This window comes from Ochotona princeps, chromosome 1 (genome assembly GCF_030435755.1).
Source record: "Ochotona princeps isolate mOchPri1 chromosome 1, mOchPri1.hap1, whole genome shotgun sequence".
Lineage (NCBI taxonomy): Eukaryota > Metazoa > Chordata > Mammalia > Lagomorpha > Ochotonidae > Ochotona > Ochotona princeps.
Genome location: NC_080832.1, coordinates 118,482,875 through 118,625,300, shown reverse-complemented (window position 1 = coordinate 118,625,300; position 142,426 = coordinate 118,482,875). Strand labels below are relative to the sequence as shown.

At 44.3% G+C, this 142,426-nt stretch overlaps 2 protein-coding genes, 19 non-coding genes and 1 pseudogene across 21 annotated transcripts; 7 read left to right on the top strand and 15 right to left on the bottom strand.

The window, feature by feature from the left end:
- Window positions 1-1,318: 1,318 nt before the first annotated feature.
- On the bottom strand, window positions 1,319-1,400 carry TRNAL-AAG (transfer RNA leucine (anticodon AAG)). The gene has a single exon. It is a non-coding gene; the product is annotated as a tRNA-Leu (tRNA).
- Window positions 1,401-13,044: 11,644 nt separating this feature from the next.
- On the bottom strand, window positions 13,045-13,118 carry TRNAT-CGU (transfer RNA threonine (anticodon CGU)). Its single transcript has one exon. It is a non-coding gene; the product is annotated as a tRNA-Thr (tRNA).
- A 2,576-nt stretch (window positions 13,119-15,694) lies between these two features.
- LOC101526525 (glutathione peroxidase 6) lies at window positions 15,695-27,239 on the bottom strand. Its single transcript, XM_058666998.1, has 5 exons — window positions 27,071-27,239; window positions 22,608-22,758; window positions 18,423-18,537; window positions 17,519-17,618; window positions 15,695-16,431 (listed from the first exon to the last, which is right to left on the bottom strand). Exons 1-5 carry the CDS (start codon window positions 27,143-27,145, stop codon window positions 16,225-16,227), a joined length of 648 nt encoding a protein of 215 aa, XP_058522981.1. The 5' UTR covers window positions 27,146-27,239; the 3' UTR covers window positions 15,695-16,224.
- A 9,051-nt stretch (window positions 27,240-36,290) lies between these two features.
- Window positions 36,291-45,509, top strand: GPX5 (glutathione peroxidase 5). The gene is made up of 5 exons (XM_058666987.1): window positions 36,291-36,657; window positions 39,951-40,104; window positions 43,558-43,675; window positions 44,118-44,217; window positions 45,277-45,509. The coding sequence occupies exons 1-5, from the start codon at window positions 36,571-36,573 to the stop codon at window positions 45,505-45,507; spliced, it is 690 nt and encodes a 229-aa protein (XP_058522970.1). The 5' UTR covers window positions 36,291-36,570; the 3' UTR covers window positions 45,508-45,509.
- Window positions 45,510-48,631: 3,122 nt separating this feature from the next.
- TRNAI-UAU (transfer RNA isoleucine (anticodon UAU)) lies at window positions 48,632-48,725 on the top strand. The gene is made up of 2 exons: window positions 48,632-48,669; window positions 48,690-48,725. It is a non-coding gene; the product is annotated as a tRNA-Ile (tRNA).
- A 4,861-nt stretch (window positions 48,726-53,586) lies between these two features.
- TRNAR-UCG (transfer RNA arginine (anticodon UCG)) lies at window positions 53,587-53,659 on the bottom strand. The gene has a single exon. It is a non-coding gene; the product is annotated as a tRNA-Arg (tRNA).
- An 8,883-nt stretch (window positions 53,660-62,542) lies between these two features.
- Window positions 62,543-62,614, top strand: TRNAQ-UUG (transfer RNA glutamine (anticodon UUG)). Its single transcript has one exon. It is a non-coding gene; the product is annotated as a tRNA-Gln (tRNA).
- Window positions 62,615-63,934: 1,320 nt separating this feature from the next.
- On the bottom strand, window positions 63,935-64,016 carry TRNAS-GCU (transfer RNA serine (anticodon GCU)). Its single transcript has one exon. It is a non-coding gene; the product is annotated as a tRNA-Ser (tRNA).
- A 330-nt stretch (window positions 64,017-64,346) lies between these two features.
- On the top strand, window positions 64,347-64,418 carry TRNAA-AGC (transfer RNA alanine (anticodon AGC)). The gene has a single exon. It is a non-coding gene; the product is annotated as a tRNA-Ala (tRNA).
- Window positions 64,419-72,980: 8,562 nt separating this feature from the next.
- On the top strand, window positions 72,981-73,052 carry TRNAA-UGC (transfer RNA alanine (anticodon UGC)). The gene has a single exon. It is a non-coding gene; the product is annotated as a tRNA-Ala (tRNA).
- Window positions 73,053-73,840: 788 nt separating this feature from the next.
- On the bottom strand, window positions 73,841-73,914 carry TRNAT-CGU (transfer RNA threonine (anticodon CGU)). Its single transcript has one exon. It is a non-coding gene; the product is annotated as a tRNA-Thr (tRNA).
- Window positions 73,915-79,345: 5,431 nt separating this feature from the next.
- Window positions 79,346-79,417, bottom strand: TRNAA-AGC (transfer RNA alanine (anticodon AGC)). The gene has a single exon. It is a non-coding gene; the product is annotated as a tRNA-Ala (tRNA).
- A 4,011-nt stretch (window positions 79,418-83,428) lies between these two features.
- On the bottom strand, window positions 83,429-83,500 carry TRNAA-CGC (transfer RNA alanine (anticodon CGC)). The gene has a single exon. It is a non-coding gene; the product is annotated as a tRNA-Ala (tRNA).
- A 3,409-nt stretch (window positions 83,501-86,909) lies between these two features.
- On the bottom strand, window positions 86,910-93,711 carry LOC101526283 (MICOS complex subunit MIC27-like; annotated as a pseudogene).
- On the bottom strand, window positions 92,080-92,153 carry TRNAT-AGU (transfer RNA threonine (anticodon AGU)). The gene has a single exon. It is a non-coding gene; the product is annotated as a tRNA-Thr (tRNA).
- Window positions 93,712-94,345: 634 nt separating the features above from the next.
- On the bottom strand, window positions 94,346-94,418 carry TRNAF-GAA (transfer RNA phenylalanine (anticodon GAA)). Its single transcript has one exon. It is a non-coding gene; the product is annotated as a tRNA-Phe (tRNA).
- Window positions 94,419-95,164: 746 nt separating this feature from the next.
- On the top strand, window positions 95,165-95,236 carry TRNAA-UGC (transfer RNA alanine (anticodon UGC)). The gene has a single exon. It is a non-coding gene; the product is annotated as a tRNA-Ala (tRNA).
- Window positions 95,237-99,654: 4,418 nt separating this feature from the next.
- Window positions 99,655-99,726, top strand: TRNAA-CGC (transfer RNA alanine (anticodon CGC)). The gene has a single exon. It is a non-coding gene; the product is annotated as a tRNA-Ala (tRNA).
- Window positions 99,727-101,104: 1,378 nt separating this feature from the next.
- TRNAA-AGC (transfer RNA alanine (anticodon AGC)) lies at window positions 101,105-101,176 on the bottom strand. Its single transcript has one exon. It is a non-coding gene; the product is annotated as a tRNA-Ala (tRNA).
- Window positions 101,177-103,508: 2,332 nt separating this feature from the next.
- On the bottom strand, window positions 103,509-103,581 carry TRNAR-CCG (transfer RNA arginine (anticodon CCG)). Its single transcript has one exon. It is a non-coding gene; the product is annotated as a tRNA-Arg (tRNA).
- Window positions 103,582-124,732: 21,151 nt separating this feature from the next.
- TRNAA-AGC (transfer RNA alanine (anticodon AGC)) lies at window positions 124,733-124,804 on the bottom strand. The gene has a single exon. It is a non-coding gene; the product is annotated as a tRNA-Ala (tRNA).
- A 7,839-nt stretch (window positions 124,805-132,643) lies between these two features.
- Window positions 132,644-132,715, bottom strand: TRNAA-AGC (transfer RNA alanine (anticodon AGC)). Its single transcript has one exon. It is a non-coding gene; the product is annotated as a tRNA-Ala (tRNA).
- Between the last annotated feature and the right edge of the window lie 9,711 nt (window positions 132,716-142,426).

Genomic DNA, 142,426 nt, shown 5'->3' with positions numbered 1-142,426 from the left:
ACCTTGTTTCGTACATGGACCATTTGAGCAGTGAATTTGGAAGCATCTGCAGTCATTATGACTACTGAGCTCAAGGGTGAAGAGTAGAAGATGGGACCCACAGTGACCCATGTACGGTACACCTTGTGAAAGAATACAGCAAAATCTGTAGCCAAGAGTTGAAGTTGAACCTTTATGCTATTGAAATGAAAGTGTAAATTAGATACAACTATGATAACTTTCAGAACCTGAAAAAGTAAAAAATAAACAGAAAAAATAAAATATATGTTGTAAAAATATAAACAAAAGTACGTATCGGAAAAAATATGTAGTATATGTATGTATGTATGTATAGTACTAGTAGAGACTGGTAATATGGATGAAGCTAACTCTGTTACTTTATAAATAAATGAAAATTCAAACTCATAACAAATATATTGCACTCTCAGACCTTCGGTGTTAAAGAAAGAATAAATCATTGGTAGGCTAAACAAATAACTTTTTTAAAAGGATATCCAGAAATTGGAAGGCAAATTATGGTTCAAGACTTCATTTGTAATGAATGTAGCAAAATAAAAATTCCAAATATGCAGGAAAATAAATAAATGTGAAAATGTGATACAAATGGTAACTCATCAATGGATATAGATGGATTATTCAAAACATGATATTGAACTAGTTGGATAGCCAACTAAGAAAAAACAAATCTGAAGTCGATCTGCCACCTGTGATTTAAAAAAAAAGCTTCAAGGAGACAAACTTTACAAGAATGAAAAAAAATCAGAAATATAACTACAGGAAAGATGAAGATAGAATTTTTCCTTAGTGCTGAGGTAGAAAAGCAATTTTTAAATGAAATTTGGGCCCACTGAAAGGTTGACATCATTCATTGCATTAAAAAAAAATTCCTTCTGCATGTAACTTCTTCCTCTTAAAAATGCAGACGAGTGAAGAGCAATGAAATGAAACTGTGGACAAAATATCTGTTTTTAAAATATGTAGCTTCTACTTCTCAGCAAGAAAAATATGCCACCTCACAGGGACAAAACATGCAAGCCACGTGAATAACTGCGCTCATGAAAAAGAAGCAAACAAATGGCTCTGAAAATATGTTACTGTCAATGAAAGAAATGTAAAAGGGAAAAGGAATAAATGACACTTCTTAGCAAGCAAGCAAACAAATAAAAAAGCAATTATTTTGGTTGTAATAGTGAGACACTATATCAATTTCGGTGTATTCTGTAGCAAATTAGCATAGATGTGGTGACATAAAGCAAGAGAAATAACAACTGGCCATTTTCCTTTCTGACGGCTTTCTCCCCCTTTGTAACAATAAAACTGGCAGCGGTGGGATTCGAACCCACGCCTCCGAAGAGACTGGAGCCTTAATCCAGCGCCTTAGACCGCTCGGCCACGCTACCGTGCAGTAAGTTGGTTTAGGACAGTCTTAAATGGTACAAAAGACACAAGCCCTATTGGTTTTATGCAGAAAGGATTCTGCACTGGCAAAATATGCAAATAGCTCTCTCATTCAGATCTCTTGTCTTGCAACTGGGAGATTAGCGTTTGCCTCCTGTCCTCTGTACTTCTGGTATCTGAGAATAAAGATGCTAATGATTACTTAATAAAAGGACTCCGTCCTAGAGCAAATGGTTAGAAATCGTGTTCACGGCAGGGTCGGGTCTCTAATCCCGTAGGCGTGCTTGGAGCGTGCGTCTCCACAAGCCGAAGGCAGAGGGACCCCATCTCAACCCACCCAGGCTCCATGTGCTTTTTGTGTCTGCATGTGATTTCTTCCCGTGAAATCCGTGAAAAGAAACAACTTCTCAAAAAGGCCTTTTTGCTCTTTACGCCTCGTGTTGGGGGCCATGATTCCCAAAGTTCGGGGCTGCGTGAATTCGCCCTGAGCGCTAGGTTTGCCTCGCTGCACCCGCCCGGATGGGGAGTGTCCTGCAGGCCCCCACGTCTCCGTGCGGCTGGAGACCCACGCATCTCATCTCCTCCCGGGTCCTCGCCTCCCTGCCACGCGTCCTCACCCTCAGTTCTGCCTGGCCCTCTTGATGCTGCCCTGACATTGTTCCAAATTCCAGCAGTGAGTAGTTCTTGGCAAGTCACTTAAGGTTTCCAAGCCTCACTTTCATCATATGAAGAAGGAAGACAGTAAAACTTCTCTGAAAATTGGATGGCATAACCTTCATTTTGAACACACGTCAGCTGCTTGAAGGAGTACTTGGTTCGCATCAAGTACTCAGATCCCTTACTGTCTCTTCGTGTCATGAAGTTTTAATGAGTAACTTTTGAACTCAGTTTTCCATCCTACATGATAGTGACAAATAGCATTCCGTTTTACAGATGATAAACCTTTCAAAGTTAAGAAACATTCACAAGAAAGCCAAATGAATTTTAATTAAATCAATAGATAACATATAGACAACTCTCAACCGACTCCTATAATTTCTTTCTCTTTTTTTTAAGATTTATTTTTATACAGAGAGGAGGAGAGACAGAGAGGAAGATCTTCCGTCCGATGATTCACTCCCCAAGTGAGCCGCAACGGGCCGATGCACGCCAAACCGATGCCGGGAACCAGGAACCTCTTCCTGGTCTCCCACATGGGTGCAGGGTCCCAAAGGTTTGGGCCGTCCTCAACTGCTTTCCCAGGCCACAAGCAGGGAGCTGGATGGGAAGTGGAGTGGCCGGGATTAGAACCACCGTCCATATGGGATCCCGGGGCGTTTAAGGCGAGGACTTCAGCTGCTAGGCCATGCCTCCAGGCCCGACTCCTATAATTTCAAATTTTGGAAATAGTCTAGTTGGGTCAGGTGACCTTATCTTGGAACCCAAGAGTTTGTTTTCTTTCACCATTCTCAGTCATCTCATATTCTCTCTCCCTTCTATTCGCATTAGAAAGGGCCCTTAGCTAAGTTGGTCAGGCACAGCCACCACACTTAGGAGCCTGACTTGCGTCTGCATAAGGACTCTGCAGAAGCTCCACTCGTGTTTTTGCAGCCTGCAACGCTTCCTGCCTGTGGACCGGTGTCAGGACTTTTGTTCCTGTCTGTCACCTTCTAGTGGCATCTTTTCACATGTCTTGCTGTGGACCAATGTGAACAATCTGATGAGATGTGATGGCTCACAGGGGTCAGTGATGTTTAAGATATTGTGGAACATCCACTGGGGTGCATATTTATTTAATAAAGGGTAAAATACTGAAATGATTTTTGTCAAGAATTAAGGCATACTTATAGCAACGCTAAACAATATAATGGCATATATTCTTGTTTTGTAGCCTTTTCTGGTGAAGCTCCTACGAGAAAACTGAAAGAAAATCATGGGTTGGCATGAATTCCTGCAAGGGTTGCTTTCTTAGCGCAGTATGCAGTGCATCAGCCTCATAATCTGAAAGTCCTGAGTTTGAACCTCAGAGAAGGCATGGCTGTTGTATTTTTCAGAGAGCTGCCCAAGTGCAGAGTGTTTAGACTGTCCTACCCATTATGCTTTCTGAAGATTTCAACATGATATCCAGGATTTGGGTCACTTCTCTGGTTGTGGATAAGTGGCGCTGCAGTGTTTGAGATGTTTTAGCAGTGTCAAAGGACACACTTCAGTGGTCACCAGAACAGAGATTTGGTAGACTCCGGCACATTGTACAACTCTATAATCTGAGTCCACACATCTGTACTAGTGGGCTGTCTGTGCTTTAGAAAGTCACCCCAAAGTTACTGATTCAAAATGATACCAATCCCTCAGCTATTGGAAACTGTGTACGTTGCCTTGTACCCACACACGTAGTTACACTGCCGGGAGAAATTTACCCAATAACTTGTGAGAATTCTGAGCCTGGTTAATGTCAGATTTGTGCTAAGTGTACCACACAAAAGCTGGGGATAGTTGACATGTCTGGCTGGACTAGGACATGGTGCCCGCCCACAGCACCCTGTCAGTTCACTTCATAGATGGGGCTGATGGCAGCACTGACCAGGTATGCCACTGCAACCACTGGTATGTACAGTGGCTGGTGCAGGTCATGAGGTCACCTTGGGGGACTCTCCAATTACATCATAGGACTCAAACCCCAGCCCATAAGGAAAATCAAAATATATGAAGTGTATATATTGAAACTAAGCTTCCTCAGTTGCTGGTGCCTGTGCAGTGGATACAACACCCAGATGTACATGGGTGATATAACAGCCATCTAGGCCAACAGAGGACGCTGAGTGCCTCATCAGAGGATGGAAAACAGAACAACTCTCTTGACCAAGCTCTGTAACATGTTTCTTGCATCCTTTGGATGCACTAAGGTGAACTTGGTCTGTCAACAGATTTTGGAAAAATGTTCTCGACCATGGTGCAATGAAGCCAATAGCATCTCAGAACTATCAAAACAACTCAAGTAACACACTTGTAACATTCTTCCCCGCTTGGAGGCACTTAGGCATCATCAAATGACTGTCCCCCAGCCCCACGTGCTCCTTGTGGCCTGGGAAGGCAGTCTAGGATGGCCCAGTGCTTTGGGACCCTGCACCAGCGTCGGAGACCTGTAGAAACTTTCTGGCTCCTGGCTTCAGATCGGCGCAGCACCAGCTGCTACAGTGACTTGGGAGTGAGTCATCGGATGGAAGATCATTCTTTCTGTCTCTCCTCCTCTCTATATATCTGACTTTGCAATAAAAATAAGTAAATCTTTTTAAAAATACATTTTGGCAAGCAGCTAGTATTTTGTTGAAGATCTTTGTCACATAGCTAAAATAACAGACCTGTTTATTCGCTAGTATAAATCATGCTTTCGATGCTTGATGCTTGATCCTAATGCTGCCATAGCAAATCACCACAGACGGAGTGGCTTAAACCAGTTTCACAGTTAAAGAAGCTGAAAGTGTGGAATTCTAAGGAAGCATTCCTCCTCACATATTCAGCTTCTGACAGTTGCTAGTGCCAAATAACAAAAGTAAAGCAATGCGGTTTGAAGTAATGTGGTTAAAGATTTTGATCATCTTTATTTTCAGTTCTATAACCAAACAATCTTTGATTCTGCTAAACAAAGTGAATGTTTCCATGAGCCAAGAAAAGTGGTTTGTATAGACAGATAGGGCTTGAAGAAAGGAGAAACAAAAGAACAAAGTGGATCAGTTATTTCAAAGCCACTTTCTTTGTGAAGTGAGGACAATGAGACAGAATAGGAAAATAATGATTAATGGACATCAGGTTATATCAAGTTCTTTCTTTTGTGCAGTGAGTAAAGCAGATGGACCTTTGTTTCACACCAATTTGTTTGCCCAAAGTTCCAAAAATAGCTTAGCTTCAGCTTGGTGGTATAACGTTCTACCATGAATGACCACATTTCAACTTTAGTCCTCGCTGCTTTGGCTCAGTGCAGGAATTCAGTCTAAGACAATGTTCTGCTATACTTTCTGTTTCACATTAGCACTGCTTGGCTTTCCTTCCTGCAGTTCAGGCAGAATTGCAACTTCTGCCTTAGTTCTCAAGGGTTTTCTTGCCACTTTGTCTTCCAGTATCTAAATCTCCCTCTTTACTATTATCAAGGTGTCATCTACTGGATAAGAGACCACCCTAATTGAGTATGATCTCATTAAAACTCAATTCATTTTACAAAGTGCCTGTTTTCAGGCTGGCCCATGGACCCACCAGTATGCCCGAGATCTGGCATGGGGAGAGGCTCTGATGGAGGAGCTTGGGCAACTCCTCTGTCAGGGCATAGACCGTGCAGGTGAGCGCAAGAACCATGATAGGGAGCTGCCCAGACCAGGGCAGGGAAAGGTACCCATAGGCATATATTTGGCACAGGTCGTGGGCAGACCAGGTTGAACCAGTTCACATCACCCACTGGCAAATCCGAGCACCACAACTGAGTGTGGATCGGGCCAGGTTCAGTCTCAACACATACCAGGACACATTATGGCTGGGATTAATTGCTTGCTGGGCTGGGCTAGGCTGTAACCCCCACCAGTGTTAGCTGGAATTGAGGGTGGGCCAGGCTATAGCACCCCCATAGGCAAACGCTGAGGTGAGAGGGGCCATGCCAGACTGGGCCACAGTACCCAACCAGCACACGTGAGAATCGGGAGGGGCGGGCGGTAAAACTGGAAGGGGGAATGTGGAGAGCCCCCTGCTGGACTGCCACTTCCACTGGAGAGCATGAGCTGGGATGAGGGCAGACCAGATCAGGCAGGGCTACAATACCTGTGGGCCTCATATGAGCTAGATCAGGGGAAAGCCAGGCTGGGCTGATTGTTCCTATTGGTGTAAGCAAAAATCAGAGTGGGTAAGGGTTGGTTGGGCTTTGCCACATCATCAACTGGCAGATGCTGGCACAGGGGGCTAATTGTGTCAAGTTAAACTGCAGAACCACCTGGAGAGTGCATGTTCCAGGAATGAGAGTGGGCCCAGTAGGGAAACAGTGGGCTCCTCCCTCTTGGGTTGCCACTCCCACTGGACAGCATGAAAACCAGGACTGTGGCAGGGGTGGCTAGACAAAACGGCACCCGCCAGCATGTGTGTGGGCGGGATAGTGGGGCTGGTTGGGATGAACTAGGCTTCAATGCCCATTGACATGAGAGCTGAATGGGATGCGGGACAGACTGGACCAATCTGTTGTACTTACTGGCAAGCACGGGGACCAGCACAGGGGACTGGCCTGGTGGGGCTTATTGGGAATCACCCCAACTAAGCTGCAGCTCCCACTGGTTTATGTGGCTAAGTGTGTGGTGAGCAGGATTGGGCTGGGCTCCAACATCCATTGGTTTGTGTAGCAGACAGGGCTGGAGGCAGAACTGACCCAGCAATTATAACCACCAGTATAGGCATAAGCTGATTGGGTTGACAGACTGTGCTGGACCCTGTATTGGCATCACAACCAAGAATCTGGTCTGGGATCACCTCAGACAAAGTTTCTTTGTTGATCCCTCAAACTGAACTGCTGATCTCAGAACCCCAACCATGAAGAGAAGTGTAGGTTCCATGTGTCAAAGCTGAGCCTCCAAAGCGGCTCAGACGGAGCAGTGGACAGCATATCCAAGTGCACATGGAGGATATGGCAGTCCATCGGAACCTGCAGAAGACACCTGGTACCACAACAGAGGACAGAACACAGAATAAATCATTATCCACCCAAGCCATGTGTTGGCAATGAAAATCTGGGCAAACGGAGACTCTGAGGTGGACTATGTGAGCCAATGGATTCTGGAGAGATATCATCATGTTTGGAATGGTGAGATTGGCAGCAATTCAAAATTGTTGAACTATCAAAACCACTTGAGCAGAACCCTTGGAGCATTGGGGACCTGGGATGGGTGGGAGGCTGGGTGAGGCTTCTCCCTTATCTCTCCCCTTACTCCAGATACAGAAAAAAACAAACGAACAAACAAAGTGCCTGTTTTCAGATGACATTCCAGGTCACATTAATAGTTACTGAGGATTAGGATTTCAATATGTTTCAGAGGTACATAATTCAACCAAAAATATGCCTGGACTGATTCACAAATTGAAAATAATATCTGGGACCTGACATGATGGCTCATTTGGATAATCTTCCCCTTGCAAGCAGTGGGCTCACCTATGAGTGCCATTTTATGTTCTGGCTGCTCCACTTCCATCCAGCTCCCTGCCTGGGAAAGCAGTCGAGGATGGCCCAAAGTCTTGAGACCTTGCACCTGTGTGGGAGACCCAGAAGAAGCTCCTGGCTCCTGGCTTCGGATCGGCTTAGCTCCAACCATTGCAGCCATTTGGGGAGTGAGCCAATGGATGGAAGATCTTCCTGTTTCTCCTTCTATCTCTTCTTTTTTCTGTAAATCTCCCCCTTCCAATTAAAAAAAAACTCTAAAAATAAATAAATACTAGTTCCCAAACAAATGTATCAACAAATTAGAGATAATGAAGTGAACTTGATTTTTATGTGCTGGCTGTGTCACTTGTGCTTACTCATCAATTCTTCCATCACCTGTATGAGGTCAGCTTATCAATATTGCCTTTCACTTAAGAGAAAGAGGCTGCCCATTGAGCTAAAGCAACTCGCCAGCGGTCCTTTAGCTCTCAGTGAAGCCGCTAAGGCTTGGACACAGGCAGTGTGATCTATCTCAAAGTCCTAATCAAAAGGTCTCAGGCAGAGAGGAGAGTTTTCTGGTTACTGGAGCTTGATCCTGCTACCATGGTACTTTGAATAACATAGTAAGCACACTGCAAAGATTTCTCATAGGACAGTGTTAAAGAAGTCAATCACTTCTAATGTCATCCAAGAGACAGGAAGGGGCCCTGTGATTACCCAGGCCTCACCCTACACACTCCCCTCACTCTTCCCTTGCATTATGCTACTCCATGGGCATCAGCAGACTCAGATGCATTTGCTTCTTTTATTCATTTATTTATTTATTTATTTATTGACAGTCTTTACATAATTAGGGTAAAAAGCTTCAAACCCTACAGGAATATGGGTAAGACAATTCGTTCCGTATTGTTTCCTTCATATATCTGATGTAAAAGTGGATTTTGAGGGAAAGCCCCATCTAGTCTCCCACCCACCCCAGGTCCCTGATGTGGGGCATGCTCCGACGATCTTTCTCAAGTGTTTTTGATAGTTCAACAGTTATGAATTGCTGCCAATCTCGCCACTCCAAGCACGATGAAGTCGTTGAAGAATCCACTGATTGACATAGTCCATCTTGGAGTCTCCATTTGCCCAGTTTTCGCTACCAACGTATAGCTGAGGTGGTTGACTTGTTCTGTCCTATGTCTTTTCATGGTTAGGGTTCTGAGTCTGGCAGTTCGATTGGAGGGATCCCCAGAGAGACTTTGAGGTGTTCCCAGACCAGATTCCTGTATGTATTAGCAAGTACAGGGCCAGGCATAGTCCATTGCCGCAATCAGCTGGTGGTTGCAACTGCTGGGTTGGTTCCGTTTTCAGTCCCGACTTGCACTGGAACCAATGGGTGTTGCAGTTCAGCCTGGTTCTGCCCAGCACATACTCGGCCTTCACACAGACCAGTGTGGGCTGAAGCGTAGTCAGAGCGACCCACAATAACCCCCACCAGGCCTGCCCCCTGCCCTTGTTTGCCAGTACGTGCAGCAGACCAGTCCAGTCTGTCCCACATCCCATTCGGCAATTGTACATGTCAATGGGTTTTAAAGCTTAGTTCCATCTAACCAGCTCAATTATCCAGCCCACACACATGTTGTTGGCTGCCTCTGTCTAGCCACCCCAGTCCCTGTCTTGGTTTTCATGCCCTTCTGTGGGGGTGGTAACTCAAGAGGGAGGAGCCCTCTATTTCCCTCCCAGGCCACTCCCACTCCTGGATTATGCACTCTCCAGGTGGTTCTATGGTTTAACTTGACAGAATTAGCCCCCAGTGTCAGTTTCTGCTGTGGCTAAGCCCAAACAACTCTCACCCACTCTAGTTGTCAATTACACCAGTAGGGGCCCGGTGGCATGGCCTAGTGGCTAAAGTCCTCGCTTTGAACGTGCCCCGGAATCCCATATGGACGCCGGTTCTAATCCCGGCATCTCCACTTCCTATCCAGCTCCCTGCTTGTGGCCTGGGAAAGCAGTTGAGGACGGCACAAGGCCTTGGGACCCTGCACCCGCGTGGGAGACCCGGAAGAGGTTCCTGGTTCCCGGCTTCGGATTGGCGCGCACTGGCCATTGCGGCTCACTTGGGGAGTGGCTCACTTGGGGAGTGAAACATCGGATGGAAGATCTTCCTCTGTCTCTCCTCCTCTCTGTATATCCGGCTTTCCAATGATAATAAAATCTTTAAAAAAAAAAAAAAAGATTACACCAGTAGGATCAATCAGGCCAACCTTGCTTTTTCCTGATCCAGTCCACATGAGGCCCACAGGTGTTGTCGCCCTGCTTAGTCTGGTCTGCCCCCATCCCAGCTCATGCTTTCCAGTGGGAGTAGCTGTCCAGCAAGGGAACCACCCCTGCCGGCTCTGCCCCCTCCCTTCCTGGTTGTCATGTGTGCTGTTGGGCGCTGCGGTCACATTTGGCACAGGCAAACTCACCTTGGCATTTCATATTGTGTACTGCTTTTGTTGCAATCGAACCTGGCTAGACCCACATGGTTCTGGCGTCCGGATTGGCCAGTGGATGACGTGAACTGATTCAGCCTGGTCTGCCCCCAACCCTTACCAAATGTATGCCAGTGGGACTCCCTCCATGACTTCTTCTGGGCTGTTTCCTTTCATGCTTCTTGTGCTTAACAGCAGGGTCTGTGTCCTGCCAGAGGAGTTGCCCAGGCTCCTCCATCAGAACCCCTCCGAATGCCAGATTTAGTGCACACCAGTGGGTCCATGAGCCAGCACCATTCAGTTCACCTCCTGTCCTAGTAGGAACAGTGGCTTTTCCTGGCTGGCCATCAACCCAATCTGGCTCTTGCTGTTGGATATTTGAGCCCAGCCATGGATTGTCCATACAGCTCCTACATGGCTCAGTAGGGGTTGAGACCCAGCCTAGTCCGTCCCACATCTACCCTGGTCCTCCAGAACACTAGAAGGTGTTGCAGTCTGGCCTGGCCCTGTGCATCCAGTCTACACTTGTGCCAAGGGAGGCTACAACTGTATCCCCATCAGAACGCAGCCCCTATTCCAGCCCATGCGCCCCTTGGTGGGCACCCAGCTAGGGTGTCACCTTAGTTCCCCAACAGGGCCTGTTCCCAGCCATAGATCATGTGCATGCAGGTGGTTGCTCTGACTTAGCTTGGCTCAGCCCCTCACCTGTCCTGACCCCTGCCTTAGACACTGTGGCTCAGCTTCTGTGCCTCAGGCGGACCAGTAGGTGCAAGAACCTAGCTGGGCATGTCTTGTGCTCCATCCTGGTTCCTAATTTTACATATGGGCTAAGGTTTGCTCAGTTCTGCCCAGTATGCCCATTCCATTGCCATTTCATACATTGACCAGCCATTGGAGCTACTTTGCCCAGCTTGTCCGACCCCCAGGTCTGGACCAGGTGTTCACCAGTGGGAACTATGGCCCACCAGGGGAGTTTCCCAAGTTCCTCCACTAGATCCCCTCCCACACCTAGTTCTCATACATGCCATTGGGGTTTAGGCCAGTGCCCAAGAAGTCTGGCCTTTCTTTTGCCCTTGCATTAGCTGGTGAACATTGCAGCCTGGCCCACCCCGCACCCTATTCAGGATGCACATTTGGGTGCTGCTGCCTTGACCAGTCCAGACTGTTGTTGGTTCTTTAATCTGTGATTGATGGCAGGCTCCTTGGTCACACCTAGTTTAGTCCATCACCATTCCATCTCTTGAACTAACCCATGGGGTTAGAATTTCCATATGGTTTGGCCCACACATCCCCCACAGAGTCTTCCCGCCCCCCCCCATATGGTTCTCAGCGTGCTTGTTAACGTCAATGGCCCTGCCTAATGTGACCGGTCTCCGCTGGGTCAGTTCTGTTTCCAGCCCTGTCATCCACTTGAACCAATGGGTATTGTGTTCCAGCTCAATCCTGCCCACTTCATACTCGGTCCTCACGCAAACCAGTGGGAGCTACAGCCTAGTTGGGACAACTCCCCATAACCCCCACCAGGCTTGCTCCCTTCCCTAGTTCCCCTGCATGCCAGTATGTACCTCAGGGTAGTTGAGTCTGTCCCACATCCCATTTAGCTCTCGTACTTGTCAATGGGCATTGAAGCCGGTTCAATCCAACCAACCATACTATCTGGTCCACACACATACTGGCTGGTGGCTTGCTGTCTAGCCACCCCTGCCCCTGACATAGTTTTCATGCTGTCCAGTGGGAGTGGTTAACCATGAAGGAGGTGCCCACTATCTCTCTACTAGGCCACTCCAACTTCTGTATTCTGCACTCTCCAGGTGGTTCGGGCATTTGACCTAACAGAATTATCCCCCAGTGCCAGCCTCTGCCATCCGATGTGGCAAAGCTCAACCAACCCTCACCCACTCTAATTTCCTGATTTTTGTTCTTTTCTGTGAGTTGAAGATTGCTTGACCCTACCCAGTCTGCCCCCTTCCGGTTGCATCTCAGCCCACCCACATCCTATTTTAGGATGCACCTTCGGGTGGTGCTGCCTTGACCTGCCAGATTGCCATTGGTTCCTTTACCTGTAAGTGACGGCAGGTGCCATGGTCACTCCTAGCTTAGTCCATCGCCACCCCAGCTCACGAGCTAGCCTGCGGGACTTGTATTTTCATAGGATTGGGCCCACCTTTCCCCCATAGAGTTTGCCCCCGGACTAAATTCTCTCATGCACTGGTTGGTGTCTTGACCCTGCCAAATGTGACCAGCCCACTCTTCCACCACCCAGTCACATTTGCTTTTTGCACTTAATCTGTGTGTGTGTGAGAGGAGTGGGGGGAGATGGGAGTGGGGAGAGAGAAAGAGAAATGCCCCTACTAAAATTTAAGACCCTTTAGAGCAGTGACTATTAGCTGTGTTCAATTATTTTCTCACAGCAGAAATATAGCTGAATTGTGAAAAAAAAACAAGAGTTTATATTTATTAAACAGAAGAATGAGTGGGAGGTTAACAAAAAAAAGGGTGCAAGTCCCACGAAACCCTAGGGTCAAGGTTAAATCTCTTTATTTGGTAGAATTCCCCAAGCTGATCTTTACTCGCAGTGACATAGTCCTACCCCCTGCAAGCACCCTAGTTTTCTGTACTGGCCAGCAGTACATCCATTATTTTATCTTCTCATCAGAGGTGAATTTTGTAATTGGATAGTGTTGGAGTCTAAAACATACATCCATAAGTCTGGAGGTGCTATAAACCGAACACATTTAAGGTGCTCAGAGATACTTAATGATGATTGAACAAATGGTGTCACAATGTTGGTTCTATTTTATGACAGTTTTATGAAAAACTTAAGTGAAAAATGATTGTGATGAGATAACTGGAAGTGTTTTGCATTTGAATGGTCATCATCCTAAGACTGTCTTTAAAACTCCGGGATCTGAGTAGGTTGCAGCAGAATAGCTTATAACCTACATGGTTGTCCTGCGAGGCCATTAAGTTTGACAGCAGGCCAACAGAAAGAGAACTTTCAGAAAAAGCTAATTTGCCGGGGGGGGAAAAAGAACTCACAAACTAAGGCCCTACTGGGATTCGAACCCAGGATCTCCTGTTTACGAGACAGGCGCTTTAACCAACTAAGCCATAGAGCCACGTGAGGGAGCCTCTCCAGTTGAATTCCACTCATTTTACAGCTGTTAAATAGAGACATTTACACGCTCTTTGGAGAAGATGCCAACACCCGAAAGAGATTTCTCTTCGTCACCACGCAAGCTGGAGACTAAAAACACACAGAGGAAAGCATCAGGCAGTGGCTAGATCATAAAAAGGAGCGTTACACAATTTACGCAAAGTCGTGGCTCTGCAGTGATGGCAAAGACTGGATGGAGAAAAAAAATTATATATATGTATATATATATATGTATATATACATAGATAGATAGATGAGAGAGAGAGAACTTCACGAAGTTCGTGGAGAATGCACCCCGTCTGCCACCAACTGTTTGAAGTTCTTGATGTGTGCATGTGTGCGTATCTTGGAGTCTTCAAGGACCTCTATGCCACAGTTGTTGGCGCATGACCCGCTTAGGGATGCCTGCAATTGCCAGGGAGGAGGAAATCTGTCTCCGGGGCGCTGAGGGCGGGCTATCCGCGTCTACTGGTGTTGCTTCTCGAAGGCCGCTTCCAAAAGGACAGCAAAGCTCTGCTCCACCTGCAGTGGCTCTCCAGGGGCGCGGGGCTGGCCACTGCCTGGGCAGCTTCCTCCCCCGGGAACGTGAGGGACAATAAAACATCCGCCTGAGAGAAAAGCCATTGCGCAACCCGATTTCCTCCCACCTTTTGTCTGCTCCTCTTGGGCTCGGTTTGTGTCACTCAGGCATATCTGAAACTTCAATCACACAAAGGGGTACTATTACGTGGTCCTCGTCCCTCTGTCGTGACTCGCCTTGTCTCCGGCTCGCGTTCTCGCCGCGCACCTGCAGGGAGCCCAGCCCACAGGGAGGGCGAAGACGCCGGGAGGACGGCAGGGCAAAGGGCTCTGGGAAGCTGAGGGGTCCGAGGGGTGCAGGGAGGCTGTGGAAGCCCCTACCGGGTGGGCAGACGCTAGTGCCCTGCAGCTTACAAACTGAAAGCTAAATAAACCTCTTTGGTTCACAAAGTACTCAGCAATGGAATTGCTGGATCATGCGACAAGCCTGTTTCTACTTTTTATTTATTTTTTTTTAATTTTTAATTTGTCAAGATACAGTTCCTTAGGCTCAAGGATTTCCCCTTCCACCCTGCCCCCCACACTGTTTTTCCTTACATTATAACAATAGTATAGCCCCTCAACAACAGTCATAAGTCCATCATTCTTCTATGTAACTGTATCCTGACATTGTAGGTATAAACAATGTTATACATTCCAGCATCCTATTGAAAAGATATATTTAACAATTTTATTGGGAGTTTTTTATTAAGAAGAAGAGATGCATACTGTGATATATCTCCATAGTATATTTGCCTCCATTATACAGTTCTTCTTGATAAATGTATGTATATACATGCTTACCTATGCATCTGTAGATTCGTATTTTGCATGAAGGTGGCCTTATAGCAGAGAAAATGTAGGATATTTGTCTTTTTGGGTTTGGCTTATTTCACTAAGCTGTTTCTAGTTTTTAAAGAAATCTCCCTGCTATTTCCACAACAGCTGTACTGGTTTACATCCCCACCACGTTGTATAAGAGTCCTCTCTCCACGTGTTTGCTAGCATTTGTTGCCTTCTGTCTTTTCGATCTCTGCCTTCTGCTTCAGCTTTCTGCTGGCATGCCTGAGAAGGTGGCAGTTGATGGCTCAGACGCTTGGGTCCCTGCCATCCAGGTAGAGCCCAGCATGGACTGCCTGGTTCATGGCTTCATCCTGGCCCAGTACGAGCTATTCAGGCATGTGGGAAACAGGACTGAGGATGGAAGATCTTCCATTCCTGACTCCCCCAACATCACCAACTTTAAATCAATAAAAATACATTCAAAATGATTATGAAAATGAGGAGAAAAACAATTTTATTTCATTTCCTTATCTAATCCTATTTTCTTCCTTTCTGATTTCCTGAAAAATGCAACCATTTAAAAAAGATTACATTTTAATTATGAAACAACATAGGGCAAACAGGGCTTCCCAGCAGGTGCTTTATATGTCTGACAGTAGGAATGATTTTTGTTTCCCTATCCTTAATGTTTTCTGCTGCTTCTGCTCTTATATTTTAACAGTGACATGCATTATTTTTATAAACAAAAATGTATTGAGAAGAGAAGATTCCTTGTAAAGAAAGGCTTTCTCTCATGTCAGGGCCAGCCAGAAGACTTGGATGGGAGGGGTTCAATCCCAAGAGACCTGTGTTCACATCTACAGCAGCTCTGAAGAAAATACTGATGTTCTAGGTGAGAGTACCAAAAAAAAAAAAACCAAAAAAACAAAAAAACAAAAAAAAAACATAGACAAAGTGAGAGACAAAGGGATATAACTAAAGACATGATATGGGCTTGGGAAAACACCACATGGAGCCAGGTTGCTGCGGAATTTGTGTTTATTTCAGACAGTGAGAACAAGGTTAAGACTGCGGGAGTCTCAGATTGAGGAGAAAACCCATCATTTAGACTCAAGGGACATCCCTGCCCATGTGCCATTACTTGAACCCATTAAGGCTTTGGTGTCCAACCCAAAGTGTCTTTGAACCCAAGTCCATCCTGGGGATGGCCCTCCTTTCATATAGATTAAGTCTCTGCTCTTGCTTTGCCGTCAAAGTCCTACTTCAAAACTACAGATGTATAAAGAATAAAGAAGTAGAAGAGGAAGAGTTTAAGCAATACAAGAATATCCTAGAATATCCTGTTTCACCCTGCTTTCTTTCAACCATCAGGATGGAAAAATATGGATTCCAGGGACTTCTAGGGATTAATTTTTTTAGAGATATGAGCAGTTTGAAACATCTGCCATACACTACTATTTTCCTTCGGGATCAATCAAAGAGGAAATTTGAAATTTCAGTACCAGACAGTCCAGGTTCTCTTTTCCTTCACCTTTAAACACATGTCTATAAAACATACATAAACATACACAAACACCCACTCACAGCTCCACACACGCACAGCAGCTGTTGGAGTAGTGTGGGATCACTTGGTCAAATGGAAACCTGCATAGAAAAGAGTGTGGAATAAAGGATCTTTTGTTACAGAGTGTTCTGAGTGCAAGGCAGGGCGGCTTCTTCTGCCCTTCCTACTGGGCACTGGACTGCCCGAGATAGCTTATGATGTCTTCTTTGACCTTGTTGACTGGAATCTTATGGGACCAGCGCATGACAGGGGTTCCACTAGAGTTCACAAAGAACTTCTCAAAGTTCCAACGGATGTCATGGACCTTCATGGGATCCCAGAAGAGATAATCAGGTGAGCCCAAGAGTTCAGATGTTGGAGGGCAAGCGTTCTGGAGCAGAAATGTGAAAAATGGACATACAAATTTATCCCCGTCCCTAGAGAAGCTATTCAACATCATCTATCTTAACATACGGACTATCATCCTTCCAGTCAATCCCAGTCATTTCAACCCATCATCTCTAAAACAACTACCATCCAAACATCCAAAGGTCAGAGAATAACATTAAATAGAAAACAGTCCTTCTTTCCCCTCTCTCCCCTCTTTTTCTGTTTTTATCCTTGTGCACCAATAAAATAATGTCTTCCGTTTCCATGAAAAATTGTATTATTTCTATAGTTTCTATTTCCTTAGATGAAAACCAATGAGTAGATTGAAGGTTGTGGTTTTCAGAGTTTGGATCTTCATAGGCCAGTAAAATAATGATTTGTTTTTCTGGAGACCACTGTAGAATAACTAGCATTCATTTTGACAATGAGAAAAATAAAATCTATTACAATCACAGATTCCAAATTTAAGAATTATTAAAGTAATAGTTTGAGCCACATACAACTTATGATATCACTGGTTTTGAGAAATAGACCTATTTACAAGATGTAACTCATCATAATTTAATGTCAGAATAAAAGATAATCTTTTATGTATAGTAAGATCAGTTTTATGAAAAGCTCCTCTCATTGTCATTTTTTTTCTGTTTGGTGTTGATGGGTGAAAATTTCAACAGGGATCAACCTTATTTGTAGATAAGCATGTGGGATGCTTCCATCAGGATAGCCTGTGGTTCTAACATTTTGTGACTCTAAACACACTTATATGATACTCTGCCTTATCCATTTCTGTGCTTGTCTCAGGAAAGAGAATATGCCCTATTAATGTATTCCCAATCATTCTATAACACGGTTCATTGCATGAACTAGGAATCTGAAAACTGATTGGTAAATGAATCTTCGATTCAAAAAGGAGATTAATCTACAACGGAGCTATCATGGAGAATGCCCTCTCAGCACATATTGCCATAATCCTTGAATTTACCAAAACATCTATTTCCAAAGAATCCAAATCCAATCCTAGACATGAGCCTCATTCTATTCAGCACACGCCTTCTTGGCTAATCCAGGCCTGGTTGATGTTCACTCACCTTGAGAAAGGTAAAGACTTGCTGTTCATTTTTTCCATTTACATCCCCTTTCTCAAAGAGCTGGAAACTGGGGACAAAGCCACCACCTGGGCGCACATACCTGCAATGCACCGAAAAGTCCCAAGAGGATCCAAATTAAGAAGGGATGGTTAGTAATAGTCACTCCCAACTCACCATAAAAGGAAATCTGAACTAAAGTGGGGGGTGTAGACAAAGTCTTTAGTTTAAGAAAACGGGAAAACAGTATTTTTGAGATTATCTGAGCACTGCCAATAAAGCTAGATTGAATCTGAAGCAATATGGTGATATTCTTTGACCCATTAATCTACTGTTCATTCTTGAAGTTTACAGAATTAGAAGACTCCTATACAGAATGAAGAAGGAAAATCTTTTTTTATATATATATATTCATTTATTCATTAATTACTTTGCATTACATGACACAATTTCATAGGTACTGGGATTCCCCCCCCTTCACCCCAAACCCTTCCCCCATCAAAGAAGGAAAATCTTTAAGAGACCTTTGATGGGCCTGGCAGCATGGCCTAGTGGCTAAAAGTCCTCACCTTGAACGCCCCGGGATCCCGTATGGGCACTGGTTCTAATCCCAGCAACTCCACTTTCCATCCAGCTCCTGCTTATGGCCTGGGAAAGCAGTCGAAGATGGCCCAGTGCTTTGGGACCCTCCACCCGCGTGGGAGACCTGGAAGAGGTTCCTGGTTCCTGGCTTCGGATCGGTGCAGCACCAGCTGTTGCGGCTCACTTGGGGAATGAATCATCGGATGGAAGATCTTCCTCTCTGTCTCTCCTCTTCTCTGTATAGCTGACTTTGTAATAAAAATAAATAAATCTTTAAAAAAAAAAAAAAAAAGACCTTTGATGGGTTATTATGAAGGGTACTCACTGGATTCCAGAAAGAATTTCTGAGTTCCTTCCTGGTTCTTGTTTCCCAAACTGGTTGCAAGGAAAGCCCAACACAGTGACGTCATTTTTCAGTTCCTCCTGGAGACTGTTGAGTTCTGTGGGTAGAGAATACACAGCAGGAGTAGGCTAGTCAGAAGCCCTAGCACAAGCAGGGATTAACACTGGACTTACCCAGTTATCACACGAATGAGCTAAGGACATGGAAGGGAACGGTTCACGATTACAGAAGTTGAGAAGACAGAACAGTATTCTAAAACACAGGTTTCTAAAAACTCATCCAAGTCACTGCTGATTCTCCTTGTGCATTGTTTTCCACCAGTGGCTTCACTTTACAATGCAAAGAGGGCTCTTATTTTAAAATAACAACGACAAAATGAGACAGTGCAGATTGACTTGGCAGACTGTCAGGTAAGGGCCTAGCACATATTGGCACATGTGAAATGTGGGTTTGGGAGTGGGCCTGTGGGGGGAACTTGGATAATGCTCCTTGTGGGCCATAGCTCCTGTTAGTGAGCATGTGAGTCAGGGATGGGTGTTGATCAGGCTGAGTAGGGTTGCTTCACTTGTCAGCAGGTGTGGGTTAGCTCTGCAGGGTGCCGGTCCAGGTGACAGGCCAAGCATAACACACTGGCATATGTGGGAGCCAGGATGGAGTGTGGGCCCTGCTGAAATAGGTTAGACTATCATACCTACTTGTTTGTGTGAAAGCCAGGGATGGGGGCAGGCAAGGCCAGGCCAGGCTGCAGCATCTGATGGCAAAGGCCAAGCTGTGTGATGGGTTATGCTGGGCTGGGACAGCACTACCACTGGTATCTGCCAGATCTGTGGCTGAGAGCAAGTTTGATCAGGGAGCTAAGGGGACGCCAAGGCTGGGCTGTGGCTAAGCACTGGTGAACACAAGAGCCAGAATGCAGGCAGGGAATTGCCTGGTCATGACTGCACTGTGCCTTGGCGTGAGTGTAGACTGGGTCTGGGGTGTGCCAGAATGAGCTAGGCTCTAGCACCCGCTGGTGCTCACAAGAGCCAGGGTACGTGTACGACAGGATGGGCTAGGTGTGTACATCTGCTGATCAACATGAGAGCTGGATCTGGGGGTGGACCAGATGTGGTTGGACTGTAGCACCCAACAGTAAGAGCTGAAATATGTGTGGGTTGGTTGGGCAAGGCTACCATTCTTGCAGGACAGAAGGGGGCCATGTTAGTCTGGGCCAAGAGCACACCCACACAATCTCTGTGTGGGTGAGTGCAAGAACAAAGCTGGGAGCAGCCCAGACCAAACCAGCTTACAGTCTCAGACAGCATATATGTGGATCAGGTCTGCGGGCGGGCTAGGCTGGGCCAGTTCATAACACCACTGGCAGATGTGTGAACCATGATGGGGTGCAGGACAGCCTGGTTTAAGCCATAATGCCAGCCAGTTCATATTAGGGCCAGGGCTGGGCTGGGCTGGACTGGGTTAGGCTATAGCACCCACCAGCAATAGCTGGAGCTAGGGGCAGACTGGGCTGAGCCAGGCTGCAGTACTCACTGGTGGATACTGAGGTGAGGCAAGCAATGCCAATCTGGGTCTCAGCATTCACCAGCACATGTAAGATATGGGATGGGGTGGTGGGGGACTGCCCCTCATGGTGAGCATGAGAGCTGGGACTGGGAACAGACCATGCTGGGCAGGGCTACAATACCTGTTGGCCTGCATGTGAGCTGGGTTAGAGGGAGACCCAAACTGGTGCATACTTGAGCCATAATAAGTACAGCTTGGTTGAGCTTGCTGCAGCATCAACGGGCCAAGCGCTGGAACTGGGGGCAAGTCCTGTCAGACTATACCATAGGACCACCTGGAAAGTACAAGATCCAGAGCAGGGAGTGGGCCCTGCAGGGAGACTGGGGCACCTCTCTGATGGGCTGCATGAGAACCAGAGCTGGGGCAGAGCTGGCTAGATATGTAGTGGAACCTGCCAGGATGAGTATAGGCTAGATAGTGGGGTTAGTTGAGTTAGGCTCCAACGCCCGTTGAGATATGCAAAAGCTGAATGGGAAGTGGGATAGGCTACCCAAGTCTTCTGAACATACTGGCATACACAGGTACTAGGGCAGGGAACAGACCTAGTTGGGTTATTGGTGGTTACTCCAATTTTGCTGCCATTTGTGCTGATGTACGTGAGTCTTGAGTGTATGGTTGGTTGAGTTAAGCTGGACCACAGCATCCATTGTTTTGCATATGAGATGGGGCGAGGGAAAGAACTGACCAGATGACTGCAGCCACCAGTGTGTAGCCTGATATGAGTGATAGACTGAGCCAGACTCCATACTGTTGGCACACACAGAAGTCAGGTTTGGGTCACCTTTCACGAGGTTTCTTGGGGACACCCCCAACTGCTTCGCTGGACTCAGAACTCCAACTGCAGTGAAAAACAGGCTGTGAGGTCTGATCGTGGAGTGCATGTGTCAGAACTGGATCACTGTGGCTGCTGAAGCCTGTGCAATATGGTCAGATGCTCATGGGAGACATCTAGAACTAAACAGCTCTCCCAGACAAGACTCTAAGGTAGACCATGTCAGTCAGTTGGCCTTGGGAGGATTTTTCTCAATCTTGGAGCAATGAAATCAACAGCATCTGAGAATCATCAGAACCACTTAAGCATTATGCTTGGAGTATGCTTCATATCGGCGACCCTAGGATGACATCAGGTAGTCTTTCTCCATTCCCAGGATACTAATTCAGTTAGGTTGCTGGGAGCAGCCCTCTGCCCTTCTCTCTCCACTTTCCCCAGATACCAGAAGATAAAAGGAGACTGGATACAGTTACTTTATCCACTTTTCCCCATCCCTTAACCTTCCCCACCCTAACTGGTGGTCCACATGGGCATTCATCTCTGTTAACTATGTAAACATCATCAAAAACAAACTGAATTTATTATTTAAGAAAAAGATATATGAGGAACGTGGAAATGCTGGGCAGGGACACACCAATCCAGGCCACCAGAGTTTCAGATTGCTTGGTAAAGTTGATCTGCTGACTTATTGGAGTGGGAGCAGCTGCAGGCATATTTTACAGAGAAGGAATCACTTCTGGGGTCTTCCACAGACCAGGATACTGCACTTGCAGGTAATCAAGGGAGCTGAGTTGGGGTGGATTAGAGGGGGAAACTGGAGGACATGTCTGAGTCAGGCCAAGGCACCTGTTCACGTGGGACACCAAGGCTGGGCTAAGTGGCCTCACTAGTTTCTGGCTGGTACACACAAAAGCTGGAGCTTGGAGCATGCCTGGTAAAGCTATACCACAGTAATCACCCATGAGTGTCAGAGCAGAGGGTGGGACACATCAGGTTGAGCCATAGCGCTCATCAAAAATGAGAGAGAACCACATCCGGGAACAGATTCTACAGGGGACTTGTGGGTTCACCTTTGTGGGACTGCAGCACCCAGTGATTTGCATGAGAGCTTGGGGTGGTGATGGACTGAGTCAGGCTAAACTAGAGAACCCTAAGGCATCATCAAATGACTGTCCCTCCCACCCTCTGGACGCTGATGTAGTTTGGCAGCAAGGAGTGGTCTTCTATCCCAGCAGACAAGGAGAATAAAATGAAAAGAACTGAAACATCTGTCCCACCCACCTTTCTCCATACCTCAACCTCTCCCATCCTAATTGAAGCACCGCACGGGAATGCATTCCTCTTAACTATGTAAACAAATTAAAAATAAAATTTAAAATGTAAGAAATAGTTTTGTAGATCATCAATGTCACAAGTGACCATGATAGATCAGGACAAAAATAATTCCATCTCAGATTTATATCAGATCCTGATAGCATCCAAGCCAGAGAGAAGATTCTGTTCCTTGAAACAGCTCCCAAATCATTTAGCACAAACCCAGGTTTCCTAACACCTTCTTACTAATAAATTTCATGGTTCCCTAACTGTATCTCTTTTCCCTCAGGTACTGAGCGATTTATTCAACTTGTAATTATAGATGTGCTCCTATCGGACTTCAGAAAGTGTTAGTTCCCAAAACTGCAGCCAATAGCCAGATTTAATTGTCACATGGTCCCTTATCCCAACATCCCTTTCACCCTACCTCCCAACAACACATTAGCAAAATCTTCTGGAGTTAGACTCTGGCTGTCTAACAAAGCTAGTTTCAAGAAAGTTCAAACCTGAGTTCTTACCAGGATACTGAACTGTATAGTCGCAGTAGGTGGCCACATTGACAAAGAGTATGTTCATGCCAGAGTACTTGGAGAACTGGGTATCTTCTCCATCAAGGGTTTTGGCTTTGTAATCATAGACGGTGCCTGACACACCTTGGTTGCAATTCACCTGAAATGTAATGACATGAAAAAGCTAAAGAGTATTTCCCAACATCTGTGAGTTTTTCAAAGCATTCACATAGTATCTTAAAATTCCAAGAACTGAAAGGAATTTTTGTAAACTAAAACTATTAACAGGGGCTGATGTCACATTAGAATAACTTACCCTGTAAAGTCCATTGTTGTATTACAGCAGGGCAAGTACTTCAGAGTGCTCTGTTCTCTGGAGTATTACCATCATTTACTTCTACACTTGATCTTAGCCAAAAGGCCGAGAAGCGATCATCATTTACTTCTATTCTCTATCTTTGCTTGTACTTTCTCCCACACCCTTATTCTCCACTATAGACATATGATCCTTCTCAAGTATTCTTAACAGATGTTGGCAGAATTTCTCCTAACATAAATAAACTTTACATGAATTGCTCATTTGTATGCTTTGACATTCCAATCACCGCTCCCCCAAAATCAGGATCTGCAATTTTACAATTGGCTCTGCATTTGGAACCCACTGAAGGGCCTTTCCAGGCTTTGCCAATGGAGGGCTCGCCAGCACCCATGAACTCATCCTCAGTACCCACTTCTCAGCATGACATTGTGGAGAACCACCCTGAACTGCCTAAGCATTAGGGATTATACAGTACAAAGCACAGAGGAAAACTTTTCTACCCAAAGCATGTCAAGAGAAAAATTAAAGAGTGGACAAAAGTTGGAATAAGAGGCAAGATATTATCTCTTATGAGAGATCAGGTTCTTAGCTACATGGAGAAAAGCCATAGCATTTGTGAAGTTGAGTATCAAGACATTTCAGCCTTTAAGGCCTGCCACATGGAAGGGAAATTGGCTGGAGATGAGTCTACATGGAAACAGTGTAAAAATAAGGGTTTTATCATCTTATAAGTCTATTAGTTTTCTTATCAGAACACTGGAATCAATAGCCTCTACTTCATTATCTTTGCAGAGAAGGAAGTTTGAACTTGGGGAGGCCCATGCATCCTAACATCTGTGCCTACCATCAGGCTTTCCTATCTTTGGGTTCTGTATCTATGAACTCAATCAATGGTAAGTCAAAAATATTCAGAAAAAGTTATATATGTATTGAACATAGAGAGACTCTTTGTTACCATTATTCCTAAACAATACAATATCCCAACTATTTACATAGAATATGAGGTTGGTGTTGCGGCACAGTGAGTTAAACTATTGCGTGGGACTCCAGCATCCCATATCAGAGTTCATTTCTTTTTTTTTTTTTTAATTTATTTTTATTACACAGTCAGATATACAGAGAGGAGATACAGAGAGGAAAATCTTCCGTCCGATGATTCACTCCCTAGGTGACCACAAAGGTTGATACTGCACCGATCTGAAGCCGGGAACCAGGAACCTCTTCTGGATCTCCCACAGGTGCGGGGTCCCAAAGCATTGGGCCGTCATTGATTGCTTTCCCAGGCCACAAGCAGGGAGCTGGATGAGAAGTGGAGCTGCCAGGATTAGAACCGGCGATATGGGATCCTGATGCGTTCAAGGTGAGGACATTAGCTGTTAGGCCCCAGAGTTCATTTCCAGTCCTGAATATTCCACCTCGCATCCAGCATCCTGCTTGGGCCTGGGAAAGCAGTAGAGGATGGCCTGAAGCCTTGGGATCCTGTGACCACATAAATACCTGGAAGATTGTCCTGGCTCCTGGTTCCTGGCTCCTGGCTTCTTGCTTCAAATTGGCAATGCAGCTATTAGAGGAGTGAACCAGCAGACAGAAGATCTTTCCCTCTATTTCTTCTGCTCTCTGTAAATCTTATCTGCCTTTCAAAAAAAAAACTAAATAAATCTTTTAAAAACAAAAGTCACATGGAAATCATCCTGTGAGCTGTTTTTTTGTGTGCAGCCATTTTCCTGGCCATTGGGCTACCTAAGCGTGGACTCAACAACTTCCAAAGTTTGTTTCTAGCATTAATATCACCCTGTGCACTGTGAAGTAGAATCTATGAAAGTTGCAGGCTGGCTAGAGCTCAGCCCTTCCTGTCTAGCTTCCAGTTTTGTTTCAGTTGATTTAGGTCTATCAGAAAAAGGAAGGATGACATCGAGCACAGCTCTGCATGCTTAGGATGATTTTCCACAGAAGGGATTTCACACTCAATCAGGCAGCAGTAGCTTACAAAGACCTGGATTCCCCGCAGAGGTTTCCCTTTCAAGTAAGTAGTCATCTTGCGTGAAAGTAAGTGAGCTATCATTTTAACTCAGCTTCCATTGTTTCAGCATTTCATACACATCTTCTTACATTTCCCGTGCACACAATAACAGAAGCTAAAGTTGTACAGTTGGAGTATTGAATATGGTCAACCCAGGATAAGAAGAGAGTTGGCTAACAAGCAAAGAGGCTTTGTTAGCCACACTCCCGGGTGAGGTCCACCGATCCAAGGGAGGCATTGGGCCACTGGAGTCACACCCTTAGAATGGTATTTGGGGTTACAGAGGCACCTGACTGGCAAGTAGGGTGGCAGTGAGGCTTTAGTGAAATAGAAAGTTATATACAGGTCATAGCGAACTTTGCGGTCAGCTAATTCTGGAAATTGGGGATATTTTCAGTAAAACTCTATATCTGTGTTGGGAGGAGTGGAAGAACACCCTAGAAATTTTGTTGGTGCTCCTCCACCTTGACCAACCCCCTTTCTACAGTTGTCCCTACAAAAGCTTCAAGCTAAGGTTTGGGGACCTTGTATCAACATCTCTTGGGGGGCATTTTAGAAATGAAAATTCCTGGGTTCCCCCTTAGACCTAAAGAAGAACTCTGAGAGGGGGGCAAAGCTCCTTGTACTCCCGGCAGCTTCCCAGGCGATGCTTCTGTGGGCTCAGGACTGGGAATCTCCACACTGCGCAGGAAGGGTCCTCAAGAAACTCATGCAAAGTGATTTATGAAAAAATATGCTTATACTCTAAAATATTGGGGTCATCTTTTCATTTCCTTTTCTGTGAACTTTTCAAAGTTCTCTCATATAATGAGGTATTGTTCACCACATTTTAGAGAAAGGAGTCATATCAAAACTATAAAAATTGTAAAAGGCCCTAAAAGAGACTGAGCTATTGAATGCCTGTCTTTCTTTTTAAAAATTTATGTATTTTATTACAGAGACAGGAAGAGATACCTTCTATCTAATTGATTTGCCAATTGATTTAAGGAGAAACTAGCAAAGGAGGGGTAAGGGGTGGGGAGAGAGAGAGAAAGAGAGAGATTTTCTACTAGTTTGTTCCCAAATAGTCACAATGGCTAGGGCCAATGCCAGGAGCTTCATTTGAGTTTCCCATGTGGGTGGCAAGAGCCCAGGTGCGTTAGCAGGGAATTGAATTGTTAGTGGAACAGCCAGGACTTGAACCACATGCTGGCCCCTTGAATGCCATTTTTCCCTCTAGTCATCCCCTCTCTCCTAACCTTCCCAGATTGCACACACATTTCTTACCAGGTTGACGACTTGCGTCAGTGTGGAAATTTTCTGCACAATATCAAGTGTCAGGAGATTTGAAGCAACGTTAACATCTGCGAACAAACTTCTGCTGCATTCCCACGAATTAATACTGGGAAGCACTATTGCTCGTGTAGTGTTTTATTATTCCTGGGGAAAACTTCCATTTCCCTGACCGAGTCTGCTAGAGCACATTAAACAGCTCCTCCCTGCAACCAGCTCAGCTTCCCACAAATGCCATCTGTTGCCTAATGACTACCTCATTTCCTGTCCCAAGTTACAGACAAGAGTGGATCAGACTGGCTCCAGGGCTTTCCAACAGGAAATGGAGGGGCACAGTAACGTGGCCTAGTGGCTAAAGTCCTCGCCTTGAACACCCCAGTTCTAATCCCGACGGCTCCACTTCCCATCCAGCTCCCTGCTTGTGGCCTGGGAAAGCAGGCCTGCACCCATGTGGGAGATCCAGAAGAGGTTCCTGGTTCCTGGCTTCGGATCGGCGCAGCACTGACTGTTGCGGTCATTTGGGGAGTGAATCATCAGACGGAAGATCTTCCTCTCTGTATATCTGACTGTGTAATTAAAAAATAATAATAATAAATAAATCTTAAAAAAAAAAAAAGAGGAAAAGGAATGCACCAAGGGTATCCTTCCCCCTGCCCCTCCCCATTCCTTGTTCAAAGATGCAAAGGAAGAGGGGTGGATGTAAGAAGGAGAGTCCACCACAGTGTTGGCAGAAAGTTGCAAAGACTGGAAGCATGGCTCTGGTGTTGGAGAAGAAGAGACGAGAGAACTTCTGGCCTTTCTGATGAGCAGGGTCGTCACAGCACACTGACATTATCCAACATTCCCCTGCGGGACACTCACCTTTTCTGGTTCCTCCTGAGCAAAGCTGACCAGGAGCAGGGACAAAAGCCAGGCAGCCCAGAGCTGTGGGGTCATGGTTCCTGCTAGCTTTAGGCGACTCTTAGGCCCCCAGAGGTTTCAGCCTTTTAGAACCCTTGGCAGGGGCCAGTTTGCAGTTGCGTGGCCAATGGCAGAGCAGGGTGCATTCCAACGCTCTCCTTCTCTGCCCCCCTTCCATGCACACCCTCTCACCCTTCATGCCCCTCCTCCCCCTCCCTCCCGTCACCTGTTCTGGCAGGTGAATGTGGAGACTCCCTCTTTGGAGCTTGAGGTATTGCCCTGCCCCACTCCACGTGACTGGAAGTTGCTCGGTGCTGGTTACGCATCAGAGCAGGAACGCAGCAGCATTGAATCAAAGCCTGAGTTTGGAGTGGTTGCCCAGGATGACTATCTCCCCTTAGGTTCATTATTCAGCCAAGCCAACAGTGCTTTTGCATGCTGAGGTCCACCTGTGGGGGATTGTGTGTGTCAGACACTCCACAATCTGCCCCCCTGGAGAAGAATTTGTTAATTCAGGAATAGCACAGAGGAGAGATGCCAAGCCACACAGCGGAAAATTATTACGCAGAGAAGTTAACCAGGAGCCAGAAAAATAGCCCCGGGTTTCAGTTTCCTGCTTTGTAAATAACTGTAATCATCTCTGTCCTGCTGATTCCATAGCCTACTTATTGTGAGACACTAAGACGATAACCAGAAAACTGTCAGAAAGAACTTGGCCTGCTAAAGAGGCGTGGAGTTGTTTTCCCTGGCTACCTGAGCCACCATTCTGCTTCCGCTGGTGCCAGCTCAAGTTTGTGAAACCTCTTTGTTTTTTGCAGCTCCAAGGGCCTTGTCATTCAGCCCTCCCCTTCCACCTGGCCCTTTCCAGGTTGACACAAAAGTGGCCTTCTCTGGCCAGTTGGAGCTGAAGTCGGATGGAGTCAGATTCCTGTGACCTCTCCTGGAACACAAGCCTTCTGTTCTCTAACTTCCCAGCTCTCCGGGAACACATATTGACAATGTGCTTGATCACTGATACCTGATCCGGCCTCGAATGCCTCGTGGCTTTTAGGACAGCCTTGTGGAAGGTTTCCTTGGGCTGCCAGACGTGCACGCCCTTCTGCCTTCTCTTGCTCTCAGTTTATAGAATGTGCTACAGAGCCCACTGATTTCCACACTCACCTACGCTACTAACTAGCTCCTTGACTTTGTGAAAATAATATCCGTCTCCCCAATTTTCTCACCTCTAAAATCAAGGTGGTGACATTATCTACCTACTAGGGATGTTATGAAAATTACACGTGATATTGGGCAGACTCAGTGACTCAAAAGGCTAATCCTCCACCTGCAAACACCAGTTTCCCATATGGGCACTGGTTTGTGCCCCGGCTTGTTCCACTTCCAATCCAGCTATCTGTTGGTGGCCTAGGAAATCAACAGAGGATGGCCCAAGTCCTTAGGATCCTGCACTCACATAGGAGACCCAGGAGAAACTACTGACTCCTGGCTTCAGATCAGCTCAGCTCTGGTCATTGCAACCATTTGGAGAGTGAAACAGCAGTAGATTTTTTATCTCTCCTTCTCTATGTAAATCTGCCTTTCCAATAAGAACAAAAATAAATCTCTCTAGGAAAAAAAAACCAAAAGGAATAAAAGAGGGAAAAGTTAAGTATGAAAACTGAGGAGGAAGAATGACTAATAATTCCTTATGCTGTGGAAGGAATGTTTACATTGTTTTATGTGTTTGTTGTTTTACTGTTTGGTCTCAATGTTCCTTGAGATCAGATGAGAAATGGGCACATGATGGATCTTAGTTTTATGCCACTTTATCCCAGCTAGAGTTATTGCAAAAAATTGTTTTAATTGTTATCATATATTACTGTCTGTGTTTACTAGTTAGGAAATGCTGCATTTTTAACTGATTTTTGATGTTTTTGTAACAGAAGAATTATTTCAAAAACAAATGTACTTGTCTGATATGTGTTCCCTAAGTCATCTTGGTAAAATATCATAATCCACTTTGTATTCTCTTCCATCTATATTTGTAAACCATCTGAAAAACCATGCCAAACTTACGTTACTACTAATAACAGGTAATTCTAGCCAACTTGTAATTTTAAAATGTCTAAAGATCTTAGATCATTATTGAAACTACTTTATTGTTTTGTCCTAATTTAAGATTGTTTTTTGGCTCACATATTTAAATCTCAGACCATCACTGAAAATGTTTCAAGTCATCCTTATGCTTGTGCTCAAGTTCACTTCGTAACCAGGTTATTCATGTTATATTCTCATCACCTTTTTTCTATGTACTATTTAAGGTTGTACCTTTACTTTAAAATCATAGCAAACATTAGACCTTTGGGTAATTAAGTGGGTGCTTCCCTAAGTTGCTGGAGGCATGGGCTGTCCAGCCGAGATAGGTAGGGAATGTGTGCTATTTCCCCTCACCCTGCAGACTATTGTGAATTTCCCCTTTTCAAGCTATTGTGGACTGCCCCTCTAAAAACCCTATGAATGTTCTGTTCGGGACCACTCTTTTGGTAAAGGGTGTTGGTCCTGGCCGGCTGGTGAGTCAGCCAGCTGCCTGCTCTCAACCAAGAACCCAGGCTCGGATGTGCTGAGCTTCAATAAACCATCCTTGTGCACTTGGATCAACTTCAGACTCCTGATGATTTCTGGGGATCACAAAAGCTGGGCACAACAGTATAAATATAAGTAGACTACAATTAATATATTAGTTTAAGATTCATGTAATTAAGTGACCTGGAAAGCTTCAGAATTTGATAGTTGTAAAGGAAATGTCAAGTAGTATCATGCAGTATAACCAGGAGTGAGCCACAGCAGCAGGATCAGAGAAGGTCTGTCTTTCAATCAAGATGGAAACAGAAGTGAAATCTAAAGCATGGGTAGGTACCATACAGAATATGAATCAAAAAGAGACTGAGTTGGGAAAGCTTTCTCAGCAGATGGCAGGTTGTGTCAAAAATCTGGCAGGAGGACCTGGTGCAATAGCCTGGAAGACAAAGTTCTCCCCTTGCACATGCCAGGATCCCATATGTGTCCTGGCAGCCCCGCTTCCCATCCAGCTCCTTGTTTGTGACCTGGGAAAGCAGTCAAGGACAACCCAACGCCATGGGACCCTGCACCCAAGTGGGAGACCCAGAAGAAATTCCTGGCTCCTGAATGTTACCAGAAATGCCCGGTGGGTTCTCTCCTCAGCTTAGTATAGAAATAAAAAGCCGGGAATCTGTTGCAGACAGAAAAGTTTATTTGCGAAGTGACCAGGTGAGCAGGGGAGGGAGGGAAGGGGAAGCACCTCCAAAAAGCCGGGAGGTGAGGTGCCTCTCGAAAGGGGAGGGAGAGAGACACCAAAGGTTTGAGGAAGGGACTTGGGATTTTAAAACTTCCTTGACCCCTCCTTGTTGGGCAGGGAACCTACAGGTAAGAGACCACCCATTGGTGGTCTCTTAATTAATTAGAAAATGGGTGGACAATGCTGGTACTGCCCACCTGAAGGTGTGGCCAAGACCTCAGCAGGCCTGGATGGGCTCACTGAATTTGAATCAGCTCAGATCTAGCCATTGTGGCTATTTGGGGAGTGAATCAGCAGATGGGAGATCTTCCTCTCTGTATATCTGACTTTCCAATAAACATAAAATAAATAAATCTTTTTTTAAAAGAGTCTGGCATAAAACGGAATCTTGCATGATTGAGAAGCACAAATACACTAGTTTCCATTAAGTGACTATGAGTATTAGGGTATAATATAAGCCTGGAAAGAAGCACAGGGGTCAGATGACTTTGGGTGATCCTTTGCAGTGTGTGTTAGTTATAGAGTATCTTTATTTCCTGTAATCAATAAGGGCCTGAGTCACAGAATAGAGGATTTCCGGGGAGGAGGACATCTGGTTTTGTATGGTGTGGGTTGCTCAAAATCTGGCCGCTGGCTATGGACATGGTGCTCTTTCTCCCACACCATCCGCAGCCCGGTAAGGTGGGAGCAGTACACAAGGGCACAGCCTAGCAGAGAACACATCATTCTCACCACTTCCCCACCCCAACCTCCAAGAATTAAATTCAAGAGAGCAACTGTTAATCTCTCTGAAATATTCTTCCATTTCTAAACATATGGAGAATTGAATTTAGAGGGTTGAGAGGTAAGTGGATGTAAAATAAAATTTCAAGTTCATAGTCTAAGTCTACATTGTTATGACACTTTCATAAATGTCTTAATAATTAATTCACACTTTCGTTTACAACATTTTTTATTTATTTAAATTTTTATTTAAAGCATGGAGAGACAAATGTAGAGAGATCTTTCATCTGTGAGTTTATTTCCCAATGTTCGCAAAAACCAGGGTTGGGTCAAACTAATACTAGGAGGTAAGAACTCAGTCTAGATCTCCCATGAGGAGGTCAGGGAACCTAATACTTGAGCTGTCACCTGCTGCCTCCCATAGTGCACATTCACAGGGCCAGGCTGCAAGCAGAGAAACTTGGGGTCCCACACAATAGCTCAATTGCCAAGGACAACCCAAAGCCTTGGGACCCTACACCCAAGTGGGAGACCCGGAAGAAGCTCCTGGCTTCAGATTGGCTCAGCACCTGCCATTGAGGTCACTTGGGGAGTGAATCACTGGACGGATGATCTTCCTCTCTGTCTCTCCTCCTCTCTGTATATATAACTTTGCAATAAAAATAAATAAATCTTTTTTAAAAATAAATCTTTAAAAAGCAAGCAAGTAAGCAACTTGGACTCAAACTAATGCTCCAAGCAGAGATTTCATGACTGAGCCACAATGTCTACCCCTACTTTGCCTTTCTCAATTAATTTTTCCATGGTAAATTTGAGCTGATAATGTTCACTTTTGTACCCGTTGTACTTTTTTAATTGGCCAGTTGTGAAGGAGAACTGAAATTGTTGATGTGAAAAGAGACTTGTTATAGAAAATACTAGAGACCTCAATTAGGAGTAGATGACACATAATTAAATTTAGGACATCTTAAAATTTCTGTCTGATAATGCCATATAATCTACACTGAGCCAGCAATCACAAGAAGTTCTTGTGACAATTGATTTCAAGATCAAACGGTCTAACCTGAACAGTCGCACTTGGAAGAAAGCAAGAGCTACAGCTCATCTGAGAGATGTGGGAGGAGCTGCTGGGAGAAACGACTAGGAAGGAGGTGAACAGCATGTCAGAGGAGCCTTGAATGCCATGTGGAGGTTCTGGATTTGAGGCCGTAATGAAGTTGCCAGGATGACTGCCAGATACCATCAGATAGGCATGTCAGGTTTTCAGCGACGACAGAGTGGAGGTAAAAAAAAAAAAAGCAAAGCAGCAAAAGGGAAGAGCCTAGAAGAGGGAAGGCAAGAAGATGATTTCCTCCTTTTTTGGACATATGACCCTGAAGAGAGGCAAGAACTCAGCTACAGCTTGGGGGATGTGACATGCAGTGTCCTCTCTGTAGCCTCTTTCTGACGCTAAGCTCCCAAGACGAGTTCTTAAAACACAAAGACCTGAACAGATAGGCTTTTTATGTGACCATCAAGTTAGAGTTTATGTGGAAGGTTTTTCTTGCAGTTTAGAAGTTAGTGATTGTGTGATGAGCAAAGATAACATGGAAATTGAAGAATTGATAGCAGCAGGGGAATGGCAGTATGTAATAAGTTTATTGTCACAAACACATGACTTTTGACTAAATTAGCTTCTCTAGTTGAGTGTCAGTTTCTGCATCTGTTAGACTGACAAGGGTTGTTGACTTTGGGTCAGGTCCAATTCTGGTAGTTCACATAAACAATTGTTTTGGGAAAAAGAAAAAAGAAAAAAAAAGCTATCAATTTGTTGGTGTTTGTGACATTCTACTAATTTTACAGATGAATAACAGAACAGCTTGCCTAAGGGCATATGGCTTGGGAAAGGCTCAGGAACTAAAATGCTTTTGAAGCTTGATATTTTCATCTCTGCGATTCTTGGAACTGAGAAGTCATGGGAAGGTCAGAAGAGCCAGTCTTGCATGGGGAGGAGCGGGAAGCAGGAAAGCCAGAGGCCAAAAGGAGCTTTGGGGGGGATTTGTGGCTGGATCAGCTGTCTTGGATCAGGGCTCTTTCCCCAGATTAGAGGCCTCTGAGAAGAGATCAGAAATCTAGAACACACAACTTGCCTTTTCCAAGAGTGCTGGTGAATGCCCAGCCTTCATCAGCCGACTCTGGAGTTGAAGGAGTTGAAGGCAGCTTTGTGTGGGGATGTGGAAGAGGCAGAGCTGGTGGAGGGGGCTGTATGGAAAGGAACCAGCAAAGCTGAGCTGGCTGCACAATCCTCCGGGAGGAGGGGGAGGAAAGGAAAGGAGGGATACACAGGAACAAGAGCAAGCTTATTGACTAATCCAAGTCCTTATCAGCACCCCCTTTGTTGTTTCATTAGAGCCAGGTAGTGGTTCAATGTAGTGACAGTGTTTGCTCTTGTGGTTATCAATTTGCTGCCTAAGCCTCCTATGTGTTAATTCTGTGAAATGCTTAGCTGCAACATAAGGCCAACTTTCTTATCTGTGTAAGCTTTCTTGCCACTTCTCCTTTGAGATGTAGGAAAATGGGGATGCATTAGGGACAAAAAAAAAAAAACTTAATAATGTAATGAGAAGCCTTGCACAGCCTAGTGATGACAAAGTGCCATAAATTTAAGAGATTAATCCAACCCTTTGAAATTGAGGTCCAAACAGGGGGAACATGTCAGTGGTTAACTTGTTAAACTTCTAGGAACTGGTAGTTTAATGAGAAAGGCACAAATTTGTTAAGAATGTAAACAAAATGCACTTTAAACCGTTTAAATACACCTGTATGGTAAGCGGAAGGTGGAAGGCAGTTTGGAAATCAATGGAGATAAAATATAAAAGAAGGGAGGTGCCCTGCAAGGGTAAATGATTATGAATGTAGGTTTGGGCCCGGCGGCGTGGCCTAGCGGCTAAAGTCCTCGCCTTGAACGCCCCGGAATCCCATATGGGCACCGGTTCTAATCCCGGCAGCTCCACTTCCCATCCAGCTCCCTGCTTGTGGCCTGGGAAAGCAGGAGAGGACGGCCCAAACCTTTGGGACCCTGCACCCGCGTGGGAGACCTGGAAGAGGTTCCTGGTCCCGGCATCAGATTGGCGCGTACCGGCCCGTTGCAGCTCACTTGGGGAGTGAAACATTGGATGGAAGATCTTCCTCTCTGTCTCTCCTCCTCTCTGTATATCCGGCTTTCCAGTAATAATAAAATCTTTTAAAAAAAATGATTATGAATGTAGGTGCACGAGTACTAAGACATTAGCATCTAGGGTCCGACAGCGTGGCCTAGTGGCTGAAGTCCTCGCCTTGAACGCCCCGGGAACCCATATGGGGGCCGGTTCTAATCCCGGCAGCTCCACTTCCCATCCAGCTTCCTGCTTGTGGCCTGGGAAAGCAGTCGAGGATGGCCCAAAGCCTTGAGACCCTGCACCCGCGTGGGAGACCCGGAAGAGGTTCCAGGTTCCCGGCTTTGGATTGGCACAGCACCGGCCCGTTGCGGCTCACTTGGGGAGTGAATCATCGGACGGAAGATAAATAAATCTTTCAAAAAAAAAAGACATTAGCATCTAAGGTCCAAAAAATAAGACTTGACCAACCTCAGGGGAAATGAATTGTAAATATTTATTTATTTTTATTGGAAAGGCAGATATATAGACAGAAGGAGAGACTGAAAGATCTTCCCTCTGCTGACTCACTCTCCAAGTGCCCCCAATGGCCAGAACTAAGCTGATCAGAAGCCAGAAGCCAGAAGCCAGGAACTTATTCCAGATCTCCCATACAGGTACAGGGTCCCAAGGCTTTGGGCTGTCCTCTGTTGCTTTCCCAGGCCACAAGCAGGGAGCTGAATGGGAAGTGGAGCTGCCGGGACATGAACTGACACCCATATGGGTTCCCGGTGCATGCAAGGCATAGATTTTAGCCTCTAGGCTACTGCACCTAGTAGAGGTAGCTGGGGGAAGGGAGTGGAGAGGGTATGTGTATGTGTGCGTGTGGAAATTTTACACAAATATGTTCTCCATATAAACCAGAAATTCTAGGGCTCCAGCTTTGCATCCCTCACCCCCACTAACTTTTTCAAAAGATAATTATTTAGTTAAAAGAATTACAGAGAAAAGGAGAGATTGTCCACCTGCAGATTCACTCTCAAAATGAGTACAATAGCCAAGGCTGGGCCAGGCTGAGGCCAGAAGCCAAGATTCAGGAGCTACTCCCCGTCTCTCTCACGGGTGCAGTGTCCCAGGCACTTGGGCCATCTGCTTTCCTGGGCCACCAGCAGGAAGCTGGACTGGAAGTAGAATAGCCAGGACTCCATCTGGTGTGCATATAGGATAGCAGAATGGAAGGCAGCAGATCAACCTGCCGCACCACAGTGCCCACTCCATTCTAAAATTTTAACCAAGACTAATTAATTTCTTGTTGGAAACTATTGCTGAGTGGATGAGCTTGTATGCTGCTTACAAGGCAAAGCATCTTTATTCTTAGAAGAACTTGCACCTCATTTCTCTGACACCTCTTCAGCCCTGAATATTCTCAGAGATGACAAATTATACCTGCAAATTTCTGTAAATGTATAACTATTTCAAAACAAAAAGTTCAGAGACAATTATTTGCTTGAAAAAAAATCATTGCACTCAGCAAGGCAGGCTGTCCTTTAGAAAGTGAGCAGTGTTAATACTGCCCATCCTCTCTCCTGGTGTGTAAGAATGTCTAGCATCACACTGCGCCCCATTTGCTATCACCATGCCAACCTGATAAATACAGAATGCATCTGTTTTTATTTATAGTTCTTTGATTATTGGAAGAGAACATTGCTCCTACCACAAATGCCAGCACTTATTTTTCTAATGCTCATTTTTCTCTTGGTCTGAACTGTTGTGTTTTTTTTTTTATTTACATGCACTTGAAAGCATTTGTAGAATGAGTATATTAATGCATTGCCTTCACATATATTGAGACTATCTCCCCAACTCAGATCAATTTTTTTGCCGACTTTTAGTCACATCCTTGTTGGTCGATCCTCTTATAATATATTTTTTTTAATTTCAAAAACAATGTTAGGATGAATCTGTGCCAACCCATGTGCTGTGACTTTAGTGTCTGGGAGCCTGAGTCAGCACCTAGACACTCCAGCTGCTCAGGTAAGACAAACATCTGTCAGAACTAAAGGAGGTTTGCTGCTGTCACTTTTCACAGTTCTGTCAGAACGGATGTGCGTCCCAGGTCCTCACTGCTCTGGTGAGCCCAGAGTGTTCCTGGGGGTGTAGTTAAGTGAGGATGTGGTTTGAATTCTATCATTCTCATGCCCCACTGGGATGATGGGAGTTTGCTACTCTGCAATTGGTCTGTGTGGGCTTAGGTTAGTTTCTGTTTAAGTATCAAAAGTCTGCAGGGGTGTGCAAAGACCTCGCACAATATTGATCTACAAGTGCTAATCATGGCTGCACAAGTACAAGCCTTTTGTCTGGTCCCTCTTCTCCTGGCTGGCTTCGTGCAGACAAACCCCAATCCAGAGAAGATGAAGGTGAGTAAGCCTTGGAAGGGCTTCTGTCATACTTCCAGGTCTTTCCCTCCAGACATTCTTACAAGACTCTCACTGGTTTTTTTTTGCCCCCTCTTTATAGTTTCCCCTAAACTTTCATTTGCTTCTTCTTGATTCTTCTTCACTCTTGCAAATGATGCTCCTTGAGTTGAATATGGATAAAGGAAAAATGGTTTCTGGTCTTTTTGATCCATATTCTCCATGTGGGGGGCCCCTGCCTGTCACTCCATTCACAATAGTATTTGCATCACAACTGGGCCTGAGGTGTGGAACAGTCAGGGTCAGCGTAGACAGAAATCCCTGTGCGTGGGGAGCCAATTCAGTTATCACTTGGCAAAACACTCAGGGAGAGGAGAAAAACCATGTGCAAGTTTCCTGGATGAGGTCGGAGACCTGTCAGAGAAACACAGGACACATGAAAAAAGTAACCAAACGCCTAGAGCAAATGTGTTTCAAGTCAGGTGTCTCGAATTCTGGCCTTAGTTCTACTCGCAATTCCAGTCTCATTCTCTTACTGAAACAAACAAACAAACAAACAGGTATATAGTGCACAGGACATTCTGATTTATAAAGTTGGGGGCAGTCAGCTTTCATGCACATAGTAGGTTGCCACTTTTGGCCTTAGAAAATCATTTCACCTTGGTTAGCCTCTGATTTCTCATTATAAATGTGTGGGGAAGAGTATCTTCCTGAAGAGTAGGTGAGCACACTGTTATGGTGCTTGTTATAAGGTGTTCCACAAAACATAGCTCTGATAAATCCCTTTCCTCTCCATTCCCGCTCCATTTCCCCTCTCTCTCATTCCCCCAACTCCCACCAGTCCCCAGCTCTAAAGTTAATTAGACAACTTCCAGAAAACTTCTAGGAATGCTATGAATTTTATGTTACCTAGTGCTGCCTAATTTCATGGGGATGCTCCAACTGTAGAGTTTGCTTAATAAAAGCTGGATCTAGAGGTGGTTGAGACATTTCACACAGATTCAAGTAAATTTACAACAGCAATCAGTATTAGAAGGAAACCCCTATATGCTCTATGTGATTTTTGTTGCAGTTACAAAAAAAAAAATTCCAAATGCTTAAACATGTTTATTTTACAACCAGGCATCATAGAGATAAGATTGGGTGCGTTCATATAATGTTCCCTTTCTTTAGGCCAGTTTTGTTTATGCATATGTGAGCATAACACATTAGAAAAAGCTGCATAAGCTTTGTAATAAGTCAACCATTACTTGCTATAACCAAACATATGAATCAGATTACAGTAACTATTAGGAGCTAAAATTCCAAATAGCATGACACAAAGTCTTGTGAAGGGTCCTTGGAAAATGGTGGGACGCCTTGTGGGAGGAAGAAATCACAGGTTGACGCAAGAAACCAGAAAATGCCTCCTGGCTGAGGCTCACGCCTTTACAACAATCTGCTCATGGAAACTAACCAGGGTCCTTTAGAAATATCAAGCACTGACCACACAGCCTCAGTTGATGGAAGACTTTCTCACTAAGTCCCACCCCTTAAAGGTTCCACACCACCTCCCAAGACATCCCAGTACATAAACATTTGATGGTGCGGAGTAGGACAGACAACACATCCAAATTCTTCCCTAGATTAGAGAGCCTGAGTTGCTACAATGTGGGTGTTACTGACAGAATCAGTAGTTGGCAGGGTTGTTTTGGTGTTTTACATTCCTCCTTCTCTAAGCAGGGGCAGACGGCTTTTGACCAAAATCCCTTCTAATTCACTACACTTCCAAAATGTGTAATTTAATCTTAGCTTCAATTTGCATCTCCCTTATCAGAAAATGACCTTCTTTCTTTTCTCTAGCCAGTCCCTCACTGCTTTATCTAACTGAAAGGTTTGGATGTAAAACTTCATTTCTTTCTTTTCCTTCCTTCCTTTCTTTTTTGCATTGCATTTGATATTTTGATAACTTATTTTCAACACCAACATCACACTAGAAAGTCTAAAGCAAGCAGCTAAAAAAAAAAATCATGAAAACTTAGCACTAAGAGCCCTATTTAAATTCCAACTCACACACACAAGAAAGAAAAGAAAAAGGGAAAAAGCAGGGGAAGGTTTCCACAACGCTCCTAACAATCCTACCGAGACAAGTGGGTGCTCTAACAACCATGGGTTCTTTTTTATTTTAAACCAACTGTTAAAGGATAGATGGTGAACCAAGCCTATATCCCTGTAATAAAAAGAACAACTTGACTGCTTGTTGTTAAAAAACAAACAAACAAATAAACAAACAAACAAAAAACCACATTATATTTGTAACTCACAAGACCCAATCTTTAGTCTGGCTTTTTTTTTTTTTTTTGTCTCATTTGAAACAAGGGTACTTGAAAAAGTTTTGGAAATAGAATTAAATGATGTTTGTTTGGGTACAAAATTTTTAAAAATCCATCCATATCAAAGGTCTTCAAAAGGTATATAAAAAGTACTCGTTAGGAAAAAGTTGTGTTTGGATTTTGAACTTTTTTTGTATCAAACTAAACTGACCTTGGGATCCACACCGGGGCACAGTGGATTAAGTTGCTGCCCGCAATGGCAGGATCCCATTTTGGGGAACTGGTTCTGGGTTGCTCTTCTTCCAAATTCAGCTCCCTGCCAATGTGCCTGGGAAAGCAGTAGAGAATGCTCCAAGTATTTAGGCTTCTGACACTCACATGGGAGACACTAATGAAACTCTAGGCTTCTGGATTTGGCTGGACCACCCACAGCTGTTGCCAGCAGAGAAGTGTCTCTGTTCCACTCCCATCATTCTGTTTCTTAAATAAGTAAATGTCAAAAAACAAAATAACCTTACCCTTTAACTCCATTTTGAAGTCACTTCACATTATCCTCTGAATGGTTTTTTTTTTGGGGGGTTTTTTTTTTTTTTTTTTTTTTTTAGATTTTTATTATTATTGGAAAGCCGGATATACAGAGAGGAGGAGAGACAGAGAGGAAGATCTTCCATCCAATGTTTCACTCCCCAAGTGAGCCGCAACGGGCCGGTGCGCGCCGATCCAATGCTGGGAACCAGGAACCTCTTCCGGGTCTCTCACGCAGGTGCAGGGTCCCAAAGGTTTGGGCCGTCCTCAACTGCTTTTCCAGGCCACAAGCAGGGAGCTGGATGGGAAGTGGAACTGCCGGGATTAGAACTGGCGCCCATATGGGATCCCGGGGCGTTCAAGGCTAGGCCACGCCGCCGGGCCCTCTGAATGTTTTAAAAGAATACCAAGATGTCATCGTTGTTACTAACATAATTATTATTTTTAAAAATCTTCCAGATGGATTGCGACAAAGGCGTGGAAGGCACCATCTTTGATTATGAGGCCTTCACTCTGGATGGAACGGAAAAGATCCGGTTCAGGCAGTATGCAGGAAAGTATGTCCTCTTCATCAACGTGGCCACCTACTGCGCTCTGACAGACCAGTATCCTGGTAAGATTCCAAAGCCTGGTGTCTTTGGGACAAAAATTACCAGCTGATTCTATTCCAAATCATGTAGCCAAATAAATACAATCAATTGACTTCACCCCAGTCTTTGATTCTCTTCCCACTCACCCCTTACCATGCCAGAAGTTGGCAAACTGTGTCCAAAGGCCAAATTTGGCCAGCCTAATTTTATGAATACAGTTTTATGGAAGCCAGGTCCATTAGATCACATATATCAACAGCTACTGTTACACTACAAGACAAATTTCAGTCATTGTGTGAATAGTAGTGACAGAGACCAGGTGACATACAAACCTTGAAATACTGATTTTCTGCCATTTAATGGGGAAAAAATTGTTGATCTCTTCTCAAATTCTTGCCACTGCATTTTCTGAGGTTCTACCATCCAAGAATTAGAATTCTGTCAGAAGAAAAGTTTCCCTGGCAACTACAGAAGACAGGACCCATGTATTTGAGAGTTTGCTAGAATGATTTACAATAACAAGCAAAGAAGAAAAAAAGACCTCACATCTGGGACGGCATTTGTCTGTGGGAAGGGCAGGTCATGGAGGCCACAAGGGCAATACTTCCCCTTCAAGTCCAGTGCTTTAACATCCTACTGATGTTCAAGGAGAAATTTCTTTTCTCCAAAATTTAGACCATTTGTTTAAAAGCCAATTAATAGCAAAAAAGATGAGTTATGCAAAAGACAAATGTATTTCATGTATTTGAACTAATTAAAAACGAGGCCGAGAGTGATGGCCTTGTCCTCACCTTGCATGTCTGGGATCCCATATGGGAGCTGGTTCGTATCCTGGCTGCTCCGCTTCCCATTCAGCTCCCTGCCTGTGGTCTGGGTAAGCAGTGGAGGACGGCCCCAGAGCCTTGAGACTGCACCTGCTTGGGAGACCTGGAGGAGTCCTGGCTTCGGATTGGCTCAGCTCCAACCATTGTTGCCACTTGCAGAGTAAGCCAGAGGATGGAGGATCTTTATCTCTGTGTATCTGCCTTTCCAACAAAAAGAAGTAAATCTTTTTTTTTTTTAATGCCCTCTTTTAGTTTTAAAAACAATATGTTATGAATAAGGCTCAAAACCCAAAATAAGTTAAATCCTCGCCTTTCATGCACTGGCATCCCGTATGGGCACTGATTCATGTCCCTGATGCTCCACTTCCATCCAGTTCCTGCTTGCGGCCTGAGAAAGCAGGCAAGGATGGCCCAAGCCTTGGAACCTTGGGGAGTGAACCAATGCATGGAAGATCTTTTTCTGTTTCTCCTTCTCTCTGTAAATCTGCCTTTGCAATAAAACCAAAATAAATCTTGAAAAAAAAACCCTCAAAATAAATAAGTGTCGGAAGGAAAAATTATTTTTACTTATTCACCGTTCCTTCAGATGACCCACACAATCATGTTTACGAAAGTTGTGGATGGTTTCCATTTCTGCTGCTTCTCCTTTCCTCAGCTAATCACATGGTATGAAACTTATTTACCACTTTGTGTCTTTTTTTTAAGATTTTTAAAATTTTTATTACAAAGTCAGATATACAGAGAGGAGAGACAGAGAGGAAGATCTTCCATCTGATGATTTGGCCAGTGCTGCACCAATCTGAAGCCAGGAGCCAGGAGCTCTTCTGGGTCTCCCTTCCCAGGCCACAAGCAGGGAGCTGGATGGGAAGTGGAGCTGCCAGGGTTAGAACCGGTGCCCATATGGGATCCTGGCGCATTCAGGGAGAGGACTTTAGCCACTAGGCCACGGCACTGGGCCTACCACTTTGTGTCTTTAAAAGGAATAAAATACTTTCATGTTCATTTTACTTAAAAAAAAGTTTTATTTTATTTTTATTGGAAAGTCAGATATACAGAGAGGAAGAGACAGAAAGGATCTTCCATATGTTGATTCACTCCCCAAGTGGCTGCAATGGCCAGAGCTATGCCAATCCGAAGCCAGGATCCAGGAACTTCTTTCCGGGTCTCCCACACGGGTGCAGGGTCCCAAGGCTTTGGGCTGTCCTCGACTGCTGGATGGGAAGCGGGGCTGCCATATGGGATCCCGGTGCATGCAAGGCAAGGACTTTAGCTGCTAGGCTATCATGCCAGACCCTCATTTTGCTTTTAAAGGCAGAATAATATTTACTGAATCATAATTCATTGTATTAATTATTTTTTTATAAAGATTTATTCATTTTATTACAGCCAGATATACAGAGAGGAGGAGAGACAGAGAGGAAGATCTTCCGTCCGATGATTCACTCCCCAAGTGAGCCGCAACGGGCCAGTACGCGCCAATCCGATGCCGGGAACCTGGAACCTCTTCCGGGTCTCCCACGCGGGTGCAGCGTCCCAATGCATTGGGCCGTCCTCGACTGCCTTCCCAGGCCACAAGCAGGGAGCTGGATGGGAAGTGGAGCTGCCGGGATTAGAACTGGCGCCCATATGGGATCCCGGGGCTTTCAAGGCGAGGACTTTAGCCGCTAGGCCACGCCGCCGGGCCCCATTGTATTAATTATTACAGTCTCAAGAATCAAGTTATCCAGTTTCTATTCTGTACAAATGAAAAATGAAAAAATGTACATTTCTGTACAAATGACAAATGAAAAAAATGAAGTAGTTGCTCAAGGGCTCCAAGATTGGCTTCCCCATTTCTTGTGTTTATCTGCGATTATGATAAACAAGAGGGGAAACCTTGGGAAGAGGTTCTGAAGCATCATGTGGCAACAGCCAAGAATCTTCTATTTTGTAAAGAAGAGGAGGAGATACCAAGCGACTGAGCTGAGTCTGCGTGGAACAGACTAGGATGTGGCACAGGTCATCGATCCCAGAAAGGATGAGCAAAAAATGATGATGAAGGCCTGAACAGCCAAGTTAGCAAACACCCTGGTGTGGAGGAACAGAGGCCAATGTTGTGGCAGAGCATGTGGAATAGTTGAAGCAGAATGCATCCCCAGGGTTGTTGAAAGACATCAGGCAGCTCCATTCGGTATTTCTCTGGTTCTCTTTGCCTCTGTCGGGTTTACTTCGATGCTACTCTGGGTGAACCAGCCAGTGCAGGGAAGTTCAGTTCTTGGGGTCCCTTTGAAAGACTCGATCTCCCAATGAACAAGCTGAAAAGCAGCACTGTCCCAACCTTTGTTGTTAAAAAATCATCAGAATTTTGACTAAGAAAGATGACTGGACCCCACCATGGAGAAATGGAATTCAAAACTTCTGTGAGATGGACCACCTTTTTTTTTTTTATGGCAGTCTTTGGGGGATTCAGATGTGGTTCAGGTTTGCCTGCACCATCTTGGAATACAGAGCTTCTGAGTGTGTGTCTGAAGGCTGGGTCTAGCGTCGCTGTGTCATCAACAGTCCCTCTGATCAAGAGATGCTTCCTGCTTTGTAAAGCCGGTAACCTGGAATCTCTCTACTCAAGGCAGGCTCTCTAGGTAAGCCACCATGTTGGCCCTTCTCTGACCGTAGAACTGAATGCACTTCAGGATGAACTGAAACCTTTCGGCCTAGTTGTATTGGGCTTTCCATGCAACCAATTTGGAAAGCAAGAACCAGGACAGAACTCGGAGATTCTTCCTGCGCTCAAGTAAGTAAGAAATCCACTAGGCGATTTTACCATGTTCCCTTAGTTGGTGTCCTGAGGTCTCTCCATGTCAGGAATTGTTGGGGTAGGGTGGGGGTGGGAGGGTAGCAGATTGGTAGATTCAGGGACATCTGAAAATTGATTTTAACACCTTGTTGAGAATCTGACAATGTCCAGAACTCCGTCTCCATCCCTGGATGTGACCGGATGGACTGTGGAGGACAGGAGTGTGGAAATGATGACAAACTGAAGGGAACAGAAGAACAAAGGAAACGCAAGCCCAAAGTTTGGAAAGAAAAAAAAAAGAAGAAGAAGAAGACGTTTTCTTTCTCCTCCCAGCCACTTTCTCTCAGTCTCTGGCCTGTCCTGATTTTTCAAAACTTGATGTCCCCAAATAACTTCCTCACACCCTGGGACTTCCTGGGCACATTATGACTCATTGCAGGTACGTCCGTCCAGGCAGAGGATTTGTTCCAAATTTCCAGCTATTTGAGAAAGGGGATGTGAATGGGAGAAATGAACAGAGCATCTTCACCTTCTTGAAGGTAAGTGAGTGACTGTTTCTAAGGCTCTTCCTTTTGCCTAATATTCCAAGTCTAGAGTTTGTATGGTGGAAAAGGACATTACGTCTGGTGCCTAGAAGTGAACTTGATCTTTTTGGAGGAAATTGCTAGATTGCCACAGGAAAGTGATCTTCATTTCTTAATAACTACTGGGCTTGGGCTCTGAGTAGTGAAGATAGCTCCGGCGAGTGGCAACTTTACTACAACCACCTTCTCTTAGTCATGGACATTCATTCACTCAAGGTACAATTATTAAGTACCTACCAAGAACCTGGTATCTATAAGGCAGGCTAAATAAGGATATTCAGAGAATAAGGTACTGCTGCCACCCTTAATGAGTTTATATGGACAATGGAAACGTAGAAATAAATAGTTATAATGCAATACTGTACCTTTTATTAAACACTAATTTTTAGCTATAGAGAATGCTAGAACTAAAAGGACCCACAAGATCACTAGAGGCAATTGTTCTTAACTGCTGGACGTTTTATTGGAATTAGCCTATACATGTCTTCAGTAAGTTGAAGAGCATAGGTCAGTATAAGGAAGGTATTATAAATGAAACTTTTCCGACTTACAGATCTACACTTTATTCTAGGTTTATGACCCACATGTCATTTATTCTTATAAGGCTATTTTTAAATTGATCAAATTATGCTGTTTAAGTTTTTCTTATTTGATAGAATTTTTTAGTAGGTCAATCTTGTATCCAAAATATGTTTAACCAAATTAACTGGCTCGTGGAGCCCTAGGAAATCACATTCTAATCTGTCATTTACTTTGCAGAAAGGAAAGTTAAAATACTGAGGTGACATGGCTTGGTCATGGTGTTCATGATTTTGTGATGAACAGACTTTTGCTATGAAATCTGTGACAGTCTCAGTAGTTGGCATGATGGTAATGCAGACAGTTTAAAGGGTTCTTAGGAATAGCAGATTAAAGTATCTATGTGAAGGAGGAAGGAACTAGATGACTAGTGAATGCAAACTTCCTGGATCACCCATGATGCTGTCACTTGCCTTTGCCATCTCCCTGTTTCAGCACTCCTGTCCTCATCCGTCTGGGACATTAGGCTTATTAAAACATATCTCCTGGGAACCCATAAAAGTCCACGACATCCGGTGGAACTTTGAGAAGTTCCTGGTGGGGCCTGACGGAGTCCCTGTTATGCGCTGGTTCCACCTGGCTGAAGTCAGCACGGTCAAGTCAGACATCCTGGCGTACCTGAAGCAATCCAAGCCCACAGAGGACGCTGGAGCTGAAGGCAGCTGAGCACTTGAAGACCTGTTCCCTAACCCCCATTAAAAAATCCACTTCTCACCACCTTTTTTCCCTAAATGGCCTTTGCTTGAGTAAGGAACCTCTTTCCTGCGGAAGTTTCCGCTCTCCAGCAAGTATCTGTTCAGAAGGTTGCTGCTTTCCCTCCCAGCAAGAGTATCTGGGTGAAGAATAAAAGAACTGACACCTGACTTTCTCAGACCTCCTTTGGATTGAGTCATTCACACTCACCATCCTTCCACTAGGATGGTCCCGCTCACTCTCATAGCCCCAAGAGAGTGTCCCCATACATTCTGCTCACTCCTTTTCTTCTTTCCACATCAAAAATATAGAAATACTGATGGGGCTATAGTTATACATTCTGATTTCTACCATTGTGGGTGCCGTTGGATGAAATGTACTGTCAATATCCTCCTCTTTTGAGAAATCTTGATCCCTGAAAGTTTCATTGCTCCAACTTGTCATTCACCCATGGAGTCCTCAAGGTAGAGTAGGAGCAAGAATATTGTCTCACATGAAACGTGGATATTTCTGTGCTAGAAGTCACCCAGAGCCCCTCTATATTTGGCTCCACATTAACAGTTCCTATTTTTATTAAGATTATTTATTTTTATTGGAAAGGCAAAGTTACAGAAAGGAGGAAAGACGGAGAGAAAGATCTATCTGCTGGTTCATTCCCCAAATGGCTACAACAGCCAGAGCCGAGCCAATCTGAAGCCAGGACGCAGGTGCAGGGTGCCAATGCTTTTGACCATCCTACACTGCCTTTCCAAACCACAAGCAGGGAGCTGGGTGGGAAATGGAGCAGCTATGGGCTGGCAGCTATATGAGATCGCAGCACTTCCAAGGGGAGAATTATAGAAAGAGCCATCGAGCCAGTTCTTATTGTCTGACTTTTGGTACAGTTCAGTTAAGGAACATGGGCAGGAAGGTTCTTGATCTTTCATAGGGTAGAATTTCCCCATCTCAACCCTAGATTTCTCAGACTTACCACCAGCGCGGTTACTGTCTCCAATCAAAGGTGTTCTGCAGCATCTAAGAGCTCTGTCTTCTTGCAGTCTTCCTATCTCCCTCCCCCTTCTCACTTCCTCCTCCCCCCCTCAGAGACAAAAGGGCTTATTTCCCCGTATATATTTAGGAGGTTGTCACTGGAGGGCTCCTGGCTGTCAGTTTTCTTTGGGAAATAACCTCAAGCCAAGCTTGTCCCTTTTCTGGGGCAGCCTACATGAAATCCAGCAAGGGCGGCAGGGTCAAGGCCTCACTATTCAGGTTAGGACCTTCCCAGGTAGCTGCAGTGAGCTCTCCCAAAGGGTAGGCTGGTGTGTCTGGGGTCTTGCACTGCAGCCCAGTTTTTCCCTCTGGCAAATCTTGCTTTTCTGCTGTCTCCCTTCCACCCAGCTATTAATTCTCAGATGATGTTACAATAAACTCCGAGTGCAAATCTCCATCTTGGAGTTTGAATGCCAGGGAATCGATCTGCAATTTTGGGTACCAAACAATGATCTGAGAAAGATGATGCTAGGTTGACATTTTTGAAACTGATGAACAATCAGATGATGGCTAGAGCACAAGCAGCCATTGGAACAAAGTAGCAGTTATGGTTGAAACTTTCATCAAACCCAAACTAGCATGGCACATGAATGGAAAGACGCCCACTAGCACACGTGATACATTATAAGTTTAAGAAACATCCTTGGCGGTGACAATCATAGATAACAGACTTGGATGCTCCCTCCTGGAAGGACCTGGTGCGTTAGAGAAAGAAGCCCTCCTGTCCTGTAACTCCAGGACAGAAAAAGTAAGATCTCATTAGATCATCAAAAGAGTAGAGCTCCAAAGAGAGTTAAATTCCCCACATGGAATGTATTCCGTGCCAGGTTCTTGCCTTGATTGGTAAAAAAATAGGACCTTGACGCACTGGGTGGAGACTTTAGATCTGATGCCTTAGAATACCCAAATCCCCAGATTGCTCGGGCCTCAAGATGTTTTTAGAAATGTTCCTTCCCTCCTTGTGAAGAGTTAGCACATCCTGATTTGATGAATGCACAGACAACTCTACCCTGACAAATATTATGTCTCATCGGCCACTCAGCATCCCAGAATGAGATTCGAAGGAAACCTTAACAGCGTCAGGGAAACGGTTAGGTTAGACAAGTTCGTTGATGGGGGAACATTGTCTGTAAACACAAAGGGCTTACTGGCAGTACAACACAGGTGGGCTGCCTCCCGCTCTTGCTAAGGTAGCAGGAATGCTGGGATGTTGGGCAGATGGCAGAAACAAAACATCAGTGATTTGGAGAAATGGATACATTCGAGTGGATTTACACCATCGTGCTGAGGAATCCACTCAGTGACTGTGTGTCATGTTCACTGGAGAACATTTTTTATTTCATCTGACTTGCAAAAATAAAAAGAACACATAGGTGAGAGGGTCATTTTGTTCACATTGTTGAGTAACCGTAATACAAACGTTCATAACCTTTCATCTTTATTTGTAAACATTATAGGAAAAAATGCCCTAAAATAAAAGTGAACAGTCTTTAGGAAAGTAACTACTTTATTGTGTTACTACTTTTGCATAGCTTGGTTCCAGGCACACGTTTAAAACGGAAGAAAATACAACTTCGGCGAATTTTTCATGATAGCATGATAACCCCACCCCCCAAACCAGCCAGTGACTGTGTGGGAAGGTGGATTTAGAGCAGAAAGGCCGGCGGGACTCGGAGGGAAGGCGCTGCGGTACCTGAATGCAAAGCCTCGGGAGCCGCCGGCGGTTCCGTGCAGGCGGAAGACTCGCTGCAAATCAGTCTGAATGTGTTTGGTGCGCAGCCATCTCGGTTCTCTGCAGCTGTGCAGTCAACACGCCTCCGTTTCAACGAAACGATTTCCAAGAAAGCGTGGGAAAAACAAGAGAGGAAAAGCAAGACGCCACTGCAGCCGTTAGGCCCTGGCGCCGTCTGAGTTGTGGGAGAAAGGAGTGGGGCGGCCGATCCAGAGTTCCTTGCTTTTCATCGGAAGATGTGGGTCAGAGGGATTATGATAAAAGGAATTTTTGATAGAAGTTACTGTTAATCTGCAAAGTATTGATTTACACGTCCTCAAACCTCCATTTCACGTGGCTCCAGTGGCGCAATCGGTTAGCGCGCGGTACTTATAAGACAGTATGACTGTGAGCAATGCCGAGGTTGTGAGTTCGATCCTCACCTGGAGCAGTTTTACTAACCTTTCTCGTACAAACTTGGAAGTCCAGATCCTGCTTGCCATTTGTCTTGAAATTCCTTGAAGAAAGCTGTGCTATACGAACCCCCTCTATTCCTTGAAGAAAGCCGTGCTTAACTGCCCCTCTTCTGTTCGTGTTTTGCTGCCTGCCTTCCTCCAATTTCTCAAAGGTGTTGGACAGTTGCTGAAGCAAATGTTCATGGTGTTTAACTCAACTACAAACTAACCAGTCCAATTTCAGGTCCAGTGATCAGGTACATCCGAAATTTAAAAAAAAAAAAAATCATCCTGCCCGTGTTGTTGACTGTGAAATGTGGGGACCTTGATTTTCATAAGTATTTTTGTGCTTCAACCCCCTTTCCTTACCTCAATGTCTTTACTCCTCTGGACTACCTCTGGGCACCCTTATAAGCCTTGCCAAACCTGTAATGCTTGTAGTTGTGACAGGCACACAGATGTTGAATCTCAGACAGCAAACTGGATTTGACCAGTAAGCTTTAGGATGATATTACCCTCTGGTTTTTAAACATGATCGGAGGCACCAGGGAGACACACACAGAACTCTCTTCCTCTTTACCAAGGATTCATCACTGCCAGGGGCAAAGTCTTGGGTTGTTTTCCAGCTGCTGCTTCCTTCAGATGCTTATATTCTCATTGGTCCTATCCCGAGCTGCCCATCGTGTAAATGCAGCTTCCAAACCAGGACTCGCAGACGATCTCAAGGTTAAACTTGGAAAAGAAATGAAAGTAGACAATTTACTTACCAAGATATACACTGGACATTTCGAGAGGGGCCATTCATAATGCTGCTTGATAATAAATCATCAGTTGAGTGATGGTCACAAATTCCTGCCCTTCCTGATGGCATGTCACTTCTCAAAGTGCACTGGCCAAAGCGTCCATGAAGGAGTGAAGTCTGTTTACCTTTCCTCTAGTGTGGCATTGGTGTCACCTGTGTTTTGCTTGACCATTAGAATACTATGGTCAGAAGTTCAAAAATGAGACCCCCCCTAGAAGCCCTTTGACCACTACCCCCTGTCACCTTGGAATCTTGAGACCAGCACATGCAGAATCCCCACTTAGTCTCCAAATGTGGAAGGCCACCTGGAGCGAGTCCAGCCTTCCCCACTATCACAGTCACTCAGGCGCACCTGTGAATAAGACTATCGTGGACCATTCGATCCTCGTCAACCTATAACCACATGAGTGCTCCTAGCAAAACTAGGGAAATAATGTCCTTAATTCTTGATAGCTCAAATTGTTGACCTGCAGTATATACAGAAGAAACAATTGTCATTAGCAACTAAATTCCAGTGAGGCTCATTACATAGATACTAATGTGGATGTAAGCATTTAGCACGGTTCTAAGCAAAATGGAAAAAGCTTGAGATAACTTCACAGTTGGTCACTTTTGCAGGTTTTCTCATTGTCCCAAGCAAGAATTCTTCTTTGCCCCTGTTCAGTCTGGAAATCCTGGGGGGGGTGGGAAGGGCGGGGAACCCTGGGCTATTTATTCTAACCCTTGAATGACTTTCTGATTGCTTAAGTCCTTGCACCAAGCTCGGAATTCATGCTGTGAAAGATTCAAAGTTTTCTCATATCTAGGTTAACTAAGCGCATGACTGAGGAGCCAGGGTCTTGTTCCTTGCCTAATTTTGCAAGTAACTTTGACGACCGGGTCCATAGTCCTTTCTAGTAGCATCTTCCACATGCTAGTTATCTTTTTGGGCAAGTAAATTAGTCTTCTTTGTCATTTATGATAGAGAGAGGCAAATAAGGTATCTATGCTGAGAAATACATACACACACAACGTTTTAAGTAGTTTACAGATCTTAGGCACCTGAGCGATTGCTGACAATTTACCTATTATTTTTTTACGTAGTGTCCATTATAGACAATGTTATGGGTAGCATGCTTGTAATTGCAGTGTCTAAAAGTTGAGTGTATCACTCTTTACCCAATACTCCTGAGGGCCATCTTACTGAGCACCTACTCACTAAGATACCAGGACTAGGTCAGATTTGTTTTTGCTCTGTACTCTAAACTCTTAAGTCTGAACAATCAGCAAATACATTTTATCTAAAAAGGTTGTGTTTAATAGAACGCATTAAAAACAAAAATAACAATATGTCAAAAATTATGAGAGAGAGAAAACAAATGTCCTGTCCATCAGGTGGTGGTTCCGCTTGCCCGGGCACTGATGTGACTGGGCCGTTGGAAGCAGCCCTCTCCCCATATCTCCGCACTTTCCCCAGATACAGGCAGGAAAAAGGAGATTGGAGGCAGTTGTCTTATCCATTTTCCCCCATTCTCCGCCCTCCCCATTGTAATCGGTAGTCAACAAGGGCATGCATCCTTCTTAAATATGTATGATCAAAAACAACATAAATTTATTATATTAAGAAGTATTCTGTCTAGTGTTCTGTACTTAACCAAACTGTCAGAATGGGTGTGTTCCAAAGCCACTTACAGAGAGAAGCAACCACCAGAAGACCCCCAGAAGTTGTTCTCCATCAAAATGTCACAAGCCCCCCCCCCAAAAAAAAATGTAGGGGAAAGACTATGGAGATCCAAACCAGGAAGAAGACAAAGATAAATCTCCATGATGAAGAAATAAAAGCTCCATAAAGACACGTTCTTACATGCTTAGAGAACCTGTGTAGTTCCTAAACAGCAATCAGTTTAGATTAAAGAAAGATAATAAGAACTCTATAGAAGTTGCCACTAAGAAAAATATTGGAATGGATAATTTCTTTGAAGGATTTGACCACATTGAGAGTTGTTTACGTTTCTGAAAAATCATGTTGAGAATGAATTGATTGTAGAAAATTAAAAAAATAATAAAGTAGGTGAGGTGGGTAGCAGTGGCAGGTACAGTGGATTTTTCCTCCTCTTAGAACGCTGCATCCTGATGGCTACCTAGGACACTAGAGACCTGGGGCTGGGTCTGCTCTAGGCTTGTCTCCCAGGCTTCAGCCCAGAACAGAAGGGACCACTGGAGCCAGTTACGTCACCGGCCTGGTGGGATTCCAGCCGACCAATGACTCGCCTGTAGGGACATTCCTTACCTAATTAGGGCATAGACAGCCCCTTTGCCAGCCCACGTGTCCAGAGGAGTATAAAACTCCGCAATACCTATCTCAGCCGCCCTTTTTGCCTCCATCTTCCCTCCGCTCTGCGCAAAGGGGGCCGCAGGAGCGGCTTTTCCAATACAGCTTCCGTTACAACTATGGACAACTTGCTGATTTTATTCCACCAGCAGCCGGGCAGGCAGCGGTCATCATCTAACACATCCCATTTTTGCATATCTAAAATCAAGTTCCACCTCTGTCTCCAATCTGCCTTTCCTGATGAAACATATGAGAGAGAGCTGATGATGGCTCAAGTCTTTAGGTCCTCATCAGCATGTGAGGGCCTGGATGGAATTCTTGGCTCCTAGTGGTGGCCTGGCCCCACCCTGGCTATTGTGGGTGTTTGAGAAATCAGTGTACAAATGGAAGATGTACTCTCTCTCTCTCCTTGTTTCATTTTCTCTTTCTGCCACTCTACCTTAAACATAAATAAACCTGTAAAAAGAAAAAGTGAAAAAGCTACAGTTTGGATATGTTTTAAACACGTCTCTTTTTTAAAATTTTTTTTATTATTTTTAATTCATTAATTACATTGTATTATGTGACAGTTTCATAGGTACTTGGAAAACACGTCTCTTGAGGGCTAATGTCCTCAGTGTGGCAATGTTTGCGTGATAAACCTACAGCACAGAGCAAAGAAAGCAGCAGCTTTTCAAGGAAATCGGATCAGTCTGGTCCGTGGTATATGAGCCTGTGTGACTGAAGGTGTTGGGCAAAATCCGTGTGTTGGAATTTAATTGTTGCTGTCGTGGTAGTAAGAGGTCTTTAGGACATAATTAAGTGACCTTGTTCAAAAAGGTGCCAAGGAGCCCTTCACACCTTTGTCCCTCTGCCCTTCTGACATGTGCAGACTGAGTCTGCAAATGTCTGAATCTTGAATTTCGCAGCTTGCAGAGCCATAGAAAGATTTCAAAGTAGCCTGAGCTACTTTGTGATGGAAGTCCGAAGAGACAAACGAGATTGCTGCCTAAGATAAAAACTCCCTTGCAAACTAGCTTAGGGAAGAACACGCAAATGCCTTTGAGATCAAACTGTAAAAGATGCACAGATGCATGAATTAGAAGAAAGTGCAACATCTGGGGATGGAGAAACATTGTTTAACCGTGACTTGGGATCCAAAAGCAACAAAACCATATCTGAGTGAGTGTCCGAGTTTCCTGACCAGCTCAGGCTCGTGGCTGCAGCTTCCTGGCAGTGCAGACTGCGGGAGACAGTGGTGATAAGGAAGTGCCTGGGTTTCCAAGTTGCCCCGCAAATGGAGAGGGACTGGGAAGCCGGTCCCAGCCAGGCATCCGGTCACCGGCATCCATGCCAGTCAGCAGTGGATTTTAGAACCTGGTGTTTCTCAACCTCTGTTTCTAACTTCAATAAGACAAGAATCTCAGGACACAGCCGCTTTCTGGTTGTGTTTGTGGATCAGATATTTAACCGCGTGGCTCCTCTGGGTTAATGGGGAGGGGAGGGTGACCGCCCAGCCGGATAGGGCTCCCCTAACAAAGTGCCTGCCAACTGACTGAACCACCTTGTCCTAGAAGAGAATCCACCAGGACAAGGACCAAGCCTCAGGTTCCGCCACCGAATACACCTGCGCGCTTGCTTTGTGTACTCTCCTAAGTTAGAGGGTGGCATGCGCCGGGTCCCAGGAGATTTCCGTGTTGAAAGGGTTATGGTGTGTTTTGCGAGGTATGGTGACACTTACAAAATTGAACTGAAAAAGAAGCCACAACCACGAAGGGATTCGAACCCTCAATCTTCTGATCCGAAGTCAGACGCCTTATCCATTAGGCCACGTGGTCCTGCTGTCTAGTAGCGGCTAAAATGTATAACAGGTGTTGAGAGTCAGGGCATTTTGGATCATTTGTGCATCATACTGCATTATACCAATAAAATTATTCTTGCCATTATCATTATTGTATGCTTCATACAAAAGCTAAGCCGCTTTCTCTCGCATCACACATGATAGGGTAACGTGGAATGTGAATTGCCATTTTTGTTCTGCAAACCCCTGCCCTTGCCATCAGCATTGGCGCCGGATTTTACCCTGGCGGTACCAGAGCGGCTCCCAAGCCGGTACCGGCAAAGGATGGATCGTCTCTCCGCAGTCACCTGCAAGTGTTGTTTGCGGTCAGAACGGCGACATTCTGACAGTAAATGGAAATCACCACAGGGTGAAAAAGACAGACATTCCCCTGTCTTTCCCCCAGCCCCCAACCTTGGGCGACCCTCTCAGCTCTGCGTCCAGTTCTGCCACGAAGACTCGAAACCCAGGCGTATGCTAAGGCCCGCGCCTGCCTGGAGAGCGAGGGGGAACCGAGCCTGCCGCGCGCTCTACAGTGAAACGTTTGTTCCAAGTCCAAGAAGGCACTGCTTCCCGAGTCATCCCGAGAAGACACTGCATCCCGAGAGCTGTTCACAGGTACAGGCCTCTGGGGGTCGCCGCGTGTGGTTGAGGAGTAAGAGTTTGGATTTCCGAAGAGCAAAGTTGGTGCTCTACACACTTGGCGGTGGTTGTGTGTTTTCTCTCCAGTTCTTGTTTTTTTCCCCCCTCTGTTCTCTAGATCCCGGCTTCCCGAGGGTGATGTGCCAGCGGGAGAAGCTTTCCGGTAGTGCGAACAGCAGCGGATGAGGTGATGTGGCAAGTAAAGCTGCTGCCTACACCAGGCATTCCACACAGGCTCCGGTTCATGTCCACAGTGCTCTACTTTGAGCCAGCTCCCTGCTAATGGCCTGAGAAAAGCAATAGAAGATGGTCCCTGACCACCCAAGTGGGAGACCTGGAAAAAGATCCAGCAGCCAACTGAGGAGTGAACTAACAAATGGGAGATCTCTCCCGTTCTTTGTGTAACTCTACCTTTCAAATAAAACAAATCTTTTAAAAAAATAACATTACAGACCAAATACACAAGACATTCTAAAAAAACCAAAATTCTTCACAAGTACACACAGAATATTCTCCAAGAAAGATCATTTGTTAAGATCTCCCATTTGTTAGTTCACTCCTCAATTGGCTGCAGTAGTGGGATCTGGGCCAATCTGAATCCAATAACAAGGGGCTTCACTGCGTCTCCCACATGAGTGCAGGTGCCTAATCCCTGGAGCCATCTTCCACTACTTTCCCAGGAACAATAGCAGAGAGCTGGCTTAACCCAGAACATCACAATGTCAACTCCTACAATAGTATTTAAATCTGCCATTTCTGTAGTGATATTCCGTCTGTTTCCAAGGTGGACTGCCTCTGTTTCTGTGAGTCAAGCAGCATCTGACTTCTCAAATGTGTGCAAATATTTAAACTGGGGTGTGTTATGTTAACAGCTGTCAGATTAAGGAAGGAGAGATGAGCTAAGTTTGGCCTCTGGGAGGGGTGTTTTATTTTAGGTCGCTAGAGGCTTGCCCTACAGGTGGAAACATAAGCTGAGTGGGTTTCCTGCGCTTGTCTCTACTTCCGGGTCACCGTATGATCCTTCTTCCACACTTGGTCTGCTTCCAGCCTCCAAGAGCACCAGATCTCAAGCTGTGAGCCTCCAAACTTCAAGCAAAATTAAACCGTCCTTCCCCACGAACTCCTTTCAATGACTTTAGCTAAGGAAAAGACAAACTTACTGACAATTGTATTTGTTTCTTCCTTTAGTTCTGTTTCCATTTACCTTAGACGTGAATACACATCTACTTACCATCATTATACCTGTTTGATACATTGAGTTCCATGTCACTCTAGAATCATCTTCTTGGTCTTTTTTTGTGCGTGTGTGAAAAGTTTTGCTTGGACGTCTATTTTGTTTGCTCTTTCTGGTCACCGTTTCGTATGGAGTATCTCTTTCCATCCCTTCACTTTCAGCCTATTTGGTCCTTAAAGCCAAAGTGAAGCTCTTGGCGGAGTATACTACTGAATCTTGTTTGTTAGTTTGTTTTTGTAAATCCATTCTATTACGATGATTTGTTGACAAATACACAATATGAGATGTAAAACATGACTCAGTAATTTTAAGTAAACTGTAACTAAAAGTGTAGAGTGTTTGAGTTCAATGTAAGTTGCTATCAACTTAAAATATATCACAATATAAAATGTTTATGCTCTATCTTGTGGAAATCTCACAGTCACTACCAAGTGAGAAACCTGGAAGATACACAAAACATAAGGAGAAAGACATCAAATCATACAACAAAATCAGCAGATCACAAAGCTAGACAGAAGGAACAAAGAAAACACAAGACAGAAAGCAGTTAATAAAATGACAATATGAAGTCTTCATGTTCAATAGTTAATATGCTTTGCCAATCAGTAACTGATTTAAATGTAAATAGATTGAAATTTCCAATTAAAACACAGAGTAATAGAATGGATTTGCAAAAACAAACTAACAAGATTCAGTAGCTATAGGTTATTGTTGAATTAATTAAGAAAATAGGGAAATTCTGATTCTTCTCATGTTTGTCATTATTGGGGGGGCATGATATGGACTGCAAGGAGCAGAGCTTTGCTATTCCCAACTGACCCTCTAGGTGGCACCCAAGATGCTGTGATGCAATAAATGTCTTACTGGTCTCTAGCGCTTTGGCCTGGTCTTAGAGAAAGCAACCAGAGGGGCTTCTGGCTTGGTATTAGCTCAGCTCCAGTCATTGCAGCCACTTGGGGAGTGAATCACTGGACAGAAGATCTTCTTCTCTGTCTCTTTGCCTCTCTGTATATCTGACTTTCAAAAATAAATAAATAAATCTAAAAAAAGAAAATCATATCACTATTCAGAAATTAGTATAAACGTTCATCTTTATTTTTTAAAGATTTATTTTTATTACAAAGTCAGATATACAGAGAGGAGGAGAGACAGAGAGGAAGATCTTCCATCCGAAGATTCACTCCCCAAGTGAGCACAACGGCCAGTGCTATGCCGATCTGAAGCCGGGAACCAGGAACCTCTTCCGGGTCTCCCACGCAGGTGCAGGGTCCCAAATCTTTGGGCCATTCTCCACTGCTTTCCCAGGCCACAAGCAGGGAGCTGGATAGGAAGCAGAGCTGCCGGGATTAGAACCGGCGCCCATATGGGATCCCGGCACATTCAAGGCGAGGACTTTTAAGGCTTCTGTTTTTATTGGAAATAATGCCCCAAGTTGATACTTTGGAATTTCTTCTCCTTCTAATCCTTAGACTGTCCTGTCTCTCCTCCTCTCTGTATATGACTTTCCAATAAAAATAAATAAATATTTTAAAAGGCAATATAATCCCTTAAAAATAACTGTTGTGTAGTAAGACTTGTAAAAATCTCTCCAAAAGAATAGTGGCCTCAAAGCACTTCACAGATCAACCTAGTATAGATACTGACAGTGAAAAGAACCTAGAAAACTCTGCAACTCGTCTTTTCCTTGTACAGACATGCAAGTCCCAGAGGGAATGTAATATGCCTAAGGTTCCACAGCTAATTAGTGACAGAGTCTGTTATCGGGCGCATTCAGATCTTATCACTCAGCATTTCCCTGTTTGTTACCAGTGTAGAAATTGAAATCAAAATGGAGTGAACATGGCTCATTGCTAACTGCAATACTTCTCGCTTTTCTAACTCCTGTTTTGCTTGTTTGGCTATGAAGCTGTATGAGACTATGTAGGCTCTCAGGCTGAGCCTCCTACGTGACCTTCAACACGAAATGGTTCCCAGTTCCCAGGGATTCCGATCCAAGTCTTGTTATTTCACGGATGTTGCTAAGGCCTGAGTCTGGTTATCTGGACAGCCGGACGGGAGGTGAGTCGGGCACAGGATGCCCAGCTGAGATAGGCAGGGAATGCACAACGCCTCCCTCCTCTCTTGCTACACTATGCGAGCCATTGTAAACTGCCCCTATAAAAATTCCATAAATGTGCTGTTCTGGTAAGGGATGTCGGTCCCGGTTGGTCGGTTGGTCACCATGCCTCTCATTGTAATTACAACTTGCTGTGACTATCACTGATGTGAGTAATACTGTTTTAGCGGTCGAGTGGATGCTAAACACCAGGAAAGTCCTCAAATTCATATACTGGCTAATTTTCAAAATGATAAAAGTAATGGTCATTAAAAGAACATAGTTGGGCCCGTCGCAATAGCGTAGTGGTTAAGGTCCTCGCCTTGAACACGCCGGGATCCCATATGAACACCAGTTCTAATCCTGGTGGCCCACTTCCCATCCAGCTCCCTGCCTGTGGCCTGGGAAAGCAGTGGAGGACGGTCCAAAGCTTTGGGATCCTGCACCTGCGTGGGAGACCCGGAAGAGGCTCCTGGCTTTGGATTGGCTCAGCTCCAGCCGTTGCAGCAGGTTGGGGAGTGAATCATTGGATGGAAGATCTTCCTCTCTGTATATCTGCCTTTCCAATAAAAATAAATAAATCTTACATAAAAAAACAGTTATACAATATTAATTGTTTACAATTTTACCTAATTCTTTAATGTCACAAAAGCCATTTCTCTATTATCTATCTATCTACCTCCTACTTGTAAGCAATAGTTCAAGGCTTCCAAATTCTCTCACTTGTATTGGCTATCATCTAAAGGCTGTTAGTCTCCTAGGCATGAATCTATGCATCTACACCAGTGATCAGATAATGTCCAAAGCCAGAGATTTAGCCGTCAGTGCAACCAGCCCACTTTCTCCATTCTGGACTCAAACACTTAAATTCTCCGCCAGAACACGGCACTCCGATTCCTCAGCTGCTGTCTAGGATCATCCAACTGCCTCTCCAAGTCTTCCAGCACCATCACCACCTGCTCCTCCCTCTGGGACGGTGCTCCCACACCCATGCTTGTAGCTCCTCCAGCAGGATGCTGAGGGACTGCTCCAGCACAAACAGTTCCAGAATCTGCTCCTTAGTATTTATTATTGGGCTCAGCCAGCGTAGGCAAAGTTCTGGTAGTTGACTCAGTGCCTCCCTGGGCCCAGGGGTCTCCTGGTGCTGACGGGAAAGTACTGACAAGAAAGTTCCCTTGTGTAAGACATCTTTCTCTGTGGACAAGACTCCTGAACCCAAATATGATCTTCTTCAATCTTTACTTTGACAATCATCCCTGGTTCCTCTGAAGTTTGGTCAGCCAAGGCTGGGGGCCGCGGGTTTGAGGTCGCCTCCATCCCGGGCTTAGCTCAGGTCAGGCTCTCTGCAGTTGGGGCTACGGTGATTTTTACTTGAGCTCTCTTTTCGTCTTTGATCGGAAAATTTTCTAATATAAGAAGACAGTGTTAACGGAGCACAAATACAGACAGTTTCAAAAACACGTGTTCGCGTGGCAACACGGGACAGTCCATTTCATTCAAAGTGAAGCCCAGAAGGGGCTGGGACACAAATACAGAGGTGATAGGATCACACACAAGATAACGTAGGTTATCAGGGTCACTTTGGCCCTAAATAAAGTCTGGGTGTAAGATCTCAGGCAAGAAACGCAAAGACGAGGAGGGTCGCCCCAAGACCGGAGCTCCTAGCTACGTGGACTCAGGCGGAGAGGCAGGAGGTGTCCTCCCGCAGCACGAGCGGCTGACCAGGAGGCCTGAGGGTCGCCGCGCGCCCAACTTCTCTCAGCTGCAGTTTCCACCTTTAGGGACCGCAGACCCTCCGGAATGCGGACGAGCGCGTCAGTTTGCAGCCGCTCGGAGCACACAGCCCGCCGCGGGGCCGGCGCCTGCAAGCCCGGCCAGACAGCTGCGCTCACTTCCGGTCCGCTCTAGGATGCCGGGTGGTGCAGCCATCTCAGTGGTCGTGGTAACCAGTACTGGTCCTTCTTGGGGCAAACGTTCTAGAAGCGACAGATGAAGAGCTGTTAGTCGCCTTGTCATCGGGGCAAACGTTGTAGAAGCGACATGAAGAGCTGTTAGTCGCCTTGTCATCCGGTGTGAGCAGTGCTGCCGTAGAGGATGCTCTGCCAGAATCACCGCCCACTTGGCGGTGCTCACCGATGCAAAGAAAGTTCCCTGTCCTGCCCCTCCTTTTCATCTTCATTTCAGGCCATTTTCTTCTTTCCCAATTGTTGTAAATGAGTTTTGAATAAGTACTGACTGTAAGCTCTAGCTCTAACCTTTTCAGTAACAGAAGAGGAAAACCATCGTTCATGGAGAATGAAATTCCCTCAAAGGAGTCCAGGGCAGCCGCTGTGCCTCTGCCAGCCCAGACTAAAGAATTGAAGGGAAACTGATAAAATGATCTTCAAAATCAGCTCGTGTGGGACTTCCAAAAAATCCCCACCTGCCGGGGCTCCTCGGACCGCGCGCTGACAGGAGGGGTTCACTCAGGCTTGCGCATCTGCTACGCAGGGGTGCGCCCTTCCAAGCCGCGGAGGCAGACTGCGGCCGAGGGTTGGGCCCGGGGCTTGGGAGCTCAGCGTTCCTGCAAGAGGCAGCCTTGGGTTCCTCTTCACCCGTGGGCCACACAGCCTTCCCAAGGACTATGCAACAAATGCCCAGGATGTATCAGCGTAAGGCTCAATGGCCCCCGCCCCCATCCCCACCCTCTCTTCTTTGGTTCCTGTATCGATGACTCGTATTTTGGCATTGCTGATTCCAGAGACTTTGAACGGTCAGAATATTTCTTCCAGAAATCTCCAAGTAAAAGCGTTGTCCGTGGAGTTGGTGAATAATCTCCCAACCCCAGTTAAAGTGTTTATGAAAGTTTTGTCTATGTGCCCAAATCCTCAGTTCCTCCAAGCCCTGAGATGGACCGAACCTCCTCCCGGATGCTCCTGGCCGCGATTTGTACGGGACACTTCTCTTGTATTTTCCCATCGCCAGCTGCTGATTTTCTGCAGTCAGAGGTTCTACCTCTTCCGTAGTCTGCACATATAGTCATGGCCATGGAGAGAACTGTTTCTTTAGAAAGACTACATGCATTCTAGACCTTCACTGAAGGAGCAAGATTTAAAGTTTGGGGAATCACATTTTGCATTATTAAAATGACATGCAACTACACTTGCATAAAAAAAGCCAAGTATCACAAAGATGAACACAGAGTAATGTAAAAAGTACCTTTATCCTCAATTCAATTTTTCAGAATCATTCGTGCTAAGAGTATGGCGTATATTCCTCCAACCTATCTTAAAATGAACGTCGGAAATCATAACTTGCAAGTTACTCTTGTGCTTTGGATATAGTTTGTGTGTCCTTAAAGGCTTCTCAATTTGAAATGTAATCCCTATTCTAAGATATTAAAAAGATAAAAATTGAATCTGAATGAGGGGTTTGAAGACCGGGCTTGAGCAAAACGATTCTAGGTTGACAATAAGGTCACTAGGGCTTGGGCCCCAGGCATTGTGAGAAACACAGGAGAGACAGATGCACGCTCAGACAGACTCCCTGTGTTTTGCCAAGTGGCACTTTGTGTCCCCTCTGGATTCTGACAACGGGAAGGTCATTGCCACATGCATCTCTGGAACTGTGAGCTAATACAAGCCTTCTTTCTTCGCAAATACTCATCTTGTGGGCTTATGTCACTGACAACAGAAAACACATCAATGTGCTCACAAAAATTATGTCCTGCTTTATACATCAAAATCCATCAAACTGCTGGGCTTTTGTTTTAAACTAAGTCCTCCCTGGAATTGCTGTGCCAACCCGTGGGCATATATATTCATCGTGTTCTTTTTAGCACATGTATAACATTTTTTTTTTCAAATACGCTGTCACCTTTCCAAGTTTCCAATACTGAGAAGTATGACAATGAACTAAGAATGTCATCACATTTTTTATTTTTCTATTTCAGTAAGATTGTAGGAGAATGGGGGACCTGGCTGGTGCAAACCAACAACCAGCTGTAAACCTGGGATAAAGCTCTGAAAGCTCAGGGCAAAGGTCTTGAAGAAGTTGGACTAGAAAAGGATGGGTGCAGGAACTCCCTGATCCTCTAGCTTTGATAACAGATTGGAGAGAGGCACTTCCTCTAACATGCTGTTTAATCATTAGTAACCTGCTAGAACACATCATCTTCAGATTGAACACCCCCCCACACACACACACACTGAACGCAAGCACTTACATCCTGTTTCAACCCCTTCTTCATCATGCCTGCGTTTACCTTAGTCTTTACAAGTCATTTGCTGGTAATAAACTTTGGCTATTGATCGTCAGTGGCCCGTGTGTGTGATTATCGGCTCCATGCACCAAACCCCTTGCTGCTGTACAGCGGCATAAGATGGCTGTTTAAAAGCCAAGTTGCTGTGGTACAGATTATTTTGACAAATATTGCCAAACTGTACCCAAGTGCTATTTCTCATGAGTCTCACTAACTGGACCAACATGCTTCTCTTGCTGGAGCTTCTCCAAGACCTTGGGGGGTCGTTCTGCATGACACACATTTTTATAAAATTTGCACAATCGTGCTATTTTGACAGAGCTAAAGACAGCTGTTTTACTCCAAACTAGGCATCTAATTACTCATTAATAATTCCTACTCTTTTACTTAAAGAGGCCATCCTAAATTATGCAAACTTCAGACCTCATGAAGTCTGGATCTGCCCACTCTGTCCTCTGCAATCTGATTTATGCTCCCGACCTACGAAGGCAAGACAGTCAGCTGAGTGCGGTTTTGCCCATTGCCTGTTTTGCGTCAAAGCACTGGCTTTCCTTTTCGGCTCGGTCAAGCTGAAGTCTGACCTAATGCTTCTCCATTAGAGCAATTACGAAGTGCATTACGGAGGAAATATTTAATCAGTCATGAATACATATTCTTTTCTACTGTAATTGGTCCCATGGTGTAATGGTTAGCACTCTGGACTTTGAATCCAGCAATCCGAGTTCAAATCTCGGTGGGACCTCACAAAGGATGATTTTTGCAGTTTCTGGATGGGATTGGCACAGAAACGTGGAAAAACTTGTTCCTCTGCTCAGGGGATTTTCCCCTCCCATCCAAACCTAAAGAACCTAACATATTTACCCAGGAGCTTTCAAAGCGCACGGAACTCACAAGACAACAGGAAAGAAAACACTTGGAGAACCTGTCGGAACAGAAAGGCTCGGCGGCAGCGTGGAGGGGGACATTCACCGGCTCAAATCCGCCCGATTCTCCTCTCCGAGTTCTCTCCACCCACCCGCGGCCCCCGAGCGCGCGGCTCCCGGACCTGCCCCACTTCCTCCCCGCCGGGTCCTCATCTCGGACCGGCCCGGGGGCAACCACGGAGCGCGGGCGAGGAGCGGCTGGGGACGCCGGCCTTCCGCGATTTTCCCCACTCGGATTATCAGAGTGAAACAGAAGAACCTTGGCCGCCATCCGCTGCCGCCCAGCCCAACCCCAGACTCATACCAGCGTTATTTACTCTAACGAACTTATAAAAATCAATTCAAGTGTTGACTGGGGGGGGAGGGGTGAATGGATGAAAAAAATAGTATAAATGCACAGTGAAATATTACTCAGCTTCAAAAACAGGAAACCTAGAAGATATTACGTTAACTGAACTAAGCGAAGAAAAAATATGACATGATCTCACACGCAAAATCTAAGCAATGTATTATTGCTTAGGAGAAAATCACACACACAAAAAACAATTGGCATAATATATAATTCATGTTATCTATTTACAGAAATAAGAATTATCTGTAATATATTATCTAAATACAATTCTAGGAGGATTTAATAACAATATTTATCTATGTGAAATATGATTGAGGATAGAAATAGGTGCATAACATATAGTACATGTAAAAATAGTGCCTATTCAGCAACTTTAATACAACTTAAAAATATTTCTCATGTTTTTTCCCAGATGTCACAAGTAGAAACTAAACATTAACATTGTTAGCTTCGTCGTCTGGCTTAACAAATAATCTTTAGATCTAATCGGGCATGTCGCATGAAGTTAAACTTATAAGGCAATGTTGTTTTACAGTTCACGCTTCAATTACTTTCTCAAAAACAAAATAAAGCCAACCTGGAGGCTGCTCAGACAGCATCTCTCAAGCAGAATGCCATCTGGAGGGAAAATTCAAAGGATCCTGCCGTACGGTTGAATTAAGAGTTCGCCACGTGATATTCGGGAAAGATCTTGAGCACTAAAGTCAAGCGACAGTGTACAGATTTTTTGGATTCCGTGGAGAATAAGCAGTGTTCAAATCAGTTAAGAAGTCAAAAGTTCTCATGCCGACGAGGGTGGGATTCGAACCCACGCGTGCAGAGCACAATGGATTAGCAGTCCATCGCCTTAACCACTCGGCCACCTCGTCTGACACAAGTTTTGAGACCATAATTTTCTCCCTGCCTGCATTTCTTTCTGTAATACGTTTCGTTCTCCTTTTTCTGGATTAATCTTGACAACTTTCACAACCACACACAGAAACAAATGGTTTCGCAGTTAGAACGATTAAAAAATGCAGCTGCCACGAGCGAAAGGCAACCCATGGCCTCCTGCCAGCCTCCTTCCCAGGGTGACTCACTGCAATATTTCTTCTGACGCTGCTGCGCAGTACCCAGCTCAGGCTCCGTTTCAAAACGGGAAGGTTGCGCCGACAATTTATTCTGTTTTTTAGGAGGCAAGGAAACAACTCACTTGTGTCGGGGGTGTAGCTCAGTGGTAGAGCGCGTGCTTAGCATGCACGAGGTCCTGGGTTCAATCCCCAGCTCCTCCAATCAGTTTTGGGGCGACAAGTCCACTTTCTATGAGTAAATCACTTTACAAGGCCTCTTTAAGGGTTCTTTAAAAAACACCCAGCCTTTCAGTACGTACTTCGGGTTTTGCTCACTTGTTCATACTTTTGAATTCTGAAGAGTTGGAGCTAAAATCGCACTGGAAATACGACACAAAAATATTTTCGTGCTTCCTTGAGTTTTCCCACTTTTTTTTTTTTTTTTTTTGAAGCACTAGGTATTGAAGCCGCAGTCTGTGTTATTGCTGCAGAAGCTGTTGGTACAGAAAGGGTCGTTGCATGTGGTGCCAACACGGGAGGGTACTGATCAGATTATCCAGTCGTATGCATCCGGAGCTGCTGTGCCATCTTGGGAAAGTCACTTAGTGGAAGTGTGAGAAACTGACATCTAAATGTCTCTTCTCAAAAAAAACTTCATAAGAGTAAGTGGCATGTAGAGCACACTTCAGAAATACATTTGACTAAACAACTGCCTGCTCTCTTCAAAACACATAACAGCATGCGTATGAAACAGTCCAAAAACCAAAGCTGATTTTTCTAGATTCTAGTCTGACATGTTAATTAAATAAACAATATGAGAAGGGGAAAAACCTGGTAATTCTTTCTTAACATTAGTTTCTAGAAATTATTACTTCAATTTGAACAATAGCTGCAAAACGTATGTTTTTACTTGGGCTTATAGCCTCTACCACATATTTAAGCTTCCTTAAGATATTCTTTGGTTAAATGGATTTGAATTTTTTTGTAACAAAACAAGGATATTGATTATCTTCAATACCATTTAATATTGTAATGGAGATATTAGCCAAAGATTTTCATCACAAAAAGTAGCACAAGGCAGGTGTTTGGTACGCTGGTTAAGCCTGCTCCGGCACTCTCATCTTTATCTGAAGTTCTGGGCCTGAGTCCTGGCTGTGCTCCGGATTGGAGTGAGGTGCCTGACCACGTGTGCGCTGGAGGATGGGACCAGTCCATCATCTTGGCACATCTAGACTGACTTCCAGGCGTCAGCCTGTTTCAGGCCCCACTGTTTGGGGGGAATTAAGAGACTGAACTAGCAGCTGGTCCCTCCCTCCCCGTCAAACCTACCACCCTCTCTTCATCATTCTCTCTTAAGCACATAAAAGCAAATTAGGCAAATTAAGAAAAATTAAAAGTAACTAGAGGATTAAACATTAGATATAGAGGGGCAAAGTTTGGTACAGTTACCTTTCTAGAGACCATCCCTAAAATGGAAAAACGACTACAAATGAATAATATTGTAAAGAATATGGTTATAAAATCAACATAAAAACAACATACACACAAAACAACCTTCATATAAACAAGATTTGGAGGTTTTTTTTTTTTGGATTCATTATTTTGAAAGCTGACAAATGAAGGAAGAGAATCAACCTTTCCTGCATAAAATGATGAAATGTACTTTTTGATAAACAACATATGAGTATACTTCATAAAATATAATATTTTCTATGGCTTATTTTAGTGTAGCACCATGCTTTAAATTATGCATAGTTTTTTAATTTATGCATTTATGTGAGTCTTTCAAAGGTCCTTCACTTAGTAGATGAAGGAAATGTTTTCTCTGTATTTAATAAATACAGGAATGATGATAAAATTTGAGTCAAAACTTTGCAACTGGTGCTGCTATCATGTATCCAGGTCACAATCATCAAGGGCTGCTACAACCATTCCGGGAAACTGCATGGGAGACTAGAATGCATGGGGCTGACTGAATCACCTAATACCCAAGATAAATTTCACATCATTAAAATGAGGCCACCACATATCTTCTGTGTCCTGACAAAATGAAAAATAATGTATCCAGGACCACCAATGAAATGTTTGTGTTAAAAAAAACAAAAACTAAAACAAAACAAAAAAACTAACTCCTTGAAGTGAACCAGCAGGTGGAAGATGTTTCTCTCTTCCCTCTACACATCTGCCTTCCCAATCAAAGCAAATATATTTTTACAGAGAGAGAGTAGTCATCATCCATCTCTTAATTCCTGGATTCTTAAAGTGGATTCCTTCACTCCACCACTGAGCCACATCTCCCCCAGAGGTGTTACTGACTCTTCTGATTGCTGCGACCAAAGGCCGTCGTTGTATGACTTGTTACAGAACAGGTGTAGCTGCAGGTGAGAAGCAAAGGTGAAGGTAAAGACACATAGTGATTGAACAAGAGGGATGAAAGTGGAGCCAGCACTGTGGTGCTGCTGGGGACATACACATCCCACAGAGCAGTGCTTGGGATAGAATCCCCCCTCCACCTTGGATCCAAATGCCTGTTACTGCTCCTTGAGGCTGCAGTTGATGGCTCCTGTGCTTGAGTTCCTGCCAGCCACATGAAAGCCTTGAATGTAGCTCCTGGCTCCTGGCTTCAGTCAACCAGTCCAGACTCTTGCAGCCATTTCTTTGGGAGAGTGCATCAGAGGGTGTAATCTCTCTTGCATTCTCTCTCTCTCTCTCTCTTTCTCCACCCCATCAACTGAAATAAGCCATAAGTGGATCAACACAATGCGCAAGTAGAAGTTTTGCTACATTTTTGTCCCTTGTTGGGAAGAAATAGAGACACTAACAATAGGATTGGGAACCTCATGTATGTAAATTATAAAATCTATTCCTTATTATATCCTGGTAATTAGTTCAGTTTTCTCACCAGTCTTTTTAAAAAGAAGTGATATTCATAACTCTTTGTTCTAGATTATGTCAATAATTCTGGTCTTGATGAGAAGAAAAATTACCCTTCAGGCCACTCCAGTGACTTTAGAGTCAGTGAAATCATACCAGGCCTCATTCAACAAGTAGTTGAAAATTGACTTATGACAGGTTGCATAAGTGACAATCAAAAGGGATAACATATGGTTGAAAACATCCCAATAATAACAGCAACAAAATGTAACCATTAAGTGGCTCAAATCTGTCCTAACCTGAAGTTCACAGTCTAAAGCTTCAGAAATAATGACCCAAAGGCAAAATTATTTTTACCTGTACTCCAGAGAATTTGCTCTCTGATCACAAATCATCCATTCTCCTTTAGTCAAAACAATGTAAAGCTGATCTCAATAATGTATGATAAAATTTAAAGATATTTAGAGTAATTACATATTTTATAGAGATATGTAATTTTTGTTAACTTAAGGAAGTTAGCATTTAAGTATTACAAATATGCAATTAAATTCATCCAACTGATATGTAAAAGTCAAAGTATTTTAACATAAATATATCTATAAAACATGTGTTTAATGAACAACATAGCCAGCAAGGACTCAAAGGCAGCAATAGATAGAGATGCCAGGAATTGAACCTGGGACCCCATGTACGCAAAGCACATGCTCTACCACTGAGCTACACCCCATCCACAGTAATATCATTTTCCTTTTTATTTTTGTATACAGATGCACAACCCTACCAGCTATTTCAATTTGTATTCATAGAAACATAATTATGTTAATTACACAAACACTTTTTAAATTTAATTTTATTTTTGATATTGTTTACATAGTTGACAAGAATGAAGGCCTATTTGGACCATCAAATAGGGTGGGTAAGGTTGAGGTATGCGGGAAGATAGGTGGGGCAAATGCTTCCAATTTTCCTTTTCTTCCCTTTTCTCCTGTAAGAGGAAGGCAGGAGGGCGAGGAGCTGTTCCCAGCTGCCAAACTACATCACTACCTAAAGCTGGGGATGTCCATTTGATGTCATCTTAGAAACCGTGATGTGGACAAGGATGTTCTAAGAGAATTGTGTGAGTGGTTTTGATAGTTCTGAGATGTTGTGGGTTTCATTGCTCCAGGTTGAGAAAATTCTTCCAAGGTCTATTGGCTGACAGAGTCCACCCTAGCGCATCCACTCACCCAGATACTTGCAGCCACAGCTTAACTAAGAAAGTTGTCCAAGCTCTTCATCTTCTTACATGACATTCGATATCCTCAGTAGGCCCAAGTGAGCTGGCCATCATGTCCCCCTTATGTACCTGGGTATGCTGCCCACTGCATAGGCATCAACAGTTGAGCAGATCCAATGCCAATACATGCATTCCATGGTTGCATGACAAATTCTATGATTCCCCTGTGGCTGGAGTTTTGAGTCTCCAAGAAATCTCTCCTGAGGTGACCCCAGACCTGATTCTTGCATGTACCAGCCAGTACAAGGTCCGGTTCATCACCTGCATCAGCCTATGCACGCACTGGTGATTATAGTCACATGATCAGTTCTGCCCCCAACCCCACATCCCATGCAAATTATTGAGTGTTGTGGCAAGTCAAGTCAGTGTGCTACAGAGCTTGCCCTTGAGCACACCAGCAGGAACTGCAACCTAGTAGGGGTGACATTCAATAAATTCCATCAGGCATACCCCTAGCCCTCATTCCTATGCCTGCCAGTACATGCAGCAGACTAGCCTGGTCCATGCTGCATCCCAATCAGGCTCTCAAATACATCCACTGTGTGTTGTAACTTAGCTCAGCCCACCCTACCCTACCCTACGAATCAGTTCACATGTATGCCAATGGCTGCTGTCGCCTTGCACAGTCTGGCCCACCTCCAGCCCTGGCTCTCATGCACACCAGCTGTAGCTGCAGCTCAACAGAGGAGATTTCCCTACTAATCCCAGTCCCCATCCTGGATCTTGTACTTTCCAGGGAGTACTGTAATCTAATCTGACACTACTTGCCCCCTGCCCTGGCACTTGTTAACAGATGCTGTGCCAAAGCCTGTCCTGTTGGTACCCTGGCCTTTTATTGCACCAGTGGATGCAGTAGTCTAGCCTAGCCCAGCCCTTCCCCAAACTCAGCTCTCATGCAGGCCATTGGTTGTTGCAGCCTTGCCCAGAGTCTGTTGCATCCCTGTCTACCCCCAGTTCTAGTTCTCATACTCCCCACTGGGAGCGGTGACCCACAGAGGAGCCTCCACAGCTCCCCCTCCCCCAGGATCATTCCCAGCCTGGGGTCTTACGTGTGCTGGTGGATGCTGCAGCCCAGTCCGGCATGACCCATCTCACCTCAGCATTCACTGCTGGGTGCCAGAGCCTGGCTCTGCCTGGTCTACCCACAGTCCCAGCTCATGCTGGGTGTACTGCAGCCTAGCCCAGCCCAGCCAACCCCCATTCCTGGCCCTGATGTGAACTGGTGGCTGTTGCTTCCTGGCCAACCTGACCTGCGCCCCATCTTGACTCTTACACCTGCCAGTGGATGTTGTGGATTGGTACAACCCAGCCTGTGCACAGACCTGACTCACACGTGTGCCAGCAGGTACTATAGCCCTACCTGGACTAGACTGCCCCCTGGCTTGGTTCTCATGCTCACTGGGTTTCAGTTACTGAGAAATATCATATCAAAGTTGCTTTTATTTTTGTTGATATAATTTCTCATGATTTATAAATGTAGATCTGTACTGTTTAAGTTCATGTACTTCTGCAGTATAGAGCAGGGCCTGTAACTGGGTCTTCTCATCGCTCTATCCTAAGCTTTTGGTGTGGTGCCTGGTACATGACAGCCATTCAAAGAGCAGAGACAAGAATTATAGGTGTATGTTATTCCGCATCACAAAAAACCTTGCAAAGAAGTGAAGAAAGGGAAAATATTCAAAAATATGCAAACAGGTCACTGTGATACAGTATGGCAAGTGCTCTGGTGAAGACAGTGTGTGTAACTACAGGGTTAGACAGAACGTTGTTGGTCAGAAACAAGTGCTTACTGGAGTCTTGAAAATCAAGGTGGCTGAGTAAATAAAGGCCAAGAGTTAGGCTAGAGCAACATTTTGGAGTTATATTTTGATTGTCAGAAGAGTGTGAAAACCCAAGTTAGACCCCCAGCAGCAATTTCTTCAGGTTTCCAATGGTAGCCTTAGTGACTAGCAAGTCTAAGGTGGAAACTGGGCTAACACACCAGCTGATTTTACAAAGATTCTACTTGATGAAAACCTGCTGAAACATGAGCTCCAGTTCACTGGCCTTCCAACGACACTGATAGTGTTACGTGGGTATGGGGCTGGCACCATTTGTATGATGATGATAATACACAGGCCCAGCCAGGGCTAGCCGTGTCCCTCCACAGGGCTCCAGAAGTACTCCTCCCTTGGGCAGACGGTCCCTGTGCTCATTGGTGGAGTTTGCTGAGTGTGCTCCAAAGCTGGTCACAGGCCCAGCTGTCACCATGTGCTCATCTATCCATCAGCAATAGAAACATGGCCCTTGAGCCTGCTTCCTGGGGTTTCATTTCAGCCTTCTGACAGTGACTTACAGGCCAAGGTTGCAGTCTGCGACGGCTTTCACCTCGAGTGATCTGCTGGGGTCCTGGTGTAGCTCACAGCATGTGCGGCTACTGGCATGTCCAGCCTGTCCCCCTACCCCAGTTGCTGCTCTGGCCAGTGCGGCCGGGAGCCTACTTCTCACCTTCCATTCCTCTTCTCTGCCTTTTTGCAGACTCTTGGGCCTCACTGGATGTATCTCCCTGCACAGGCCCCTTCTGCTAGTCTGAGTGCTGGCAATGCCTCTGGAGCACTTGCAATTGCCCCCAAAATTGCCCACGCAGCCAAATGGTCCTGTCCTTTTTTCTTAACATTTTTGGCCGTAGCATGCTGCAGAAAAACAACACAGGGGATAAAGGTAAGAGCTAAGGAAAAAATGCTTGGAGCTGAGAGAACATGAATGAATGAACTCACAAAAGAAAAAAAGAATGCGAAAACAGGCCATACAGCAATTTTTTTTTCTCTAAGAGCGTCTTGCTGAGAGCCTCCTCGGGCCAGCATGCAGAGCTGTGGGCAGCATAAACCCAGGGCTACTCTCCTGGGCTGACACCTGTGGCAGGAGCAGGTGCAGCCAGGTGCATCCACCTGATACGGAAACTGCGGAGTGCTTTGGGATCTCCAGGTCTTGCCGCGTGTTTCAAGCCCCGAGCTCGCTTCCCCAATACTCAGCACCAAGCGACTCCGCCTCACGGCCTCAAGGAGTTTCTGTGCAGATCCGAGGGGTGCGGAAGAGCTGCGCATGCCCCGACTGAAGCGTGCAGGCCCCAGGTACTGGCCGCGGACCAACAGGCTTCCGGGGTCTCACAGCAGAGCCCGTGTAGCCTGTGTGAGGTGAACAATGTGTTTCTGGTTTTTTGTCTATTTGTTTGTTTTTAATCACCGTTTTGCTTTTTCTTCACCTGTTTTATTTGTTTTGGAACATGAACTATATTTTTTATTTTTTGGGTTTTTGTTGGTTCAGTTTTCTTTTTCTTTTCTTTTTTAAAAAGCTGGAAACAGGATAGCTTGTTTAACTTAAATGGTCGCAAAATCAGGGTGTAAAGGGCCAGCACCCTCCAGTAGCAGGGTGTTGTCGTCTTCTTTCAAGTCCCTGTAAGCCCATGGGGCGGCTGGACTGGATACTGGGCACATTGGGGCCGTGGAGCCTTGTCTGATGCCCTGGGCTCACCACAAGAGCAGCGCTGTTGGGAAAGATGTGTCCCACTGTCTGCATATCCGCTTGTATTCTGTCCTCAAGTCAGATGGATTGTACTCTTAGGAAAATCAGCCTGTCAAGACAGTTGAGGTTTTGAGACTTGAGACCTGTGCTCACCCAGCAGGTGACCTTCTGTGTGGAGACCTAAAACTTCTGTTCTTTTTTTCTTTTTTAAAAGAACTGCACCTGCCCTTGATCACCCTCTTTATTCACTCCTGCAAAGGGGTTGTGACAGGGACCGATGCAGCAAATGGAACTGGATCCAGTGGATGCCAAAGGTCAAAACCCCACAGAAATTCTCTCTCGACCAGGAACTCAAGCATCAGGAAAATCCATTCAGGACAAGTAAGCACTTCTGGGGCCTTTTGCTTCACGTATCGGGCTTCTGTTGTAAATACTGATAACGGACTACATCTTGGTGCCCTTAGCTTTCCATGTTTGATTTTCTTTAAGATTTTACCTTCTTGGAGTAAATTTTGGTTCACAGTAAAACTAAGAGGGAGGAACAAGACAATTTTGAATACCCTCTACCCTGATGCATTACAGCCTCATCAGGTATCAGCATTCCCCCACAGAGAGGTGCAGTCTTCAGGGACACATCACGATCATCCACAGCCCTCAGTTTACAATATGCTTCACTCCCAGTTGTATATTCCATGGGTCTGTAGAAGTGTACCTGATGTGTATTTACCATTAGAGTACCATACGGAGCATCTTCATCCATGCTCTGCGTTTAACCATTCATCAGCCCCACCCTTCTCCTAACTTCTGCCTACCATCATGTTTTTCACTATCCCCACAGATTTGCTCGTTCTAGATTGTCATAAAACTGGGATCGCAGTACATGATATTTTCAGGATGACTCCTTTGTGTCTTCTCACATGTGATCAAGTTTCAGCACTGAGCTAAGTCAGTTTCATTACATTACATATAATGTAGTCATGTGAACACTGATATGTGTATTTTTCTCATATTTAATGCCTGTAAAATTCATATCATTCTCGTCCCATAAACTATTAAAGAAGTTATTTTAGGGGAAAAAAAGAGACAGATGTATAAAGAGAAGCCTGTCTGCACCTGCACTGTTGTACTGTGGTGGGGATGTAGCTCAGTGGTAGAGCGCATGCTTTGCATGTATGAGGTCCCGGGTTCGATCCCCGGCATCTCCAGTTCTTGTTGCAGGTTCACCTCAACATTTTTCAATTCCTGAATCCCCCAAAATGCTTTCAATATTTCTAAAAAAGAAAAGTTCAAATTCCAAATCAAATTAGACGTCTTTCTGCCACACCTTTGTTTGAGATAAAAATAAGTTGCAGAAATGTTTAGCTCACTTTCACTGCCAAGCTCACTCATGTCCTGATGACCACTACCTCTCTCTTTTTCTTATGATTTTTCTTTTTTTGGAAGAGGCAGGAAGTGGAACGGTAAGGCAGGAGGGTGCTTGCACCACTGCTCTCCCCTCAAATCTTTGATCTTTGTCCAAGTGTTTCTGTATTCCCAGGCTAACACAAAAACTTTCTTATTCCTTGTACTTCAGAAGATAGCATATTGGAAGGTAATTTTTGAATAGAAAGTACACCACTGGTGAAGTGGTATTAGTAAGACTGATTTCTAATCAGTTAGCTTCCCAGAGCTGTGAAACTATAGACAAAGAGCAGTGCTCAACTAAGGGACAGGAGTGATGAGGAATGTTTGTGAACATAGAAAAAGATGACAATTTTTATTAGCTGCTACTTAGTTCTTTCCTTTGTCAATGAACATGGGAAAGAAATGGTGTGTTCTGAAATAATACACAGAATGTTTGCTTTTGGAAATGTGTAAGATATGCCATCATTGCCTGGAGTTAAGCATAGTTAACTGCAAAGCTGTATGGCTGATAATCACGGAACCTGAGGTTACATAAAGAAAAGTAGTCAGATTGCAAGCAGTGAAAACTAGCATTGACTGAGGAAGACCTAGGCCCTGCTGGGATTCGAACCCAGGATCTCCTGTTTACGAGACAGGCGCTTTAGCCAACTAAGCCACAGAGCCAACCATAAAAACGAATTCTTCCTTTCTGTCCAAATCCACCTCTTTTAAGTTGAAGGTCAATGTTGCTAATAATGGCTATTATGCGTGTACTTTTCAAGCACATCATATTAAAGACTAACTCTTGAAAGGAACTCTGGAAAACTGGACTCTATGAAATACCAAAACTACACCTACCCACACTCACATTTTAGAACCACATCAGCGCGACCCGGGGGCAGAGAGGACCTTGGAACCAGAAAGGGGCAGATGCTCCGGGGAAGCAAGCGGTTGGCTTGGCTAAAGATGAAATAAAAGGTATTCCCACCCCCCCCCCCCCCCCAGAGACACAATTCGGTTTGAGCCTTCATACCATTAGTGACATTTGGGGCTGTTATAAGATAGCGTAAGTATTTATAAAAGAAACCGAAATTCCCCCATACGTTCAGGTTCTACAAACAGCTGTGAGCTCCTTTCTGTTGGATGATCTGGTAAACAGCAAGAAGCTAACGGTTTTATGATTCCAGTTTCAGGAACCGTTCCCTGTCTGGGGAAAAGGATCTCTGTTCCTGTGGTTCTCAGAAAACTCCACAAAGAGCAAACAAAACTCACATCTTGGGAGGCATTACTGGACAAGCAGGTTCCTCTTCGCCAGCCTGTCTTTCTCATTTTGGTTGTTCAAGAGGATGTTCTCCAATGTACTTCCTACAGATTCTCAATTGCAGAAATTCAACAAATTTAGGATAGAAAATTCCCTTGAAGAAGAATCCGCTCTTTAGCTAGCATCCCAGTTTCCTAGAACTAAGGCAGGTGCTGAAAGAAGCACCTGAACTCACCCAATAAGCAAGTGCTCTTCCCTCTACACTGATCTCTCGCACTGACTCGTTACAAAAACGACAGAGGGTTTTTAAATGCTCTGCTGATGTAAGCAAAGACTGTGAATACTCTAGGCCAGGTAAGACATTCGAATTCCAAAGTGTTTCTTCTCTCTTGGGTCACATGTTGGGGCATTGTCATGTTCGATCTCATTTAGAGTGGGGATTTCTGAGGTTGGGGGTGAGGGTCGGGAGGAAACTACACAAAATTAAGTAGTGAGATGGGAGGAAGCAATGGGCAAATCCAGGATTGCAGAGTGCAATTCGCTATGAGTTTATGGATCAAAGTGTTTCTTGGGCACCTCGGGAAGAGAGGGTTCCTAATCCAGGAGTCCAGAGGAAACAGGTTTATGTGCTAAGTTAAAGAGGTGCATGGCTAACTGAATGCAAGTGGACTTCCTCAGGTAGTACTACAATTCTGAACATCACATGGGAGACTCTCCAGGTGTCAGCTTCCTGCCTGAAATTCTTAAGGGCCATCAATGGCTTTGTTTAGCTCACAGGGTCACCCAGAGAACAAGACAAGATGCTTACAGTCAAAATAGACAAACACCAGAGTTATGGAGAGAGAGAGGGAAAGATGGGGAGACACATCTTCTATCCTTATGACTTTACTAGAAAACATAGATTAATCTATGGAGAGAAACTTATAAGTTTAATCCACATTCACAAACAGTTGCAAGACTACACAAGTACTCCATTTACTGCATATTCACTGAGTTTGGAAAAGTGCTTTAGCAACATGAAAAAGACCACAAAACCACTGAGGGTTATGAATGTTACAACTGCCATGATATCTAGTTAGCTTCAGTTATTATTTCTTTGTTGGAAGCAGGTTGATCCAACTTAATACTAATTAACAGCTGCTATGAATTGCAGATTGATGTTGAAATCCTAACCGCTAGCACTTCATAATGTATTCTTAGTGTAAATAGGATTATTGCAGGTGAAATTGAATTAAAGCTACACTGGAGTTAGTTGGGTCCTTGATCTGATATGACTGGTGTCCCAATAACAAAGGGAAATTTGAATACAGACACACAGGGAAAATGCTATGCGAATTTGAGGGAAAAAATGGTGTTGGGGGGGTGATGTGTCTACAAGTCAAGGGTTGTCAAAAATTACAAGGAAACCACAAGTCAAGGAAACACTGGAATCAGATTCTCCCTTACAAGGACTAGAGGAAAGTAGGTAGGACCATTGTTTTGACATTCTCTTTTTTTCTTCCTCTATCTGGAGGGAGGGAAGACATAAAGGGAGAAGCATGCTCAGAGGGTCCCGCTCAAGTGGATTTGATAGTTCAGCTGTTCTGTATTGCTGCCAATCTCGCCCCTCCAAGCTCAATGAAATCTCTTTAGATTCCACTGGCTTACATAGTCCAGTTTGCCCAGTCTCCATTTGCCCAGGTATTCAGTGCCAACTCTTTGCTGGGGTAGTTGATTGATTTGTTCTGTCTTCATCCTCTGTTATGGTACTAGGTGTCCTCTGCAGGCTCCAGTGTACTACCACATCCTCCATGTGCATCTGGATATACTGTCCACTGCTATATCTAAGACATTGAGGAGGCCCAGCTCTGACACATGCATTCTACAGTCAGACATTGGAACATTCAATTTCCGCCATGGTTGGAATTCTGAGTCCAGCAGTTCAACTGGGGTATTCCCAAAGAAGCATCATCTGAGGTGAACCCAGACCCAATTCTTGTGTGTGTTTGCCAATACAGGGTCCGGCACAGTCCGGCACCAAAATCAGCCTCCACACAGTGTTAGTTGCAATTGCTGGGTGAATTGTTTCCAGCCCTGTCTTCTATAGAAACAAATGGGTGTTGCAACCCAGCCTGATCCTGCCCACCGCACACTCAGCCCCCGTGCAAACCAGTGGGAGCCGAAGCTTAGTCGGAGCGACCTGCAATAATCCCCACCAGGCCCACCCCATGCCCTGGTTCCTGTGCTTACCAATATGTACAGCAGATTGGTTCTGTCTATCCCACATCCCATTCACTTGACACATGTCAATGGGCACTGAAGCCTAGTTCAACCCAACCAGTCCCACTATCCAGCCAACACATGTGCCAGCAGGTGCCACTCTCTGTCTAGCTGTGCCTGCCCCAGTCCTGGTTCTCATGCTCAACAGTTGGAGTAGCAACCTAAGAGGGAGGTGCCCACTGTTTCCCTACTGGGTCCACTCCCACTCCCGGATCTTGCACTATCCAGGTGGTACTGCAGTTTAGCTCAACAGAGTTTTCCCCTGTGCCAGCATCTGCCAGCTGATGCTGCAGCAAAACCCAACTACCCTCACCCTCTCTGGCTTATGCATGTACCAGTAGGTACAGTCTGCCCAGCCTGGTTTTTCCCTGATCCAGTTTACATGCAGGCCAACAGGTACTGTAGTCATGCCTGTCCTGGTCTGCCCCCAACCCCAGCTCTCATGTTCACCAGTAGGAATAGTGGCCCAGCAAGGGAGCTCCCTACAGCACCCCCCCTCCACTGGGTTTACCCACTCTCCCCCAGGTCTCATCTGTGCTGGTTGGGCACTGTAGTCCAGATTTCCACAGCCCACCTCATCTTGGCATTTGCCAGTGGGTGCTGTAGCCTGGTAGGGCCTGGCCCACCCCCAGTTCCAGATCATGCTGGTGGGGGAAGGGGGGAGTTACAGCCTAGTCCAGACCAGCTGGCCTCCAGTCCTAGCCCTAATGTGGATTGGATGGTATTGCAGCCCAACCTGGCATGACCCACACACCATTTTGGCTCTCAGATTTGCCAACGGGTGATATGAATTGACCCAGCCTGGCTCACCCCAGACCTGAACCAAAGCTAAGCCTGTGGGTACCGTTCCCTGGCCTGGTCTGGCCTGCTCCCTTTCTAGTTTTTTTGCACTCAGCTTCAGGGACTGTGTTCTGACAGAAGAGTTGCCCAACATCCTGCATCAGAACCTCTCCCAGTACCAGATCTCAGGCACACTGGGCAGGAGGACCATGGGCCAGTCCTACTTAGTCAACCTCCTGTCCTATCAGTAACAGTGGCCTTTCCTGACCTGCCCTCACCCATTCCAGTTCTTACTGTTGAATGTTACAGCCCAGCCAAGCCTAGTCCACGCCCAGACACAGCTCACACATGGCTCAGAAGAGACAGAGACGTAGCCCAGCCTACACCCACCCTGGTTCTCACTAGCTCCAACAGGTACTGGAGTCTAGCTCAATCTTGCACACCCCAGATCCAGTCCACCCCCCGCCAAGGGAGACCGCACCCATGTCCAGACCAGACCACAGCCCCTGTGCTCACCAGTGGGACCCACAATCCAGCCAGGATGTACCCTTAGCTCCCCAGTCAGGCCTGATTCCAGCCGCAGATCTCTTGTGTGCCAGTGGTTGCTCTGATCCAGCTTGGCATAGCCCCTCACCTGTCTTGGCCTTTGCCTTCAGATCCTGCACCCTGACCTGGCCCAAACTGGCCCCACTCTCGCTGGCAGGTGCTGCAGCCTTGTCCTGCTCTCATCCCTGGCTCATGCAAGCAAGTCGGTGTGGCAGCCTAACCTGGCATGACCTGCCCTCCATCCTGGTTTCTGCACTTGCCAATGGACTATGGTTTCTCAACCCTGCCCAGTCTGCCCCCTGCCATACAGTGAACTGTTTACTGTTAGGTAGGGCCTTCAATACATATAGAAAAAGACATTAGGTTTTCCTGGAGGGTTCCGGCCAGCAGAATTGCCTTCTTTATTGTGTTCCACAGCTAAAGCACCCACAGAGTCTCTCTGTCTCTTTTGCCTAAAGCAGCTGATAATAGCTACCAATTTAGTTAATGTAGATCTTTTTCTTGGTCATCTTTTGGCTTGTAGGAATGAATCTAGGTCATTTTAGGCTCTCCAGTAGCCTGCACTTTGCTTTGAGTAAGTGAGCTTACTGCTAAAACAGCACCTCCAAAACACTGTTTTCTAAACTTCCTTTGCTTGCCCATGTGACAAACATCATGTTGCAAGTTGGAAACTGATATGGAAGTACCAAGATAGAAGAGATGTCAGAATTCCAGAGGAACAGATAAAGGTGTCAGCTTCATCAACAGAAATGGATTTTTTTTTTTTTCTGAGAAAGAATTGAGATGAACAACCTGAGAAAGGATGAAGCAAATTTAGATTCAAAAAGCAATTTGTATGGAAAGGATCACACCGTTGTGAATGCTGGGAACTCACTGGCAAAACGCAGCCACTGAAATGCTTCTACTTCCCCGTTTCTGCTTATTTCTGAGAACTGCCCTGGATGAAGATCTGCATTAACCCATGATGTCATTGCCTCAGAGCTGAGAAGAGAGCACTTAGTTTCCAGCCAGCTTGCCAAGACCTCATCCTCTTCTTTCATTGAGTTCTTTGAATGTGATGAGACAGGAGCTCAATCTACTGTCCTAGCACTCAATTCAAACCCTATCACTACAATTAGATAAAAAGTCATATTTATCCATAAATCTGATTTAGGGCTTATATGAACAAATGTCACTCTTTGTTGTTGTTGTTATCAAAGAGGGTCTAACATCTTTTTGTTTTCACTTTGCAAGAATAATTTTGGTCTCAGCCATTACCAAGAGGAAAAGTGGAGATGCTGGGGATCGAACCCAGGACCTCATGCATGCTAAGCATGCGCTCTACCACTGAGCTACATCCCCAACCCGCAGCAGGAAGCTTTTCCAAATCATTTTCAAGAAATGTAACAGACCTTTTTGGCTTTCATTATGTTTGTCTTTCTGTTTACACATATTAGAATTTTCACCTCTCTTTTGTAGAAGCCTATCACTAAGCATTTCTGATTACTTGGCATCTTACAGACATTTGGTGACTGATGAAAACAAAATGAAGCCGAGACTGTTCATATAAAAACAAAAACAAACACACACACAAAATATTTCCCTGATCCTGCCTTTCTGAGTACTTATCTCTCTTTTTGAGGGACAAGCTGAAAAGGGAAACATTGGGAGAAAAGCCTGGTGTTCTGTTATAGCATTGCTATCTGATTTTCAAAGAACTTGGTCTGTGATAACAGTCTGAAAATCAGAGAATATGGACCTGCTGATCCTACTCTGGTTCTGTGTGAAAAGAAAGAGATAACTTTGTATCTGGAAACCAAGAAAAGAAAGAAAGATACAACACCATTTCTCCAATGAACCTATAGGCAAAAATCACAAAATTTAGCCCAAATTAAAATATTCAAAAACATATCACTATGGAATTGTTGATTGTGGGCTTCATGTTAGTCAGGTGCAGAAATCCTGATTCCTATGTGATAGTGTGAGAAGGTGGCACCTTTGGGAAGTCATGGTCATGAGGACGGAGTCACGTGGTAGGAATGGTGTCCTTATAAGAACAGGAAGAAGGCCAGCCCTCTGCTCTGCCATGTGAAGAGGCAGAAAGATCCCCATCCGCAAACCAGGAAATGCCCCTCACCAGAACTTGACCACACTTTTTGGTAAAGCAGATGACCTGTGTAAGCCACTCAGACTATAACATTTCATTTTAGTAACCAAAACTATCTAAAACTAAAGAGCCAATCGAATTGGTTCTTAATTCTAACCAAATGTATAGTTAACAGTCCCAACCAACATTTAATCAAATCAATCAATATTAGTCCTGGATTTTAATTACTGTTTAATTATAAAGGATATATTATAGAATATATAATTAATATAAATTACTATTTATTTAAGCCTTAACTGAATACTCAAGAATTTATCTAATTCAACACAGTAGTGGATTAAAAGAAAGAAAAAAGAATGTAGTTATCCCAATACTTTCAGAAAAGTTATTTTTATAACTTACTATATATTATAACTTGTATAACTAATAACTTATCTTAGTCTGTTATTGTATATATGTTAGTATTTAACAGGAACTTAGAAGTGAGAGTTCCAAAAGTCTTTTCAAATTCTGACATTCAAATAATTAAAATAATTAACCATAGACTACTCTATGTTCCAGTACAAACCTGGAAGACAAAACAGCAAATCTTATGAAAGTTGGAGACAATTAGGTAGGGAAGCAGGATAGTTTTGGAGCCATAGTTGTGTCTGTATCGTTTGTTCCAGCATGACTCACTTGATATTTGAAAACTGGTAAGGATGGTGGAGACTTCTAGTCAACACAGAGGGACAGACTCCAGAATTACTCTTAATCCTGACTCAGTCACAACTTCTAAAAGGCAATGTGGAGCAATGGCTTTCAAAACTCTAGTCATTAGGCAATAAAAGCTAATATTCCTTTTTTTAAAAAAAAAAGATTTATTCATTTTTATTACAGCCAGATATACACAGAGGAGGAGAGACAGAGAGGAAGATCCTGCGTCCGATGATTCACTCCCCAAGTGAGCCACAACAGGCCGGTGCGCGCCGATCCGAAGCCGGGAACCTGGAACCTCTTCCGGGTCTCCCATGCGGGTGCAGGGTCCCAATGCATTGGGCCGTCCTCGACTGCTTTCCCAGGCCACAAGCAGGGAGCTGGATGGGAAGTGGAGCTGCCGGGATTAGAACAACCGGCGCCCATATGGGATCCCGGTGCTTTCAAGGCGAGGACTTGAGCCGCTAGGCCACGCCGCCGGGCCCAAAAGCTAATATTCTTAGAGGTGATAAACAAGATCACCACACTGATCGTCTCAGCTTACTCTCTTAAGAAATATTGTCACCTGTGGTACAGTTAATTTTACGTGTCAACTAAGTTAAGCTCTAATACCCTGTTACATGGTTAAAAATCAGTCTAGTCATTTTTAGATGACTAGACGATACTTTTAGATGTGATTAACTTTTAAATCGGAAGTCTTTGGGTAAAGCAAATTACCTTTCATAATGTTGGTGGGCTTTGCTCAACTTTATAACCTAGACATGGAGGGTTCACAGTCGGTTTCTGCTAAGTCAGGCACCAGACATGGCAGCTCTGGAGAAGCTCCAGAGAAAACAGCAACTCCCCACTCATCCACTCACGTCTTTCTCTTCTTCTCTTTGAGAAATTTACTTATTTTAAGAAAATGGCTCAAATGCTTGTGAATACTAAAAGTTGTGGCTCTTCAGGCTGGAAAGTTCAGCAGGAATTCATGTTGTAGTCTTGAGTCTAAAAAGTAGTCTGTTAGCGGAAGTATAAAAGCTTCCCTTTTGGTTTTCTTAAGGTCTCCTCTGACTGATTGAGCAAGGCCCACCGACATTATGATGAGAAGCCTTACGGTAAGAATGATTTCTGCAGCTTCAACAATTATAATAAAGGCTAATGTGGCTGAAGCTCGAAAATGATGCATCTGAAGCCAGGTCCTGTGTCACAAAGTCAAGATTTTTATGCTGCACGTAATGGGGCAGGGCAACCACCACCGGATAGTCACCTGTCGTTCTTCCTCAGTTTACAAAACAGGTTTTGTTTAGGGAACAACATGTCCCATGGGATGAATCATGATGTCATTTGGCCCTGGTTCTTAACCTTAGCAACCAACACACTCTCAAATGGAGCAAGGACAAAAACCTCAGAGCCATTTTAGCTCCTTGTCTTGAAGGCAGACTCGATCCCTCAGGAACTCCCTGATCCCTGCTTTCTTTTTCAGATCAGCTGAACCCAAACTCTGCATTCTCCCTCAACCCACCCCAGAGAAGAAGGCCCTCAAAAAGCTTGTATAAATCAGGTCAGCTTGGCCCACTGTGCTCCCCTCCAGAACCCTAGTCCACTAGAGCTGTTGAAATTCCAGCCTGCTGGAGCGCTGGGTTCTCAGCTGGGTGTACAGCCAGTTAGCTACCGCTGCAAACCTCTTCCCTTAATAAATTCATTTTGGCTGTGAGTTCATACCCTCTGTGTGTGTTCTTCTCTCTTTCCTTAAACTTTTCACAACCAATGTTTTGTAACATGTTTTCAATATCTTGAAATAAGTCTCCTAGCTAACTCAATTCCAAATCAATAAGACGTCTTGATTGCTATATGAAAGAGAGACAAAAAGAAAATAGTTTATAATGCATAATAAAACATCTGCTTCTTTATGTAAATTGATGGAGTGAGAGTGAAAGCAGATGTTACAACATCCCACCACTTTTTGGTTAAGAGCTTACTGGACTCAGACAAGACTCAACCCTACCTCATACCCTTCCACTCAGGATTTCCAACTGCCACCACTGTGTACACCCATCCTCTAGGACAGCCCTGCTCACTACCACCTGTTGCGTTGAGAGTCCTTGTTCTTTCTCCTTTTTGTCTACCCTTCTAACCTAAGGTAAATGTTTAAGAATCGATATTCTGGAAAACTATGAGAAAATCAAATTCAATACGAAGTCAACAAATACAAGTGAAGGCGTGAACAGAAATGTTGCATGCATGTTGGAAGGGAAGAGCCATGTCCGGCTTGCCAACATGATTTTCCAATTAGTATAGTTTTTGGTAAATTTTCCGAGTATAATAGTTCCACAATTTATCAACTAGCAGTATTACTATGTTATTCACTGCACATCCAATTTTTGTCAAGAAAAGAATTTTGCATTGAAACATCAAGGTTCAGAAACTAAAAGCAGTTGCTCACTCCTTCTTCACTCCTTTCGAGAGAAATATACATGGAGCCTAAGAAATGGTCCGCTTTAAGGGAAATGATTATGAAAAGAAATGGGAGAACACCAAAAGATTTTACTCAATAATTCTTGAATGGGGGGGGGGGGGGGCAAAAGGAGTGGAGATGCCGGGGATCGAACCCGGGGCCTCATACATGCGAAGCATGCGCTCTACCACTGAGCTACATCCCCCAACACAAAAGAGAGGTTGAGTAAAATTCCTGGCCTGCTAAAAGCTCGCAGTGTTTGGCATGTTTATTCTGCTGTCTGTGGTCCTCTGTGGAGTAACAGGCTGTAAGAATGAATTCCATATCATGGCTCAGTCCGACAAGGTATACCCTGGACTTCTTCCCAGACTCACTGAGTATCAGCAGCTCCGATCGTTTGTCGAGCAAAGCACAGTAGCTCTAGCTCAAGTGATAATTCCATGGGCTAAAAAGTGGCCCAGGCGCAAAGGATTAAGATCATTTTTTTCAGGACTTGAAAATCGGTTTTTCTGCTGATCCAAGATCACGGAAAAGTCACCACAAATTGTTTGCAGCTGAGTAGATCTCCTGGTCAAACGCATCTCTGGAGCAGCCTCTTCCCAGCTGCGCAGAGTTGAGTGAGCACCTTGCGCTAATCTTCGCCACACAGCTTGGCCGGCTGAGACCATTTAAGTCATCCCACACCGCTGCGGTTACCTGCAGACTTCAGCCGAAGAAGGCGCACTTGCTCGATTCCGCCTTTCCCTAACACATCAGCTTCTCTTTCCTTTCCTGCTGGGTCTGCGTCTCCCCTGGGCTGAGGCACCGGCAGGTAAACGTGGAGCGCCTGCCTTCCCAGGGATGGATGAACTCCACTAAACGCGATCCTCGGGCCCAGGGTCTAGCTTCTGCAGCTGGGTGCACAAAACTTTTGTCTTTTATTTCTGAAGCTGCACAACAGAGAACAGCAATACTTAAAAAGTGAAAATAACACCACCAAATATCCGTGAAAGAAGTAAGCTAGACTTTGTTAAAATTGAAAACGCTGCCAAAGGCACACTCCCAAGAATGGGAGACAACATTAGCAGAACGCTGTAGGATCCTATTCCAATGGTCTCAATCCAGAATCCTAACTTATGAGCATGGGTGCCGCAGAAACTGTTGTTGCTGGTAAAAACACAACACAGTACAACCACTTGGAAGACAAATCTGATAGTCTTTGACGAAAGAAAACATTACTATAAGAAGCAGCAAAAATTTTTCGTGGCATCCATCCCAGCATGCACATGTGTACGGCAGCTTTAGCATAATTGCTCAAACTTGTCAGTAAGTAAATGGGCAAACTGGGGTACATTCAGGCAATGGAATATGATTCTTCAGTTCTAAAAAGAAATGAGCTATCAAATCATGCATGATCTGTGAACAAAACTAAACCAAAAAGCTAGTCATGCTGTGTGATTCAACTACATGACAGCTGGAAAGGACAAATTATCTAGAAGACAAACATCAGTGGCTGCCAGGAGTAATAGGGGAGGCAGGGACAAATATATGAGACACAGAGGGGCTGCGGGGCAGGAAAAATGTCCTGTATAATACCGCAAAGATGGATAGATGTCATTATACATGTGTCAAACCCCATTTAAGTGTGCCATTGAAAGTGAACTCCACTTTGGGCGATACAGGTGCCATGATAGACTTATAGGTATAAATGGTACCACTTTGGTGTGGGAGATGGCCAAGGATGCTGCACATGTGTGAAAAAATGATGTATAAGAGAGATTCTTCTCCTTTTAAACCTGAAAGTGCTCTAAAAAATAAAATTGTTTTTTAAAAAAAAACGGAAAGGCAACCTCAGGAAGGCTCAGACTGTGCAGTGCCCATCGTGGAGGAGAAGGAAAGGAAATGAGCTTCAGATGTGCTGTGCTGGGTCTGCTAGCATTGCCCCAGGCTATAACGCTGCATCTTACAAAGCTGTGGCAGACAGCCAGGACGCTGAGCGACAGCTAAGGGGCTCACTTCCGGGCGGTCAGGAACCTGAGCACTGCAGCAAATGAGGCTGTGACCCAGGTCCAAGCCTCAGCCCTACCTATTTGGGTCATAATGAAACAATTTCACTTCCATTTTCTCCCTCTGCTTCCTCCACACAGATCAGCTCGCTTTGATATTATTTTTTAAAAGGCAAGTAGGTTGAAGTGACTGCTGAAGACCAGGTGACCACAAAAAAGCTTCAAGTTGTAAGACGCTTTGGTGAGTACAGGATGTTAACGTCACTGAACCATTTGAAAAGAAAATCCAGGTTTCCCAGTGATTGACAAAAACTGGTATGCTGGTTCTCTGTTCCTGCATGTTTGACAGACAGGCACAGCATCTCATGCAGTGCCCGTGGTTCCCTGAGACACAAGGTGAAGAGCGGAGTGAAGGGATTTGGCTGCATCCAGCGCCTAGTCACCAGGGCTGCTTTCGACTCTGGCAAAGTGAACATTGTGGCCATCAGTAATCCATTCATTGAACTCACATACATGGTCTACATGTTCCAGTATGATTCCATGCAGGGCAAATTCCACAGCACAAAGCCAAGAATGGCAAGCCTGTCACCAATGGGAAATCCATCACCATCTTCCAGGAACAAAATCCCACCAACATCCAACGGGGCAATGTGCCCAGTATGTGGTGTACGCTAGTGTCTTCACCACAGTGGAGAAGGCTGCGGCTCATCTGAAGGACGGGCCCAAGAAGGTCACCACCTCAGCCCCTCTGTCGATGCTCCTTGGGTTTGTGATGGGCGTGAACCAAGAGAAGTATGACAACTCCCTCATGGCTCCCCAGTGGCTGAGGCACTCTCTCTTCCTCCAGTGTCAGATGGAGTTAGTCGTCCCACTGGGGAGTCCTTGCTCCTACTCAGTCCCCAGCCCAATGAGAATCTGCCCCTTTCACAGTGTCTATCTCAGGCCCACTGGATAAGGGGGGGGAGGATTTGGGAGCTACCTTGTCATGTAACTATCAATAAAGTCCACTACCCACTCCCTACTCCCCACTCCAAAAAAAACCTGGCATGCTGTTTTTTATTAAGTGAGAATACTGCACAACAGAGAAAATCAGCTTGGTGCTCATTAATTTAGGTGGTTTTTTTTTTTTTGCCATAAAATATTGTTATTTTATTCCAGTGCTGGGAAGTAAAAAAACGAAACAGGTGAGAACACATCTCTCCACACACCACTCTAATCTAACTGACACTAACTTAGAAACGCTAGAGTAGATATATAAATATATATAAACAAACAAACAAATATATATAAATAAATAAATGAATGCATGTGCACCTTTTCAGATTTTAGTTTTACTAGCGTTCATATCTACATTTGGTCTTATTTCTCTATAACACCTTTTTTATGGTAAACACCTTTTAAAGTTTTCAAATGCAAACCCAACACTGGTGTCTGCTCATCAATCATTTGATATTTGCATTGCATTCGTGGTTGGTGTTTTAGTTACTTATGTGACTAGTCAAACCGTGCGTTTGAAGATCTCAGGGAATAACTTGATTTAACATTTGCTGGATGCATCAACTACCCATTCCATGATTTTTATCATTATTTGTAATGCCACACATCTGATCATTCTCTATGTGGTTTGTTTTAGCTTCTAGTGCTGTACATATCTCCATCTTCTGGATGGGACTGTCCGTGGTCCAGGAGCTTGAGGTCAGCCATAAACTGTGTAGCACCTGAGGTGAATTCTGATTTGGTTTTTGTTTCAGAAATGAGTTCTCTTGACAAAGGCTCTGAGTGCTTCAGGGCTTGAGCTGTTTTTCCAGGTACTTCTATCTCGACCGACCTAGCTAGCTTAGCTTTTGCTTCTAGGTTCTGGCAGTGACTCTTTTATCTGTTTGTGTTCCCCAAGTTTTCACTGCTTCATAAAGCTATTGGCTTGTAGAGGCTGCCTTTTTCCCAGTTACCTTTGCAATTATTACTGATTGAACTGGGTAGCACACAGTTGCTCCTAAAGTGGTCAGTCCCAATGGATAAGTGATGTTCTTAAACCTTTTCTTGCTGAAATCACATCCAATAACCCTGAAGCTCTAATCACTCCAGTTTTTGGAAGAAAATCTCAAGGAGGATTCTTCAGATACACATATGCATCTTTTCTAAATTGCACTGTGTCTTTTATCTCATTTTCACAAGGGCTTAAATACTCTTGCACCAGCCAATATAACCAGCTCTAGTACAGATGGATGTGAAGAGCATTTGTAAATGACCAGGAATTTGTAAATGAGATTAGGGTTGATGGGATTATGCCGGCTGATGAGGTTTAGGGCCTCACAAATGTTCCAGTCCCCAGGGATGGGGAAACCGCCACCTGATATCCACCCAGGGTCCCGCTATGTGCATGTTCTGAGGGCTCTGCCCAAGTGGTTTGGATAGTTCGGAAATGTTGTCGATTTCGCTGACCCAAGGGTGATGTAGCCCTCCTAATGTCCATTGGTGGCTTGGTCAACCTCAAGTCTTCATTCACCCAGATGTTTTTGTCATCATTTGGCTGAGGTAGTTGTCCAATTTGTTCTGTTCTCCTGCCACGGTACCAAATGTGCTGTCATATCCTCCCTGTGTGTCAGGGTCTGCATTCGCTCTCTGCCTTTTTCACTGAGGAGGACATATTTTTGCAGGTGGGCCTAACGACCCCAGGCCAGGCTGCCAGATCCCCCACCTCACAGGCACCAGATGCAGGCCAGTGACCCTGAGTGACCAGGCCCGAGTCCGGCACCAGAGCCCCACTGAATGCCTAGGGAGCCTTTAACCAGTGTGCCGATCACTGCCCGTCCCTGAACGCTCTTGGTGTTTGTTGGAGTACTATGTTGTCCATGCTCTAAAGGATCCTGTGCTTTTTCCAGGCTGCAATCTGGCTTTGTTGGTGGTTTTTGTTTGATTCTAAACAACTCGCTTATTTTTTGGAGTTGGTGGGCACTTCTGCTGTTGTAGCACTAGATGGCGCCCTAAACTGAGGTTTGCCTGCACTTATTGCAGCGTTGCTGTTTTGGCACTAGAGGGCGCACTGCAAGCAGGGTCTCAGACAGCAGTTGGTGTTAAGAAAGCATCTCAAAGGGCTGCTCCAGGCTTTGCCAGCCTTTTCAGGGACGGGGGCTTGTGCAGACACCGAAGCAGCCCCTGACGATGCCAGGCAGGTCACACCTGTTCAGACCGGATCAAACCGGGTCAGACCAGATCAGTCCAGATCCGGTCAATCAATTCCAGACCGGATCAAACCAGTCCAGACCTGATCAAGCCAGTACAGACCAGTCTAGACCGGGTCAATCCAGTTCAGACCAAATCAAGCCAGATATACAGAGAGGAGGAGAGACAGAGAGGAAGATCTTCCAACCATTGATTCACTCCCCAGTGGCCACGATGGCCGGTGCTGCGCCAATCTGAAGCCAGGAACCAGGAACCTCTTCCAGGTCTCCCATGCGAGTGCAGGATCCCAAAGCTTTGGGCCGTCCTCGACTGCTTTTCCCAGGCCACAGGCAGGGAGCTGGATGGGAAGTGGAGCTGCGGGGATTAGAACCGGCGCCCATATGGGATCCAGGCCGACTCAAGGCAAGGACTTGAGCCACTAGGCTACCTTGCCGGGCCCTACTCTTTACCATTTTCTAATACAAAATATTTTGGGGACCATATTAGTATATTGTACAACAGACCCCTTGAAACTCTTAGCCAACATCTCCCCAGTGCTGGCCTTTCCTCTTCAGTGTTTTCTGTCCCCATGTTTGTTATTCAGTCGCTCTGAGCACTCACTGCTGTGAAGGCTAGCGTCTTTGATGCTCTGCAAAACCAAGCAATGGGAAAATTCAGAGTTCAAGTCTTTACAGACTTGCAAGGGATCTCCTAAGATACGGAAATATACCTCTGCCTCATCTTCCATACATCTCCAACTAGTATGAGGAGTCAGTCCTGGATTTGGAAAATTCATTTGGTGAGATCAATGCTTCTCTCCTGACATGAAGACTGCAGGATTCTCCAGTCATGAAGGACAGGACAGGTTCCGTAACAGCAGGGTCCATGGTCTGGGAAAGTGCCCGGGTCACCGTCCCAGGATGACCAGAGTGGGAGAGAGCGCCATTACCAAAGCAGCAAGCCACTTTCCTGTCGCATTGCCCTTCCCAAGCATGTGCAGGAGCGGGTGTCACACAGGGCCGGTGTGGGCTGAGGACGCAGCAGTCTCGTTCACCACAGAGAGCTACTGTCCTTTGAGGATCCTCAAAGTGAATTAAGCCAAAACAGTGCAGGGACACTTGTTTCTTCCTCTCCTTGTCCTGAACTCAGACTCTGGGTATGATTGGAGAGCATCACTTCTCCAAAAGGTTGGAAAAAGGAGAGGATGGGAGCAGGAGCTCCGAGCTTCAATAGAAGCATGGAAAGAGGGCCGAGACATCTCACGTGCATTGGTTTAAGACAATAGCTTTGTACCCACTCCCCTGGGATCCTAATAATGGTGATAACCTTGATGAATCAGCGTAAAATTGATCATGCAGTCCAGTTGCTGATATAAAATAGCTTTTGTTTAATTGTCGACAAATGTCTTGTTAGAGTTACAAGCCAGTCTAGATTATCCTAAAATCTGCCAAGATCAGCAAAATTATACTTCAACACAACAAATGGCTAAATACTAAAATGAAATAGACACGAGACAGCTGAATGGTACTTTATAGCCATTTTAAGGTATATAGCAGCCGGTCCTGTATATAAACTAAAAGTGAAATGTCAATGAGCAAATCATAGGTTGTGGTTAAGAACTTGTTTTTTGTTTTTTTTTAACATACTGGTTACGCAAAACCATGTCAATTCCATAATGTTACAAATCGCTGTTGATGTTATATTGGGACTCTTAATTGACTGTGATGATATTCTACCAGCTCTAACTTCAGACCAGAAATGGTCTCCCCAAGAAGCTGTTCAACCCATCTGGACAATAAGTAGCTGGACTCTATGCTTGGTATATGTTTGCAAGGAAAGAATCTTGATTGAATTTGAACTGTAATGCTGCATCAAGGTGGAGGAATCCACCAGGGGCATGGGGAGGGGGAGGGGTGGGGGGATTCCCAGAGCCTATGAAACTGTCACATAATGCATAATAATTAATAAAAAAAAGATTAAAAAATGGCTTTTGTATTCAAACTTAAACAGGAGGAAATATTTTAGAGGGAGAATAGGATGCAAAGTGAGAGATTTCCTGGAAATAGAAGGCTGTGTCTGTTTAGCCAAAGAGTTATCTCAAGGAGAGGATTGGCTTGAATTAACTTCAGTGTTTGCTGCAAGTCCTTTGCCACTTTGAAGAAGCCAAGTTAAGTCACATAAAGTAAGAGGCCACTGCTAAATGCTCAAGTGTTTAGCAACCTTACATCTCTGCTACCCTTCAAATAAGGACTGTGATTCTTATTTGACTTATTTGACCAAAATGACTTTACCATAAGGTAAGTTACTGTTTTGTTCTGTAATTTTGGGTTCAATTCATGGAAAAACATTATCCTATCTGAAATACAAGCTGATGGCATTTGTTGAAAACAATTCCTCCCATTCAAAAATGTTCAGCCTCAGCGCCAATTCCCAAAGGCATAACTTTTTGCCAAGTCACTGAACTTCCATGTCAGGAGGCCAGCGATGTCTTTCAGCTTCTAGCTTCTAATGACAGTTTGTAGGAGTGATGATGGTTAGGTCCGCCACAATGAACCAAATTCAGTGCTGATATTACTTTTTAATTACACATAACCCACTCAAATATTTTTCACAAAGAAGCATAACTATGGGCTTATGTTTTCACTGGATTAAACTATTAAATTAAAGACTGATGGAATTATAGCTCCATATGAAGGACTATAGTATTGTAGCAACATGAGGAAAATCTGTCGGTGGGTGGGATTTTGGGGGAGGGAATCCCAGCCTATATGAAATTGTACCATAAAATTCAAAAATTAAAAATAAAAATTTAACCAAATGTTAAATTAAGCCTTTTTCTGTCCCAGTCATTATTTTACCGTAACTAGTTATAACAGGTCTTAGCAGATTTCAGGCTGTAGCAAATTATTGGGTTTTTTTTTCTCAGCTCATTAGACAATATCCTCTCCTGTAATTGTACATGCTGGTTATTCATGAAGCTGTCCTCCCATCACTTTATGCTAGCGTTGATTCCTGCAAAGAACAACTGTGTAGTTACCTTGCACACTGAACAGTTCCTTACACCGACGAGCAGGCTGGAAATGTCCTCCATCATCATCTCATTTTATTTAAAACATTTTCATGAAGAAACTGTGTTGGTGCAGGAGTTGGTAAGGTGAGCACAACACAATTTGCTGTACCTACACCCCAAAGTGCTGAATTCCAGGCCTGGATGTGCTACCGGTGCAGACTTCTGCTAACGTGTGCTCTGGGAGGCAGCAAGCAATGACTCAGTTGATTTCCTGTCACTCATGTGAGAGCAGACAGAACTCGCAGCTCCTGGCTCTTGGGACCATATAAACAAATGACTTTTCTGTCTTCTCTCTCTGCCTTTTGAATCAATGAGCAGGAGTGAATGATTTTCAAAATACATTGGCTGTGATGAGAAATGTGAAGATTGGAGTATTTGACGCCATACTACAGGAAAACCCAGGTGGAAGACGTGTTTTCAAAACCGTCATACAATCTTGGTTGTACCTTGAGGGAATGTACCAAGACCAATTCTGGTTTTGTTACCAAGGTTCACAGACAATGGAAAGTAAGGGAAGTGTCCAGAGGCAGAAAAGAGACCCTACAAAGGGATACATTCACCCTAGAAAGGCCCCGCTGGGATTCGAACCCAGGATCTCCTGTTTACTAGACAGGCGCTTTAACCAGCTAAGCCACGGGGCCCTCAAAGCACGTATCTGATTTCTTCTTATTAGGAAGTACTTGTATTGTATTTCACTCGGAAATAACTGTTATGTGCTTGGCTTTATTTCCCCCTCGGGATCTCCACTGCGCTGGGAGGCGCCCGAACGCTGCGGAAGAGCGTTACCAGAAGCACGGGGTCACTGTTCTTCGCGATCTGCCTGACTTTGCCGTGGCGCCTCCAGACTGGTCCCCGAGCCAGAGGAAAACACTTCAGCAAAGGGGGCTACGACAGCTTCCCTATGGAGACCCCGGGGCCACCGGCCGCGGTCCTTCCAAAGGCGGGACTGGAAGCCAGGGATCTCCCGCTGGGGCGGTGCTGGGGGGCCCAGGGCTTCACCCCGAGGGGTCCGGCGCCGCCTCGACCCTGCGCGTCCGCGCACACAACCCCACCCTGGCCATCAGCCTGCTTGCTCCCAAGGCACTCCTCGGTCTGAGAGCATCTTTGTGACCATTGCATAGTGAACGCAGAGGTGGAGCTCTTGGGATGAAGTTTTGCAAAGCTATTTATTTGAGCACTCACTGGTTTTCAAGGCTTTAAAAGGAAACCATAGGAGGAACGCTTGATTGTCCTGATCAAACACATGTGGACAGAAGGATGTGCTGCATGGGAAGAAAAGAAAAAAAAAAAACACAGAATCAGCTGCAAGTCTGAAGGTCGGTTGTCCTAAAGTTAATCACAAGTAATTATTGCAGCTACCTCCACTATGTCCTAGTGTAGGCACAGATACAACATGAGGAAGGCACCTAGCGGAAGGGGCAGGCCCTTACAAGAGTCGCACGGCTAAACTCAAGACTAATTTGAAGGGTGAAGAGAGATCCGATGGTCCCAATGTTTGCGGTCATAGAATTGTTAACCTGTTCGTTTAAAAAGGGGCGGGGAAGCATGAGCTTAGAACGTCTGCCGGGAAAGACTAACTCGCCTTCTATGGATGGTGGTGACTTGCACGGTGCCTACAAAGAAAAGCGGCATCTCCTGTTCTTGGGCACTTGATGTGCTTGGGGAATTGTGACTAGAGGTAGTAAAAAAACAAAAAAGGAGAAAAGTTGGGTATGACTATGACAAAGATGCCTGCCAGTCAATCTCACTGAAATGTATAATAAGCAGTCCGCTCCCTGAGGGGGTGGCGTCTCCTGAGTTGTGGAGAAGCGGGTCCCTGAACCCACAGTGAAGACTGAGGGGGCGCAGTCAGGATTGGGAGACAAGTCCTCCTGAATGTAAGCTTGATGGAAACAACAGAATGAGCTTGCAACTCTGGAATTCTGAGTTTCTTGACATGCCATTATGATTCTGAAACTTCCTTGGAATATCCACAGAATTTCTCTTCTGCTCTGTCAAACCTACAGTTGAAATGCTGCTTGTCTTTCCCTCATTTGGAACCGCACATCCTAGAAAGCAAATTTTACTCAGTGGTCTGGACTGTGGACAATTCATTCTTGAGCAGTAGTGATTATATCATGAATGATGATCCTGCATTCATGACCTTTCAGTTCTGCTCTTGGGAGGAGTTACCAAAAACTGTGCCTCCTCCAGGACCATCTGGGCTTTGGCAGTAGGGTCTACCCCAGGTTGGGACCTATCGTCTGCAAGATAAAATTATCCTTTGGAGTAGAGACAGATAAATGCACCCATGTGTGTAGAGCACTCCCCCTATTTGCGTGTCAGCCTGAAAATGGCCCGGGTACCAACCTCTTACAGCATTCCAGTGTCAGTATGCCAGCTGTGGAAGCAAACACAGGATATTACATTTTAAAAAAGAGAGAGAAAAATAAAGTTTAGTATTTTGTAACCCATGAGAACTTCAAATGTTTGTGCCCATATCTAGAGCTTGATTAGCCCGCAGCCATTCACATGTTGACATGTTGTGTAAGGAAGCTGTCGGGTGCGCTGTGAACCCCTTGTCGTAGGGCGTTCTTCCCCGCACCCCTCATACTGCGGTGCCTCCCAAAGGGGGCCACTTTTGCGGTGCCTCACTCTTTAACACATTTTTTTTTGCACATATCCATCAACTCTGTCAAATTAAGAATGCAATACAACTTAATGAAGTATAAATTTACTAAGTACTGAAGCTGTAGTCTTTTACTGAGAAATACGTGGGCAGTATAAGGTTAGACTTGGTTCCTAAAGTTCAGTGCTCTAAACTGAATTCTCTGGGCAAAATACCAAACTCTCCTGCCGGAACCCGGGATTGAACCAGGGACCTTTAGATCTTCAGTCTAACGCTCTCCCAACTGAGCTATTCCGGCTACACAAGGGGGTGTTTCCCAACTTTTATTTTCCAGTAATTTATTTTGAGTTTTGTAGGTTCAAAACTCTGAAGTGTTGTTTGTGTAAAATAAAGTTGTCATTTTGCAAAGACTTGATATCTGTTGCTTTCCGCGGGTGCGGAAATCTTTATGGGGTCAGATCATTAAAGAAATTCAATTTATAAGAATATAAGACCCTATAGCCTAATTATTATTATTTTCTGGAGATAAGAAAAGTTTGGGAAATGATTTTCTCAGGAAAATATTTCACATTTTTACCATTTTACAACTGAATTGTTTTTTGTTTGTTGTTGTTGTTTTTCAGGAGTAGTTTATAAACTAAGAAATTCTTAGAATCATCTCTAGGTCTGGTGCAATGACCGCCCTTGCGGACGCCAGGATCTCGTATGGGCACCGGTTCTTTCCCAGCTGCCCTGCTTCCCACCCAGCTCCCTGTGGCCTGGGAAGGCAGTCGAGGAGGGCCCAAAGCCTTGGGACCCTGCATGCACGTGGGAGACCCGGAAGAGCTCCTGGCTCCTGACTTTGGATGGGCTGAGCTCCGACCATTACGGTCGGTTGAGGAGTGAACAGGCGGATGGAAGACTCTGGAAGAGAAGATGAAGATATAATGTTACAACTTTCTTAAACTATACCTGCAGTGACCGGAATGTTCATTTTTGTTGTTTTTGATTTTAGAGAGGATCTAATATTTTCTACTACACCACCAAAAGCTCAGCCTGCGGGATGGGGGTGTAGCTCAGTGGTAGAGCGTATGCTTTGCATGTATAAGGCCCTGGGTTCGATACCCAGCACCTCCAGTTTTCTTTTTCTAGAACTCATTTTGTATCATACACACGTTTTTTACTCTCCTAACTTTATTTATACTTTTCCCCCCAACTTACAATAAAAGCTAAAAGGATTGCCATGATAACAAGAGGAAGAAATGAGAATAAAAACAAAAGAAAGTAGACGCTTATTTAACACATGATCGCTATCTAATTAATGAGCTTTTTCACTTGGGCAGCCATAATGAGCTTTTTTGTATGGACAGCCATTCTACACTATTACATAAGATGCTAAAATGAAGATGGGCAAAAAATAGAGGATCCGGGCTTGGCAGCGTGGCCTAGTGGCTAAGGTCCTCTCCTTGATCCCATATGGCCACTGGTTCTAATCCCGGCAGCTCCACTTCCTCTCTATCTCTCCTCCTCTCAGTATATCTGACTTTGTAATAAAAATAAAATAAATCTTAAAAAAAAAAATAGCAGATCCATGTGCAATTTCTTTAGCTGTAAGTGCTAATCCGAAAGAGTCTAGCAGTGGAAAAAAGGAAGGTGCTATGTATAGGATCCCAACCATTCCTGAAAAAATAATGCAGGCTAAAAATTAAATGCTTTGGACACACAGCTATATATGAAGTTTTGTCATATACCTGGAATAAAATGTGAATCTGCACAAGAATTCTTGCTTCTTTAGTATGAGCCTGGAAAAGCAGCGAAGAGTAACATCTGGCGGTATTTTTGGAGGCAAACTGATGCTCACCCCCAAAGATGAACAACACTATTCAGATAAAGAAACCTTGGCTTTGATGAAATCAATATCAGGCTAGACCGCCGTACCCCCTGGCAGGCACAAGCTCCAGGGCTGGAAGCAAAGCTGGCAGGGGAGCTGTGGGCACTCCTCGGCTAGGCTGTGCCTCTCACTGGTGAGCACAAGAACCGGAGCTGGGGGCAGGTCAGGTTTGACAAGGCAGCAGTGCATGTTGGCATTTTGAGGGCTGGGTCTACAAGCAGGTCAGGCGGAGCTAAGCCACAGCACCCACGGGTGTGCACAAGAGCAGGATGGGATGTAGGCCTGCTGGGCTAGGCTATAGCATAGGCTGACTCATTCAAAAACTGAGGCTGGGGGCAGGCCTGGTGCAGATTCCTGGGAGTCACCCAGATTAGGCCATGGTATGCTTGAAGAGTGAGTCTGAGGCAGGCTGGCTGAGCCGGACCCTAGCACCTTTTTGTTCTTGTGAAATAAGGGGCTGAGGAGGAACTGACCAGTATGTGCTTTAACAAATGCAGCTGACAGAACAAACCTGAACCTGCACTGGCTGGCACACACAAACGTCAAATCTGAGATCCCCAGGCAAGGTTCCATTCCCCAGCTGAACGTCTGGACTCAGACCCTGACCACAGGGAAAAACACAGGATGCATGAGTGGCCCACTCCTGGAGTGTCTGTATTGGGACTGGGTCTCCTCAGCCCGTGCAGTGGCCAACATTGCAAGATGCACAAGGGGACATGGTATCCTGCTTATCCAGGCCAGAGGGGATGCTGGCTGCCTTGTCAGAGCATGAAAAGCAGAGTAGTTTGGATAACTCTCCTGGCCGAGCACTGCAGCATGTTCCTGGGTCTGTGGATGCAATAAGGTCAACTATGTCAACCAATAGACTTTGAAAAGATTTCCTCAACCCTGGAGCAATAAAACCAGCCACTTCTCAGAACTATCAAAACCACTCAAGTAACACCCTTAGGACACTCTTCCCCACATCAGGGTCTCTAAGGTGTCATCTGAAGGCTATCTCCCGTCCCCAGGTGCTGACGCAGCTTGAGAATAATGAGAATCCCCTCCTGTGTGGTCACAGGAGAAAAAGAACTGAAACATTTGTGCCACCCACCTTCCTCCATGCCTGACCCTCCCTACTCTAATCAGAGGCATGCATCCCTCTCAACTATGTAAGCAATATTAAAAAGAAAAAAGAATACTCCTACGGTGACAGACACTGGATAGTTCAGTCTTCCTGTTGAATATAAAGTGTTCAAACCTGTAGGATAAAAAAAATTATAACAGAAGACTTACTAGCAAACAATTCAAGATTATGTGTCAAAAGAAAATTTCCTGTTTTGAAAAGAAATAGTTTCTCTCCATCTTGGAGCAGGCACCCTCTCATTGCTTCCAATTCAAGCATTTAATTACAGCATCCTTTCTGACTCTTCGCTGGCATTTTCCTCTGTGATCAATCCAAACTTCATTGTTGAGTTTTGTTCTTAGCTTGGGAAGCTCCGTCTCCAGTGCAGTCACTGGTAGTATAACTTCCACCGAAGTCCCATTGCATACCTCAGTCACTTTTTTTCATGTTGCAGTTCTTTAATTTTAAGTAAAAGGGATTTCAGAAAGCATCATACCTCCTTACACGTGTTACAGAATGTTAATCCACTTAGGACTAGTCTCTTGAGCAGGCGATAGCTTTTAAGAAATGAATGAAAAGTTTCTGACCCTATTATATGGTTTTCATTTTAATATTGGCAGTTGCCATGTTGGGCATAAATTAGCTCCATGATTTGATGGGTAAATCAACTGATCACCAACAAAAATATTGAGAGTTCAATGTTACTTCGTGGTCACCTTTTTTTCTCCCTGTTTTCTTGCTAATCCAGGTTGTGGGGATAGTAGAAGGGGTTCTCCTTTGACGGCCTGTGATTTTGATGTCATTTACATTCATCAATGGCCAAATACATTCGCAGTTTCTATTTCACTTCTGCAGGAATAGCCCTTTTGGAAACTGCCATACAGCAAATCTGAATACTCGGGTCAATATGCTATGAGGAAATTTAAGTTGGAGCACAGAGAACAACTAGAAGAAAACTACGCCAGGTGGCACTGACACGGCAGACACATGATTGAAGCCACGCAGGAGTATTGAGCCCAGCCCAGCCATGAACTAAGGGCAAAGCAGTAAGCGATCCCGGCAGGTGTCCCGGAGGGAAGCTGGAGCGATGCCAAGCCAGACCATGCCCAACTTTTTGACTCAAGAAATATGAGTCGTGTAGAACACTCGTGTAGCCTAAGTATGCGGGAGACTACAGGTCATCTTCAACTCTTCATTCCTTTTCACCCCAACAGCATTGCATCTCAATAAAACATTCAAATTTTCTGTTTTAAAAATCCTTTTAAATCACTCATTCCCCTGCTCACCCCCCGAGGTAAGCCCATCACCAAGAGATTGACTTTAAAACTGACCTACTTCAGTTTTATATTGCTGGCATCTACTGATCTTACGGTATCAGCACCCCCAAACACAAAGGAACAGGAGAGTGATACAGGCTCTTTTGGTTGCACATCACAGTTGACTGATTAACGGAAAGAGAATGGATGGGTAGAAAAGCGAGAGAGGTCCACAGCCAAGGCTGGGTTTGAAGAGTTCTACACTAAAATCAGGAATCCCTTGAAACGATTTAAAAGGTCCACAGTTTTTGCTAAGACGAAGCCTACTTCTAGTTTCACACACACACACACACACACACACACACACACTTCCGAATCCACTTTCTCCAACAACCATTTCTGAGAGCGCACTTTCAAGGTTTCTTTCCATCACCAGCAAACAAACACCTGTGTTCCGAATGCTAAGCCGCTTGGTGCAAACCTCGAGGGAGCAGTTGCATGCCTCTGGCAGGGTCACGCGAAGCACTCCAAGCAGCGAGACACGCGTCTTGGAGGCGAGGGGCCATTCCCGCAAAACGTCCAGCACCCAGGCCGGAGTGAGAGCTCGGCCTCACCCCACCGCGTCCCCGCTGCTCCAACTCCGCCTGCGCTTTGGCGTTCGTGGACGACACTCTGAAAAGACTCCCAGGGCACTGTGACTTTATTTCCTCTCAGCCACCTATCCTTGTGTGGAGCCGACGGCTCCACTGTGGTAGAACTTCGCTCGTTCCCCGACCCTGCGTGGCCACCCTGCGGTGGCGGCTGCCCGCTTCCTTCTCCGGGTCCAGAATAAGGTCAGTTGTTTAGGGACCGTGGGGTTTTTAAGAGCGTGTTTGCATTTATTCTGAAATCGGTTGTTTGTATAGAACTGGGGCAAGGGGCGACTAGAGATGGCGGCGTGCAGCGAACTGAGGACAATCTCAGGAGGACTGGGAGTGTCTGCTTGGAAGTAAATGTTGGCAGAACACGCGGCACCACGTGGGAGAAGTGCAATTGTCTAGTTTAGTTATTCGAGGAAGTTGGCGGCTGCCTGGAGACTGGGGAGCACCTCGCCTGGGTTTTGCAAGCAGCTACTGCGCCGTCTGCCTGTAAGAGAGCTCTGAGCTGGCCCACACGAGCGGAAAAGTTTCCTCTCATGATGTCCTGGTGAAAGATAGCACGCACTGCTTCAACGATGCAATTTACTCTAGCAGAATTCCTCCCACCAGAAAAACGAACAAAGAAGTTACTTTATAGATAATGCTTCGGGGGTCTCCTTGCGGAAGGGGGTGTAGCTCAGTGGTAGAGCGCGTGCTTCGCATGTACGAGGTCCCGGGTTCAACCCCCGGCTCCTCCACTTTAAGTTTGTTCCTTTTGTTCTTATTATCAATATTCCTCTTTTCCGCCAGAAGCACAAAGGATGCAGCCAAACTAACGGGCCCTTTCGCTTTGGTTTCGGCTTAGTGGAGTCACTAAACAGTAGAACAGAAAAAAGAAAGGAAATGTTGGGGACGGGGGTTCAGTGCGGCTCAGGTTAATTTCCCTCGCAATTTCTCAGTTTCGTTAAGGTGCGGAGCAGGACGGCTTGGCTCTGGCTTCTTCGCCTTTCCTCCCGCTCCACCGCAGCCTCTGCAGAGTGCCGTGGCTGGAAGCTCTGCAGGTGCTGGACGTTACGCAGGTGGGTGGATGAGCGTCAGCCAAACCTAGGAAGGCACTTAGCCAAGCCTCGGCCACGTCAATGTTGAAAACGCCCTCATTCTCTGCACTTAACAGAGAACAAGCAACAAGGAATTCCATCCAACACTTTAAAAAGTTCATGGGAACATGTCCGCAGACTTTCGAAGTACCCTCGTATTAAATAGACACTGGAAGTGTACACAATAGTAAGATACTCGTCAGCTCCCTACCGCCCTCTCACTCACGGCATGTGGCTGAAGTAACATTCAGGTGCGTTGGGAAACACTAGACGTTTTCCTTCTGGACTTGGGGTTTTTTGTTTTTTACATTGAATACATTAATAATAATAACAACAACAACAACAATAATAAAACCACAACAAAGGTCCCAAAGTCAGATGTAACCAAAGATGTTTGCCTGGGAGGTAGGAACATACCCGTAAGTTGCTTGTATTTAGAATCAGGCCCATTTTTCTCAGTCTCAGCGATGATAGTGACGACTTCCCGAGCCAGGAGAGGAAGCAGTGTCAGTCACAAGCTCAGGACAGAATCTACTTAGCCAGGTAAAGCCTCAGAACCTGCCAGGGCTACCTCAGGCCCTCCACAGTGTAGGGAAATGAACTTTCTTTCCCTTTAACCTTCATTCCCTTGCCTCCTGCTGGGGTACAGCACAGACAGATCAGGAAAACCAGCTGGGACCATTGTCCTTTCTTGCCTGACACGGATTCATAGTTCATCGCTTTCCTCTTGCTCTCTGTAAACTCACTGTATAAACCTTCACACGCCTCAATGAATCTCAGGCAGCTGTCAAAAGCCACGGGCAATAAGAAAGTACTGGAGTTCTGGGTACTACAATACTTCAGGGAATCTGTATTTTGATCCCTTCCTTCTTCTCTCCCAACCCAGGCTTATTAACAATACTGAGAAATGACAGCAAAAGACAACAGGTCCCGTGCTCGTGGGTGATCTTCAAAGTCAGGAAGGTACTTCATTGTGAAGCAGCCACAGCTGATGCAAAAATGGAACTACAACAGTTCCTAATTTAGTTAGCACACGACATGGAGGAGCTGGGGATTGAACCCAGGACCTCGTGCATGCTAAGCACGCGCTCTACCACTGAGCTACACCCCCATCCGGCAAGGGGTCGACCTGCTCTTGTGGTATTCAATGTAGGTGCCTTACGTCTTATGTCCTGACATGTAATTTTGACTTTTAAAACCTAAAAAACTAGCTCTTGTCACCAGGAGAAGCGCACGCTGAACCAAGAAATCATTGCATCTTCAAAGTCAACATCTAGTTCTGCTTTTAACCAGCTGTGTTCAGCTCCAAATCAAGCTGAGGGAAGATCCCCAATTCCAGTGTATCTTCCGAGTTTCCTGTCCTTTCCCAGCCCATGAAGCTGCCAAACACCTCCAGAAGATGGTACTTGGGATTCAGTGGCAGTCATGGTAACCCTGTTGCGCCAACATTCCGATGGACTTCAAGATTCCATGCCAAACATCTGTATTATTATTTTCATTTAATTTTTCACAAAAAAATTTAAAACTTTGTCATAGATCCAGGTAGGAAGATAAGATATTTATACACAGACAGAAATGAAAATAGATTAAAAATGATTTTAAGACCCTAAACTGTAAGACCCCAAGGAAAACAAAGGAAAATCTTCTAGGTGTTTGTCAAAGTAATGATTCTTTGGGTATGACACCCAAAAGACTAGCAATGAAAGCGAAAACAGGCAAGTGGGGCTACATCAAACTAAAAAGCATGTGAGTAGCAAAGGAATCAATCAACCGAGTAAAAGCCAACCTGTGGACCGAGTGGGAAAACAATGCTTACAGTTTAATCATATATTTCAAAAATGAAGGCAACTCAATAGCAAAACGAAAACAATAGTCCAATTTTAAAATGGCCAAAAGACCTAAGTAAACATTTCTCCACGGCAGATATTCCTAAAAAAAAAGTCTGAAAGTCATCACTCCTCCACATGGAAATGCAAATCAAATACCACCTAACACCTGTTAGGATGGCTTTTACTAAAAAAAAAAAAAAAAAAAAGAAAGTTATTGAGTCTGTGAAGACATTGAAGACTTCACAAAATGGGATGAGAAAGTGAAGTGGTGGAACCCCTGTAGAAAACAGTACAGAGGTTCCTCAAAATAAAACAAATCAGAATTAACAGGTGAGGTTACTCACACAGTCAAATCCACAGAAGGAAAGAGAAGGACGATTACCAGGGGCCAAGGGGAGGGGTCATGGGAATTTTTTTGCTAAACGGATATATTATTTCAGTTACACAGGCAGGAAGTTCTGGCTACCTGTACAAAGCAATGGCTTTAGTTCATCGCTGGGTGAGCCTTCACGTTTGCAGGCTCTCGCTGGGCTGCATCCAGCACTGGATTTGGAAATGCTACTTTGTCTCAGATCTGCTAGGTAGAGTACTGGGGCTGAAATAGCACACAGGAGCAGCAGCCAGGATAAACCCAGACGCTCCCCTCCAAACAGCGTCTTTTTCGGACCACGCTGTTTGCGCGAAAAGTACCACCGAGGCCGGACACGGCCGGAGAATCCCGCAAATTCAAGGAATCCCATCGATTCCTGGAGAACAGGAAGTAGCCAGAACTTGGTGAAACTCAATCCACACGGGAGAAAACCTTAAACCGCTGGCTGTGGGCGGTGGACGGAGAGGTCCAGGTGCGGATTCTGCCTGGAACCGCTGGCGGAGGCAAAGGCGAGGGATGCGCGCGGAGACAGGTGCGGGGAGGAGGCTGTCTCGGCGGAGGAGGGAAGGGCTGGCCGCCGGTTCTCTGAATTTTCAGGATCGGAGGCAGAAAACGACGGAAAGCCCCACTGTCCAGCCCGTGGGGATGGAGGCTGTGGCGCTCTGGTCCTGGGACTGCAAGCGTTCAAAAGCAGACGCGGTGCGGGGTCCTCGTTGGGTGTAGTGAGAAACCGGGCAGTCAATCCACTGATTTGTGAGCGGTTTTCTTACCTTAAAAATACAAGAGGGAGAAAGGTAAAATGAGCAGGGACTGAATGCTATTACAGTTAATAAATACTTTTTTTCCTAATTAAAAGTGTATCAGGACCTTAACCCGGGAATGCAGGATTTACAATCCTTTCCTTGTGATATTTTCCTTTGAGAGAGAGAGAAGAATGATTTATGTATTTATTTGAAAGTTATTGAAAGGAGGGAAAGAAATTTTCCATCCGCTGATTCATTCCCCAAGTGGACGCAAAGTTGCTGAGCCGATGTGAAGCCAGGAGCCTCCATCCTTCCCGGCTTTCCCAGAGCATAATCAGGAAGCAACATTAGCCACGTTCCCCATCTTTGGTGAGTTCAAAAGTAGTCGTGATGCTTCCTGTTATAACTATCACCAAAGTGTAACGATAATACTGGATCAAGTCTTATACATTTCTGCTATGCAAGAGTTACTTACTGGTGAGGATCCAAATAATAAGCATGCGACCACGGAGGGACTCGAACCCTCAATCTTCTGATCCGGAATCAGACGCCTTATCCATTAGGCCACGCGGCCACAAAGTTATGTTCCTTAATACGGTTTCCAACCTTAAGATTGAAGTGTAGTAGGGGAACTGTTAGGTTTTAGTATTAATATGTTTTATCATAGTTGGAGAAAAGATCTGATGACATTAGAGAAGAAAAAAGAAAATGTCAGTTTGATCCATTTCTTTTTTAAAAAAATCTTTTAACTGGGCCCGGTGGCGTGGCCTAGCGGCTAAAGTCCTCTCCTTGAACGACCCGGGATCCCATATGGGCGCCGGTTCAAATCCAGGCAGCTCCACTTCCCATCCAGCTCCCTGCTTGTGGCCTGGGAAAGCAGGAGAGGACGGCCCAAAGCTTTGGGATCCTGCACCAGCGTGGGAAACCTGGAAGAGGTTCCAGGTTCCCGGCTTCGGATCGGCGCGCACCGGCCGTTGCAGTCACTTGGGGAGTGAATTATCGGACAGAAGATCTTTCTCTCTGTCTCTCCTCCTCTCTGTATACCTGACTTTGTAATAAAATAAATAAATCTTTTAAAAAATCTTTTAATTATTATTATTATCATTTTATGATATAGTTCCATAGGCCTTTACCCCCACCTCAAATCCCCTCTTCCCCAGTGAATTCTCCTATTATTATTATTACTATATATACTATATATATACACATTACTACTATAGTATGGTTCTTCATAAACAGTCATATGTCCATCATTGCGGGCATGTACAATGGCAGAGAATCCAGCTTCCCATTGTCAAGATGTAATTAACTGTTTCATTTGGAATCTATCTTTGATCTGGAAGTAGAGATGCCCACTGCATTGTATCCTCACAACTGGATATGATAATCTCCATTTCACAGTTAGCCACAACACAAAATCAACAACAGGAAGAAAAATAGAAATTTACAACACCATGAAGTTCTCAAGAGGTTTTGATAGTTCAACAGTCCCGAACTGCTGTCAATCCCACCATTCCAATCGCGATGTAATCTTTGCAGAATCCACTCGCTAACAGTCCACCTTATAATCTCCATCTGCCCGGATATTCATTGCCAACGCTTGTTGCAGTAGTTGGTCAGCCACCCACACACAATTCTTGGGTGTGCCTGCAGGTGCTACAGCCTGGACCAGCCCAGCCCGTTCCCAACCTCAGTATCCATTAATGTTGGTAAGTTCCATGGTATGTCTAGTTCTGTCCATAACCACCCCCATCCCCAGCCCTTGAAAAACAGCTGGTATGGCAGTCCCACAGGAGTGAGCCCACTATTCCCCATAGAATTTGCTCCCAGACCTGGTTCTCTCGTATGCTGGTTAGTGTCATGGCCCAGCTTAACATGGTCCACCCTATCTCAACACTCACTGTTGGGTATTATGATAGAACCCTGCCAGGCAGGCTCTCCCCAGCCATAACTTTTGTGTGTGCACCAGTAGATGGTGACTGATATCAACAATCTCAGCTCAGGTCTCCCACATGAGTGGGTGCATTGGTTTGGTTCCAAAAATTCCTCTGCTTTCTTTCCTCTAACCCACTCAGTCTCAACCCCTTGTTTACCTGCAAGTACCCTATTCTGGTTGGTGGAAGTCCCCCAGAAGTCACTCCTCACCTGTCACATTCTCCCTCAGCAGTCCTCCCTCCCACACATCTGCAGATCCACTACCCTGAGCAAGCCACAGCCCCCTGGGCCTGTTCTTCCCGCAGTATGCTGCACCAGCCTTGGGCTTCGCCCACCCATCCAGGGTCCACACACACTCTCAGGTGGGTCCCCAGACCCTGCCTGCTGGTGTGCCAGCATCTGCCCACATATCCTCACAAAAAGAAAGAAAGGAAGGGGAAAAGGAAGGAAGGAAGGAAGGAAGGAAGGAAGGAAGGAAGGAAGGAAGGAAGGAAGGAAGGAAGGAAAAGAAAGAAAGAAGGAAGGAAGGAAGGAAGGAAAGAAAGAAAGAAAGAAAGAAAGAAAGAAAGAAAGAAAGAAAGAAAGAAAGAAAGAAAGAAAGAAAGAAAGAAGATACAGAACTATGCTGGCACACTGGTGTAGTTAACACAAATATGTCATTACCCAGGCCCAGGATCCCTGCCAGCTATTAACTGCTTTTCTCCAAGCAGTGTAACACTTGCCTAGGTACATGCAACCTAGGCAGTTGCTTACAGCAGGGGACGAATGAATCTTTAAAAAAAGAAGAAGAAAGAAAGAAAAAATTCTTGAAAGCAGCACAGTAGTATAATGTTTTTAAGATATTGAAAATTGTTGATAACTGTGGATATGTCATCAGCAATTATAAACGTCAGAGAGTGCCACAACAATTTTATGTGCTGGAAGATAAGAATTGCTCATCCAGAATACATAGATTCAAAGAAAGCAACATTCAAGACTGGAAGAGAAATCTCAGAGGAAAGAAACAAAGAGAATTTGACATACCAGAACTATGCTACAAGAAGAGGCTACGTTCTTCAGACAGAAAGACAATGCTAAAAGAAGAAATCTTGAATATCAGGGAGAAAGGAAGCACATTATAAGAAAAAAATGAGTTAATACAATAAACTTTTTCTCTTCTTGAGCTTTCTAAACTATGTTTGACAGTTGAAGTAATGAGTATGTCACTGTTTCCTGATTCTCACTGCATTGTAGAGGAACCAGTTAAGAAAATTATACGCAAACCAAGGACTGGTGAAAGGAAGGGGTAATATCCACTTATCTGGCAAAATAGTGACACCTATGTATTGTAATAAACGTTAAGTTTATAGTGTAACTCATAAACACTAATGGATCTAACAGGGTACAGAGATTACTGAAAGATACCATTGATAAATGATAATGAAAATTGTTTTTATTTTAGTTATTTTTCATTTAATAAGAATTTTATACATCTTTATCAACATGTAATAATTATGCATATCTTTGAGGTATGCCATGACATTTCAAGATATTAATACAGCACCTACTGATAAATCAAGGCAATTAGCATTTTCAAGCTTGTATTATTTTTTTTTGTTGGACTCTTTGAGTTTCTCTCTCGTTCTTTATAAAACACATAATAGGTTGATGAGAAGTGTAGTCTCTCCGCCATGCTGTCAAACACCAGAGCATGTTCCTTCTAACTAACTCCATCCTGCTATCCATCATCAAGCTGCCCTCTGTTACCCCACCCTTCCCAATGTTTCATAATCACTGTTCTACATTTGAATCAATTTCTTTTTGAAGCTTCTACGTGTGATCAATAAGAGTAATACACAGTATTCTTCATGTGATAAAGAACACACAGTGCTCAGCTTATACCGTTTACCATGATGGCTTCCAATTTGCTACAAGTAGAAGAAATTCATTCTTTATGGCTGAATAATATTCCATCCTCTGTGTGTGTGTGTGTTTCACATTTTCTTTGTCCATTCATCCATTGATGGACACATAGACTGATTCCATTTCTTCGCTATTCTGAATCACACCAGCATAAACATGAAGTGTGTATGTACCTCTGACATGCTGATTTGTTTTCTTCAGATATATATTGGGATAGCTGGGTCATTAAGTAGATTGATTTACGGATTTTTGAAAATTCTTTAAACTGTCCTTTTAAGGCTGGTATTAGTCGACATCCACACCAATGGTGTATTATTTTTCCATATATAGAATAAACACTACGTAAAAGTTCACTCTTCTCCACATCCTCACTAACATTTGCTATTTTTTTAGATCATTTAATAGTCATTGAAACTAGGGTGAGATGTCTCATTGTGATTTGGCTTGCCTTTCACCAAAGGTTAATGATATTAACACTATTTATTGAAGAGACTGTTTTTTCTTCATTATAAATATTTGGTGCCTTTGTCAATGAATCAGTTGTTCATGGATGAGTATGCTTCAAGATCTCTATTCTCTTTCATTAGTCTATGTGTTTGCTTTTACACTAATATCATACTGTTTTAATTACCACAGCTCTGTAGTATGCTTTGAAATCAGGTATCATTATGCTTCCAATTTTCTATTTTTTGTTTAAAACTGAATTAAATAGGGCTCAGCACAATGGCTCAAATGGCTAAATCCTTGCCTGGGAAGCTCCAGGATCCCCCATAGGTGCCAGTTCATGTCCTGACAGCTCCACTTCCCATCCAACATCCCGATTGTGGACTGGGAAAGCGGTGGAGGATAGTCCTAAGCCTTGGAATCCTGTACCCACAAAGGAGACCCAGAAGAAGTTTCTGGCTTCTGGTTTTGGATCAGCTCAGCTCCGGCTGTTGTGGCCATTTGGGGAGTAGTGAACCAAAGAACGGAAGAGCTTTCTCTCTGCTTCTGCTTCTGCTTCTGCTTCTGCTCTCAGTAAATCTCATCTGCCTTTCCAATAAAAATAAATATTTTTTTGAAAACTTGTTTAATAGTTGTAATCTTTTTGCTACGATACAAATTATAGGATTTTTTCTTTAGTTCTTTGGATTTTTTGTTTATTTGCTTTTTTTAAGGGATTGCATTGTGTGGGAAGCCATGCAGTTGGGACAGATGGAGCAAGGATGTGACTAGCTTCGCTCCTAGAGGAGTTTCTGGCTACATGGCAAGGCCCAGAAGAATGTCTCGAATCACCAAATGCTGCCTCACCCCAGTGTATGACTCGATCACCTTTTTGATATTTCATAGAATTCTCCTGAGGGTGTTGTTGCTGTTTTTCTTTGCTTTTTTTTTTAAATTTTTTTTTTAAGATTTATTTATTTTATTGGAAAGGCAGATGTACAGAGAGGAATTGCGACAGAGAGGAAGATCTTCCGTCCAATGATTCACTCCCAAGTGACTGCAACGTCCGGTGCTGCGCCTATCCAAAGCCAGGAGCCAGGCCAGGAGCCAGAAGTTTCTTCCAGGTCTCCCACACAGGTGCAGGGTCCCAAGGCTTTGGCCCGTCCTTGACTGCTTTCCCAGGTCACAAGCAGGGAGCTGGATGGGAAGTGGAGCGGCCGGGATTAGAACTGGCGCCCATATGGGATCCTGGCGTGTTCAAGGTGAGGACCTTAACCATTACGCTATCAAGCCGGGCCCTGTTGCTGTTTTTCTGCAAATGTAAAATGATTCCTGCAACTGGTATAAAACACCTCAAACTGATCAATCATGTTATGGTAAAATTTAAGGCAATGGCACACAGCTAAAAGCACACAATAGCACAACTGAGCCCACATTGTCCCCAAACATCCTGTTATGCGCCCACCTTTCCTGGAGCTTGCCCTAATGTAAGTAATGTTTTCCTTAAGAAATGGCTTGATAATATTTTGGAAACAGATGGCAACCGTGAGGTATAAACAGTTTATTTACCACACAGCCTCAAACTGCTGCATTACATAAAATGACGCATTTTGGCTTATCACCATGGAAAGCAGAAAGCATTTGGGGCATCTTTGAAAGGGAGACAAAGGTTGTGAGTCCCCACAAGAAAATGGTTTGAAACGTCTACCTTACATTGGCACTTATATTTAGGGAAAGAAAACAGTTTATAAAGATATAAAGAAGTTTCTTGTAAAGACCCTCTGTTTGTAGACGGGCTGAGCTGCCCTGATCCCTTTCACTGCCCTTTAGCAAAAGAACAAAAGCAATTGAATCAGGGCTTGGCAGCGTGGCCTAGTGGCTAAGGTCCTCTCCTTGATCCCATATGGCCGCTGGTTCTAATCCCAGTGGCTCCACTTCCTCTCTATCCCTCTTTCTCTCAGTATATCTGACTTTGTAATAAAAATAAAATAAATCTTAAAAAAAAAAAAGATGGTTTATCGACCCGGCGGCGTGGTCTAGCGGCTCAAGTCCTCGCCTTGAAAGCCCCGGGATCCCGTATGGGCGCCGGTTCTAATCCCGGCAGCTCCGCTTCCCATCCAGCTCCCTGCTTGTGGCCTGGGAAAGCAGTCGAGGACAGCCCAATGCTTTGGGACCCTGCACCCGCGTGGGAGACCTGGAAGAGGTTCCTGGTTCCCGGCTTCAGATCGGCGCGCACCGGCTGTTGTGGCTCACTTGGGGAGTGAATCATTGGACGTAAGATCTTCCTCTCTGTATATCTGACTTTGTAATAAAATAAAAATAAATCTTTAAAAAAAAAAAAAACAATTGAATCAGCACTAGGTGAAGGTGATGGTAATTAATGCATGATTAATTATAAGATTTAGTAAAGAATCTATGATATATGCGTTTGTAAATTTCTCTCATCCATAGGCTTTCCTTTTAATTCTGTACTCTTGATATTTTAAGTAATATTAGTTAGTATATGTTAAGTGGAAATCGATTTTGGATATAAGTAAGCCACCTGTCACTATGTAACTGCATGTGCTGCCAACTGGCTTCAGCCAGGTGACTGCAGGTTTGAAAAAGTAATTGCTTGCTGAAAATATTTTCTCTGAAGTAAAATAATAACGACTTTTTTAGGATTGTTTTTGTAATAATTCTTTTATAATGAAGTGAAAATAAAGCAATTGAATGTTGTGCAAAAGCTTGTGATGATATATAAACAAAGCAACTTTTCTGAGTGGTCCATTATGGGCATCATGCCGCAGCGGTCCACGTCTCTTCTTGTGTTCTTGCCGATCCACGCATCCTTTGCAAGCGCTCAAGTCAGCCTGAGCTGGTCTCCAGCAGCATTGAATGTATAAACAACTTTGTTTTGTTGACATTTCAATAATTTTAATTATTTGAATCCACTAACACGGGGAATTGCTCCATTTTCGTGTCTCATTCAATTTGTTTCATCAGTGTTTCAGAGTTTTTATTATAGATATCTTTTCTTAGTTAAGTTTATCCCTAAGTATTTTATTCTTTTTACTGCTAGTATGAAAGAAATTGCTGAGCCTGGCGGCGTGGCCTAGTGGCTAAAGTCCTCGCCTTGAAAGCCCCGGGATCCCATATGGGCGCCGGTTCTAATCCCGGCAGCTCCACTTCCCATCCAGCTCCCTACCTGTGGCCTGGGAAAGCAGTCGAGGATGGCCCAAAAGTTTGGGACCCTGAACCCTTGTGGGAGACCTGGAAGAAGTTCCTGGCTCCTGGCTTCAGATTGGTGCAGCACCGGTCAGATCTTCCTCTCTGTCTCTCTTCCTCTCTGTATATCTGACTCTGTATATTTGACTTTGTGATAAAAATAAAATAAATCTTTAAAAGAAAGAAAGAAAAGGAAAATAATGGAAAACAGCAAAAGGACAAAAAATAGAACTCCAGACTTAATCCCTAACATAGCTATAATTATATTATGTGTGAGTGATTTAAATATACAAATTACAAGACACAGGTTGACAAGATGGAGTCAAAAATATAACCAAGCTGCATGCTATTTATTGACTTAATTATACAGATTGAAGTTAAGTGAATATAAACATAAACCATGTAAACAATAATCCAAGAAAAATGGAAGTGACTATCAGCACATTAACTCCAAAACAAGGAAATTTGGCTAGAAAGCAAAACAATTCTAAATGTATCCACATCAAATGACAGAACTGCAAAATACATGAAGGAAAATGATAGAAGTGAAAGAAGAAAAAGGTTAATCTACAGCGGGTTGGCATGAAAACACGTGAAGGCAGCAGAAGGTGGGAAGACGCAAGGAGGGGGAGGTGTCGTGTGATAATCCCCTGGAAGTTTCTTTCTGTTGTACATGCTTGGCTTACTGACAGGAAGATATAATTACCACTCATGCATACTGTGGATGGAACTATTTGAGCTTACACCAAAAGACTGAGTTAATAGAGCCTGAAAAGTGACTAAGGCAAAGTCCCAACCAAGAGACTGAAGGGAATTGTTAGTTTCTCTATGAGACTTGGTAGTTTCCAGGCCATGATGGCGCGGTAGGACTCGGGTGCTTTAGGTAAAATGAATCTCTTTATGCTTATTTTGGCTTCCTTTACAGAAAACACAAGAGCTTTTTTTATGTGACATTGAAAGTCTAAATCTAAAACACTAAAGGTCTGAAAGAGATGAGCAGCCCACACCCCTACCTGGTTAATTTTCCTCAGTGGTTTGAGTTCCAGATTGGATGGGGTCAGGGAACCCCAGGAGCTGATCAGCACGCACCTGACTCTGGTGTCTCTCCACTTCTGCTGCTTTTGTTTTGTTTTTTACAACAATGCTTCTCAGACTCCATGCTCGGAGTGTTTCCTGCAATAGATTTGGAACTAATACTGGAATCTGACAATTCTGCTTGTGAACACCTAAATCCAACTACCCCTCCAGCTCTGAATAGTGTCCACTCTGGCTCGTGTGTCTCTGTATATCAGTTTAATGGGTCTGAAGAAAACAAGTGGGAGAAAATTTTAAAGAAAATACATAGAATATCTCCTTTAAAAAACAAACTGCTCCCTAAGACAAATAAATGCACAGCTAGTCTACAGCCAGGCGGGTTTCACCAGGATGCTTCCTGGATGCCTGCAGTGGAAATTTCAACTATAGAAAAAAATCAAGAAGCTAAAACATCCCAACCTGATAAAGAACGTTAGTGAGATGATAAATTGGAGCAAGCACTGCCTTCTGTTCTCTCCCTGAGAAACTTTGATTCCGCAGACAATGGGTACACAGGTCAAGTAGTTTTCTGAAACCACCAAGCATTAGAAATGTATGCAAGCCTCCATCCATGAGTTGGAAATTCCTAGGCACTCCCTGATCGTGCAAAGAACAAAGGAAATATTTGTTTACCAGTGCAAGTGCTCAACACCCCAAACAATTGACTCACCATTCTCACTGAAAATCCTCCTGCTGCCTCTTCAGACCTCTGCTTGCTCTTAACAGAGACTTCCAGCCTGGGTTTTATTTCAGAATTTGAAGCCCCGAGGAAATGCAGTGTCAGAGGGACACAGGGAAAGGCACATCGGGAATACCAGTTGGAAGTATAACTGCCTAGCTATTTCTTCGGTTGCATTGGAAGCCTCCAGTCTCCCCAGCAGTCTACATGCCAGTGACCTTTGTGTGTAAAAACTGAATAAAAAAATAATTAATTGAATTATAATTATATATAATTAGATATATAATATATAACTATACACAATATATTATATGATTATAATATATTATACTATATTATATATTTATTAGACATAGTTATTATATATGATTTGTTAACTATATGTGATTATATAATTATAATATGGTATTATTAAATATATATATTATAATTATCTATTATTATAATTATGTGATTAAACATACAGTCTTGAAAAAAGCAAGTTAGGAATTAACAACCTGAAGGTGTCAGGGATCAAACCCAGGGCCTCATATATGCAAAGCATGCGCTCTACCGCTGAGCTACACCCCCTTCTATAGAGGGGTTATCTTCCACAAGCCGACCTCTGGTTAATGGGCATCATAAGTTCTACTTTCTGAAGGTATCCATGCCTGAGGACTATGGAAACAGCTTTTGGCATCAGCACTCAACACTGGACACTGGCAGTGGAAGTTGCAACGGATACAGACTGTTTACGGTGCAGGACAGGAAATGGAAGCCAAGAGATTGGAAACATGCATCAGGCGATAATCACAAGAATCTTTCATGGTGGCTTTAATACAGCAAGTTATCAGGTTCTCCTTCTGTTCTCGGTAAAGAACCAAGGCCTGATTTTTGGTTCTTCTGATTTCTTCCAGATAAATACTAGTCAGAAACATAGGGCTATTGAAATTAATTTTCGTTGTTTTCTCAGCTGGAATATTAATGATTGGATTTGTGGAGGAATGTCACGGTCAGGAGAAAATTCAGTTCTAATCTAGACATGCAGATTCGTGAGACAAAGAAAAAACAACCTAGCATGCCATTAAGAGTCAGAGGAAGAACAGAAATCAAAAAGTTTAGTAATTCTTTTGAGAATGGGACAAAGATTGGACAATGGGAAAATAGGCTGGTTTTGCATCAATGGAAATTTTTAGGTTTTAGAACTAAATTTACTGGGACGTGTGGAAAGTTGTGAGTGGCTTCCACCTTTGTTTCACCCCTTGCCCCAGGAACAAGAAGAAAGAGCAAATTTGGAAGCAATGAACTCACCCAATTTTCCCTAAACCTCGATCCTTCCCACCCTGATCAACCATGTAATCATTATTATTTTTTTTAATGTATTTAAAAAACGAAATTTAAAAATGATCTAATTAGTTAACACTTTATGGAAGACTCAGTGAAATAGTCAACCAGAGAGTGAGATATTGTGTATATAATACAATTGTTGACATCACCTTGAGGTTTGCAAAAAAAAAAAAAGAGGGGAATAAAAGCAGAAGCTATAGTTATTAATTGGATTTACAAAAGCCAATAATCTTTGTCCGTGTTTGTGATGCTACTGCATCAAGACTGTGGTAATTGTCAAACTGCTGCCCAAACCCAGGATTGAACCAGGATGCTTTAACTCTTTAACACTCTCCCAGCAGAACTATTTCAGCCGCCACTGGGACAAGTGAGCTAGCCATTCTTTTCAGTATTAAAATTTTCATTTTATACAGCTAGCTTGTTCATATGTTTTTATGTCAACGTTCACTTTACTCAGTATCACCCACCTCCACTTCATCTTCCACCCCAAAACATATGAGCTCCACTGCAATCAAGACCTAAAAACAGAACCCAATTCGGAGAAAATGATGATAGAGTGGTGTTGCATACCAGCATGTAAAGTTCTGTAACAGACGGCAACTGAAAGAACGAAATAGTAAGAATTAAGAATGAATTACACAAGATGAAGAGAGAGCAGGGGCCAGAGCTGACTCTAGGCACAATAGCCCAGGGCGACTCATTCTTTGAATTCTTTATTATATTTGTACAAAGTAAACGCTACATAAATCCGAGGGTCTGAGATTACTGGCAGATTAGAACAATAATCATTAGCAAACATATTCATGGGTTAATTGTTTTAGTTACTGTTCTCCTAGGTGCTGGGCAATCTGGTACTCAGGGAATGAGCCCTCACTATCACAGGCTGTGGTCCTGTGTCTCCATGGTCTTTATGGCAACCAAGCCTATATGCCAGCATTGCAAACATCTATTCCTACTCAGTAATAACAGTGAGTGCGGGAAAGTAATGGTCAATTGTTCTCTATAGGTAAGAGAAGCAATGTTTTATTTCAGTTTGGTTCATTCCAAATCATCTCTTTTCTCTAGTCGAATTCATCGCCGGCTCATGAATTATACGATGGCATCATTTTCCCAAGAGACTTCTGTGTTCTGTTTGTCACTCATGTGTTGGTTACTGAGTGGCACTTCTTTTGTTTGTTTTCTTTTTTTTTCATTGTACTGTAATTTGTTGTTGATGTTGTTGTTGTTGTGGCTATTCTAACTCATACCAGTTGTTGGCCTTATTTCATGGCTTCTCACTTATGGTAATGTATAGTGATGGAGTACCAGGGTCTATCATATACAGATGTGGGGGTACAATGGAACATGCATCCCTGCATCCAGATCAAAGATGGATTCCCAAAGAAACTGTTGGGCATGTGTAGACAATGGGATGTTGGACTCTGACAATGTCTGTACCAACAATGTCAGGGTACACTTGAATAACAGACTGATAGAATTATGATTCCTTATGAAGGACTACACTATTATAACAAAATGGGAAAATCTGATGGGGGGTGGGAGTTTGGGGGGGAATCCCAGCCTACACAAAATTGTACCTCACAATTCAAAATTCAAAATAAAAATATATTTAAAAAAAAAAGAGAAGCAAGATTATGTTTTAGAACCAGAATTTTGGAATTCTGGTGAGACTAGAATTTTGGTGCACTTGTTTGAACACTATTTCTTTCTTTAAAAATGAACATTTTGACATCATCTAATAAGTATACATTTGTACAGGATAAATAACATTTTGCAACTTGCACAAAAAGTATAAAATATGTATAATTTATAACTTTATTATAACTTTATTATAAATTAAATGTATGTCTAATTTATAATTTTGTGCAATATATAAATTTACATATGTAAATCTATTAAAATTTAACCTAAATTTTATAAAAACTGCAATAAAATTTTACACAATTTTATATTTTTAAGATTTATCTTACTATTGTTATTATTTTACAGAGAGAAAGATCTTCCATCTGCTGGTTCACTCTTCAAATGGCAACAACGGCCTTTGCTGAGCCGATCCAAAGTCAGGAACAAGGAGTCTCTTCTGGGTCTCCCACATGGGTGCAGGGTCCTAAGGACCGGGCCATCCTCTACCGCTCCCTCAGGCCACCAGCAGGGAGCTAGGTGGGAAGTGGAATAGCCATGAAATGAACCAGCGCGCATATGACATCCCAGCAACTGAAGGTGAGGATTCAGCTAATAGGCTATTTTTTAAACTTATTTTAAATATAAGTTTATTTTTAAAATGCAAATATCTTATAAAGATTTTATATAGGGCCCAACGCGATAGCGTAGTGGTTTAAGTCCTTGCCTTGAATACACCTGAGATCCCGTATGGCCGCCAGTTCTAATCCTGGTAGCTCTGCTTCCCATCCAGCTCCCTGATTGTGGCCTGGAAAAGCAGTTGAGGACAGCTCAAAGCCTTGGGACCCTGTACCTGCAGGGGAGACCTGGAGGAAACGTCTGGCTCCTGGCTTCAGATTGGCTCAGCTCCAGCTGTTGCAGTCACTTGGGGAGTGAATCATCGGATGGAAGATCTTCCTCTCTGTCTCTCCTCCACTCTGTGTATCTGCCTTTCCAATAAAAATAAATAAATCTTTAAAATAAATAAATAGATAAATAAAATATTTCATATAAATTGTATTAAATAAAGTTTTATATAAATTTTATTGAATTTTTCTGTGAATGCATACATTTACTTTTAAGTAGAAAAATTTTAGACTATTTATATTTATAGTTTTCTTTAAATCTCATGTTACTTTAATAACAATTTACATACTTTATGTGTGTATTTTATATAAAATTACAACATAAAAATTTTATACTTATAGACAATAACAGTATATGTGAATTTTATGTAAAATATAAATTTTTGAAAAACTATACAAGTTGATAATTTTACACACATTTTATTAAAACATAAAAATCTTTTCTTACATTTATGAAATTTTATAGCATCAAATAGAATATTAAATAAATTTTATACAAATTTTGTTTTAAATATGCATTTTTTTTAAAGTGTGTTGAGAACAGCACTGAAGGCCTGAGAAACAAGTAGTTATATCCAGGGTCTCTTTCACGCCTCACACTAACACCTGTAAGAGCCATATTAAGGTACATTATCTCACTGTGTTCTGTGGCTCCCCATCCCCCTATTTGTGTGTGGTTCTTTCAACAGGATTGACAACTGTTTGGAGATAGAAGATCAGGAAGTTCTGGAGGATTCTGTTACTTTTGTTTTAGTATTTATTTATAAGTCCTCGCCTTGCATGCGCCAGGATCTCATATGGGTGCCAGTTCTAATCCCAGCAGTCCCGCTTCCCATCCAGCTCCCTGCTTGTGGCCTGGGAAAGCAGTCCAGGACGGCCCAAAGCCTTGGGACCCTACACCTGCGTGGGAAGGAAGAGCTCCTGGCTCCTGGCTTTGGATTGGCTCAGCTCCAGCCGTTGCGCTCACTTGGGGAGTGAACCATCGGACAGATCTTCTTCTCTGTATATCTGCCTTTCCGATAAAAATTAAATAATTTTTTTTTTTTTTTAAGAAAAAAGGGCCAACATCCCATATGGGCACTGTTTGGTGTCTTGGCTGCCCCACTTCCCCATCCAGGTGCTTGTTTATGGCCTTAAATCTTAAAAACAAAACAAAACAAAACAAAAAACCAGAACAGGTTCCACATAGAATTTCTGCATTAGGCACTACAATCTGAACTCATTCAAGTTTCTTCGCTGTTTGCAACATCGGAATTTGTTGACATGGACAGGGAGTCGTATTTCGCTGTTGAGTCGACCACCTCGACTGCACATGAATGAAATGTTCCTAAACTAGAAAATAAGTAGATTCTGAAGAGATTTCATTGTGCTTGGAATGGCAAGATTGGCAGTAATTCAGAATGGCTGAACTATCAAAACCACTTGAGCAGTGCCCTCGGAGCATGCCCCACATCGGGGACCCAGGGGTGGGTGGGAGGGTGGGTATGGCTTCTCTCTTTGTCTCTCCCCTTTCCCCAGATACAAGAAGAAAAAAAGAGAATGTGAAAATAATGGTCTTACTCAATTTCCTGTAGCCCTTGACCCTTTGAGCCCTAATCAGCCATATAAAGATTATCAAATAAAAAAGTAAAGGACAAAATATTATATTTTCTCTCATTAAATGTGCCTTTGAAAAAAATTTAAGGTGATACCACCGTAGTTGCAATAACTACGTGACTGAATAATTAGTATCTGCTGGTGTTCCACTCTGCAGTTCACGAGCCTGTCCCCCTTCTACCTCTCATACAGGGTCTCACACAGAAGGCCACACTCCCTTTGCTCTCAGAACTTCAGTGTTTTCCTATAGGATTCCAAAATAAAGCATTAAATTTCCAGAATTTACCTTCAATATTCCTTAAAATTCGTCCCTCTTGTCCTGGAGTCAAAGTTAGGCATTGCTTACACTCAAAGGATATGCTAACTGGCTGTCACGTTATTTGTTTTTACTGGCAGAGAATTTTGTGGTATCTCCATCCTGCATTTCCCATGTCTTTCTCATACTAAACTCCTGACCTTTTTATCTTGTTCATTTTTTTCTTTGTTACACAGGTGAATTTCCTTGGAGAAATGTATTGTTAGAAGAAGTCAAAATATTTTCTTACGCTTTGTTTATATTTTCTTTACAAATTGATGCGTTCCGTAGTTGGAGCTTATCAATACTTTCATCTTGATATAGTGGGTATAGGTGGCAAGCAAACACAGTAACTCATACTTCGGAAACAGAGAGATTATACGTCAACAGAGCGAAATATGACCCGTTTTCCTACCGAAGAAAGTCTGGTTCCTGACTACTGTTTCTGTACTGCTTCAGAGGACTAAATCCCAATGTCATTTGGAACACATTCTGTGAAAATCCCTTAGTCACCTCACAGCAAGAGAGGGGGTCTGGCATGATTTACATGAAAGCCAAGAATTTCCCAATTCTTGCTGTACTTTTTGATCCTCTTCATTATAGCTGCAAATTTTTGCATTTTCAAGGTCTACCATAGGGCTTAGAACACAAAGAAAAAACAAAAAGAATAATTTTTTTTCATAGAAAAATTCCTAAAGATTTGGTGGTAGTGCTGAGGCGGTAGCTCTGGGTTGTGAAATGATAACATTTACCTGGTTTAAAATGCTGCAGAGTGGAGACGAAGGTATCAACTTCACATGTCAGAGGTTAGTGCAGTCTTTACTGCAAAAGTTGTAAACTTTTTATTGAAAAGGGGGCAAATCTCACATCATATTCAGTAATGTATAGTAATCCAAAAATGTTAGTAAATATATCACCAAGGGGCGAAAGTGGGAACAGCACCAATGGTTAGAACATGAAAGTGGTTCACCAACAAAAATATGTTCCCACAGTATTTTTTTCCAGGAAATTGAGAAAAAAATCCTATATTTATATAATATAGCACCTAAGTCCATACCGTAGATTTCAAACTTTCTTATGCAAAAATTATTTGAGGACCCTGGAAAACACTGATCAGGTTCTGTAGGTCTAGGATGGAGTTCAGATTCTGAATTCTCCAGCGCCACTAGCTCTTGTGATTCGAGGACCACATTGACCAAACATTTGGAAAATTCCTTTTTTGGCTTTCCTTTTCCATGCAGATTAACCACTACAGGTGTCTTGAAAATCATTACTAAATCAAAGCCAAAGAAAGATTAGGAAAGATTCTTATCAGCATTGTTATCATCGGACAGGTCCATTCAGGCAGGTCCACCGCTACTGCCACCATCTACACACTTGATGGTGTCAGCAAGAACCCGTGCCACATCTGAGGAGGAAGCTGCTGAGATGGGAAAGGGCTCCTTCAGGGATCCCTGGGTCTTGGGGAAACTGAAAGCTAAGTCTAAGTGTGATCTCGACCATCTCCTGGTGGGTAGTGGAGACTAGCAAGTACTACACTGATGTCTCAGGACACACACACTTTATCAAAAAGATGATTCCCGAAACATGTTAGCCTCCCTGTGCTGTCCTGACTGCTGTTGCTGTTATTGGTGAATGTGAAGCTGGCATTCCTAAGAATACCTTCCGGCTCACCTTCTGATAATGAAACAACTCATTGTTGGTGTTAACTAAGCCACCAGACAGCCAAAGAGATAGAAGGAAATTTTCTTTAAAGATTTATTTTTATTGGTAAGGCAGATATACAGAGAGGAGGATCCGCCGTCCAATGATTCACTCCCCAAGCGGCCACAATGGCTGAAGCTGAGCCAATTCAAAGCCAGGAGCCAGGAGCTTCTTCAGGGTCTTCCACGCAGGTGCAGGGTCCCAAGGCTTTGGGCCGTCCTGGACTACTTTCCCAGGCCACAAGCAGGGAGCTGGATGGAAAGTGAAGCTTCCGGGATTAGAACTGGCATCCGTATGGGATCCCGGGCATGCAAGGCGAGGACTTTAACCACTACGCTATCGCGTTAGGCCCTGAAGGCAATTTTATTTTACTTTACTTTTGATAATTTTTACAAACGTGATTAGGTGCGAAGGGTCAAGGATTAGAGGAAAGTGGGTGACACCATTGTTTTAACATTCTCTTTTTCCTTCCTGTATCTGTGGGGAGGGGACAGATAAGAAGAGAAGCCACACCCAGCCTCCCAACCATCCCAGGGTCCCCAATGTGGGCCTTGTTCAGTGGCCACTGCTCAAGTGGTTTTGATAATTCAACAGTTCTGTGTTGCTGTTGATCTTGCCACTCCTATCGCGTTGAAATCTCTTCAGAATCCACTGGCTGACAGTCCACCTGAGAGGCTCCATATGCCCAAGTATTCACTGCCAACTATTGGCTGGGGCACTTGATCCATTTGTTCTGTCCTCTGTGCTCTGCCATGGTACCAGGTGTCCTCTGGAGGCTCCGATATACTGCCATATCCTCCATGTGCACGTGGATATGCTGTCCACTGCTCCATCTGAACCACGGAGGAGGCCCAGCTCTGTCACACGCATTCCATGGCCAGACCATGGAACCTACAATTCTCTCCATAATTGGGGTTCTGAGTCCAGCAGTTCAGTTCAGTTGGGGGGAGGAATTCCCAAAAAATACTTCATCTGGGGTGATCTCAGACCTGGTTCTTGTGTATTCATATCAATACAGGTCTGTCCCATTCTGTTGCCCAAATCAACCCACGCGCACTGGTAGTTATAATTGCTAGGTCAGTTCTGTCTCCAGCCTCACGTTTTATACAAACCGAAGGGTGTTGCAGTCCGGCTCAGTGCTGTCCACCACATACATTTGACCCTCATGCAAGCCAGTGGGAGTTGTAACGTAGCTGGAGCGACCTGCAATAACCCCCACCAGGTCTGCTCCCTGCCCTGGTTTCTGTTTTGCCAACATGTACAGCAGACTGGGCGACTGGTCCAGTATATCCCACATCTCACTCTGCTCTTATACCTGTCAATGGGCACTGAAGCCCAGATCAGCTCAACCAGCCTCACTTTTCAGTTCACACTGATGCCAGCGGGTGCCACTCTCTATCAAGCCTGGTTTCCATGCTCACCAGTGATAGCTGCAGCCCATCGGAGAGGAGCCCACTATTTCCCTCGTGGGCTCACTCCCACTCCTGGATCTTGCATTCTCCAAGTGGTTCTGCAGTTTAGCTTGACAGTTTGTCCCCTGAGGTACCATCCACTACCTGATGCTGCAGCAAAGTCCAACCAACCCGTACCCACTCTGGTTTATGCATGTACTAGTAGGTAAAGTCTGCCTAGCCTGGCTTTCCCCCAATCCAGTTCACACGCACGCAGACCAACGGGTATTGTAGCCCTGCCAGGTCTGGTCTGCCTCCAAACCCAGCTCTCATGCCACCAGTGGGAATAGTGGCCCAGCAGGGGAGCCCCCTGTAGCTCCCATACCGAATTCACCTGCTCTCCTCTGGGTTTCATGTGTACTGGTGGCGTGCTATGGCCCAGTCTGGCATGGCCCATCTTATTCTCGGCATTTGCCAGTGGGTGCTGTAGCCTGGCCCAGCCAGCCCCCAATTCCAGCTCACGCTGTTGGGGACTATAGCCTAGCCAGCTCAGATGGCCCCCAGTCCTGGCCCTAATTTGAACTGGCTGGTATTGGGTATTATGGCCCAACCTGGCATGACCCATACACCATTCTGTCTCTCAGATTTGCCAGCAGGTGATATGAACTGGCCCAGCCTGGCTCTCCCCAGACTTGAGCCAAAGGTAATTCTGTGAGTGCCATAACCTGACCTGACCTGGGCTATTCCCTTTCTTGGTGTTTGCACTCATCTGCAGGGACTGTGTCCCAACAGAGGAGTTTCCCCAGGCTCCTCCATCAGAGCCTCTCCCAATACCAGATCTCAGGCACACGGGTGGATCCATGGATGAGCCCTACTCAGTCCTTCTCCTGTCCTAGCAGGATTAGTATTTTTTCCTGACCGGCCCTCACCTTTTCTGGTTCGCATTGTTGGGTGCTACAGCCCAGGCAAGCCTGGTCCACACCCAGACACAGCTCACGCATGGCTCCACAGAGGCAGAGACTTGGCCTGGCCCATCCTACACCAACCCTGTTTCTCACAAGCACCAGTGGATGCTGGAGTCTAGCCTAGTCCGGGATGCTCCAGACCCAGTCCACACCCGTGCCAAGGGACACTGCAGCCACGTCCAAACCAGACCGCAGTCTCCATTCCAGCCCCCACACTCACCAGTGGGAGTCACAACCCAGCCGGGGTATAACAGAGCCAGCAGCTGTTGGATTTACGATTGTTATTATTTTTTATGGTACTAAGAAGGAGAGAAAGTGGTCATTTAAAAACAGAAAAGAGTTTGATTGAAGACAGAATAGCTTGGTAAGGGAAAAGTAAAGTTTGTAGCTTGCTGAGACAGTGGACCACATGTCTGAGCAGAGATTCAGCCCCTCGGGCAGTGGACAACAGCTGATTTATGTTTGCTGGGAGGGGGAAATGCAGACATACAGAAACCCATGTCCACTGCAAGAAGGTGGGCTTGGGTGGGCAGCAGACTCTTTCTACAGGTGTTTGTTGAAGTCAATGATGTGCGATGTATGTTCATATCAGCTTGCGGTGTCCCAGCAGCTCCAGGAGCCAGACCAGAAGAGTCTTCAGTCATTAAATTCCATCTTGAAATCCCCAGGGTTGCTCTTCACTGGGACTCAGTTTGCTAAGTATGAGTTAACCATTTATGTCCTGAAGGCTAGCAAGTCTACCAGCACCTACAATAAGAAAATTGGGGCCAGTCTCCTCTTCAGGTACCAGCATCCTGTATGGATACTGGTTCAAGTCCCAGCTGCCCTACAACTGATCCAGCTCCCCACTTACGGCCTAAGAAAACAGCAGAGGATGGTCCAAGGCTTTGAGTCCCTGCATCCAAATGGGAAACCTAAAAGAGGTTCCTGGCTTTTGGCTTCAAATTGGCTAAACTCTGGCCATTGCTATTATTTGGGACAGTGAACCGGCAGATGGAAGATCTTTCTCTCTGTCTCTTCTTCTCTCTGTAACTCTACCTTTCAAACAAAAGCAAAATAAATCTTTAAAAAAAAAGAAAAGGAAAGAAGAAAAGAAAAAATAGGCTACAACCTCAATACAGTAGCATTTCTGTCAAATTCTGGTTGTAATGATAATGCTGTTATGCCCAGTGCTGATGGGTCTTGGCTAAAAAGCTAGTAATTCACCTACAAAGACAGCTACACCAGTACAACACTACTGGAATTCCTGAATTGTGTCCTCCAACCTAGTAGACCAACTGATGAGTCTGTGCTTCTATCTCTACAGGATGTATATAAAATGGATTGGTTTGGGTACCATCCCTGTGGCCCCAGTGGTGTTCTGAAACCCTGCATGCATGTAGCCTTCTCCCCAAAGTCATGGTCAAAGTCAAGCCTGCTGAAATGAAGCTCTCCATGGTGACAGCATGGGCTTCAATGTCAAGAACACTCTGGCAAAGATGGTCATCCTGGCAACATCACTGGTGACACCAGTGGAAGCAGCTGGCTTTACTGCTTAGGTGATCATCCTGACCCATCCAGGACCAATCAATGTTGGATCGTCACCTAGCTCACACTGCCTGTGAGTTTACTGAGTTTCAGAGCTCATGGTTCTGATAAGAGGCTGGAAACTGACCCCCCAGTTCTTGAAATCCGGTGATGATGCCGTTGTTGATTCTACTCCTGGCAAGCATGCGGAGAACTTCTCTGTCCTGTGGATCATTTTTGCTGCTGGTAATAGGAGACAGTTGCTGTGGATGTGATCCAAGCAACGAACGTGGCAGCCGGAGTTGGAAAGGCCACCAGAAGGCTAAATGAATAGCATCTAGGAGTGGAAGAACCAACTCCAATAGATCATTTCAATTGATCATTCAGGTTTAATAGTGAAAGGCTGGCTAGTGATAACGTAAAACATTCTGAAGAAACGCAGAATGTGTTGCGGACTGTTCTTGTGGGTGTGGGTGGTCATTTCAAGCTATCAGTTGTTAAAATCAGCACATTTTCATGTAAACAATTTAACCAAAAATATCTCACAGAATTTTGAAACCATTAAAGTTTAATGAGGGAAAATAATCCTTTCTGGTGGCACAGCTGTGTCAGGTAGCTGCTTGGGTGAATCACATAGGAAAGTTAGTTCCCCAATAGAACTGGGAGTTGAGGAGCTTTGAGATCTCCAGCTGACACGGCCACTTGTGAACAAAATGAGGGCGGTTGCATTCACTGATGGAACATCTGTCTCACTGTCCCAGGTGGCAGAGGCGCCGCCGGTCTCCTTTGCTCAGCCTGCTGTCTGCGTCCCCGCCGATCACAGAAAACAAAGAAACCAAGGAAAATTGCGAGCGTCGTTTTTCTTCTGTTAAACCCCTTTATCTTCATCTTTCTTTTCAGCTTTTTCTACAAACAAGTGCAAAACGGAACCCAAGATGAATGCCTCCCCCAAGTCCTCCACTTTGGGGGTACCCTTGAAGCACAGATCGGGAAGTGGGGAGTGAGTGGGATCTTCTTTCTCCACCTTTTCTTCCTTGTTTCTGCAGCCTTTCTCGGCAGTGCGCAAGTTCAAATAGAAACGGGCAGCACTCATATGATGTGAAATTGATGTGAAACAGATTCACTTTCTGTTTGAGGGAGGCAAAGGTAAACAAAAGAGGAAAAACAGCAAATTTGCCCCAAAAGCGTGAAGAAAAGTGGAGGTGCCGGGGATTGAACCCGGGGCCTCGTGCATGCTAAGCACGCGCTCTACCACTGAGCTACACCCCCTTGCTGTAGGATGGCTCTCGGGAATACATACAAGGCAAAACGGAATTTTGTGGCTAAAGCCCATTCTATTTCATCTCACCATTTCCAAAACTTGTACACGTGGCTGCCATTCCCCACTCGGCTGAAGACACGAATGAACTGCTCTGTCCCTAAAGACCACCTATGCGTCCTCAGATCTTCCCCACACCACAGGCAGAGCTCAGAGGGGACTTCCCCCATCTCATTGTTTCATCCCCCGCCCCCCATCGCTTTCCCGCTGCTTTGAAGAACTACAGGATGCAAAGGTTGCGGTAGACATTCCTGTGGGCAGACAAAGGCGGAGGATCGTCTGCGCTCTGCTGGGTCGCAGTCTCCGGGGCAAGGATTCGGGCGCCTGAGGGGATGCAGACCAAGAGAAACGTGTGGTGGGTCAGGTGCAGTCACTTACCGTGAGCGGAGTGGGCTGCCCAGCTCTGGGATCCAGAGGACCGCGCTGCCCCGGGCTCTGCGCAGGTGAGGGCAGCAACACAAACCTCGGCCTCGGAGTCCCGGAGATTCCCCTACCAGCCCACTTCCAGCCCTGAGTCTTGCACATGCCAGCTAATGCTGCGACCAAGTCTGAGATGACCGTCCAAGTCTCGGCATGCTGCTGCAGGTGCTACAGCCGGGCTTAGCCTGCAGCCGAGCTCAGTCCATCCTGGCCGTGGCGCGAACTGGTAGATGTTGCAAGCCTACCCAGCCCAGCCTATACCCAGTCCTGGCTCTTACTCGTGCCAGTATGTGTTGTGGACTGGCCCTCTCCGGCCCACCCGCAGACCCTAGTCTGGCCTGTTCCCAGTTTCGCCTCGTGTTCATCAGCGGGAGCTGCGGCTATCAGGGAAGCTCCCCAAACTCCCCTAACAGACCTGTCCCCAGCAGTGGATCCCGGGTGTGCCGGCAGCTGCTGCCACCTAGACTGACTTGCCCATACCCAGGGCCTGGCTGGTACTGCAACCCAGCCCGATGACTCGCACCCATTTTAACTCTCACTGATGAATGCTACAGCCTTGCGCAGCCCGGCCCCACTCCCAGCCTCAGCCCTAGGCTCTCATTAACACAGCTCTATCTCGTCGTCTCTGCTTTCAGAGAAGTGGGCCTTCGTGCTCTATCACTGAATTTGCTGCTCTCAAAACTTTAAAAAGAGTGACTTTCATATAACATCCAACTTTTTTGTTGCCTTCACCGGGTGGCTTGTCATCCATTCCCAGGAGTACAGGTCCCTCTTCGCTTATCATAAACGAAACTAGAATCTATGGATAATCCTTGTAATTTGGAAGTGTAACCAAGCCTGTATCAATAGTAACATCAGGCTTAAATCTAGTTGTTTTGATTCCAAAATGTTAACTACAAGACTAAATCGTACCTCAAGATTTTATTAGAACAAGAATATTCAATAAACCAAAATTGTATCAAAAGAATAAAAGCTTAGAGACAGAATTCATTACCTCCTGTCTGTGCTATACTCTTCGACTTTAATAATTCGACTCTATAATTTCTAAGCTCTTCTTCAAAACTCATCTCCATCGCTGGCACTATTAATGCAATGAAGTAGGTAGGGGAGAAAGGAAATAAGAAAGCAACAGTGCTTCAACTAAATCTTTTTTTTTTTAAAGACTTTATTTTTATTGCAAAGTCAGATATACAGAGAGGAGGAGAGACAAAGAGGAAGATCTTTCATCCGATGATTCACTCCTCAAGTGACCGCAAGGGTCGCTGCTGTGCCTGTCCGAAGCCAGGAACTTTGCTCCAGGTCTCCCACGCAGGCAGCTAAATCTTTAAAAAGCATTTATTGGAGTAGTCAATCTTTGACCTTGTGTGTAGGTCCAAGGATTTGTAGGAGGACATTGTGACCCTAGAAGGTCAGTGAGCACAGGATTACAGTTGATTGGACAATATTTGTATGATAAACAACTGAATGGGTGTGACTGATTGGATATCCTTTGCATGAGAACTGAATGACTACCTTTTGTATACCTGATGAGAGATCATTTGTATAAGAACAGTTGAGTGGAAAGTAATATACAAGAGAAAAGGACTTCCAAACAAAGGCATAGAAACAGTTGATGGTTTTGTTGATGAACTAAGTATCTCTACCCTAATCCTGTATGGCCCTCAGTGTATAAAGTCTGATGCCCCTAATAAACTACGGCTTTTGACCATCAGTCAGGGTCCACGTGTGTTATTATCGGCTCCGTGCACCAAGTCCATCGCTGCGGGACAGCGACAAAGGATGACAATTCAAACTCAGCCACATCTGGTTGTTTTATTTGCCTTTCTGTCTCCAATATGCTTAGTAATTGTACAAATTCAAGGATACATATTTTAAAGCAGTGACTCCCAGGAGGAAAAATTTTGTATACTATCATATTATAGCTTCATATAGAACCTGGACTTTTAGCATAGAGCTTACCTTTTGGAGCACTGAAATCTACAAAGAGTTCCCCTACATTCCCTCTCCCACCCCACAGACCCACTGCTAGCAACATCTCACAGAGTTGCACATTGGTGCCAGTTAATAAGCCTTGCATTGTCACCCAAAGTCCATAACTTATACTCGGTTTCACTTACAGCGTTGCGCGTTCTTTGAATTTGAACAAATGCAAGTGACACGTATCTACCATGCAAGTACCATGCAGAATACTTTGCTCCTTATCCCTGGACTTGTCACACCAAAACATAGAAAAACCATGAGAAAAGACTGAAGGGCGTGGCAGAGTGAGATGTACAAGCGTAGCTTCATGAAGTTTGCACTGTATTAACCTCTTTGTCCTTCCTGTAGAGATGAGTAAGAAGCCAATCACAGCGTGGAATCAAGATCAACATTCTGCAAACCTCTACCACAGGTTATTCCAATATCAACAAAGGATACAAATTTCAATGTTTTAATGTCGATTACTCCCATGCAATTCTTGCACTGTGAGGGAAAGAAAAGACCCCCATATCCAAAGTTAGATGGGAATTGTAAGATAATATTAAGACTCCCTAACATTCTGTAAAAGGAATTTGCTCTTTATTTTCATGATGATTCAGTCTTGATCTGGACGCAGTATTTTCCATCACATGAGCCCAATTCATAACTTGGCAGCTTCTTTTTGAATGTTCCCTTAGCTCAGAATTATCTATTAGGGATGAGAAAAATAAAAAAGCAACATCAGGCTACTTTGTTGCCATGGGGCCTGTAACACTAGAAAGATTAGGAACCTGCCCTGTGTCCATTTCTTGTTTCAAAAAGTCTGGTTTTGTATGATTCCATTTGCTTGTTGAAAGCACCTAAGAAGGCATCCCTGCACGCAAAGCCACTAGGTGGCGTGCAGAGCCTTGGGTGCCTGCTCCCGCCCTGGATTGCGCCCCCTTCTCAAGACACACAGACACATAGGCATCTTGTATGATTATATATGTATATAAATAGCAAGAGTATTTGAGAAAAATAAATACCAATTTGTATGTTTCAGAATGCTCACCCATCTCTTCTTTTTGTTAAACTCTCATTCACTGACTCTGTGAAGTTGCAAGAAGCAAAAACAGTGACATATATATAGCACATAAGGGAATTTAATAAAATCAGGGCTAGAACCAGGGTGAGGATTTAGTCATTGTGTTGGGACGCCAACTGGACGCCAATTTGTGTTCCAGTTGCTCCACTTCCCATCCAACTCCCTGTTTGTGACCTGGAAAAGCAGTTGAGGACAGCCTTAGGACCCAGCTCCCAAATTGGAGACCCAGAGGAAGCTCCTGGCTCCTGGCTGCAGATGGACTCAGTTTGTGCCATTGTGGCCATCTGGGTAGTAAACCAGTAGGTGGAAGATCTTTCTCTGTTTCTTCTTCTCTCTGTACATCTGATTTGCCTTTCCAATAAAAATAAATAGATAAATAAATCTTCAAAAAAAATAAAATGGGGGTAGAAATTAAAATATGTTTCTGGGTCTGAGTCTCTGGCTCTCTGGATATCTACTGAAAATTAGGAGTATGAGGGTAGAGAGTGAACTAATTTTCTTGAGGAAGGACAAATAATTTATTCCATCTACCGTAACTGGCAGTGGTTATTTTAGGCCAAAAAGCTGAAAGAAAAATATTTTCCAAGATGACAAGGGCTTGTTAGCTCTTTTTTCTTGCTGGGTGAAGGACTTCAGGCGGTTCATGTGTAAACGCCAGCCTGTTCTTTTCAGCTTTTATACTGAAGCATGGTTTCAAGTGGTTGGAAGGCTGATTCAACACCCTGGGCAGCCATGTGGAGGAGCGAATTGGCAGTTGGAAATCTCTTTCACTCTCTCAGATTGTCCTTCAAGTAAAATAACACAAATCTTTAAAAAAAACTGCACGCGGTCCCTCTCACTTCACCACCCCAGAAGTCGAAGTAGTCATATCCGCTTAGAACTGGTCTGTCTCACCTGGGTGCGTGTGCCAGTCCAGGAGTTGTTTCTCTGTGCTGTGGATGGCTCCTGATTCTCTCTCAGGGCAAGGATGGTGTACCTGTCTTCTTAAGGAAAACCTGGTGGCTAAACATTGACAGAAGGAAAGATGTAGGGAAACGCTGAGGCAGAGGAAAAAACTACTCCTTATTCATGATTTATCATCAGCTGGTAAAGAGGCGTGGATCATTGAACTACAGTACGTAAAAATGGAAATTTAAAACTTTTCATTGTTACTAAGATGCAGTTTAGAGAGGGCAGTTTCCTGCAATCCGAGGAGATCAGACAGACGTGAATTGCAGTTGTTGAGGCCTGAGGGAATCGGTTACAGACTGATATTATTGCCTAATGAGCCACTCTCGAGCCACTGATCACATAAATGGGGAAAAAATCAGAGTACTGCTACCTGATTGTTTCCCTCTAGACAACTCTGATTTTAAAATTCAAAATATATCTACAAATATCTTTAAAAATTCAAGATATAATTCATGCTGGATATACTTTAAATTTTTTTAAGATTTATTTATTTTTAGTACAAAGTCAGATATACAGATAGGAGGAAAGATAGAAAAGAAGCTCTTCTGTCCAATGATTTACTCCCCAAGTGACCGCAATGGGCCGGTGCAGTGCCGATCAGGAGCCAGGAGCCAGGAGCCAGGAACTTCCTCCAGGTCTCCCACACTGGTACAGGGTCCCAAAGGCTGCTGCTTTCCCAGGCCACAAGCAGGGAGCTGGATGGGAAGTGGGAAGTGGGAACCGGCGCCCATATGGGATCCCGGCACGTTCAAGGTGAGGACTTTAACCACTAGGTCACGCCGCTGGGCCCTACTTCAAATTTTGAACACTGCAATAGAAACCAAATCTACCTCACTTAGTTTAAATTTGATCTTAAAAACTTGGAAGATAGTAGTTAATAAGTATCCTGAGATTATATGTGGTTTTAGAAAGTTGTGATAGAGAAATAGGGGATTCTAACTACCTTGGATATCTCATTCAAACATGGAAAAATATTAATGACTCACTAGAGGAAAGTCAACATTTGAAAATCTGTTAGGAATATTGAAGTGAATTCCAAAGTCGAATCTTCTGAAGCCTGATACAGTTCCCTACACCTCTGCTATCTGAATTGTAGAAGCAATTTCTCAGTATGGTTTTGGGAACTCAGAAGGATATATTAAAAATCAACAGTAGAGAAGATGCTGACTAATGCATTTCAAAACTGCTGCACAGCAAAGGATTCTGCTGTTTCCACGACGGCCACGTGGTGGCGCCAAAGTCATTCTCTGGAGTTTCAATGCGTCTATGAAACAAAAGCATCCCTAATAACCAAATTCGTCCAAATTTAACAATATTTCTTCTAAAAAATGTTAAACCCAGAAGCTCTAAGGGTGACTGGATCCTGTCTTATCTGTGTATTATAACTCTTAAATACAGCACCCAAAACTAAACCAGGTCTGTTGGGATATTTCAAATGGATTTCATTCATTTGTTTAAACTTCTAAAAATTTAACATATGTCATTAACATGGTCAGATAAAACTTTACAATATTTGGTTGGACTGATGTTTTTTCTCCCAAAATGATTTCATTTAGTGCTGTCAAACTTAAGTTTTTATAACAACAAAAATATTCTGTCAATATCTGTGTTGGCCAAATGGTAGCTAGTCCTTGCCACTTGCGGTTGCTCCGCATTTGGAATGAGACCAGTGAAAGTACCTGTGACTGAGAAATAGCAGGAAATATTTTTTGAAAGCTATGAACCTCAGTTTTGCACTTGAGAACTACTGTCTAGCATTCTTAATAGAAATCTCCACTTCAGTGATAAAATCAGCATTTTCTCACTAAAGCATACACTTTATTGTACGTTTTCAAAACTCTGAGGAAGTAGCACAAACTCATGTGTTTTTTAAAAAGACAAACACCTTCACATTTTCAGAAAAGCCTTCTTTGTCCTAAACCTCCATCGTCATCCCTAAGATGATGTATGCTACCAGACTCTCGGATCTTATATCACAACAGTTTTAGAGGAACTTGTAAAGTTCGTCTGATAAATCCTGCCTTGTTACATTTTAATTTTGCAAGTATTGTCAAAATCTAATGTCAGGTATCCAACGCAGTGTCTAGCAGAGACAAGTTATATTTCTAAGAGGCACAACCCTCGGTCAGATAGCACAGAGTTACATTGGAAAGCACCATTTGGGGTATTGGTAAGGAAAACTATGTCCATTCACTCTGACGCATCCCATCAATTCCAGACTTCACCCTGGGCTCTGGGCCCTCTCCTGGTCCTGCATCTCGCTGTGGCATGAGGCTCACACTGTCTGAACCCACGGAATCCCCAGGCAGACCAGCCACGGTCCTCGCTCTGAAGCCCAGCGCAGCCACCCGAGAGCAGATCCTCCTGTTAGCGTTCTTGCCTTGGCTGAGAGGAGCTGGGGAGGGGCTGCCTGCCAGGCATGTGCCCCACGTGTAGTAACGCGTGTTACTCAGGTCCACAACATGAGACATTTCAAAGTAAGACGGAACCAAGAGTGGGACATGATAAGAGGAAAATCTGAGATGTCCTATACTTAATGTCGATGGAGTAAGGATGGGGGGAAAGAGAAAAGAAGAGGCTAGCAAGTCAACAGACTGTGTACTAAGAATGTGCATTCAAGTCTTCGCTCAAGCCCCATCACAATTCCCAAAGGCCACTGCATCCTGCCTAGGCCCGGACCAGCTCAGACACAACAATCCTGCCTCCTTCGGGGCTGCCCTCCTATTCCCAAGCTTTCCTGAATGAAGGGATGCTACCCAGCTTATCAGCGGAAAGCCAGTGTGAACACGGCTGTTACCCTCGAGCCTAACAGTTGCCGGAGCTTGGCCCTGGAACCGGTCCCTTCATTGCCTGGCATCTGTCAGAACTCAACTAAACCCTTTCATTTCAGAGATCAGGAGAATCTCAGAGTTTCAGTTTCACGGAAGAGCAGAAGGAAACGCTGTGTGAGTTCATTTTCTCCTTCTAGCTAGCCACGAGAGTCAGGTAGAAGTCACTTGGCCTTAGCGCAATAAAATGCAAAGGTCTCCCTTCCTGCACTGCTCGGAAAACCAACGCAGCTAAAGAAGAGTCTAAAGACGTGCCATCCTCCCCCCACCCCGCTGCCTTTGTCTCTTAGTGTTCATCAAGCCTACGGGATGTCCCCCAGGGTGGCGGGTTTGCTAGGTGCCTCGTTTGGTTTTGGGTTTTGGCGATTCTGGGTGAATGGGGGCTTCCCCACTTCTCAACAGCAAGGGTGAAATCAAGGTGTCAGCGTAGACATACACCGAAACCGTAAGTAGGAATTAGTTTGCTTCCTGTGTAAAGTAGAAATGAGCATAAACAAACACTTTCCCCCGCCCCCCAAAAAATCGAGAGACAAATGACGGGCAAAAAGTGGAGGTGCCGGGGATTGAACCCGGGGCCTCGTGCATGCTAAGCACGCGCTCTACCACTGAGCTACACCCCCTCACGGAAGAAAACGTGCCTAAATAGTTCTATTGCCTACAAGCATCAGCTTTGGTCCTGGCAAGAGGCATTTTTTTTTTTTAACTAAATTCAATCTTTGCAGTTTCTGTATCTGACACTGTTGCGACTACGTTAAAATAAAGAAAGCGAATACTGTCTACTGCTGCAGAACCCACGTTCCAAGCTTTAAGAGGCAGTGGCAATCCCGTGCACACTCTTAAGGAGGCCAGAGCATCCGTGCTGTCCTCCCTGCCACCGTCCCGGGAAAAGCCGACAGTGGAAGGTGGCCCAAGTGTTTGGGAGATCCGGATGCGTCTCCTGGCCTCTGGTTTTGCCCTGGCCCAGGGCTGGCCATCAGTGGCTCTGCCTTTCAAATAAACAGAAGAAATCCTTTAAAACCGAGGACAACAACAAAATAGTGGCAACCAGTATGAACCCAAGAGGGCAAGTTCATCTTTGTTTTATTTTTAAACGTAATAGCATTGTTAAAACACTGCAAGACTGTTCAGGACATCTCACTAGGTAGAAAGACAATTACAGTAGACTTTTGAAGGATGGGACAAATGGGAATTTATTGCCCAGGAACAGGGCAGGGTGAGGGTGATGGACAGAAAATGACTAAGGGAAAACCTCAGAAGTAACAGGGATTCTGGCCAGGTAATTTAACGCGTTCCTCGTTGCAGACAGACTGGGTGAAAGTGACCACGTCCGGCTGAGGACGATTGAATGCAAACGGAGGCAGAGTCTTGCCAAAAAGACTTGCAGCTTTCTTTGTTACAAATCGCAATTTAGAAGGAAGTGCACAGGTAGGCACAGGCGAAGGTACAAGAACCTGATGATAATTTGGTTAAAAACAGAATCTCTGTTAATCTCACTGGGAACGAATAGTCCGTGAGTTTTGAGCATCCAGCTCACACCTCCTTCTAGTCTGAATAGACAGTCCCCAGAGCCTTTCTGTACTTCGTTACATTTTTCCCAAGTAAAAAAAGTCCTGATTCCTAAGATCTCTGTTGAGCTTCTCTATTTTTCGCTCCTTTATGTTTTCTAAATGTGCAATCCCTAAACACGGAGATTACAAGCGGCTCCATCAATACAAATAGTGTGCAAAAATATCCCTAATACAATGAAATTTTGCAATGTTATGTCTTAGTACAGATCTTTTTTATTCTTTTACTTGGCATGTTTTTTTTTTTCGTATCCTCTTGTGGAAGATACGGGTGAGCCATTTACACAACTGTTCCCCTTGGCTTCTGGTCACACAGGACTACATTTCCCAGATTCCCTTGGAGTTAGGTGTGGCCATGTGACTGAGTTCCGCCGGAGGAGTGAGGACAGGATTTACAACTCTTGCAGGGCAAAAGCATAAATATAACTCTCAGTCAATCCCCTAATCTTCACGTACAGTCTCAATGCAAAAGAGCAGATGTGCTTTGCAAAAGCATCAGCTGAAGGAAATGAGCCACACACAGAAAGGAGATGGGTCTATGACCCATTGCTCAAAGAGACATCCAGCCCCCCATACACAAACTCATCTGCAATATAAAAATAAGGGAAAAAACCCTGCTTCCTTAAGTTACTATGTGTTTGAAGCGTTTATTTGCTTTTACAATGGCTAGTGCAATCTTAACTAACACATCTTAATCTATAAATTCCTTACCTCCCATCCTAGAAAATTTTTGAAAAATATATTTTTTGAACCATTTTTTCCTTCTTTTCTTTTTCCTTTCTTCTTTCTTCTCTTCTTGTTTGGAATTATTTTTAGTTTGCTACTGAACTATGTGGAATTATCCTCTATTTTTCTTAACTTTCCTTTTTTTTTTTTTTTTTTGTCTTTTTATTTTACCCCCAAGGAGATTTCTTGAGCCTTAGAGGAACCATGTGGAACTTTCTTATGGAAATTTCCTTCAAAGAGATGAACTTGGAATGTAGAAAATAAAATGATTCCCCCACCATTTACTCTCCCACTACTTCAACTCCATGATAAGGAACAGAGAAGGAAATTCTTAGAAATACCTACCCAGATAACTAGGGTCAAAGGATGAAATTACAATTCAGCTTAAAGATCTTAATTGGCTGTTCTTTGCATTCCTAGCACAAGGCAAAAATGTCCTTTCATAAAATGCAGTAAGTATTCCACCAGGTTGTATAGAAGAAGCTGGTTGTATAGATGAAAAATTGCTATGGCCCCAAAGTGGTTTGGTCATTTCAAAGTTACTTTTTTCTATGATGGAAACAGGGAGATAGAACAATTTTTAAGAAGACTGTGATTATGATAAACATTAGGTAACATCAAACTACTTTTTTCTTTTCTTTTGGTCAGGATTAAGACAGAGAGAACTTCATTTCATGCTGATTGAAAAAGGTGTGTTTTTGATCTATTTTTCAGCCATCTCTCCTGATGTCTTACAAGGTCAGGTAACTTATTTTCGGTTTGGTTACATGAAACCTTAACATGAGTGACTCCATTTTTATTTAGTCTGGACTACTGGGGCTCAGTGTAAGACTTAATCTATAACAACGACCTCCTATAATTTTTACTTATACTAGGTATTTTTATTTCTAACTTGACTTGTTTTGATTCGTCGTCTACAATTATAAGAATAAAAAGCAAGTCCTGGAGCTACTGATGGAATTTTGAAGACTTCTCAAGTACCTTCTGCATGATTTCCTTCTTGCAGAAATATTAGAGGCAAATATTGTATAACATCTTGAGTACAGCAAGCGTATATAGAACTCTGAGCCTACAAACTTCAGTTCACACTTCCTTTACTCGTCAATGTGGTTTTCTCTTTCCATGATGTGATAGAACAGAGGAAAAGACAAAAACTTTCTTATCTGTAAAAAACAAAAAGAATTGTTTGGAATCTACTGAAATCCATCTATGACCCCCATTAAAGATAGATTCACTGTATTTCAGAACAAGTAAAATGAGAAGGGGGGGATAGAGGAGATGCTAGAGAGGAAACTAACCGTGCATTTTTACACATATTTTGCAGAAGATATGGGATGCAAACTGTAAGTGGACACAAAGACGCACATGAGGCCAACACTGACACAGAAGGCAGACGGAAGCGAGGGAGACAAAACGAAGTCAACCCAGAGTTTCCCTCCCTGAGCAGAAGGGGAGCATGCGCATGACGTCCAGATAAAAGAACAGAACGTGGGGTAGGAGGCTTAGCATCCTCAGGCTGTGAAAAATGATGAGAGGAGAAAACAAATCTCAGTGCAATCTCATTTCCCAAGTTTAGAACTAGAGCCCTGTGAGAAAAGGACAATTAGATTTTAACTCACAGAGATGTCAGACCCCAGGAATTGTGTAGGATCTGAACCACTCCTCTCTGCTTTGGTCGTTAGGAAGAGTAAAGATCACACTCAGATTACCAGCCACACGTGTGCATCTACAGCCCAAGTTCTAATTCCATGGAAAAACAAACCACCTGTTTTCTCCACAGTGAAATTCCCGCTGCTGATATGACATTGAGAAAAGTGTTTACCAAGAGCCTATCATTTTTCTTTTTCAGTTTTCACAAATTTAAAGGTAAGTAAATTTAAATTTAAATTTAAAGGTAAGAAAAATATAAACATAATTCAGAAAGTCTAGCAATTTTATGAAAATTCTAAGTTTTAAGAATTGTTGTAAGAGTTGGGTTAGAATAGACACCCATATTTTTTGTTGTGTCTCATGACTTACTTTTTTTTTTAAGTCAGTTTGCTAAAGAAACAGAAGAATTTACAAAGCAAGGAGGGGCAAAGCTGAAGGTCCATCACAGCATCTCACCTCCAAGGACATCGGCCCCAAGGAGAAGAAACTCTGAATTTGTACCTGGACGGTAAGCGATGTGTCATGAGAGACTTATTAATTAAAATGTGGTGACCCCAGCTGTAGGCAGCTGCCTAGGTTGTCATGCACCTAGGCAAGTATTACACTGCTGGGCAAAAAGCAGCCAGAAGCTGGCGGGCACTCTGGGCCTATTTAATGCCAAATCTGTGTCAACTCTAAAAGTGTGCCAGCATAATGGCCTATTCTATTTTACATTTTTTAAAAAATTATTTATTTTTCTTGCAAAGGTAGATTTACAGACAGAAGGATCTTCCATCTGCTGATTTACTACTCAAGAGGTCACAGCAGCCAAAGCTAACCTGATCCAAAACCAGGTCCAAAAACTTGTTCCAGGTTTCCCATGTGGATGCAGGGTCCCAAGGATTGGGCCATCCTCACTGCTTTCCCAAGCCATAAGTAGGGAGCTGGATGGGAAGTGGAGCAGCATGGAACACGAACTTACATTAATATGAGATACTGGCACTTACAAGGTGAGGGTTTAGCCACTGGGCCATTGTGCCAGGCCCCCTATTCTATTTTTTAAAGATATGCTGGGAAGGCAGGAGATATGAGGCCAGGTCACACCACCAAGGGCCCCCAGGTTAGTGAGGGGGGGAGCTACAGACTGCCTGGGGAAGGCATCTGGGGACATGTTGGAGTGGGGGCCACTAAGGGCATGTTTAGCCAAGGCTAGGCCAAGGCACACACCCACATGGAAGATCTGGGCTGGGCTAAGCAGCATCACCCATCACCCACTGACACAGAAGAGCTGGGACTGAGGGGCATGCCTGGAAGGTTAGGCCACAGTATCTACCTGCCAGGGTCAAGGCAAGTGTATGAGCCACTTCATGCTGGCAGGTAGCACCCACTGGAGTGAGAGAACTGGATCTGGGGAAAGATTTCTGTAGAGGATTTGTGGACTCACCTCTGTTGGAATGCACAACCCACCGGTGTGCCTGGAGACCTGGGGGTGGTGAGGGGCTGAGCCAGACTGGACCACAGAATTCACCAATACTAAAGGGAGCTGGGGGTGGGAGGAGGGCAGGCTGGGCCTCACTGCCAGTACATTCAAAAGCCACGAGTGAGGACAGACCAAGCCAACCAGGGTTGCAGCACCCCTTGGCAAGCATGAGACTCAGGGCTGGGAGTGGGCATGGTAAGGGAACTTGGGGAACTTCCCTGCTAGACCATAGCTCCTGCTTGGGAGCATGGGAGTCAGGGATGGGGGTGGCCCAGCCAGGCAAAGTTGCAGCACTCCTCATCATGTGTGTGGCCTGTGTCTGGGCTTCAGGCTGGGCAGGGTTAGGCCACAGCACCTGCTGACATGCCCAGGAGTCAGGATGGGGTGCAAGCCAGCAAAGGTTGAGCTAACACACCTGCTAGTTCACCAGGCCAAGGTGGAGCTAGACACCAAGTGGTTACAGCTGGGACTGCAGGTGGGCCAAACTGAGTCAGGCCTGCCAATGTTTATGACTGGAGGTAGGCCGTACGAGACTGGGCCACAGCATTTGCTGGCACACACAATACTCATGACTGGGAGTTTACCTGGGAGCTTCGAGGACTCTCCTACTAGGCCACCTCTTCCACTGGTGAGTGTGAGAGCTGTGACTGGGGGCAGGCTAGGCTGTACTAGGCTGCCACACATGCTGGCAGACCCAGAATGGGTGGGCTAGGCCCCAGCACCCAGTGGCAAGTGCTGGGACTTGGTGCAAGACATGTCAGGATGGACTGCACTACCCCCTGGCAAGTGCCAGATGTAGCACTGGCAGCAGGCCTGGAGGGGGAACTATGGACACACCCCTGCTAGGCTACAGTTTTTGCTAATTAGCATAAGAGCCAGGGCAAGTGGCAGTCCAGGCTGGACAAGGTGGCTGGACTTTGGCATATATGTGGGCTGTATCTTGGGGTGGGCCAAGCTAAGCTAATCTGCAGCACCCATGATGTACTCAAGAGCCAGATGCGATATACACCAGCCCAGGCTAGACCACAGCACCTACCAGCATGGGCAAAAACCATGGCTGGGGCAGGTCTGGTAGGGTTAATTGGTGGTCTCCCCTGTTAGGTTTTAGCACCCATTGTTGTTTATGAGGACCTGGCCTGTGGTTGGGCCAAGCTAGATCACAGCATTCATCAGCCGGGGATGGAACTGACCAGGCAACTGCATCCACCAGTATGTGCAGGTGACAGACAGAACCTGATCCCGCATTGCTGACACACAGAAGAGTCAAATCTGAGGTGACCCCGGAGAAGGTTTCTTGGAGGACCTCCCAACTAGATTGCTGAACTCAAATCACAAGGGAAAATCACAAGAAATGTGGTCCAGCCTTGGAGTGCGTGTGCAGGACCGGGCCTCCTGAGTTGCTGATGCCTGTGCAGTGGACAGAATGCCCAAATGCACACAGGAGACATGATAGCCAGCTCATCTAGGCCAGTAGAGGGCATTACATGCCTTTTTTGACAACTCTCCTGGCAAGGATTGCAACATGTTATTGGGTCTGTGGGTGCACTAAGGTGGGCTTGGTCAACCAATAGGTCTTGAAAAGATTTTTCTCTACCCTGGTGCAACAAGGCCAACATCTCAAAACTATCAAAACCATTCAAGTAACAACCTTGGAATGTTCTTCCCCACATCAGGGTCTCTAAGATGTCATCAAATGACCATCACCCATCCCCAGGTACTGATGGGGTTTGACAGCAAGGAACAGCTCCTTCTTTTCCCCCCCTGTGGACACAGGAGAAAAATAAATAATAATAATAATAAAAGAACTTGAAACATTTGTCCCACCCATCTTCTTCCATACCTGACCCACCCTACCCTAATCAGAGGCCCACATGGGCATGTATTCCTCTCAATTATGTAAATGATATTAAAAAGAAAAGAAATCTTTAAAAATTAATAATAAAATGGGTGAAGGACAGTGAAGCATAGAAGGCTTTGTGACCTGGAAAAATAGAATGAGGTTCAAATGACAGAGATATAAAAACCAAATAAAGCTTCATTACCTGATGTCTCATTCACTCCAGCCTTTTCCAAGGCCAGGAATCTGTATAAAAAGCTTAGAAGTGTTAGTATTGTTTTTCACTCTGAAATCCCTTGTATTTCGTTTTCCCTTGTATCTAGTAGCATTGGAGTAGGAATAGACAGCGTTGGAATCAAGCTGAGCAATGTCGAATTAGGGACAAGCTCAGCTTAAAGGTATATAATACATGCTTCAGAATCTCTGTCTAGCCCAACTGGCTTGATATGGCCTCAAATTAGTTTCTCAAATTTGCTTTTGTACTTGCCCCCTTTCCCCGAGCAATTAAGAGAAATGACATTTGAAATATGGATCCTGAAATCTTCCTCTTCGTATATGAACAAATACCAGTTTCCCCAACTTAGAGAAATGAATAAATACACTTGACATATAAATAATAAGGCTTAAAAAAACCTAAACTATATTTTGAAAGAATTGCCCAATAAAATTGAAGAAAAACCTGAATTTTCCACTTCTCTGTAAAAAAATATTGTTCTTTGAAAGGCGATCAGGAGGGATGCAGCTAAATAATGTGGGAGAAAAACTATTTCAGAACTGGATCAATAAATTAATTTTTAAGTTATGTTTTCAAGATCCACAAGCTATTTAAAATTTTTATTTTTATTTCTTGTCTCATTCTAAACATTTTTACTTTTATATCTAATTTCATAGTCATATTTTTCTTAAACATGACTTCCCACATGAAGTTGCATGAAACAACAACCTGCCTGAACCGTAGATTTAAAAAAAAAATCATACCTGTCTCTCAAAGACATACACAATGGTTATCGTCATTGAACTGTATGAATCCTGAAAAATGAACATACGAAAACAACTTTCTCTCTTGCCCAGACCCACTTACCCACAAGAGAACAGCCTTTCATTCATCATTTGGTCTTTTTTTTCTGCCCAGATTTCTCTTTAAATTATTCCCTCTGTGGTGAAGGAAAAGATTTTTAAAGTGTTCTATTTTTTTTTCTAACTCTTTTTTTAAAGACCGAGAACTTACCAGTACTCAAAGGAAACTGTAGGATCTTCACTGTTTTTATTTTTTTTAATTTATTTATTAGTTTTAATTCATTAATTACATTGTATTATGTGACGCAGTTTCATAGGTACCTATGATCTTCACTGTCTTTAAGATGCATAGTTCCCAGGCGAAGTTTACGCTTTAAATTTTAAGTCAGATTGTTCCTCTTTATTTTCTCGTTTCTTTTCTAGAAGCGGAGCCCTTCCGATCCATACACCCGGATTGAACCCCGGAGAAGCACAGCTTCGCAGGCAGGCTTGTTGCTGCAGAGTAAGGTTTCCGTGAATGAGCCAGGGAAACTAGAGCAGCCTAACTTGAGAATAAACAAGCCAGAAGATGAGCGTCGAAGGAGACTCTGGGGAAGCCGCCTGCCCATTCAGTACCACGCACGACAGAGTCTCCTCTAATTTAACAGAGAGCAAACTCAGGAAGCAAGCAAAGAGTTCCGTAGTTTTATTATAATCTCATTTACCTGCGTATCCTGCATTCTCCATTTTAGGATACTGTGTTTTTCTTATACTTTAGGTGGCTTTCATACTTGTTGCAAAACCCAAACAGAATTTTGAGCCAAAAATTATATTTGCCATGGGTGTATAAAGAATACAGAAAGTTTTGGGAACTCCCTTAATCATAATGGAGGAATCAGAACATTAACCAAGAAAAGACGGAAGATGGAGTAGATCAATCAACCACCTCAGTTATATGTTGGCAGCGAAATACTGGACAAGGGGAGACGCTATGATGGTCTATATCAGTCAGTGGACTCTGCACCAGCCTCATCATACCTGGATTGCTGCTGATGATATGTTGGAGCTTCTAGTTGATCGGGATGACACTCTGTTGGCTCTGCCTTCGGGCCTGAGAGGGCCACCCTAGGTCGTTGAATTTGGACAATGGGATGCTGGACTCTATGTATGGTATATGCTTGCAATGAGGGAATCCCGGCGGAACTTGAGCTGTGGCTATGCATCAGGATGGAGGAATCCACCGGGGGGGAGGGTTTGGGGTGAAGGGGGGAGAATCCCAGTACCTATGAAATTCTATGAAATTGTGTCGCGTAATACATTGTAATTAATGGGAAAAATAATTTAAAAAATATTTAAAATTCAAAAAAAAAAAAGAATACAGAAAGTTGTTCTTAAGCGCTGTGGTGGATGAGTGATTAAGTGATTGGACTTGAAATCTGGTAGGGTTTTCCTGTGTGGGTTCAAATCCTGTTTCCAGCGGCACTGTTTCATGTTTAGACTGCCACTCTTTTGTTACTGTCTATTTGTACCCTGGAAGAGCTTGAGCCAGATACGAGCCATTCAAACCAACCAACCGCTCCACCACTCCCACAGTATGTGTGTAATTCAAATGACAGCATTTACAATTCAGTCTGCCTTGAAGAAAACTTATCGCTGGAAAAGAAAATGTCCAAGACTCTAGTACCCCAAACGTGTGTTGAGCTGTTTTTTTTGTTTGTTTGTTTCTTTGTTTGTTTTTTATCATCTTTAGAAAAATGCTTGTTCATATCCTTGACCCTTTTCTTAACTGGATTGCTTGATTTGTTAAGTATCTTGAGTTTCTAAACTCCGATATCTTGCACACAGTCTGATTTTGCGGATCACAATTTTCGAGAATTCCTGAGCAACTAGAGAAGGGAGAGTAAAGTGGCATTCTAAAATGAAAGTAGGCTGTGGAATAACATTAAGTACACACTCACCATCACTTAAACTGTTGCGCAGTGTAGAAAAAGATGCTTCCCACTTAATTTCTTTTTTTTTTTAAAATAAAAAAGTTTTTTTAAGATTTATTTATTTTATTACAAAGTCAGATATGCAGAGAGGAGGATCTTCCATTCAA

Coding starts and splice junctions, on each gene's coding strand:
- LOC101526525 (XM_058666998.1), bottom strand. CDS start 27,145: ATGACCCCACAGCTCTGGGCTGCCTGGCTTTTGTCCCTGCTCCTGGTC. Junction 18,538..22,607: donor CTATACAGTTCAGTATCCTG/GTAAGAACTCAG, acceptor CTCTACCCACAG/AACTCAACAGTCTCCAGGAG. Junction 17,619..18,422: donor GAAATTCTTTCTGGAATCCA/GTGAGTACCCTT, acceptor GGTGCATTGCAG/GTATGTGCGCCCAGGTGGTG.
- GPX5 (XM_058666987.1), top strand. CDS start 36,571: ATGGCTGCACAAGTACAAGCCTTTTGTCTGGTCCCTCTTCTCCTGGCT. Junction 40,105..43,557: donor TCTGACAGACCAGTATCCTG/GTAAGATTCCAA, acceptor CTCTGACCGTAG/AACTGAATGCACTTCAGGAT. Junction 43,676..44,117: donor GAGATTCTTCCTGCGCTCAA/GTAAGTAAGAAA, acceptor GACTCATTGCAG/GTACGTCCGTCCAGGCAGAG.